Source organism: Anoplopoma fimbria, chromosome 23, assembly GCF_027596085.1.
Source record: "Anoplopoma fimbria isolate UVic2021 breed Golden Eagle Sablefish chromosome 23, Afim_UVic_2022, whole genome shotgun sequence".
Classification (NCBI taxonomy): Eukaryota; Metazoa; Chordata; class Actinopteri; order Perciformes; family Anoplopomatidae; genus Anoplopoma; species Anoplopoma fimbria.
The window spans coordinates 17147808-17283307 of NC_072471.1; the positions used below are offsets into that span (position 1 = coordinate 17147808).

General features: G+C 40.8%; 1 protein-coding gene across 1 annotated transcript; it reads left to right on the top strand.

The window, feature by feature from the left end:
- The first annotated feature begins 10425 nt into the window (after window positions 1-10425).
- Window positions 10426-86132, top strand: kcnc2 (potassium voltage-gated channel, Shaw-related subfamily, member 2). Its single transcript, XM_054625094.1, is given in 5 exon segments — window positions 10426-10725; window positions 10728-11101; window positions 78253-79186; window positions 80533-80703; window positions 85918-86132. Coding segments are annotated over 5 exon segments (1872 nt in total). The 5' UTR covers window positions 10426-10547.
- Window positions 86133-135500: the final 49368 nt, after the last annotated feature.

Here is a 135500-nt window from a genome sequence, read left to right on the forward strand (position 1 = left end):
GTGGACAACTTCTGAAACACGGAAATAACTGTTACCAATCATGGCTGCGTTCCATTCAAATGTTACAGCTCAAGGACTGCCTTACTGGGACACTTCAATGGAACAAAACCACTGTTAATATTATTAGTTCCATCTGTGTGTTTCCTGCCATGAGAAGTACAAATGTCAGCAATGAAAAGTGATTATTCCACCATGATTAATGCTACAGGGCAGTAGCCTCGAAGTCTTTATAGACCTAGCTTCTCTGTCGGCTCGTCTAGACTAGAGAAAGTTTGTTCTCATCGTTGCATCTTAACCCTGCACCATCCTGTGCTGCCTCCCTCTATCTGGGATGAGACAAATGATTTCATGACCAAAATACAAAGAAGTCTTGCCATAAACAATGTTGCGTTCCTATTTTATTAATGCACACTAATACTTTACTTTTTTATCTTAGAGGGTGGTGCTGGATGTGATGAGCCTACTTAGACTGCAGAATATTCTAGTGTACTTTGTAGAAGTGTGAACTCTGCCTTGCGGCATGCCGTCTATACATCGAAACATAACTGCATGTTTTTTTTTCTTTAAATCTTTTTTTGTCTCCACATTGTGACTGCATGGTGTTTTCATTTATTTATTCAAGAGGTCAAAGATCATTTGATCAACCAGTGAGACATTCACTCGCTAAAATGTTTCTCCCATTATATTCATATTTAAAATAATTTCTGGGGATGTGATTATGTTTGTGCGACGCCAATATCGAAGAAAGGAATCGGTTATCACTATGCCTTATATTCCACAATTTTCTTTAATAATTTGAATTCCTTATGAGAGGTCACTGTAGAGGGCTTTCAGGTTGTTTCCAAGCTGTCTGTTGTTGGGTAGACATCCAGCTACAATCAGGGTGCTTCTCTGAATATCCAAGTACAATGAAAACATTTAGGTCCTGATTTTTAAAAATAAAATTATAAAAATGATTGTTGTAATTTGTGCGGAGGTCAGTTTATACCCAACATTAGAGTCATGACTGAACTATACATGAATTATGGTGATTAAAGTCAGTATGTATGATGATTTTTGTATCACATGTCCCGGTCTGTTACCGATTAGGACTGCACAGGTGAGGATATATTCTGTCAGCTTCATTTAACTTTGCAGTGTATAATAATAGCCCAAATGTTGATGTAATAAATTAACTAATGTTTGGTCATATTTTCCAAAATGAGATTCCCCTGTAGTATCGCAGTTATTGTCTCATAATATAAGATCCAAGTATGAATTCGTATTGGGAAGCCAACAGATCACTGCCTTATTAGTGGTGATATATTTGACTCATAGACACTGTAGGATGTTGTGGTCTGTTTCATATCTCAACTGTTTTCCTGAATTCTGACACTTAAGTTTTATTTTTTGTGAAATGTTTTGTATCACGCCTCCCTTTTTATGCATACTGTAGTTACATCCCTGTGTTGATGGTTGTGTGTTTCATATGGGGGTGGATTGAGGAAACTCAGAAGAAAATAAAACAACACAAAAAGATGATGCTGTTGGTCTCAACTTTTATTATTTATGTCTATTCATAAATATTGAGAAACAAAACAAAAATACACAGATGTTTTATAAACATTATTAAAGAATTAATTAAGAAATGTCAAGCTCGTGGACACCGAAACAGGTGTTTTCCTTTAATCTGATTGATTAAACCACTGCTCAGGTTGATATTGATGCTGCTTTCAGGTAATTCAGGAATTTCTAGAATTACCAGTTTCCAATGTCAACATTCATGTTGAACACGTTGGCCCTTAATTACACGGAAGTACCTGAAAGCAAGACAAACTTGTCTTTCAAGGCAATTAAACCCTTATCTAATGAGATACATTAACACTGATCCGGAGTCCTGTTTCTGTCCACCTGACAAATATAAGTCCATTATATTATATTTCATATTAGCTCTATTCGCTCTCCACCAACTTCTGAGGTCTAGCTTACGCAAGCTAAGCTAAACTTGCCGCTAACTTTAATTTCCTGTCTGTTGGTCAGGTCACGTTACAGTCTGTTTTCAAATGAAGTGAAGGTATATGGACATGTCACAGCAGGAAAAGCATGTTAACGTAAATCATATGATTATTGACAGCTGAATTCCGTCACTTTCACGACACAGACCTTCTTTCACGGCAGACGTTTTTAAATAGCAGGGGACGAACGCACAGGTGTAATAATATGAATGGTGGCTGAATAAATTGAACTAAGAGGTCTGGTGTTTGGTGTGCTGGCTCACTGGAATAGCTTACTGGGACACTCGACCTACTAGATCTGAGCCATTGTTGAGCCATCAATTACACCTGTGCTTTTCCTGCTCTGACAAGTGAATATATCTAACGTTATTGCAAATGGGCCTTTACTAAAAGTCTCCACAGGCTCCACAGAGACTGTTAGGGGACATGCCAATCAATCACTGTCCCGAGAAGAGGTCTAATCAGGCTTGTCACTAAGAGCAAAATAAGTGAAAGCACATCTGAGGGTGAAACGCTGTGTGTTATACCTCTGAAATAAGATTCTATGTATGTTTTTCATGCTGCTTTCTGTTGCCATCTGTACTGGCAAGTATTTGGCCCCTTGTTTATGTTCCTTCATTCTATTTTCAACGTTTTTAGTACTCACTCTCACCATTTTCCATCTTGATACTGTCACACCTCTTATTTGCATCTGCAGATTCCCAGTCGGCTACAGTGTGTGATCCCTGCACTGGATTCAAGCTGAAGGAAGTGTTGGTTCCCCCTTTGTATCCTGCAGATGGAGCCACAGGTACACAGCTTCAGCAAAGGCGAAAAAGGTAGGAGATGTCCAACACTGTGCACTGGGTGGCATAGGCATATCATTTATATGATATATCAATTTATAAATACTCAGTTTTCAATAATAATGTAGGTATAAGAAAAATATATAATATATATATATATATACTAGAAAACCATAAAATGGCATGCAATCAACATCAAACTGAAGGACAAGCTACCCTCCCCATTAAGTCCAACAAAATGTAAATATTTTCCAAAGCTTCTCCAAAGAAGCCCCCCCTAATCATAACTTATAATTAGACATACAGAGTTTATTAATGACTTTCCTTCATGCAGCGGAGGAAAAAGATCTGGGACTCAACGCAAATTAGCTTGGCTCTCTCAATTAGGAAAGCAACATTGAATCAGCTCAATTGTCTTCCACTGGGACTTCTGCCTAATTCCATCCAAGGGCCTGTGGTTAGCAGGATAATGTGTTTTTTTATTTTTAATTGTACACCATGGTTGGGACTGGAGCTAAACCCGTTTGCAGCAAAGCCTGCATGAGCTGCAAAAAACCCTAATTCTCCCCACAACTCCCTTCAGGGCAAAAGTGGACTTCTAATTGCACCAAAAGAAAAACATTCTCAAGGGTGTTAAAGCGTTTATGAAGTGTTTTTATGTGTAAGGACTGAAATATTATAAGGGTGCTCAGTAGCGCTTTATATGCTTATTGAAACAGATTACATGCTCTTTGATCAATCTAATGACTTGGCTGTAACTGTTAACTGCAATGATTGCTTATGTGATGGACTTCTCCCCAATTTTATTCTCCAAACGGTCTTGGTTATGTTGCCTCAATCAGGGCAATTTAGATTTAAGTGTGGGGGAATAAAACAGGGTAAATGGGAGAAGAGTTATCCAACTTGTTTGCGCTGCTTTTATAGATAATTGTCTTTTTTTTTGTCCGTAAGACATGTATGAAAAAATTGGTCAGACTAGTTGCTGGTTCTTTGTGGTACTCTCATTTCAGTCTTTGACCACTAGTAGCACTTTTGAGCAGTGTTTTTTAGCAATCGTGCCCCCGTTTTCTTTGTATCTCGAGTATGAACCTCGAGTACACTGTCCCACTGACTGACACTTGGTGGCAGTAACGCATGCCAAGAAACATTGCAATGCACTATCAAAAGGCAGGGAAGACGACAGCTAACTTTTTCAACAATAGCCTTTCAATATGTTTACATTCTGTAAAAAGCTCTCTGTTTATAAGTTTTCATTGTTAGTCGTTGTGTCCTCCATACTAGATTCAAATTGCCTTTCAGGGTTGTTGCTGTCTAGTTTACAGATTTTTAATTCACAAGAATGGAGGAAGGAAGTTAACTCTGCGTTTTACAACTTTTAAGACCTAGTGATATAAATAAGTGCTATTTTACTGTTCGTACTCAGAAGTTGTTTCACTTTAAAATAAAAACAAAATCCAACTTTTGGCCACTAAATATAAAGTGCTTCAAAGCCTGGTGCTTTTCTTGTGGAAGAAGATTCCATTGCAGGGAATTGTGGTAAACGTATGATGAGCATTTTTGGGGGGCTTACCCCATACTAGGAATTAGAAATCAGGATGTCTGGACCTCTGCTGCCATAACCTTTCTTTGATTTTCTCCATCTCTTGTGAGTCTCCCAAAATTATGGAATTGCAACACTTAAACACTGGAGTGCCCTTTTAAAAACACATTAAACAAATGTGTAGTTATGCGAGGAGAAATTGATCATAACTGGAATCCATCAGTACATCTTTCGGGACTTGTTTGTAAGATAAATGTTAGTAGTCCCTAAAAGGTATTAAGGACAGCACACAGGTCCCACTGGGCCTTCGTATTGTGCCGCGTTGCCCTCTTACAAGAAATAAGATCTAAGCATGTAAGCATTTCAATTCTTTGGGTCATTATTTGAAGGGTCATTTGAAATATATTTTAAGTTTCAGACAGTGAACTGTCCATTTGGTCCCTGGATGTCCTCCATGTCAGCTGGATTGTGTTGTCAGACCTCTGGGAGTGAGGCAGAGGTATTGTGCCTCATCAGATATAAACCCAGCAGACAGTCTGTTCAGAAAGTTCAGACTGAAAGGGCAGAAATCTCTCCCTGCATCTCTGTGACATGGCCACTGCTCTGTAGTACTGTGAAAGAAAAACATTTCAATAGTATTAATCATCATTCAATTCATTCCTCTGATTTTCAGACTAGGATAAAAAAACAAAACTCTTTATTCTATTGGCCCATTGCCTCTGATTTTTTATTTTTATCATTACCAGCTTCTTGTCCTCTTTTATGGCCTGGATTAGCATTTTCTTTTGAGCACCATTTTTTCCTGTCCAATAGAATAAGACACTGAAGTTTGCTTTTCTTTTCACACAATCCCCTTCTTGCAAAACACGAAACATAATCACATCATGCCCTGTTCTTGTATTTCTGATTGATTCACTTGTGATCTGAATTTGAACCAGCCAAGGCTGAATGTCTAGCCGTCAGCCCCCTCTGGGACTGATCCTGTGGCTCTACTTGGGGGGAAAATGGACTGGCCAAGGACCATGGCTTTTCTTTTTTTTTCTTTTTCACTCTCCAGTTCCCGATAAAGATCAGCAATCTGGCTGCTCTATTTTTAGTGAAGATATTACAGGGAGGGAGAAGGGGGGACTCTGAATGCTATTTGCTTCCTGTGTTGGTCAGTGCAAGGATGGCTGTTTATAGGCAAGAACCGTCTTGACCCACTGTAGTCCCCAATGCTTCATCACCTGTGATGAATGACCTCGTTAGTAAAACATTAAAACACTCCCAATTTCAAAATCCACCAGCTGTTTCATTTTAAACTGAAATGGGACGCAGCAGGTTGTGGAAAATGAGTAATGTTACCACAGTAGACTGTCGTTTTTAATGTAGTGTTTGACCTAAATAGACCTCTGTTGGTGATCATTGATATTTCCTGTAAGCTTGAACCTGTCCTGTAACTGCACTGAAACTGTAATAGCTCTAAGGGACTCCATGGAAGATCTACTCCTTGATCCACCACAGTAAAAGCCAAATCAACTTAAAAATGACTGCAGTTTCAATAAAGTACTTAACATATAGTTGATTGATTGTAAATGTTCTTATATCATATAAAAGATAAGATTAAAGTATTTTTAAACAGTTTTCTGCAAGTATGACTCAATCTAATGGGTCAAAAATATACATACAGCACAGCAACTCCCAGTACTGTATATAAGAGAGGATAAGATAAGATAACATTATCCGTTATTAGTTCCACAGTGGGTTAATTTGCAGTATTACAGCAGCAGAGTGGATAGTGCAACAGTAAGAGAAAGTAAAATAAATAAAATAAATAATAATATAATTAAGTAATCAAGCATTAAAGGAATAACAAATATGTAAACCGTAAAAAATGACAACAACAACAACTAATAAAACTAAATCACTAAATGAGGTATAATCTGACTGAGTGGTCGGGTTCACATTATTGCACATATGAAGTAGGAAATGTGCAGTGTGAGTTTTTATATTGCACAGTGGTATACATTGATATTGATACTGCACATGAATAACTGAATGAATGAGTCATTTGCCTGTTTTTTATAAATAATGGGGGTGTACTCCTGCTATTTTATCTGTCATGGCCTTGCTTAGCTGTGCATTCTTTTTTTGTTGTCAGGTTATAAACGCTTCACAACCCAAAAAATGATGTTGGAGCATTTAAGCATGCGGCTCTGCTTTAGCATGGCTTCACCCCTCAGCTCACGCTACCATTGTTGCAAGTTTAACTGATGAACAAAGTGACATCAGCCACATCAGCTGCTGCTCGTTTCCATTATTTTTCATTGTAGTTTAATAGAAACCTTAGTAAACTAACGCCAACTGTCTCTAAAACATTTGTCACTCTTGCTGCCCAGCAGTGCTATCTGTCTCAGTACTAACATTCAATTCAACACCAGATTACCATCATCTCAACACTCCTGTCCTTGTAAACTACTGGAGCTTGCAAATTAAGCATTTTCACAACGACCATAAAGTACATATAACAAGAAAATTGGGTATTGGCTGCTCAAAATGTTGAAACAATCTCCCAGATGAGATTCCATGTGAATTTCCAAATACATAATTAACCTGTGGGCTAATGGCTTTTGTGACCAATTAGTTAACTTTATTCCTGCTGGCATTGTTGACCAATTCCCTCGGCTAGTTAAGGCCCAATGAATCCAGATTAAAATGCTGAAATATGTCAGCATAGCCCATACCGACCAACATTTTGATTTTTAAATTTTAATTAATTTAAAGTCATCTTTAAACCTAGAAATAGAAATTCTCAGCAGATTTGATCGAGACGAGTAATGAGTAATTGGGTTGCTCAGAGGTCGCAGTTTTACAAAGCGGCCTAACATCAGGGAATAATGATGCATGTAATTATAGCTGTGCTGCCTGCTGTGTCTCCTCATTGATTGAGCTGTGCTTAGATTCCCTAAAGATTACACTCTTGCCTACTCGTACGCTATAGAGAGTGGAGACTGACGAATAAAGGGACTTGTGGCAGTCAGTGTGCTGAGTTTTGTAGCATTTTTCTCTCTGTCACATTTTGAACTTGCATTAGGGCTTATATCTGTGTGGGAGGATAAAGAAGGAGAGATAACGTCTGGAACTGCACGATTAGTCAAAAGGCATGTGAACCTACAGACAGACTGATTGAGGACCCCAATTAAATGTCAACATAAAAACAAAAGCTGGATTTAATCATTTTTACATTGTTAAAAAGTTAATTTAGGTCTTGTTTCTGAGGACATAAGCAAAATGAATGTAGCTTTTATATAATGATGTCATACCAAGTGTATACCTCTTCTTATGCTACTGCTACTTATACTACATCCTCTACTATAAGCTGTTGCTACTACTAAGGTACTGCCTGCCTCTATACTTAGCAGTAGTATTGCTATGGCCTCCACTACAATTACTTCTATAAGTACTGGTATTAGTGGGGCATGGCATGAGTTTAGTCAGAGCAGTGAACTCCCACTGACATCAGCTGCTTCATTCACAATCAGTGACTCATTCTCCACGTGCTGGGCTACCAGCTGACTTGTATCATTAGATCAGAAGCGTGCAGGTGCACAGCGTGGCCTTTATAACCTGACACTTTTCACTTTTACTCCGTGGGTACCTTCATGACAACATCATTTGACAGGAGGCACACCAGCTTTCTTCATCCTTTATCTCCTCTTATGTGATCAAGCTTTTGGTTTTGTTGACATTATAAGAAATACATTCCTGAAAATGTATATAATGCATGCAAATGTAATAAAACCCAATTATGTATGTTTGTATGTTATCAGGCAAAGATGCATTAAACTAAAATCCCTACCAGTGGGAAATGAAACCGCCCATACACGTGCTGATTGGTCCCTTAGACCAGAGTGGATCTTAGATTAGAAACCACCAGAAGACGACACAAGCTGCAAAAGAGTGGTTGCAAAATGGTCGTTGCCTTCATCGTCTGTGTCTCCTTTGTTTCGCCTGATTTTATGACGACTTTTAAAAATGAAGGGAAAAGTTGACTTTAATACTCAGAACTCATTTTAAAGAAGAAACGTTTTGACTTTCACTCATTTGTAAATTTCTGTGACATACTATTAGATTATTGGTCAAATTATTACATTATTGGCTTGTATTACATTTTGATAGGTTGACTGCACATTTACTACATTTTCAGGAAGCTGTGACATTATTGGGTGCTATAAGACCTAATGTTTGTTCGTGTATGTGTTGTTTTTGAGAGACGCCTATTCTTTCTACTGACTGATCGTTATATCGACTAGTCTCAGCTTTGCTCCACCATCACTACTGTTGACCTATAAAGTCAGGGGAGCACAGGTCACATGTACCTGATGCTGTCGGGGATAAAAGGGATTTACACACACATGTTGAGAGAGGATGTTAATGCTCAAATACAAGGCAGTGCTGTTCCGGCTGTGGCGTAGTGGAGAGCAAGGTAGTTCTCCAATCAGAGGGTCGGTGGTTCGATACCCGGCTTCGGCAGTCGATGTGTCCTTGGGCAAGACACTTAACCCCAAGTTGCTCCCGAAGGCTTGCCATCGGTGTGGACTGGATGTTGCATGAATGTTAGTTAGAGTCTGATGGTGGCACCTTGCATGGTAGCCTGTCATCAGTGTGTGAATGGGTGAATGATATGTAATATACTACTGATTGTAAGTCGCTTTGGATAAAAGCGTCTGCTAAATGACTGTAATGTAATGTAATGTTCCCTCACTGTGATGCTCCGAGGAAAAAAACATCCTTTCCTCTTAAACACACATGTGAAATCCCATGAGCCTATAAGAATAAATGAATCCAATTAGACCAGTAGGTAATCATAACCCACTGGAGCAGTTTGAGGATGAAAACAATCAAAGTATGCTGTTAGCTGTCATCATAGTTTAAATAGTTTTATACCACGGTCTGCGGGAATACTCGATTCTGATTGGCTGCAGGGTGTGCATTAACTCCTGATATACGGACACCTGGACAAGTAGTTCCGTCAAATTGTCTGTTTACCGTTCTCAATTAATGCGCGCTGGCGTATCGTCTCTAAAATTAGTAACCATAACAACGGGACCGCAGTCAAAGCCGTTTACAATTTATTGCAACACCGCAACAAAGTAACAATGAGTGATTTCAACATTTCTTTTAATTTATTTGGAGAATATGACAACTTCGATGACTGGGATGCAGCATGAAAAAAGAAAAAAAAAAAAAAAAAGCGGACTATAATACCTCCCGCTACCTCCCGTTCTAAAGTCGTAGCTATGGTTCGTCCTAATTACTGGAGGAGTGAACAACGTTTCCGTTGCATGAGAACCCAACGGGCGTGTAATGGTGGTTCCGGGTATTAGTCAGACTCTCAGGCGTAACCAGGGAAACAAAGTTATGCTTTGTGGAAAACTTTATATTTGAATTGTAAAACGCATGAAAATATAAATTAATGCTCTTAATTTGGTCACCGTTGGTAAGTGACCGTGGTATAAGCGGGATAATGCCCTTCGCGTCGGACGGTTCACGCCTCCACGTCGTCCATTAATTCCTGATAATGGACACCTCGTCGGGCATTATCCCTTACATAGTAAATAGTTTTTTTATGTGAATCTCCCCCAGTTTGTTTGTTTATAATAATCATCTGCTCAAATCAAAGTGAACATTGTTGTTTCGTCTGATAATCTCTCAGCAGACAAACTGAGTTTCCTGATTGGTTGTTAAAACGAGAAGACTCTTTTTCCCGGAAAGCTGATTTGGTTTGTTTTTATCGAGCCAAGACGGTGACACCGGAACTGGAGATGAGAGCTGATTTCCCCGAAGCCAAAGAAACAACAACAACACTGACATCTGAAAAAAACGTGTAACTCTGGTATCTCTGGTATCGCGTTACATGTGTTGGGAATAACGACGCTGACGAGCGGCTGTGCGTCTTGGAGAGGGGCAGGACGCCGGGGACGCGCACCGGAGGCAGTCTGGTAGGAGCCATTCAACACATTCATCACATCCAACACCCCGAGCACCGGCTGTGGTATACGAGGCAGCGATCCATCCTTCACAAACAATGGACATCTTCCTCGGCCCCCCCAAATAGCCTCGACAGCGTCGGAGGAGGGAGATCGGAGATGCTGCGCACAAAATCAAAAACCCTGGAGCTTCTCTGATCAGGACTGTGTGTGTGTGAGCGTTTACCTCCGGACTTCAAGTCATGTCTGATACAGAGCGATGGGCAAGTTTGACGACAACGAGAGGATAATCCTCAACGTGGGGGGCACCAGGCACGAAACCTACAAAACCACCCTGAAGACCCTGCCGGGGACGCGCCTGGCCCTGCTTGCCTCCGACTCGGACATCGACTCCGTGCTGGATCAGCTGCAACAAGTCCCCGGCTTCATCGAGTACAACCCCGGACCAACGAGTACTTCTTCGACCGCCACCCGGGTGTCTTCGCCTACGTGCTGAACTACTACCGCACCGGGAAGCTGCACTGCCCGGCGGATGTGTGCGGACCTCTGTTCGAGGAGGAGCTCTCCTTCTGGGGCATCGATGAGACGGACGTGGAGCCCTGCTGCTGGATGACTTACCGGCAGCACCGGGACGCGGAGGAGGCTCTGGACGTGTTCGAGCTCAACGTGGACAACGGGGAGGACGAAGACGAGCTGGGGAAGAGGCTGGGCATCGAGGACGTGGCTGCTGACGGTGATGTCAGCCTGTGGAGGAAGTGGCAGCCGAGGATCTGGAATCTATTCGAGGATCCGTACTCCTCCCGGGCAGCGAGGGTAAGGACGCACCGCTGAGTCTCTGGGGCTCTCCACAGTTACACCTCATCCCCACCTTCATTCACATTAAAGTCCACATGCACACGTTAGTATAACCACAAATATCCCATAAAAGGTTAAAAAAAACAACTCATTTATAAGTTGGTATAAAGTGTCAGAAACTTATGCACACGTTAGTATAACCACAAATATCCCATAAAAGGTTAAAAAAACAAACTCATTTATAAGTTGGTATTTTCCTTTAAAAACGTGAGATGTTTTTTTCATCTTTTTCCACATGCACACGTTAGTATAACCACAAATATCCCATAAAAGGTTAAAAAAACAACTCATTTATAAGTTGGTATAAAGTGTCAGAAACTTATTTTCCTTTAAAAACGTGAGATGTTTTTTTCATCTTTTTCCACATGCACACGTTAGTATAACCACAAATATCCCATAAAAGGTTAAAAAAAACAACTCATTTATAAGTTGGTATAAAGTGTCAGAAACTTATTTTCCTTTAAAAACGTGAGATGTTTTTTTTCATCTTTTTCCACATGCACACGTTAGTATAACCACAAATATCCCATAAAAGGTTTAAAAAAAACAACTCATTTATAAGTTGGTATAAAGTGTCAGAAACTTATTTTCCTTTAAAAACGTGAGATGTTTTTTTCATCTTTTTCCACATGCACACGTTAGTATAACCACAAATATCCCATAAAAGGTTTAAAAAAAACAACTCATTTATAAGTTGGTATAAAGTGTCAGAAACTTATTTTCCTTTAAAAACGTGAGATGTTTTTTGCATCTTTTTTTCAACCATTCATAGTGGATGAATGATGCTGATACAAGTTATGTCACTACTGAAGTAATTTGCCTCATTTCAAGATGGCACTTGTTTTAGAGCTTGATTTGGGAACAGGTGCAATAATTTTATTCTATTTTTATTTTTATTTTATTGTATAATATGTGTATTTATTATCTGTTTCTGTGTAGTTGAGCTGCTGCAACACTTGAATTTCCCCCATGGGGATCAATAAAGGAATATAATAATAATAATCACTTATAAGAAAAAGCAGATTTTTCCACTTTGTCACATAAGCAAACAAGGTGTTAACACAGTCAGGATGGATATTGATAGCTGCAGTGTATTTTAGGTCCTGGAGGCCTGTGCCAAACAGAGTCTATAGCCCACATTTGTTGCACTCTGATGCTGTTTATTTTAGTCATGCATCCAATATCCGTGTTAATCTGTTGTGGCAGTTGTAAGGATCTTGTTTATTGGGCTCCGTTTCTAGAGATGTCACTTCAACAGTCACAGCGTGTTAGTTTCCTGTTTGGATCTCATTCAGAAATGCTTGATTTCTGATCTACGCAAAATAAATGTGTGTGGGACTGAAATGAGCGCAGTGTCTCATGCTGGGAATAAGAGAGATGTTAGCTTATAGGCCACATGTGGTGTTTTCTGTGTTTCCTTTTTGATCTTCATTTGTTTTTGTTTTTTACACTCCGGCAAGTAATTTACACGTAACACACAAGTGTGTTGTGAATTACAAGTTTAGGTTTTGAGGTTTGATCTGGATGGAGTGCAGTTCATAAGCATGCATGCTGAAATGTGACATCCCAATCAACAAAACTGATAAACACCAGTTTGAAAATAACACTTCACAAACATGAGTTATTCTCCGTTTTTATAAATCAATACATCAGCTGTTCATCAGTAGTTTTTGAATCCTTAAAATCCAGTGTGCTGAATGGACTTATATCATTACATTACATTACATTACAGTCATTTAGCAGACGCTTTTATCCAAAGCGACTTACAGGAAGTGTATTCAACATAGGTATTCAAGAGAACTACTAGTCACCAGAAGTCATAAGTGCATCTCCTTTCTTAAACAAGCATCTTAAAGCATAAGCCAGAGCAAAAATAGTTACCAAAACAATAATTGCAACAGACTAATACGAATATAATAAGTGCTACAAACTACTACGATATCAGCTATCAAAGACCCACTAGCTAACTCACAATCGCTCTGTCAGCACTTTTGCCGTAGTTTGCGCTATTAGTGCTGTTAGCTCACGGTCAACATGTTGAGAGTCGTTTAGGCAATAGAAATGCGCCAATCTCAGATATTGCACCTTTAATTAAGTTAAGTTTGACTGGTGTGTTGTTTAAAAAAAATATTATAACCAAGTAGCTAAAGAAAGAAAACTCTCTAATGATCAATCAATGACTGGTTTGGGTGTGGCCAGAGGGGACATTGCCTGATAGTTTCAGCCCCTAGAGGGCAGTGCTCCAGCAGCTTTCTGCTGGAGCACTGCCCTCACACATTACCCCCTTTGAGGACCAATATACTACAAACATTGTGAATGAATGACAATGAATTTTTGCCTCTATTTCTGGTGGCTGATACTTTGTTGAAAAAATCTTTGTATATTCAGTTTGATTTGAATTCATGGCAAAAAGCAAAGCATTTATATTTTCTGCCATACTTCAAATTATTCAAATTATTTGTAATTTCAGAAGCCTCCCAAACAATATTTAAAGAAATAGTTTTACGTTTTGAGAATTACATTTACGCTATTCACTTTATCGCTGATTTCCTTTTTGTTTTTCTTTATGCTAAGCTAACCAGTTGCTGGCTGTAACCTTTTATTTACGGTACCGACATGAGAGTGGTGTCAATCCCCTCACAGTAAGAAAGATATTAATCTTATTTTACAAAATGTTGAGCTATTCTTTTCAAACATCTTTAGACACAAAAACTCTTAGCTAAAGTAAAAAATTATATGAATACATTAAGGACCACGTCAGAGCATCATTGACTCTGACTGGGGCAAAAAAACGCAGCAGAAGGTTTGACAACGGGAGTACTGTACGTCAATCTTGTTAAATAAGAAAACACGTTATTAACGAAAGCTTTCCTCAGAGTTGTATGTTTCTACTTTTACGTTTACATTTTATGTAATGTTACGTTTGACAGCAAAGTCTAGGAGTTCTGAAGGAACCTGAGCAATTCTTGGTTGCTTAACGTTTAACATGGTGAAACAAGTAACAGCTAGGTTACACTGCTGAGATAATGTTAGTGGGCTCAAGAAAACTAAAGAAACTAAATGAACCCAATCAACTAATTGTGGCGTTATTGTGAAATAAAACGTGAGTTGCTCTAACGAGGGCAACCTAATGACGTCAAAGTAAACACCATCACAATCGGAACATATACATGTCTGCTCGTGTTAACTGATGACTCAGCCCAATGCCTCATGGTTGATCGTAGTTATGGCAGCGGCTGAAAACACGTACAGAAAATGATGCTCTCGTAGTAGCTTTCAATGAATTTTAAATACATACCCATCTAACTTTATTATCTACAGCAACCATTTACGTAATTTAGTATGAGCGACCATGGACACATTCGGCTCAAATTCCCACCACAGTAAAGGTGTCTCTGTTAGATGGCGGAACACACAAAGCAGTCGTTGGATTTATCTATAATAACCTAGAATTCTTTGATTAAGTGGGATCAAACTCATCGTCAAATCAAACTGTTTCTCAACTGTAAAAAAAACACCAGTAAACCTTTCTTCATACCAACGACAAAAACAGAGCAGAGTATAGTGTAGGTACATCATTCCCCCTCTTTATTGTGTACAGGTTGCTATTAAACAGGATTGCATGGACTTTTATATGAGATGTGGATGTTTGAGGAAGGGAAGCATTGGTGGAGAGAAGATGGCTCTCCATCATGCAGTATGTTTTTTGTAGGGGTTGGTTGGATATAAGAGAAGTATTCGTACATCTTTGATATACAATATATTTTAGGGAACAAGTGAATTGACCCTTGAACTATCATGCTACAATCCAGATTTTCAGTTCGTCCAGAAAAATGAAAATTTGAGATATGGAACCCAGAAACTTAACTGTACAGTTATCCTTGAGCATTCCCAGAAATCAGTCAGTGATTGGCATCAGTGATGAGTTTGGCCTGTTGATTCAATCACTATGTAATTGTTTCCTCCATCGCCCAATTCCAGAGTCTGTCTGCCATCCAGACTTTAAACTAAAGGGGAGGGGTTTGGGCTGGTGGAGTGTGTGGTGTAGGTGAGGCTGGTATTCGCATTGACCTTGCCCCACCTCACTTGTCTTCCTCTTGCAATCCATCAGTAGCCGTTCAGTAAGGATGAAGGCAGAGATTTGTTTTTATGTGTAAAAGGAATACTGATACAGGATGTGTGCTTTAGAATTAGAAGATACTTTCAGAGTGTAATATCTCAACTCAATATTACACCTAGATATCATCCTTAAAGCTAGGGGATTAACATTATATTACAGCTTTACAGCCACAGGTTAAAATCATTATTTTTTTAAAGGGAAACTGGAGATGACCACAAACATTCTTTCAGTCTGTCGTCGCCTTGTACTCTTCCACAAAATATCCATGGTAATATCTTGTAAATGCTTTCCGGCGATCACCCTGCAGACGGAGGAACTAGCGGGTATGTAAATATTGAGTTAGTTTCAGCGACGCTTCACTGGCAGAAGGGAGCTGAATGAGCCGAGCTCTTGTGTTTACAACACGCATACATCTGTCTCCCCGCACCCAGCACTCACCCAGTATGCACACGCATATTAAGTCACGCCACATTTCCCTGTCACCAATACCACACAGACGGGAGCATCTGTTTTTTCAAAGTGCCTCCAAAGCTCCGTTGCCTGCGTGGGAACCACGTTTCCCGATGGCGATGGTGGTCCACCTGCATTCAGGTCACGCCTGAGATCGGTATCACAGAGGCAACATGCTTGAATGCCGCTCCACCTTAATGCCTTTGTTTGCTCTGTTATTAAATCACCAGCTGGCTTTTGGTTAACCTTTTTAAAGTAACTTCCATACACAGAAAAAAAGCGTTGTGTATGTGTGAGATAACGCTTAGTGTGAAAGCTTGCATGCGTCTAAAAGAACACCCTGGGGTGCAGTAATCCGCCCATGACAAGGCGTTAATAGAGAGTAGTGTTGAGTTATCCTCCATGGAATGAAAGGTGTGCCAATGGAAAGCCTAGTGCTGTTACACACTTCACCTTTGACCCCGGCACCACAGATGGGACAGTATTAACTGTAAGGTGCTCTTTAACAGCAGACAATCGGTCTCCATTAGCAGAAAGACTCTGAGTGATTATAGACTATGACATGTACTAAAGACATCTTTTGTGTCAGATTAAATAAGGTTGGCCAACTCAATTCTGAAAAAGTTGTCTTCTTAGGTGAGCTCTTCTCCAGTACAAACAGTACTTTATCAGGAAATTTGTTGCAATTAAAATGTCAAAATGAAAGTTTAATAAAAACAAAAACTAAGAAACGTAGAAACGTAGAAATAAAACAACAAATGAATGAAGAGGATGTGGGTTTGTATTTTTACAAGTCTACTGCATCTTAATACAGGTGACCAAGCACCATCGTTGTCTATCATAGTCTCATTTTAATTACAATAATTACAATATATTTGAACTAATATAACAATTCATTAACTTCATTAAAAGCAGAATAACTGATATCAGACTGTAACTCAGTGTCGGATCCGCTGGGCTGTCAGAGAGCCTTTCTGGGTCTGTTTTCTCCAGGTAGGCTGAAAATCCCCCAAAAGTCCGATCTGTCCCTTTAACCAGCTCGTTCTGGAGTGTTCATGTGCCAGCAGTCAGCAGTAGCAGGCGTTTTTTCACTGGGCTCCCCACGCTGTTTCTATTGTTGTAGCTGTCCTGTTTCTCTCTCCGCACTCAGTGCTGCCTCTTTAATCTGCATGCAGTGTGTGTTTAACAACGGCTGTCGGTGTGTGTTCACTTGTCTGCGTGAGATAGAAAGAACGAGAGCTTCTGTTTGATTTTCCTGTTAATGATTGTGTTTTTTAGTTGTTTTTTTTCTCAAATGAAAAGAGTGAGACTACAGGCCTAGTATATGGCTGTGTGTGTAGATGTATGTGTTCTCCAATGTGTTAATCTGTTTGTTTGTTCCTCTCATATCTCTGTAGTTGGCCATTGCTGGATTGGGATGGTAATAAAAAAAACAAAATTAAAAAAAAAGCATCACCTTTGTCATATCCCATGTCTGCGCCCTGAGGCAGAGGTTAACCAATGCCTGACTTTGTAGTCCCCCCCCCCACATCACACACACCTCACCATCACCCGCCCACGCACCCCCCCATCCTTCCATGATCCCATCTGAGACTGCAGCTTGCTTTTCTTCCACTTAAGAGGTTACAAACCCAAACCGTCTGGGTGCTGCCTGCCGCACGCCTGAAGATACCACAGCCAGGCTGCACGCTCAGCCTCCCTGTTGTCATGGCAACATCATCGCTCATCACCACAGCCTGTTTTCATTCAGATCCGTCCGGTCTGTGAAACTGATTGATTTCAGAAACCTGCTCGACCATGAACCCTTATTGCTCAGTAACCCCCTGCGTGCTAGCTTGTTAGTTTTGAGGCAGCGATGCAAAAATAAGAAAGGGTGTTGGAGCATCACTAACCGATCCATGTGTGCATGTCTCTTTAACTGCTTTCTTATTGTTGTCAGAGGTGATACGTGGTGATGTGCCTCAGCCTATTTACTTTTTGTTCTAGTCTAACCAGAGCTACAGGTGTACAAGGGTCTGCCGGCCTCATCAGAAAGCCCAGTGGAATCAGAGATTGAGGTTGGCCGATCCGCTGCAAACAGACGGCACGGCCTCACTGAGTAAATACAGTCTGACGTGTAAACAGCAGCAGACCTGACGCTGGGTATGCGAGAAGGGCAAATGGCTGCCCGAGCGTGGGCGGTGACGGCACGCCGCTGGGCATGTTTGTAGCCGCTGCCAGCCACATTAATCTGTCCCGCCAATCATCACCCTGCGCTGCTTTGGTGGACTATAATAGCTCAGTGTACAGGAGCAGTGTGGACTGCTTTTTAGTATGAGGAACACTTTTGGTTGTTAAAGGTGTAATGTGAGAAGTCTGCTTCTTCTTTTTTTCTTCGACATTTGGCAGTGTATTTGTTGCTAAGCGCCCATTCAAGCACTGCAGTTTGCATTTATCAGCCGTCAGAGATGTGGCGTTTGTGATGTCTTCTTAACCGGTAGTTCACTTCGCCCTTTTCGGATAGTTTTCTCAAGCATACTGGCTGTAGAAGAATGTAATATCTGTGACATCGCCCTACATTTATGGGGAAGAGAAAGTTTATAATTTTCTATATGGGTGCTCTTGGAAGTTACCTTAGCTACAAAATCCAAATGTGTTCAGAGGCGACGAAGCCTGTAAAGAACTGGAGTGGTTGAAGCAAGCAGCAACCACCATGGCTGTTACACCTGTCAATCAAGCACACAATCACCAGCAACATACTGTATTTAATCCTTATATTCCCTTAATAGAACAAAGATTATCCAAATTACCATCACATATACAAGATAAACAGGTTACCACTAAGATCATAATTACATAGTCAGAGATAAATTATTTTTGGAGTTTGCAGTTAGGAGCAATAATAGCAATTAAAAATATATTTTTTGTGAAAGTGATGGCTGAGAAAAACACCCTTCATCAATTCAATACATTCAGGGGTTTTGAGCTTCCAACCTTACTTGGTCTGGTATGACTAGTAGCTTATAGTGGGTAATGTTGGCTAAAAGTTGCAAACTTAAGGTATTGCTGTGTAACAAATGTCCATTAACTAACTTTATGACCCTTCTTGGCTTTTTGACTATGACACTTAATTTTAGAAAGTCACAGAGGTCTCGTTAACTATTTATGGGAAATCTAAGGTATTCCAACATGGGTCTTGTCTTCATCCTTATTGCCATGTTAGTTGCTGAGATCTGGGAATGCGTTGGCCTTTGTAAAAAGAACCAAAACTGCACAAAGAACACAGTCAGAGGAAACCCCCTACTTAGTCAAACCTATTTGGCTTAACTAAGCCAGTTAAGACACTGCGCCATGTAAATATTGTGCAAAAATACATATTTGAATAGTTTGGACCCATGTGACTTTTAAGGACGAATATTTGAACATAATTTTTGGCCAATTTTGACAGACCTATTCCAAGGTTTTATTAGCTATTGATTTAGCATTTATTATTAACAACATTTTTGGTGTGCTGTTGGTTTTACCTTAAAATAAAAGTAGCCGTTGGGTCGTCTCATCGTCACCACTTTTGGCTGGCATAAAACTCTAAAAATATGATGCAAGTTGTAATAAACATGAATTATCCTCTAAGTCGGTCATTGACTTGAACACTCAGCTGTGGCAATTGTTGCTTGGTTTAGGCACTGCAGTAAATTGCAGTTCATGCCAACTTTTGTGAACAGGATATAATGTAGTGTCATCACGATTGTACTTTATTGTATTGTTTTGACTCGTATGATGATGCAGTGAGCGTCCACCACAGACAGAAACGATGAAGTGCAGGAGTGTGTTTTTGTGTGCATACAAAAGGGAAAGCGAGAGTCTTGTTGGATAGTTAATGAAGGAGACTCGTTCTGTATGCATGATTGGAACCCTTTGCATCACAGTTGTACACTATATACGGCCTCCCATCAGGCCTTGCTCTCTCTCTCTTTCTCTGTCTGTTGATCTCACACACACACTCCAGCGAAATGAAGAAAATGCTCACACTGTCTCTTGCAAAAGGACTTTTAAATTATTACGCAGTAGATTAAAGTGCCAGACTTGGCATATATGATGACTGTGTTACTCGGAGGGCTTGAACTGGGTCTCCATGACTGATTCAATCCCTTTGTGTGGCATTTTGTATAAAATATATATAATATATATAATTGTAGAATATTCATAGGGCAATTAGAAACCTGTTTTAAAAAAGAATAATGTAATTTAAAGTAGTTTTATCACATTTGCCTGGAGTCGTTTAAAATGATTGTATCTCAAAATCTTTGCCTTTGACGTCCATCCTACGTATGTTGGTTATAAATACTCAAAGCATTCTTTTTTTTTCAGTTTAAACATTTAAAAAGGAGAGAGGCAGGAGGGATGACGTATAGACGCCGTTAAGGATAAAAGAGAAATGGATTGTTGGTAACCATGACTATGAAAATCTCTTCGTCCTTGATGTAATAGCTAGCAAAAGGCAGACAAAAGCCTGTCTCTGCTCTCAGAAAGGTCAGTTTTGCAAATTAGTGACACCACCAGTCTGCATGATAAGCATTTGATTACGAATGAAGCATTTTGAAGCATGAGTGCATGTATTATTTTCCGTCAAGGCAGTTCTCCTCTTTGTCTCATTAAAAGTTTCTCCAGGTGTGAATTCAACAGAGTGTACGACATGAGCAGTGCATTTGTGAACTTGCTCTCACCCATCTTCTTCCTACAATTTCCAGGCTGGGTTTCTACAGGTGCACGCCTGACAAAAAAATAAAATAAAAACAGCACAAGGGTTAGTCATGAGATCTTGTAAGGTGTTAAAAGGTTGTGTGTTGGTAGTGGAAATGTGCAAGAAAAGAGTTCTTGGCGTGACACTCACCTCAAAATGGAAGACATGGTGGGTGGGTTCCACTAAATGCATACAACTCAATGTCAATTGGACAAGCTTTATTGCTCAATTTGCAAACAGAAAATTGATGTCACCCGGAGTGAAGACGGCGAGGAGTGCTGTCAAAACTGGAGCGGATCAAAGAGGAGGATTCTTTGATGTCCATCTCAGCAGGCGGACACCCTGCCAGAGACCGGATTATATGGTAGATAGATACGCTTCAGAGTCAGAAGTGCACTTAGGAATGGGTTAGATTACAGTTCAGTACCATGCATTTATGGATGTGATGGCATGCATGCTAAAGGTGTGCTCTCCCCGTCTTCTGTGCACCGCCCGCCGACCGCCAGGAGGGGCCCCGATGATCCACTACAGACGTGCCCTTTGTTTGGGCTTAATGCTGAATAATTAATGCTCATCAATTCACTCTAAAAGATTGAGCTCTTCCCAAGGACAATGGATTTACTGAAAGTTCTTTTCTCTGGCACAAACTGCACAACCCGGACGCTCACGCATTAAAAGGTAATTAATAAAATCCGACTGTCAGGCTGCTTTGTGTTTCTTGACAATGTCCCAGTTGACTGGCTGAGTCGCTATGGTATAGAACGCAGCGGGAGTTCAATGACACCACGGGCTGTAATTATAAAGCTTCTTGGTACAGAGAGTTGCTCCTATTGACAAAATTCTAAGAAAGTTCTTGGAATTATGACGTTTTATAAGAATTTCCCCTTTAAAGTTGAGACATCCTGATCCTGGTAAAGATATAAGTTATTCACAAAACATCTTAGTCCCCATGAGAGCTCCTTAGGTGAAAAACTAAGAGTAGTGAGGAGGACTTTTAAGAGGCTTAAGAGTTTCTCAAGCAGAGAGAAATGGTGGAAAGAGAGGTAGGAGACGTATTCTCCATACGCTGAATGATAGTGATGAGACGCTACAGATTAGATTTGCGGTCCATCTCATAGTGCTAAGAAATAAAAGTGATCACACACAGAAAAATTGTGTGCAGTAGTCCAACCTCTGCGCCTTTCTCTTTACACAGAAAGCACAAAGCGAGCAACACTGATCGTTCCTCAGTCCAAAAGTCTACATTTATTGAAAAAAGATAGATGTAATAATTTCCAAAATTCACTACAGGTTTTTATCCAGCAAAATATTCGACTTCAAGCCATATTTGTTGGTGTTTTTAAAAACACTTTTATTGCCGTCACTAACTGTATTAACGGAGTGGTGTAGCTAACAGCCCCATACATTACATTCATATGTATGGTGTTTATATATTTCATATGCAGGCATATGGACAAAGGAGATGCAGAGGGTCTGATCCATGGAAAGGGGTTGGTTTCTAATAAGGAATATAGAATACTAGCGTGTTCTGTCAAACATGCCACTCCATCCGAAACATCACTTAAAGCACAGATTCTAGAGATTATTTTTATAACAACTTAGTTTCGACAGTAAGTAGTTCAACTCGTCTTAATGCCGGCGTAGGAAAAAAACATTGCCAATCATCCCTTCAATCGTCCTTATACGATCCAATCACCAATCGGCACAAGCCTGATATACTTTAAGATTCCTGTCTGTCTACCTCCTCTGTCTAGGGTTCTTTTCCCGTCACTTAGCAACTGAAGGCTGATCCAACCTAATAAGCTGCACAGCCTTCAAACCTTTTTTTCCCCTCTAAGCCACAGAGTTAGTATTGAGGAAGCTCTTTCCCACTGTTTGGATGAACTCACATTTGGTAGGAACGCACCCACAGAGCCCTGCAGACTTCACAGCCAAAGGTCGGGCCACATTGTCAGCGAGGTGTTTACTGAATCCCCAACACCATCTTGGTTATCTGTCACATGTATAGCACGGTAGGCTCTTGGGTGACGGCACAGGCTGCAAACAGAAACAAATATCACACCAGCAAGGAGACAACACGGGCGTTATGTGTACAGAAAGAGCAATCATCTCGTAATAATGGTGATCTTCTTTGACAGTTTTGGTTGCGATTGAAGCCCTTAAATGGGTCTATTTTTCTGGTCCCAACAAAGTGAGGCTTGGTAACGAAGTGGATGTCCCTGTTCTTTTGCTAATTTTGCGTGATGCTGATTGCCCCCCCGTTCACCCTGCTGGATCAACCACCAGCTTCCAGCTCTGTCCACCGATCATTTACACTGGTTCAAAGACCGCAGCTTTAAAGGGGATCCACCGTCTAATGCAGCCATATCTGAACAAGCAGGGCTTAATAAGAGGACCTGTGATGTCGAATCAACACGCCAAGAAATGGAGGTGGACAGAGCGAGACGGATGCCTTCGCAACAGCCGGAGTCGGAGGCATTATGTTTTTTGGGTTGTCTGCCTGTATGTCCATCCCTCTATCCATCCCTCCCACTCTGTGAACGTAATATCTCAGGAGCACTTGTAGCAAATTTCTTCAAACTTGAGTGAAACATCCATCTGTACTCAAAGATGAACTGATTAGAATTTGTTGGTCAAATGTCAATGTGACCTCATGTCCGTCCCATTCTTGTGAAAGTTATATTTTAGGAACACCTTGGGGGAATGTCTTCAAATGTTGCACTTAACGTCCACTTGGAGTCAAGTATGAACTGATAATAATTTGGTGGTCAAAGGTCAATGTGCACCAAAAAAAACAAAAAAAACCTTTTTTGGCACACAATAGGACGAAATGATGAAGTGATGACATTTTGGATGGACATGGATGTAAACTGAAACATGACCAGTTGGCGGAGGCATTTAACCGTGAGGCGGTAATTCTAGTTTTTAAAGTGCTAACAATTTGAAAATAAAGTGTAAAACACAAGGTGTATTGAAATGCAAGTTATTAAGAAGAAAAAGCAAAAAAAACAACGTATATTAGTATTTAAGTTAGAAGTTAAACATCTTGCCACTTCCTAAGCTGAGCCAAACTCACCATGTGTATTTATAAGGGTTCTGTTTGGATTTGGATGTTTGTGGTACCGTTTCCTTTATTTAAAAGGAAAAATGCCATGAAAAGTCCAAGACTAACTGTGCATGTATCCTTCTAACAAGTATTGTGTGTGTTTATAAAACCTGATATATCTTCTTCCTCTGTGCCATAGAGCTCAGTTGTTGTCCAAGAACCATTGAAAGCACATCAGAGAGCCACACTGTTGCTCTGGGTGACACGTTACTTCATTACCACAAACTCACACACAGTAGTTTATTTTGACCACATACACCGTCCTGCTGCCAGAAATACTCACTATACAGCACCAAATGTGGTAACATCTGCTGCTGAAAATAGTCCCCAACAAATGCACTATTTCCTCCACTTTAAGTCATGCCTTCTCTGCATTTAGTTCTTTCTCAAATATATTTTCATCATTGACTTATGCTTTCTACTGTAAATCAAAGATAATGTGGCTCAGAGAGAAACAACACCAAATATTCAAAGCTCCTCAAGGTACCTTGGAGACCAGGTACAAGTACTACAGCCTCTTTTCTATGGAACTTTTACTATATTAAGATTGTTATATTTACTGTTAATGTAACTTATTTTAGAACTGCCAGGGTTGTCTCTGGCCGATGATGATGACATATGGTAATGCAGGCTCTGCCAGCCTGATATCAACTGCAGTCAGTAACAGAAACCTCCCAGGACGTTGTGTCTCGGAAAGTAAAGTTGACTGTACAAAGGGTCGGTGCACTGCCTCCAGCCTCTGGCACAAAAACACAGACACACATGGAAGTGGAGCTCTGGAAAATGTTTGTTTAAGTAGCTTCGCCAATTTCCTCAAGATGGAAATTTGCATGACAGGAATTGTTTTTGAGCTGATAGTATTAAGGTTAGACGCTATTTGAAAACCAACATTGCAAAAGTGCAAGTAACAACTCGGATGTAGAGCTAAGACCATCACAGTGGTCAGGAGACTTTCAGTTGCCTTTGCTGATGAACCTTTGCTGATTGGATTTAAATAGAACATTTTAAAATATATAATTTTTAGTAATTTCTTTGCTTACATTGTGAAACATGTGCACAATATGACCGGTACTATGATGTAAAAGGGTTAAAAGGATTTCTTCATTCAGCTCGACCTTAACAAACTGCGAACTTCTTCCAGTCTGACATGCATCCTGTTTGATTTGAAGCGGAGAACATTGTCCTGTAGACTTCATGCTCTGCTGAACAATCCTCCGCTCCTTTCAAACTCCCTTCACACAGTGCTGTGCATTCAGTTTTGGTATGAAGTTTACTGTATCAAGAGTTTATTTTCTAAATGCTGCTTTACGTATTCACTTTGAAAAACATTGCACCAAATGGCTATCAATTTTCAGATCATGCAGATGATCCCCTTCGTTGTTGTTTTAGAGTATTGGTTGGTGCTGAACTAAGCTCTACAGCTATGACAACCTACAGAAGTTCCATAAAGACTAACTTTCTTCAAGCAAAACATTTTTTGTGAGCACTAAATGAGCATGCAAAAATTACCTGACAATTTAATTTAATATGTTTTAATTATTGAATTTGTACTTAAAATCTTGAGTGCTTTTGCATAAGAAAGAATGGAGATACTTTTGGAACAGTCATTTACTATGTATGTTTTGACAAATCTGTCTTCAAGCATTTTTTGCATTATTCATCACTAGAACGGACTCCAATAAGCCTTGTGGCTTTTCTGCACATTTATTAAGCTGCATTAATCATTATTTTTCTATAAACAAAGAGTGAAGTGACTATGTGTATTGTGAAAGGGATTGTTTGTAGTGAGAAATGACAGAATGATCACCAACTCTGCAGTTCCTCATTTTAGCATCTTTCAGGTCATTGTTCATGGCCTATAACCTTTAGTTAGAATTAGACCGCAGCACTTTAACACTGTACTCTCACTGCCACTCTCTGCTGAGCAGATAGAGTCTAGCTGGGGAACATAGTGGAGCATTTAGCAGCTAAAGACAGTTGGTGAACAAAAACAGAGCTGTGATTATTGGACTCAGTCATTGTATGGCCAGAGACACAAATTAAAATGAATGCATATGTTAGCCTGTGACTGCTGGATGTGTAAATAGGCAAATGTTTGCCATAATCAGTTCAAGGCAATAATTTGTCAGTGTTGTTTTTACAGCTTGTTCCACTGCCACCTAGGTTTAGGATTTAGGTTATAATGGGCAAAAGCAATCAAACACTGAATTGTCATTCAGTCAATTAACAAGTCGATGAACTTTGAATTACACTAAGAACACCAAGAAAATGTGTTGTCCTTTGTTGCACCTTTGTAGCTAATAAAAAAATATCATATGGATGTAACAACCTTCACATGTATCAATCCAGAAAGTGTATTTTGGTTGCATTTAAAAAATATACCTATATCAATTTTTTTGTTACCAGCAATATTTTATGTGGGTTTTCAAATGGTGGATATCTCATTCTGGCCTTAAGTCCATATATTAAGAAGTAACTGTAAGTACATCGGTGAAGAAGTAGAATTCTTCACGTGGGAATCAGGGCATGTAGACGAGGACAGTGTGTGCTGAACATATTAAATAAGGAATATACCTCAGATTTATTTTTAATACAGGCATGACGTTGTTCTCTCTCCTTACGAGTCCTGGGAAAGTAAGCGTAGTGTGTGGCCTCAGTAAGTCTGGAAGACGGACCATTTTGTGGGAAGACATGTAAAGGTCTTATCTAATAATGCTGCTTGTTAAAATGGCAGAGAACCATTTTGAAAAGAAACAATGACCTTAACCTACAGAGAGTTTAAAAGCTCTACTCTAAAAGTTTATATGAATAAAGGTGGAGCCTTTTGCTTCGGTTCCAGCGTTCATATTAGAAGACTATGACTCACATGTCTAAATGGTTTGTGGAAAAACTATTCATTTCTTGTTCTGTTGAATTGGCTTCGTGGACCAACTGAAGTGAAAGCGTGATGACCCCAACCCCTCAGTGCAGCGCCGGAGTCTCTGTCCGTCTGAGTCTTCTTCTATGGTTCACTGATACCGACCTGGCAGAACCAATCCTATTAGTAATTCTCTGCTGGATCCAGGCTCCTGGGGACCCAGAGGAGCCCTCCGCTCCTGCAGCCCCCCTCCTCTTTTACAGGGGCTTGCAGACAGCAGGATATTCACGGCTGGGTGCATTTTCTCTTCAGTAAGAACCACGAGGGGTTTGCCGGCACAAAGATAGAGTCCCGTCTCTGAAGGACGAGGCTGAAGGGCTCACGCCTGAGGAAATATCTCTCTTCTCACTATATGTTTGCAACAAGTCTCAAAGCTGTTGAAGGCAGACAGACATTTTAGACCATTATGGTTATCTCCGGTGGTTGATAGGGAAGCCACAGTGTGACCAATTCCTCCTGCACGCTTTTTATAAGAGGAGTGAGAAATTTGCTTCTTCGCATATGGGATAGCCTGTAGTGCGAAATAAAGGACTCAGTGTAGGAAAATGTGGGGGGCAAAAGTGTAATCCACTGAATTTAATGCAAATGTGCCCCGTGATTGCCACACAGGAACCAATCCATTTGGCAAAGAGGCTTTTTACCCACTTTTCTATTGCCAACAAATATTGCAGATCTCCATGCGCAGGCCAATGAATCAGGCGTCCCTGAATTTGATGAATGAGGCATCTTACCGGCGGTATTCTCCACCGATGATGTCGGGTCTGGGATGAGCCTTTCAGGGCCTGAAAGGTCAATAGGAAAAAATAAGAAAAACATAAATCATAAAGCAGGGTATGCTTTAGCGTGTGGCTACGTAGTGATTGACCATGCATGCCTTTAGAGAATCCGTCCAAAAGTTTGTGACGTTATCCTAATTTTTACCGTTGATCATAACTCCGTCCTCTCTGTGACGGCAGGCTTTATAACCAGCCTTCAAGTGTGGACACCCTAAAACACGATAACACGTTTTCAGGCGTTTTCAGGCAAGGTCAGGTGACACTTTGTACAAATAATTTGTTTTTAAGAGAACCCTTGCCTTTTAAAATGACTTGATTAAGGTTTTGAAAAGATTGTTGGGTTCTTTCAACATCAATGTTGGTAGAACATGGGAAGCAAACCATGTTCTGTGGTGCCAAAGTCGCAAGTTGTAAGCTCAAAATACTTTGGCTATAGAGATATGAACCCACAGTGCCACACTACTTCTACTTCATTATTCACGGGACTGCAACAAATTCATTTTTAGGAAAGAATTTGTTGTTTTTTATACTTTTGACCAAATGATGAATGCTATCATTTTTCTTTTGATAACAGTCAGAATGTTACTGGTTGGTAGTGTAACAGCAACGCACTGGACTTTTCAAAACGTGGATGTGCTTGAATTTCTCTGGCCGGCTACGTGAGCTTACCAAAGGAAATAATGTCAGCAGTGTTTCAAACAACACATCATTGTCCTTCTGGGTAATGCTAAGTTCGGCCATCAACCTGGGTGGCATTCTTTTGAAAGTAAAATAAATGACTAACTTATTGCCACTGCATGGTCACCAAACTTCAATATGATACAATTTGTAGCAGGTCCACATGCATCAGATTTGAGATTTGATGTGACCATGATCTGTCACAATTAGAACTTTTACAGCTAGAATTTAAGTGAAGATTGTGACGGTATGTTTCCCCAAAAAACTAGGCTGCCAAAGATTGAAGAAAAAAGCTAATCAAATTGAGTTGGTAGAGAAATTGACAGGCAGATGGACGGTAATACTTAATGTTTGCTTCACATTTAATGATGTTATGGTGCCTTCGGTGTAAGCTTAGAGTCTGTTGAAAATGCCACAAGGTAAGAACCTGACAAGGAATTTCCCCTTTTCCCAGTTTAGCACACCGATCAAACTCACAGCCTTCTGCACAAATTCACATCAATTCATGCAAATCAGAAAATCATTTCTTAAACAGCTCCTCCGCAGGTTCCAAGGTAGGCATGTCAGTTATTCTTGATCGTTTGGCCCCAGGAGTGTTTTCAACTTCAAAAAGGTTGTTGACATGCAGATTTATAAGTGCTTTTTTAATGTTGTTGCAGAAAGTTTTTTTTTGTCTATGGATCGTTGCAGTGCATTGCAACTCTTACTTGAAACATTGTCACAGCTCATTTATTCTTAGGAGCGTTAAAATTAACAAACACTTTGCCCGTATTTACAAGTTTGCACCTATCAGAGTTATTTTAACACATTTAGTCATAATGGTGGGCTGCCACAGAGCTATATCGGCTCACCAATGATTTTGAAGTCAGCGCTTATCAACTCAAACCAAGTGTCACAAAAACCCAACACTCCAACACTGGTGTTGGTGGGTGTGATATCAGCTGACCTTCATAACCAAAGCAATGACTGAATGATTCCCAGACCCCTCTATGTTTATTCCAATGTCATACCTTGACTTTCATGAAGCCCAGCACAACTTTAAATTGGTATTGTGAGCAAGTTAATTCAAAATGCTTGTTTGCTTTGTTTAAGATTGACTCTGCCAAAAACCAGATATGGGCTTTTCATATATCAAAGTGATGCTACAGCAAATCTCTTATTTTAGAGCATTAAAAGTCCATGAATCCACGTGAGTACATTTCCTTATTTTATGAACCAATATATAGACACCACCCCATGACCGTAATGGCTCAAATCACGGGTCAGTGGCAGTTCACATGTGATAAAAAGTGACCTCCTTCTTCCCCGAGACCGGTGCTACTGGGGCGAGCCACCAAGCAAAAGTGATTATAACTGGCACTGACAGGAATTCACTCACAGTATTGACAAAAGCACGACGTAAATGTGTCAGTATTATGTTTGCGTGGATAAGCATTAGTGTTGAGGTCAGAATTAAGTCAGGGTAAGTGGCTTATTAGATTAGTATCAACATCAAACTGTAAGTTCTTTATCATCTCTAACACCCGTCTTGTTTATGTGTGGATGACTCATATCTTCCTTAATATCGGCTTTTGCTGGTGGAAACAATCATGTGTACCTCGGTCTTGGTATAAATATTTCTCAAAGTAATTATTTTTTTGCATGTGTGTCAAAGTACAATGCTAATTCACTCCTACACGAGCAATTTTGTCATTGACTCACACATCTTCAGCGCAGGAATGTAACTGGGATGAGAACATTGCCCCCGGGGCCTTTCCATAAATGACTCCGAAATTCATTTCACTTGTTTGCTGATAATACTCTAAAAGCCATTCACTGTACAAATGCCTTCCATCTAACCCAATGACGTCTAACCACGTGCAACTGAGAGATCCAAGCTGCTGCAGGTCATTCCACTGATTATGCTCTCACCTGGCTCAAGGTTTTAATCATTTAGAGAATAACTGGCCTACAAACATAAAGTTTGGCCGTAAACTAGATGAATGTTTTAGTTTCCTTATTTATTATTTTGCGTGGTGATTTTTGCCCGTTAAGGGAAATTAATGGTAAATGGACTTGTATTTATATAGCTCCCTTTGAGTCTTCCGAACGCTCAAAGCGATGTACACTGCTGGTAAACGATCACACGCACATTCATACACTGATGGCTCATCCTTCAGGAGCAATTTGAGGTATCAGTATCTCGTCCAAGGACACTTTGACAGACCGAAGGATCCGGGAAGTGAACCGCCAATCTTCCTGTTCGACCTCTTAAGTTGCAGTCGGTACAAACTGCACTAAAATCTTGCAACTCTGTGCTTAAAATAAATGCTAGCTAGTATTCAGTGAAGAATTTGTTGTTTAAATGCTGTCACTGAGGCGTTTCCTCCCTGACAGCAGTGCAATAATATAACACTGTATTTCATTAAGGAGCAGCAGCTGGAAGTGTATTAGAATATTGTGGAATGAACTCCCCACCGACGTCAGGACAGCAGAGTCACTGCCCATCTTTAGGCGCAGGCTGAAAATCTCACCTCTTCAAGAAGTACTACCCTGAGCCTTCCTCGTAGCACTTATTGCACTCGTATTAGTTGTTGCACTTACTGTATTTGTATCAGTTCGCTGCACTTATTGAATTTGTATTTGTTTACTGCACTTATCCTATTCGTAGTAGTTTGTAGCACTTACTATATTCGTATTAGTCTGGCGTAGTAACTTGCCTCTGCACTATACTTTTGCTCTGGTTTATGCTTTGAGATGCTTGTTTAAGAAAGGAGATGCACTTATGACTTCTGGTGACTAGTAGTTCTCTTGAATACCTATGTTGAATACACTTCCTGTAAGTCGCTTTGGATAAAAGCGTCTGCTAAATGACTGTAATGTAATGTAATGTAATGAATATTCTTTGAGGCTCACAGCAGAGACAAACTTTGGCTGATCAGACGGGGAAGGGATGCTTTGTGCAAAGGAAGATTTTTGCGATGTTATTTAAAGAGCAGCATCCAGGGACTGATTGGCTCTAGGACCTCGGGCAGAGAGATCATTTGCCAGATCTGGTGATGTCAGACTCGTTAATGTAGTGATTTTGACAGCGTGTGAAAGCAGAGGTGAAGGAGAATATTAGAGTAAACAATGAAGGCAGAACACTAGACAAAACGGCCGCCTTAATGAACTTTAGCGAAAACTGCATTTGTTTATTGTTTCTAATGAAAATATATGATTATCACATAAGCCTAGCTGATTGTTTTATTATTATTAGCTGTGACTCTGGCAGAGAGTGACGATGAACGGTCTCTGTTGTATTAAACTGATGCAGACAAATAAGAATTGTGACATTGACTTTCAAGTGTGACAAACAGGAGGTGTAACTAATTTATGTAGCAGCTACAAATCAGCTCCAACCAATGTTAAACAACAGAACATATAATTACCGTTTATGCACAGTATTATACATCATTTGAGCATTTACAAAATGTTGATATCCCTCACAGTGTACAGAGGTTTAGTCGGTTTTAGACAATTCTTTTTTTATTAATGATTTATCTGCCAATTCCTTTCCTTATCGAACAATTATCTATAATTATCCTGTAATATTTCTCAGAGCTAGAGGTGAGGTATTAATTTGGCTTGTTTATCTGTTCAACTGTCCAAAACCAGATGATATTCAGTTTACCATCATAAAAAAAACCATTTATGAATCCGTGCATCAGCAATTGGTGGTTTCTTTTCACTCATCGATTCAACCGTCAGTTACCAAAGGCTTGTACTTAGAGTATGGTAAATCTTAGCAGGGACTAGTTGCTGGAGAGGATGTTGGCAAAAAGTAAAGCATTTTACACACACATTCTTCACGTGTCCATTTCTAATACCCTTTTATGAAGATGTCGATTTATCTGAAAAGTTTATTTTTGACTTTTGGGTATTGATTTTCTAGGAAAGATAAAATCGTCGATAAAATTATAAAAAAAACTGTAAAGATGTACAATTAACTTTAAAGTTTAGGGTTGTCTGGAAGATGATGTAAAAAATATAATAAATAAAGTATTAATAAGAAAAAATCCCTAAGGCCCAAATTAAAAGTGGCCAAATTATTTTCCTACTTTTCCAACTTTTCTTGCGTACTTTTTTCCCAGCATCAGGATTACTGTGCCGTTGCTGTCTCGGCCACCAGCTTCTACTTAAACAGGTTGCTCGCATTATAACGAGTTATGAGCCGGAATTGTACCTTTTTAGATGTTGCAGTTGTGAATTACTCAAGGAGGATGGGTAACTAAATGTTTAAAATGTGAATGCAAACATTTCTCCTCACACACACACACACACACACACACACACACACACACACACACACACACACACACACACACACACACACACACACACACACACACACACACTCACACATCAGCATTAAGCACACTCCAGTCTGAGCTCTCCCACCTGTTCGTTGACAGTTAACCTAAATTCTGTGGGAATCCAATCTAGAGGATAAGAAAGCATCTGCTCCTGCAGGCTGAGGAGCCATTTTAAGAGCTTGACTTCAGCGCTGTTCAAGCGCGAGAAATGCAGCCTCTCAGCATCACGCCGGCTGTTACCCAAGGACAGCCCTGTCTCTCTCAGGCCCTGTTGTGCAAAAGGGAGGATGCTCTCTCCCGTGTGTGAGAGTCTTCATGCCTACCAGCATGTGATGTTTCTTAAATTACCACTGCTGCTTACCGTCGGAAAGAGAAAGGAGTGTTTTAAGATCGGCACGTGTCTCGGGTAAACGGCTGTTAAATCAACCAGCAAGCATCGCAGTTCAGTTCAGTGCAGCTCCACTGGTGGTTTACCTCACACAGCTGTGGAAATGACTTTCTTGTGGTGGAAACACAATTCAAATGAGAGCAAGTAGGGATGAAATAAAAAGGCACTTTGCAAAAACAGAACATTATGTAATGTTAAAATACAAAGTCAAGTACATGATCGTAGAAACCAGTTGAATCGAGGACTCGATCACGCCGAGACACACGTCAGTAGAAACGAGTCGTCAGCACAACCGCGGTTTCCGGACAGTATGACGTGCGCTCCTCTCTTGCGTCGTGTGTCTCCAGCTGTTTTTAGATAAGCTGAAAGAGTTAATATTCTCACTTTTCAGCATGAGGCATGGGGTCTTACCACTCACGTGTCAATGTCACATCCAGGCAGCCAATCAAATCATGGAAGAGGCTTTACTATTTTAGAACTTCCTTCCTGTTTTGATGCCGGTAGATGTGGAGCAGTGGGACAAAGCAAATGCAGATCAACGGTTGATATTAGAGGTATTTAGTTACAATGAACTTTATAACTCAACAAGATATTGTCACCTGTTTGAATCCAGCTTATTCTACCATTGATCTTATTTGATCGCACGGTTTCATGCTTAGGGCTGAGGCCATTTCCTAAATGATCAATAACAAAAATGTGAAGATTTTAATAACGTGCATGGGAGCTAGAAAAACCTTGCCGACGATCAGTGTTACTGACCCATGGAACGTGTTTCTGTTAGCAGTAGTCACTTAAAATTTATTTTCTAAATGTTTCTTCATAGCCTACATTGCTGTTATGGTAATTTAGCACTACACCATGCGTCATCTCACTTTGTTATTCAGCTGATCTCTATTTTTATAAGTTTACTTTAAAGGCCATGTATAAGTGAGGAAATGGCCTAAACTGACATGACAGTCAGTTGATTTGTCAGGATTTAAAAAAAAATATCTTGATATATTATCAATAAATTAGTATTCTAAATAATAGATCAATCAAAACAATCGTTAAGCTCCGTAAAATAATTGTTAGGTGCAGCTATAACCGCTCTCTTCCAAGGCCCCTTCTACCAATCTTGGTCGGTGGTCTTGGGCTGCAGAAGTCACCAGAGATAGTCCATTTAGAAGAATACTCATACTCAATACATTTGGGGTCAAAAACTTGCATTGATATCAACGGAAAGAAGTCTCACAGCATATTGTATCTCTTGACAGCCCACAACGTTTGTATGTTACAAGGCTGCACATTTGGATTTCGCCATTGATACTAGCAGAGTTATAATCTTTTGAAATGGAAGTCACTCAATGTGTTTGTTTTTTCCCTCTTCTCTTTCGAAAATCTGATCAAAAAATATGTGACTGAATTCATTATCTCATAGAAATGTCATAAACAGGAAGATAATACAATTGCGGCAATAACTGCAGTTAATAACAGTGGTTTTAACATTCAGCGATCCAACATAAAACACAAGAGGATAATTAACGGTATTAAGTTATTAAGTTCATTTTAGTGATTGCCGACGTCTCTCTAAGAAGTATTGACACTGACTTTGGACTTTGATGCAGAACCATAGTCCCTCTTGTTATCTTGGTGATCCATCAGCCAGAGGGGCCGCCTTTATTTGCAACATATTTTATGAACAAAATTGACTCAGAGTTTCCTAAAGCACAACCTTAAAACACCTGAAGCCTCCTTCTTATTTTATGAGCACTGAGAAGGAGAAAAGAATGGATGAGAAGGGGGGGGAGGACGAAAACGCTGTAGCAGGAAAGCGAACTGGTGTATAAAAAGAAAAAGAGTAAAGTCACCGTGTCTGTTATCTTAATGACCTCAGGTATCACGTTCACCCAGATGCTGAACTGGGTCTGATTCTGATGGCAAACAGCTTGACTTTGGGAGGATAACACTGAGAGCCTTGCGGTCGCATAAAGTCAGAACTCTTGCTAGATTAAGACATGCTCAAGTGTCAGTCACTACAGCTCAAGGAGTCTGGGATATTCAAACAGCTGCTCAGAAATGAGCACTAACATGCTGCATTCATCAGACTGCTCCAGGTCACAGGGTTCACTTCATCTGAGCCAAATGCAAATAAATGTTTACAATTACCATCATTATTAAATGGTCAATTAAACTTCAGTTTATAGTTATTATGCTATTAAAAAACAATGAAATGATAAATTAATAATGTTTAATTAAGTTCAAGAAATTTACCATTTCAGTAATGATGGTTATTTTAAAGTGTGACCAGTTTCTTTTTCCACATATTTGTGCTAAAAGTCTCTTATTGGGTGTTTCCCATGTCAGTGGTGTACACCTCAGAAAGGTGAGAGCTGGTCTCCTGTGATGCGTCACTGGCCGGAGAACCTCATAGCTTGTAAACGTTATTATGTTTTCACCCCTTTTACAACAAGCCCACACTGTATTGATTTATACTGTAAGTAATTTACGACGCCTTGAACCTTTTAAGGGAGCCCACTGTGCTGGGGTTCTAGCTAATGTTAGCTGTGTCCCTTTCATTGGTCCAATTGTAGTGACGGCAAATAACCAGAATGTTAAAAATCATGTAATCTAAAATTTGACTTTGGTTTTGGACTGCAAAGATGCTAAGCCTTTACTAGCCTCCTTGTGCCTCCTCTTTTCTCAATTCAAAAAAGTTAGCTCCCAGAAACTTCATATATATATATCCTTGCTTAGTATGAACAATGTGAACCAAAATTAAAAAAATATGGCATCAGTAATATTGATCTTACTTTTCAATAGATTTTAAACAACAGACAGAGTATTTATTCATCCAGAAGTTAAGATTGTGAGTACCTTAAGAACAGCAGTAAGTGTTGTTAAAATTAGGGCTTGGCTACATGGCTCATAAGTAATATCTCAATATTTTTGGTCTATGTCTACAATATATATCTTTATATTGTCATATTTTGTCTGAAATAACATTAGTGTTGGATTTAACCATTTGATTTGTGGGATCTTACTAGCATGATAATACTAGCAAACTATTCTGAACATCTTGAAGTAGTGTACTGTCATTATGACATCAGATTGTTTTTATACATTTTGAATAACTATTTACACAATTGAAATTTAGTTTTTCTCTGAAATACAGGTTGCAGGTGGTATTTTTTTAAATAATCATTTATTATATTTATAATTTAGTATTCATTATGCCATTTATCTTAAATTTTTGCAATTATTGCCAAACTGAACAAATGTAAAGTAATTTTTTTATTAAATGTCACTTCTTGGTTGCTTTTATTTTAAGTAATTTCTTACACGTTGTTACCGTAATGCGTAGTATATGCATGTACCACAAAATTAGGTGGGGTTAGTTTGACTTTTTTTTTTTTTTTTAAAGTGGAGGCGGGTATCTTCCATCACCTTTACTGACCTCAACACTACATCACACCTACAAGCACGTTTTTCAAAGTTTGTCGGGTATGTTTTTGAGAGGACTGCTCCTTAGCTCTCTAACTAAATGTAACGGTAAAACACAAACTGGGGCTGAACCTTTACCTGGTCACTCGTTGGCTAAAGACAGAAGCTTAATGTCATTAATAATTGATACTAAACTCCACATGTTCTCCTCTATTCTAATGCGCTGGCATTAAATTCAAGCTACGTGCCATGCGGTGCAATATCATTCCACTATTTACGCAACAAGTGGTTCATGGGAGTAAAAACAATCTGGCGCCGCGTGAGTTCTGCAGGCCTACCGCCGGCTGCAGCGTCAAATTTAAATGCCGTGGTGTGTCTGCTCGCGCTCACAACTCAGCATGTAAATATAACCCTCTCCTCTGTAGCACCCTCGTATTCCCGCCCTCCTCAGACACACGCAATTATGCTATTCACTCTCTGCCAAGCTCTACCTCGAACCGTGACTCTCTTCCCATTAGGGGAGTCACTTAAGCAGCGTGCTGGGGGAGGCTGGTGGAGTTGTGAAGAGGGTGTCTTCATCACACACACTCTTATTGTGGTGCGTTTAAGTGCCTCTCCAACACTGAGAAGTCTTAACGTGAGTGAGAGGAGAAGCAGCTTGTCTTCATCCTCAGTGGTTTAACCCCCCCCCCCCCCCACACTTCAGCTTCAGCACCTGCTTAGACAGGAACGTTTAGACCTGTCTGCTTCCTTCTGCTGTCAATTTCCTGTCTTCTTGTTTTTTTTGGTGATAATTAACATTAAAAAGTCCATTCGATGTAAAAACACACCATGAAGTTAATTAGATTTAAAAAAAAAAAAAAAAAAAGGAAACATGGTGTTGATTTAGAATCACAATCAAAACTAAAAAATAAATAAAATTTAACATTGCTTCTTTGACACAGTCTTGCAGACTTTACTCTCAGCATTGAAACATTTGTGATGACTCACACCTGTGCTGGTTAGTGGTGGATGATACACATTTTGGTTTTAATCCAATACAGTACTAGTATATCGTAGATGCCTAAAATGATACTGATACTTTTTCACTTGTATGAACACATATGTACGTCAATGGAAGAAAGTTTTTTCTAAATATACAATTTAAACTATTTTATCCGTTTCACAAAGTGATCCACTTTTTTTCCTTCTTTTTTTTCGGAGCTTTCCGCTGCATCACACAATCTGCAAAGTTGTCACGGAGAAGACGTTTGTATATGTCACATGATACACATGTTAAATCAGACCAAAGCTCAAAACTCTCCTTGACAACGCAGCAAACTCTGCTAGAAAAAGGCCATGGGATGCGGATGAGAGCTTTGGAAAAAGCTTGTAAGTGGACCATGAGTTTTCCCAAAGGTCAGGAATGAACATTCAGCTTAAGCCGAATGAAATCCCCTTTATACAATCATTAAATTCTGTAAAATACAATTTAAGAGTAGTAAAAGAAACAAACGTGCAGCCAAGTCAATAAGCTACTTAAGGTCCAGCACAACTTGTTATGGAAAGTGATAACTTTTTCACAATCCCTCCTCAACACTAGAAAGTAAGCTAGAATGCAATAAGCTTCTTCTTAAGGATCCTCAAACCTTTGTAGGTTCACTTGGGAGTGAAAACAAGCTCATTAAATAGTGACTCCTAAGATCTACATTTCTTTTTCATCATTATGGGCCTCCATAATATAATAGGCATGTTTGGATTGCATTTGGGAAGGAATAGATGCTGTTTATTGCCTTTTCTGGCCTTAAAGTGGCGATCCTTAAGATTTCAGTCCTTGTTAACATGTCACCCTATTTAAAAACTCGCCTTTTTCCATCATCCTTTGACCAACGATGATCAGATCTTCTGCTGCACACGGCATGAGTTTGCTAACAGAGAGTGAAAGTAGTTATTAACCTCTCTGGGAAGTTTGACAGTGTGCAGCCTGTCTCCTGCATTCCCCTTATCTAACAGCTCACTGTGGCACAAAGCATGAGCCCTCATGAGCTCTTGAGGTTGACAACAATAAGCCCTGTTTCAGATCAGAGGATGGTAACTTTACTACGAGTCGTCATCACTTAGAATGTGGATGTGCGAGTCCAGTCATTGTCTCCATCCACTGTTGATCTTTTGCTCCCTCTCTGTGAGCTCAGGCCGCAGGAGGGCCGCGACACTGGAGGAGTCCCGCCCTGACACCATCTGTGCAGACCTGGCTGTCCACGCTCGCCATCACATGATGAAAACAACGTCACTGCGCCGCTCGCAGCAGCAGACCGGCATTCAGCCATGCATGTGCACTAGACACACACACACATTTACAGTAGATACAAACTACATCTCCATTAACAAGACTTGTCAGATGGTCTCATACAAACAAACTTTCAGAGTGATGAGTTTGACTGATTCAAACAACGCTCAGTAAGGAGGCTGTACGCTTCTGACTAAGTGTCAGGGTTTTACAATATTAACTCACATAGACTTCCACTGAAAGGATATATTAGAGCTTGTGGTATTATTTACAAGCTGCCGGTTGTATCAAAAATACTCCCTCAAGACGTAACGAAACACTTAGCTGATATTTATCCCAATAGAACATAATAGACGATAGAGTACAATCAGAAAGGGCAAGAAACTCTTTGAAATATTGGGTATGGTGATGGCTGACTGGCTCTCAGCTCTGATAACATGGTGCGTCGTAATCAATAGAGGAGAAACTTGTGTTTTTGGACGTGACTCAGAAACTGAACTGTGATAAAGTGAAGTAAACGATGATGTGATGCTACTTTTTAAGTCCGCAACTGCTCCTACTCTCTCTGTTTGGGTTTGTTAGTATCAACCTCAGAAACAAATTTTACAAAAAGCACATCATACATATGCGAGGACACACGTTAACCGATACTAGCGAAATCATCTGCCCAAGCTGTTCATGGTCAAGATGGATTGTGGGTAATGTAGCAGCTTAGTTTTGGACAAGGAAGAAAACCCAAATGGAATAAAAAGGACGGCATTATTGGTTCTGCCTCATTAAGTTGTATTCTTTTTTCACCTGTCCTTCGTGAGTCTGACAGTGTTTTAGGGGTGCAATACTAAATCAGTGGACTACTCTTTTAAGTCTGCATTTGAAAATTTCACAAACACAAACACATTTAGGCTTTTATAAGTTTCCATACACAGAGAATGTCTCCAATATTTCTGTAGAAAGGTGAAGTCTATCTCCGAGTTTCCCTTACCAGTGAGTATGTTGGGTGAGTCATCATGCGTGCCTCACCAACTCTGAAAGTATGACTCAAGATTTAGTGTCTCATAATAGTCAAAATGCTGTCTTTGAGGTGTTTCCACCTTGACAACATCAAAGTTGTGCAGGAAACACTAAATTCATTAGAAATTCATTAAAATCTGAAACTATCAATATTACCCTTCTGAAGTCCCATGTTCCACACGCACACATCACACCCCAAAGTTTTAACACTATCTTGGTTATATTAGATAGACGTTTGACTCTGTGTCGAATCATGGAATTCTTGCCCTCTTTGCTCTTGAGTGTGAGTTTCAGTCTAATCTGCAGTTTGACCTTGGCTCATTTTGGGGGGGCATTCTAGGGACATGTCTGCAGATAATTCTAGTTCTTTGACACTGCTTACAAAGGTTACCAAAGTTTAAGGAAAAGACGCTGACTTGGATTTTCAAGCATCTGATAGATGAAGAGTTTGGCACATAGACACATCGGAAGCCAAGTCAACACCCTGTTGGCAAGTAAATATCTTTTAAAAAAAAATCCTCATTTCTAATTTGCTTATGTAAGCCACTTAGCCCATTTTTCAAATGTTTGCTTTATGGCGTTGTTTATAGGTTGTGACATGTAAAGTTACTCAGGAGAACAGGAAGTGCCCCAAGCGCCCCTAACACCCAGCAGACCACCCACTCAGATGGCAGATGACCAGAGAGGAAGGATGTTAGCCCGGCAAGTTTAAAACCTCCAACCTTTGTATTTAAGACCAATTTCTCAATAAACTGATGGCCATTAAAGGAGTCTTATGTCACCCTGAGGTTAACCAGTTTTCAACCCTGCTTCCATCACATAAACGAATCAATGCCAACTGTTTTCTTGTCAGGGCCTACTTTTTGCTCCAACATTACGTTCTTGCTCTGAGCTAAAGTTAAACCAGTACTGATGTGAGAATTCTGTATAATTCATGTTAATATATTTGTTTTGAAATACCATTGAATCTACAAAGATATTACCAGTTTTTCTCAGACGAAATTAGCTTTTTAGTGTCGCACTGACAATCCATGTTGCCAAACATTGTGACCAACGGGTTTGCCGAAAACCTGTGCTGCCTGTGTTAGGTAGGAGGAAGTTTTCTTCCTCAGGGCATAATGTTCTTCAGACAGTATGATGAGGCTAATGTGTGTTTGGCTTCAGGTGTGCGGTGGGGAACTATTTATAAAGGGCCTATTCTGGGAGAAGGTCTAAAAGGTTGTGGTAAAGTAGTACAAGAGGACAGGGAGAACGCTTTCTCTCATGTAAGTAAAGAGGACCCAGTTGAGCCGGAGTAGAGCTAGGACTCGAGGCTTATTCCTAAGTAAAGTGTGGTGTCTGATTTGGGTGGGGGATCAAATTTCTGGCTCCACACATTATCATTCTGCTATAGGGGATGAAAACGTTCTGGCTTGTTTATATTTCTTTAAACCAATCGTCTTGGGCAACTCTAAGCACAGGATGCAGCGACCGTTCCCTTGCAAGATAGATAGCTCAGATAATGGAAGGGTGGGAAAAAGATGGCTGAACCTTGCAAGATAGATAGCTCAGATAATGGAAGGGTGGGAAAAAGATGGCTGAACTAACATTAAAAAAACCCCAATTCCAATGATGTTTAACGCAGATGTCCCAATACCCTTATTTCTTCTGAAAATAACAATATGGCATGCGTAGCTAAAGTTCCAGGTCACACAGGCAATATGTGGTTCTACAAGCTTGATGACGTAGTGACTACTTAACAGAGCTACGACTGTAAGCAAGCCGACTGATGCTAACAACAGTTCATTTTAGTTTCATTTTCAGTTCACATGTTTTTTTCAAGAAACATATTTGTACCATTGATTTTGGTCTCTTCACCTTTTATGTCTCTTTTGTGGAGAAGTTCTACTCAGGTTGAGGAGCTAGGGTAGCTTCTCTCCGGTTTTGGATACGTTAAGGTCTGGGTTTCACAAGATGGTGCAGGAAACAGCCATGAATGACTATATAAAGTATGTTTTTTTGTGTTGGTGCATGTTGTTCTTTTAACATCTGCTCCATTTCATATTTAATGAGGAGATCAGAACTAACTAAAGCACACGGTTGATGCTAATCAACATCTAGTTCTCTCCGTCCTTCTTGATCGTCCAGATACCGACCATGTGCCAGGACATCCTCTACTTGCCCTTCAGCCTCCTCCCTCCTTTTGTCCGCAGGCTTTCGCTAGTCAGTAGTTATGCGTGTTTATTGTCCCTGAACACAGACGATGGTGTCAGAAGGGACTTGTAAAACTGTCATGTTGGGAATGGAAGGCTCCCACCCCTGAGGAGAGCGATTAGAGCATCGGAAAAGGTCATGTTTTATGGGCCCTTCTTTTAACCCCTCAAAATAGAGGTGATTATGGAGGAGGGCGAAAATGCAGTGACCTATTGTGCTGCCACAGTGCCGGTTCCCTCTCAGCCTGATGTTCCCACAACGTTAGTCACGCAGCGTCCATGGCCCTCAGTCTGGAAAGACGGTTGTTGACAAATCGAATGAGTGACGCACCTGTTCTGGACAATCTTTGGGGTTTTGTTATCAGATATAAGTGGAAGCAGGAATTGATATCAGTGCAATTAGCCTGTCTGGCATGCTGGATGGCAAGCGGAGATTAAGTTTCGGATCACAACAGGAAATTTGAGCCAGTGTTTTCTTCTACTTTACCCCAGTTTGGAGTTGATATATGTAACACATTTTTACTCAAAGATAGCTTTTCAATAACTGGTGTAATATTAAGGGATCAGAATACATTATTTTGAGGTTTGGGGCTAAACACATTTGTACTTTTGAACATAGCTGATATTTGATCTTTACTCTTGGCAGTTGGATGCAAAATAAAATCATTTTCTCGCCTTCATCATTCATTCTCTGTAAAATAATATTCATGAGTTTCTTAAGAAGGGAATTCAATCACTCAAAATCTGTTAATATGCACTGTCCCCTCTTGTTGTGTTCTATACTTAGGTATCAGTTTTTTCAAGTAGCGCATATACCACTTTGAAACATAACTACTCTCTTCAAAGAATGAAAGTTTTCTGAGAAATCAATTCTGTTCGATTTTCTATTTCAAGAGGGTACAATAGACAGGATAAATCTGTAGTTTAAGCCTTAGAGGGGACGGGGTACAAGGAGTTCCTGACAGAGAAAGATAGCCACAGGCCTCGGATTGGGACCAAATCTGAGCCTCTGTGTACTTGTGCCAAGTACAAAGTGCTACTACAAGATCACACTTCTTTCTTCACCCCGATCTCATTCCCGGAATCCTCATCTGTCAGCAGCTTCTAACTCGCCCTCTGGCCTTTCCATTTAATTCAGGGTCCTTTTATGTTTAATCCCACATTGGCAGCATTTAGCCTGCAGTTGCAGTGCGGAGAATATATTCCTCTAGGTCAAACAATGGAAGCAAATTCAAGTGGCGTTAGGTAATCAATGTGTAATTGACTTTTGATGGCAGTCTGATTGAACTGAAAAGAACAACACAACCAGATATACAGTATGGTGGCCCGTAAGTGATAAAAATAATCACCAGTGATTTTAGTGTGTAAGGTAGTTAAGTAGAACAAAGAACCAACAGCATTTAGTTTTTACACAAAATTTCAATGTTTCCTAAACCATTTATTGCTCGGGTGAATCAATCGAATTTTCTAGTCCCAATACCTGGGCTTACGTAACACCCAATAATGATTCATGATTAAAGTTACTATGAAGGAACTTTTGACTGGTTATAAAACAGTCTGGATTTATTACTGATGCTTCTATATGACCTACACAACTAAACGAGACAATCAGAGAGACGATTGGCTATTTCAGATATATCTAGATATCCTTAACCACAGCATGTCATCGGTGGATTCTGCGGGAAAATCGGGGTCATGCTGGTCACGGCAGAACCAGAACCAGGAGTGAATTTTTTTAAAGGGACTCTGTCAACACAAAATTAAAGTTCCCTGTAGCAGCTTTAAAATGATAAATCCTGAACCAACAAATAAAAAATCTTCAAAAAAAAAAGTCCAAACTTAAAAATAATTTGAAATTCCAGTATATCATTTATATTGTATATAAACATAGAATTGAATGTATCGGCCCTATTGTCAAAGATACCCTATATAGCTATTTGAGTTAGTATCGGCCCGATATCTGATATTGGTATGGGTGCATCCCTTTTAATTACCCCACTTGACAGAATTCTGATGGTTGCCAAGCACAGACCAGAGTCCTTTTGGTAATCGCGTTAAAGTGCTGCAAAATTTCAATAGACATAAAATAAAGAGTGGAGGCTGTTTGAATAAAAGAGGCTTTAATCAATACCCCTTAGTGGAAAGTCTAATGGTTAAGTGCTTTCAATGGCAAAAGACTCATATGATTCCACCTTGTGTGGCGGAACCTTTCTGTCAACGACAGGCCTGGAGCTGGGAAAGAACAAAAGGAAGACCATGTCTATTATTACCTCTACACAGCTTCCGGCGATGCATGGCCCTCAGTACATCAGGAGAAGGGTTGAGTGGTCACGAAGAGAAAGCCCCTGGCCTAAGATGATTACTCAGTGGGATCAATTTTTATTTGGGACAGGCACCGTTGCTGGGTAATGGTAGAAAAATGTATGCTGCTATCTCAAGATGGATGAATGAATCTGTCTGCGTTGCAAGCATTCTGGGATGTCCTTTTCTTGTATGTGTGTGTGTGTGTGTGTGTGTGTGTGTGTGTGTGTGTGTGTGTGTGTGTGTGTTAAAAATGTGTGTGAGGATGCCTCTAGGGAATTGACCTGTGCAAAAAATCAGAAAGGATGTTAAAAATGCATTTGATGGCCTCATACATGTTAACCTGTAGCCCAGTACAATAATGGAGTTACTAATGATATGCTAGGTAACTACTGCAGGTGGCTAGTTATCGAGGCATGCTAACATTAGCTACTTATCTTAGATTGCATTGAAACAGTCACATCCATTCGTTACACTATTACTCTCTTGTTTTTTGGTTTTGTCAACAAAAAGATACCTTCTATCACTTTTACTACAATTGTTGCCAATCTATTTCAATAAAGTATGAAAATCCACTTGCCTTAAACAACTAATTCATTTTATGCGTACTTTTTCTTTGATGACCTATCCCCAACAATTACCACTGCAATTTGCTTTTCATGGTGTGCCAATATGAAATGAAACAACGTATACTCATACAATGGTTTGTATGATATATTACAACAAAACTGCTAAGTCAGGTTTAGGAAAATATTGTGAAATACTTTGTTAAAAAATTGCCCCTTGGTTTAAAAAAACAAAACGGAAGTGTGTTACGTGACAAATAAAACAACGGTGTCTTCTCGTTTCACATGGTGAACAAACAGCGGTCACCTTGCTGAAAGATCTCTCTTTGTTGGACCCATCCACCAATCGCCCCCATCTTCCGTCTGTATGTTCTATTTTGGTCTTTATACTTCTTTGTACTTGATCATGTGAGTAACATACCAAATTATTTGGTGGGATATCTACGAATGCGGGATAAGATCTGCCTGATTGAAACTAGTGCCTGTCTGGAAGAGAATCTCACTGAAAACCTTTAGAATATGAGCTGCAGTAGTGGAAATAAAACCTGATTTACGGACTGAAACCTGTAAAACCACCAGCACGGTCTTTGATTGGAATGAACATTAAAGAAGGAAGTTAAAACAAGATGTTATTAAATTATGGTAAGCCAGCAAGACGTTAGTAGCTCTGTAGCACAGTGATTTGTCAGAATCTATCAGGATGATGGGAAAAGATGGGGTTTTAAAGTGCAGCAGGAAAAATTGGCTGGAGAAAGAACCTCTCTGTCACTGGAAGTGTCATTCTTGACTGTGAGCAGAATTGCTTCCTAATAGCCTGCTTTAGCCGTGTTGTCTTAGTTCTATTTCTCAGAGCTCGCCACACTCTCCAGTCGGCATGTATTCCCCGCTCAGGTGAGCAGCAGAGGAGGCGGTCTCACCTGTAGAGAAAGCAGAGGTGATGATCAGGAACAGGAAGAACAGCGTGGCGGAAAACGCAGACACACTGGGGACCTGCTCAAGTCTACTCGTTCACTCTATACACTTCTCGTTTCACTGACTTTGGCCTTCATTCACAACCTTTTTAGGTTTTTCATAAGCAGGATAATCTTAGATGTGGACTGTCCTTAGAACACCCTTCTTCGGGGATGATTGTGGTGCTTTTTGGGTCTAAAGCTGACCCAATTTCCCCAATGATATAATTACAGTTTCGACTTGTCTTATGTACCTGTGTCCCAGGGTTCAGCCCACTAGTAAACTTTGTCCGTTTTTTCACTCTCTGTTAGCTGGACTCCTCTGCGTTGGCTCGGGAGTCTTTTGTTCAATGAGAGAAGAAAAGAAAGCTGGACACTTGATGACCAATAATCAGTGAATCACTGCTAATGAGGGTCATTTTGTGTAATGATACATTTGAATTTCGGTGCTCAGAAGATTATGGGCACTTTAGACAATTCCTTTCTTCTGCTAGCATCCGTAAACACATTAGCTTTGTATGTAGCATGCTATTCAAAACCCATCTTACCCAATGAACAACTGAATTGTTCTTTTGGCAGACAAGCAAATTCACTTTGTTTGCTCTCTCTCCTCTGTACTTCCTTTTTTCCCCAGTTATTCTTTCCCCGTGTTCTTTGTCTCCCGTATAATCCCCACCGAAGCGCTACACATTCCCCTCACACGGCGGGGTAAGACGAGATGTGTGGCCACGTTTCTCTGAGTCTGCCTGGCATTGATCCTGCTGGCAGAGCCCGTTCTTCAGTCTCCTTTGAGGCAAAAAGCTTTTGCTACACTTTTTAACGAGACAGCGCAGCTCTGCTTCCCCGGCCACACAGACGCACCAAACACCAAAGATCCCTGTGAGAGTGCCTGTTTTCCTGCTACACACTGCATAAGTCCTGGATGTATATCCAGAAATCCTTTTTTCTGTTTTTTGTTGTAGGTGTTTGTTGTGCAGCAAAGCCGTCCTGCTCACGTGGCTCCTCTGTTCTTCCCACCTTCACACCCCTGGAGGAACGCTGTTGTTTGAATGCGGGTATTTTTAGAACATTAATGAATTGAGTTAAGGTGTAAAATGGCTGCCGCGGGAGGTCAGACGCTGGTCATTTGTCATCGGGATGAAGTAAGCGAGCTTGAAAGACGTAAATAGCTTTGTTTGGAGTGCCAAGTCATCTCAAGCCAATCTACTGGAACCAGAGGGGTCTCGCTATTTTGCAGGCCAGATTGGGGAGCCAGGCTCTCCATCTCTTCCAGGGTCTCCTTCATCTTTTTCCTGTCACACATGGCCCTAAGGCATTGTCGGCCAAAAACAGACATAAATATCCACCACCATAAGAAAAAGTCACTCCCAAATGTCTAATAGTGCCTGTGAGCATTGCACAATAGTGTGTATAAAGTGCCTTCGGTCCCCACGGTGAAGAATGAGCCTCCGGCGAAAAATGTTCTCCTTTATGTCCCACAATTTGCAGGTATTCCACCAGCTCACTTTTTCCCTTCCTGTAACAATTTATTCCAAACTATTCATTCATCCAATTTACAAAAGCTTAAAACCAAATCTATCCGCACCACTACAGTTAAGTTAGTTGTATTTGTGCGGGTTATGACATATCAGAGGTCAATGGGATTTTGTTTGTGGAGTTCAGAACATTGAGCAAAAAAAATGAAAACAGTCAACATCAAAAATGTAAAGTACACGCTTGTGATTAATGAAATCAACAATCAAGGCCGAATGATTGGGCCAAAGAAAACGCTTAGCTAAAGGCTCCAGGAAGCCACTGTCTAAGATATAGTATAAACTTCAACATGTTATTATTTACTTTTTCTTTAGATTTTTCTGCAGATAAAACAAACTATTAAACAAAATATTTAACATATTGGTGAGCTTTAGAGGTGCTACTAGGTGGATTTTCTTACTCTACAACAGATCCAGGCTAGCTGTTTTCCCCCGCTTCTAGTCTTTATGCTATCTAAGCTAAATTGTCTCCTCTAGCTCTAGCTACATATTTAACAGACATATAGAAGAGTGATATCCATCTTCACATCTAACTCTCAGCCAGAAAGCACATAAACCTATTTCACCGATCGCTAAACCATTCCTTTGAGATGCAGTTACTCTGAAGACTACAGATGGAAAATGCCAACATTAAAAAACATTCAGAATCTAATGGAGTTAAGGGGGGAAATAAAAACTCAATGTACAAATGTAATTGCAATGAGCAACAATGGCACTGTGAGGCAGCAGCCAGCAGCACAAACTGCCCTCTGAGGGCCAGAACAGGACGTCTGCTTCGCTCACTGCAGGCCCCTTATTGAGTTTTAACTCACTGTACCTGACTTGCTCCAATAGGCGTACTTACTGTCCATTGGGCCTATTTTTACCAAGCTCTAGTATAGAGAATATGCAGCCACATAAACAATGTTCAAAATAAGCTGACTGATTAAGGGACTGACGTTGAAACAATTATGTTTGAGTTTGAGTAAGTCAGAGTTAGCCATTTATTGCAACTACATGTTCTGCAAACAGTTTCAGGCATGAATGTACAGTTGGTTTGCAGATACACAGGGACTTCTTTGAAACGTTCTTAAGAAGTCATAATTGAGCTCTGCATCATGACGTGTGCTCTGATAAAAATATCTGCATGCACGCCATCTGGAAACACTTCTCAAAGGGATGAAATGCAGATCCCTCTCATTAAGACGTATCAGAGGAGAGAATATCATTAATGAAAATGTTTGTGAGGCATAGTGCTGCACCCTGCTATCATAGCTCCATGTTGCTGTGCAGTCAGGGACCAATTTACTGCCTCAGGAGATTCAGTCGTCCGAGTGCAGCACAATAACGCTATTCCTTTAAAACTGTCTTCGTGTCAATTGAAAGGCCTTTCTCTTTCGTTTATCTGCCGCTGTGACAACAGGCCCTCAGTCTCCCCGAGGGCTCGCTTTAAAGGCTGTGATTGGACGGAAACCAAAGGGAGGTGGAGGTGAAGGTGGAGGGGGATGATGTGTGAGGTGTTTTTCACTCCAGGTGCAGTGGAGCGTAGCGTCCACTCTAAACCTTACAGACAGCCTCATTGGTCACCATTTACACATGAAATAGACCAATGGGCACTGGTCATTTATCATGTTATGGACTGATGCAAATACAACTAAGCACTATTCTTTTAGTACTGTTACCACTTCTAGGACAGAAACACGTACTTCTACTGTCACTCCTTCAATTATTGCGAATACTGCTAGTACTACCACTTGTATTACTGTTCCTACAAATACTCTTATTATCACTGCAATTACTACTACCTTAGTTGTAAATGCATAAACTGTATCATATACTATACTTAAAGTTTTAACTTGATACAGAATAAAGATAATTAGAATTCTTAGAATATAAAGTCTGATGAATATGGTAAGGTGGTAAAAAGCTTGTTAAAGCTATTAAGTGGATATTAAAAGAGGATTATTTTGTCCAATATATTCTGTATTTTGGCGGTTATTCTGTCGGCTCTTTATTACAGTTTGCTTGGACTCACTTATCAACATAAGTTGTACTTCTTATACTATCACTACTGCCAATAAACCTGCTACTATTCCTGTGATTACTACCACTGTTCTACCAATACAGCAAGTACTACTACTACGACTGTTGGCTGCACTACATGTTCTGCTACTGCTACTACTACTGTTTCCACTTACCAAACACCATTGTTACTTCCCTTATCTGTGACACAAGTGGAAGAGGAAACGATCTCTCAGTGCTGTAGGAGAATAAAGTTTTTTCCAGTTTGATGTTCTATTTCCCCCTCTGTTGGGGCTAAGGAGTCTGCTTTATAAACAAATGGTTTAACCATTTGTTAAAAGGGATGGTAATGTCTAATGTCGGTATGACAGTTGTTTAGGTCGGCCTTAACAACTACTGGATCAATTGTCATGTCCCCTTCAGGATAAACTGTAACAACTCTGTCTATCCCTTAACTTTTTACTCTGGTGGCATAATTCGAGGTGTTCCGACATTTTACAAAATTACATTTGAACACATCACTTTAGAGTGAGAATTTACCTTTGCCTAGTAGTCATTTTTACTGAATAGAGCTTGAGCTCATCATAATGTAACGTTGGTAACGTTAGCCGGTGGTTGCAGACAGCTATTTAGCCATGCAGGACTGTGCTGCCCAGCAGCTGCTAACAGCTAATGTTAGCTCGCTCTCCTCCTGGCGATTTCAAAAAGGTTTTGTTGTTTTGTTGTTTAGCATTATCAGGGAAAGACTAGGGTGCACAACGGTGCTTAACCACCGGTTTGTAGTACGAGTTTGCACATGTGGAGTCCCGAATGAGCAGGAAGTACAGACACATGTTGTTGTTCCTGTATAGTGTAAATGAGCTGATAAATAATATGATAAAGTGATATCAGAGCGATACCCGATTCAGCTTTTCAGGCTGCATCCGAGCAACAAGTCAAATCCTAATTTGTCCAATATCTTGGCTAATGACCGCACACCTGCAAAACTAATGACATTCAGATCAACTTCAGCTGTGCTTTGTTTTTCAGCGCTATTCAGCAAATGTTAGCCTGCTTAAAGGCTAAACTAAAATGATGAACATGGTAAAAACCAAGTATCAGCATCTTAGCAATCACATTGTTAGCATTTGAGCATTCTGACGTTAGCATTTAGCTCAAAGTACTGCTGCGCCTAAGTATAGCCTCACAGAGGTGCTAGCATGGCTCTGGACTCTCTGAAGACTGGGCAGCACAGCAGTTTCTTTTTTGAAGATTATTTATTTTCATTATATTGTTATAAAAAAGAATGCTGAAATGTGAATATACTGCTTTCTATCTTTAATCCTACTTCCACTTGAGTCAAAGGCTTTACTCTGATCTGGAATAGATCTAAAGGAGAATGAGTGAGAGCCAATTAAGCCCTGTCTATCTCTACTCAATCATTACAACCCTACCACACACACACACACACACACACACACACACACACACACACACACACACACACACACACACACACACACACACACACACACACACACACAGACCTCTGTCTCTTCCCTGTCTCTGTCCACGGATGGCAGTGACCTTGAGGCAGCGGAGAATTGGGAAATCACAAACCAGTTGGAGAGTCGAGGGAGGGATGGATGTCGATGTTTTTTTTTTCTTGTCAGATCCCAGTCCTCATTTAGAAGTTAGGGAATGGAAACAGTGGGGGAAGTGTGTGCTTTCATTACAGAAGGTGATACCCAGACTGGAGGGAGAGAGACACAGACAAACTGGGGGAGAAAGATAAGACGGAGAGAGAGTCAAAGGCAAAAAGAAATAAAAAGCTACAGGATCCCAGATGGAGGCTGGGTAATGTGAGAATACTCCTGCTTCTTCTGCCATTCTCTTTCTGAATCTCTTTCACCGCTTCTTTTTCCAACTTCCTCCCCTCTACTTTTTCTCTTTCGAATTTCACACAAATGCAGCAGACACACATTCAGACACTACCATTAAACTGCTACGTCACAGCGTGCCACTCACTCTCCGAGCTGCTTCATTCACAAACAATACACATACCCACGCACACACGTTACAACACTGACACACGCGCACCCTCAACCTCCATCCCTGCTTGATCTCTTATCATATCCCAGAACACTATACAGCTTCACTCCCCCAGGCAATTCATTTCATGTTAACACAACATCAATCGGCACCGCTGCCCTCTCACTCCACACATCCATCCGTCCACCGCTGCTCGGCTAATCTCCGTCACCTTCGGGGAAAATAAATGATGTTTATATCCATCCCGCCCAGCCGCTTAGATCACCTCCACCTCACTGTGTTTGTGTGGATCCCTGCACACTGCGCTGCCGCTGGCTGGCTCATGCTTGAGTACAGCATGTGTGGGCAAGCGCTGTACTGTATCTGTCCTGCTGAAGTGTTCCTGAGCAACACACTTCACTCATCCTGAACTCTGAAGGGGCCAAATGGTTTAAAGGTGTACCATGTAGCATTTTAACTTTAAAGAATAGTTACCACATATATTCTGAGGTTATTATATTACCAACAAGACTATTTTTGAGATATTGTTTTGTAAATTTAGCCAACATATTCTCAATCCCAGCTCTTCAAACACCATTGCTTGGTCAGTGGCCCTTTGCTTCAAACTATGACATTCTAGGTGCCCATCTAGCTTCAGTTTTGGCTGGACAGGGGTGGCGTGTCCATTTCCTCTCTTTACATGAAGTGTCTTTTCAAAATAAACGTCTGTGTTCACAGGAAACTTACAGTTTGTGCTTGTTACTTTTCTCTCTTACTTGCTTTTTAGGTTTACTGACGCAACAATACTACCTGATTAGGCTCAGTAAAAAATAGATAAGTAAAATAACTAAGTTTGTTACGTACCTGGCGCTAGTCAAGAATGGAAGTTAGGTAACAAAAATATGAAAAAATACGTTAACGCTTGGTTTCACACAGGACACGAACAGCATGTACTGGGTGAAAGTCCTGTGTTTGCTAGACTCGTCCAAACCTCCACTTCCTCTTGCTCAATGCAGACTTTCTCCCTCTTTATACTACATCAGTTGCTCTTTCTGTCTAATAATAATGCCAATGGGTTAACATTGGAGTTAGCTGAAGTCCTGGTGGGTTTCGTAAAGATGCTAAAGGGGTCTGTTTCAGACTCTGATTGGGCACTGATAAAGTGTCTGTAATTAACACATTAAGAGTGAGAACTGGTTGAGTTAGCGGCATCTATTTTGCATTTTACCGCCATGTCCAAAGGTGCAGTGAGTGTGCTTACATGCACAAGAGTATCCCCGCCATGTGGTTGGTTTTTTAAACATCATATTCTGGTTTTAGATACATGGATAAGCCCTTATCTCAGTTTTGAGAGTCCTGAATATGTTTGCAGTAGTGCTCTGATTGAAACCTTGATACTGTGAGATTTGAACAACTTCTCTATCAGCAATGTGCACAGGTGTCCATATTGGTACGACAGCAATCTTAAGGGAGACTCTTCCCAGAGCCACACAACCTGTCTGTCAACCCGTCTACACTCCCAATTCGTCAAATAACGCCGCTTGGTCAGTGGCGTGGCTACTGATACCAACACACCGTGACACCCTTTAGCATCTTCAACCAACTTCAATGTAAACCCATCTGCATCACAGGACTTTCACCATGGAGACAGCTGTTTATGTCTCATGTCAAACCAAGACATGGTTGACTTATTTTTCTGTACTTTTGTTACATAATTTTGGTAATTTTCAGTTACATATCCAACATACTTATTTTACGTAACAAATTTAGCTATTTAAACCCAAACCACAATCTTTTCCTAAACCTACTGTTGTTATGTTTACTCTTGCAACTTGGTTGCATAAGTAAATATAAAAACAAGGTAAAAAGTTTTTAATTTTTTTAAATGACTATGCATGTAACAAGTGGAAACTGACACAGCGTACCTGACGCCTCCGTTACTGACGCTACAGGGGCACCCTGACCGTCATAGTTGAACGGGTTGGAAGAGAGAATGTGTTGCAGAAGGTGTGATAGACTGAAAAATCTCTCACAGCATGTTTTGGGGTGTTGTAAATCAGCAAATGTAAACCTTGATCAGATCTACATGTTGGCTAAGTAACTATTGTGTCAAAACAGTTTTTTTAGTTGAGTTGCACAATGTTTTATAATTACATTTTTACTTTGAGTTTTTAGGTTAGAATAACAGTATTTGACTTGGGAAGTCTCTATTATCACTGCTGTATGGCTTCATCAGCCCTCTGTGAGCTGTTCTTCTCAGCAGCTTCTTATGCGATGGCTCCTCTCGTTCCCTACAGGCTAATTGGCCCTAACTCGATCTGAAACGCCAGATAGGTTCACCCATAATGCCTAGCGTTGATATCTATCCGCTGGGGGCTGCTCTTCTGTGTGAGCTGAAACGCCTCACTGCCTGTGTGTGTGAGACTGAGACAGAGTGTGTGTTTGGGTAGTGAGGGGTAGCAGTGGGATGTGTTTCTGTGGTGTGTGTGTGTGTGTGTGTGTGTGTGTGTGTGTGTGTGTGTGTGTGTGTGTGTGTGTGTGTGTGTGTGTGTGTGTGTGTGTGTGTGTGTGTGTGTGTGTGTGTGTGCTTACGTGTGTGTGTCTGCCTACAAGTGCGTGCCAGACTGTCTGCATGGTACAATGCTAACACACCGAACTCTGGCTTCTCCCAAATGTCAGTTTGTGCTGCACAGGTTGCCTAGCAGCATATTGAGGTTGAGCGAGCACGCTAATTTGACGAAAAGCCACAATGTGGTGAAACTGATGCATATTTGCTCACTCTTTATCCAGATTATCATAATTCCAAACCTTATTATGAAAGCTTAATATTGGAAATAATGAATCCCATTATTGTAATTGCTGTAAGACTGGGATCCGTCTCAGTCGCCTGCTTGGCACAACAACGACATGAAAAGGTTAATGTGAGTCGTTGAGGAATAGGGAATTGCTTTTTATAGGTTATTAAAGGAGCTGTATTTAACATGCAGTGAATTCATTTAGCATCAGACAACTAACTAATAGTGGAGTAATGTCAACCTGCGCAGATAATGCAGTCACTGTGTGTATTGTTACCTGGCTTCTCCTTGCTTTGTTGTCATTGCCATAGTGCACGTACTTGTGTTAGTGTACGTGAGCGTTCCCCACTGTTACGCTCACAGCCGCCGTTCTGCACCGCCCTCATACGGAGGTTACAGCTTAAAACGCCGTCCCCACCGACGGCGCCGGGATGCTTAGCTTAGCTTAACGCCAACCTGCCGGTTCTCCCTCAAGCAAACACTGCTAGCTCTCTCTGCACTTTTGTTGTAGTTTGCACTGTTAGCACTGTGAGCACTTTTAGCACTGTTAGCACTGTTAGAAATGAGCCGCCGGCTCACCATCAACATGTTGAGAGCCGCTTAGAGGCAATAGAAATTCTCCCACTGTCGGATATTACACCTTTTAAAGATTTCTGAGTTTTACTAGACACTTTACTTTGACTGATGATGCTATAATCTAACAATGTGAAATATTGTCTGAAAAGTAGTTGAAAGAAAAAGTTTAGGAGTAGGAATGGAAAGCAGTTAAACTGACCACTGGAGTGTCACAGGTGAAAGCAGAAGAAGTGTCAGTTTTCTTTGCAAAATCAGGAGAATCCAGTGTCACCTTCAACCTAGCCCAAGCATGGCAAAATGTTGATTCTGATGGTGCAACAGTTACTTAATATATGGTGCATTTATTGTTTAGAAAACTTAAGTTATATACACCACTGACTGCTCTGTTGTGTATATTGTTTAGTTTTTTCACCCCCAACATTTCCACCAATCAGAAGTAGCCAAATCTGAAAGCTTGTTCTTCCACACCGTCAAAAGGAGCATTCTCATGTAAAGCACTCTCCTGGTGTTACAGTTGAGATGCTGACAGAAATGATTGTAGTGCAGAGCCGACCTCTGACCTTAAAAGCACACCGAGCGTTGCCACTGCTGAGTTATTGTTGGACAGTTCAACAGAGAAGGGGATTGAAGGTCTGTGACCCGGCACGTTCCTTTGTTTTCTTTTTCTGATGAAACTCACAGCTGCTACAGTTCGGCCCGTCCTCGGTCTCCGCTCTACAAATTGCTCACAGTTTCTCTGAAAGTTGGCGTGAAAGTAATGGGAGCCGCTTCATGAATCATTAAGCACATTTTTTTTTCCCACAATAGAGTGCGATTTGGCTAAATGGATGCGGCCGATGAGAGCCGTTCCATCTTCTCTGTATTATTTAACGAGGAATGGTTGGGCGATGGATGGTCAGGATGGTATTGGCGAGGATCAGCGAGTCGCCACATTCATTATCATCACTCCCTGTCTCCCCCAGTCTCTCCCTCTCCTCTTTCATAATTTATTTTATCTTGTTTTCTTCTTCACTCTTCCATTCTTCATGCCTCCCTTTTAGCATCACTAGTTATTCCTTCCTGCACCCGCTGTCTCTTTATCTCTCATTCTGTCTCTTTCTCCCTGAGGGATTGTATCTAATCAGCTTTCTGACAGAAATGTAATTATTGTACTAATGGTATATTAGATTCCAGATAGTTGTTTTTTTTGGCTCACTGCCATGACACCTAGGCATAAATAAGTTGTAAACATGGAGTTTTATTCGAAATGTTGGTCCATATAGGTTTAGCATGATTAATAAACAGGTTGCATATAAATCTAAATCCTGAACATTGGACATTTTGTCCTGAGGATGGTGCTTTAGAAAACTAATTGAAGGACCAAAATGGAAAGGGTTCATCTTCCTGAACAAATATATATATATGATCTGAGACTTGTATGATAACCTGCCCCAATAGATGTTGTGTAAGTGAAAATTTGTCTTGATTTGGCACTTGTTCATAAGGTGGCACCAGAAAGAAAGGTCATCATGCTCTTGGTATTTATGACAAACATGCCACTAATGGAGATGTCTTGCTCTGAGCAGGCCCAACCCAATGATGGACATGACCATTTCTTCCCTTGCTAGCGGGACACTAGGGATGAAATGTATGTCACTGTTACCCTTGAAGCTCACTTTGCCCTTTAGACATATTGACATGCAGTCCCGAGATCTATGGGATAACAACTGGAGTTTCAGTCACTAAGTTCATGCCACAGCATATAGTACTTTATAATGTTAAGATCAAGATCTGCACCGAAAATAAACTGTAGATTCATAACTAAAACAGTGTGTGCCCACAAAGACAGAAATGTGCAGACACATTCTTTTCTTCAGATTCGTAAAGCTGCATGAACGCTTGATTCTGTGTATAAGTTTAAATTATTGTGGAGCTGGGCACATGTGCACAAGCCCTCATTCCCTTTCCCACTAGTAGCTGTAAATTAATGTAGAAACGTCTGCTTGCAATAACAATACTTGTACCTGCTCCGCCACCCAATAGGACTGTCAATGAGAAATGCTGCAAATAAGAAGTAGTGCCATCACCGATGAAAAACAACGACAGACGTCATTTTGTTAGGATTGGTTATTTCTAGTGTCCGCACCGCTTATTTATCACATGTCGGCTTGGCGCTAATGGGCATAATAGTTAAATGATGGTCTTTTGCATCAAACCAATGCACACAATATTCAGAGTTAAGCGATTACAAGTTACGTAAGGAATAAACTGATAAATTGCCACCACATAGACCATCCATCACAGTCAATTCTCAATCGTCATTATTATTAGTCAGAAAGACGATCGATTGAGGAAACATCAAACATTTTATCCAAAGCGCTTTTTGTTGAAACTGACTTGACAAAGTGATTCGCAATTTAGAATGATATGAAATGCACATTAACAAGTTCATGAAATTCATCACTGATAAATAATTTAAAATCAAGTAAACAAATGTGGCTTTGCCTGACAATATAGAGAGGTCTGTGCAGCCAGCTAAAATAATAACGGCAATCAGTGAAATTGGCAGACAACTTATAAACAAGGTCAATCTCCTTGTTCTCATATCACCCACAATTACATCTGCCAAAACCATGTGTATGGCTGGTCTGAAGTCTGTGTGAGGGGCGCCAGTAGCCTGGTCTCACCTCATGGCGTATGAATCTCACAACCATTTGTAAGTCATTTAGCGTGCAATAAAAGGCCATTCTTGCTTTTTGCGTAACGTTTTACGCCGTATTGTCTGTACTTACTACAATGTAGACGCATACGAGTGAAAACGCTACGCTCAGTGACCTAGTATAAAAAGTTAGAAATACTACTTATGGTGGGCGGAAAGGGAGTTGGAAGGGTCAATCAAACACAGGACTTTCAACCAAGTGACCAGTGTTAAAGACTGCTGTGTTGTTATTATTTTGAAGTCATGTTAGTGACGTTTATGACGTGTTTTCCGTACTCGGATTTCACTTATTTTAAACCCAACCACAGTTTTTTTCCTAAACCTAACTAAGTGGTTTTGTTTTCTGGACCTAATTGTGGCCATTTTGCGGTAATGTGACGTAAACTAACATGCAAAAAACATAAAATGAGTAAGCATGACACACACAATGTCCACACTCTTCCTTTTATAAATACCAGTTTGTGTGTGGGAAAAGGGGAACGCATGGTTTATACATCTGCCCCTGGTACCTGACTCGTTGAAGAACAGACAACCAAAGGGGCGGAGGTAAAAACGTTTAATATGGTTGATTTTGAAGCCTCCTCATTAGCAACTTGAAACCAAACCTTTCTAAACAGTAATCAAAGATAAATAGGAGTAAATAGTTCCACTTGATTCCAAAATGAGAAGAAAAAATACTAAAAGAATAAAACTAAATGTCATTTGAAAATAAAAGATGCTGGAATAATTAATGCTGGAATATCTTTAGAAATACCTTAAGTAAGTGAATTTGAAATAAAGCCTGAGATTCACCTCTACGATTCAGTGAGAGTTTCAACATGACACCGTTACCTGAGTGATCAGCCAGGACCAAAATACACATCGGATATGAATAATTCAGCAGGCAAGCCACAAATAGATTTACAGTAGTGACAACACAGGCAAGGCTTTGATCCTGAAGAATAAACGGCTGCAAAAACCTCCTTGGTTGTTGTTTCAGACCTCCAACATGATCACAGATTAGCAGCACTGTCGACTAGAGGTCACTGGAATAAGCTGGTTTGAGAAAAAAAAATTTGTGTGAAGTGTTGTCAACGTTCTGCCACCAAATATCACAGTATTATATTGTGATTATTGCTGGCTGAAAGTTAGCAATATTCATTTATTTCCATCAGAGATTTTGTTGCACTTGAATTGACACAAGGTGATAAACTGGTAGCAATTTCTGTCATACCTTTTATAATAATTGCAGTCCAAAACTAAATAAATAATAACTCCCGGCCAATTATTTTGCCCATAGCTCCCATGGGTGGAGACGAATTGAATGCTATATTTCCCTGTGACACAGGAAACGAGGTGTGTCAGATTGAAAAGGTGGTGTTGCACATTTAGCCGCGGGGCACTCATCAGACACAAGGCCCAGATCCCAGACCAGCACAGGCCTGATTTAAAAAAACAACAACACTGCCTTGACCTTCATTTGCATTAACATTCAGGTTTCTAGACTTCCCGTCTGCCTCCCTGCAAGTCCCTGGAGCCGGTAGAGGTGAGATGGGATAGTGACTATACGGCCACATCAGAAATGAATTTATTCATTGTTAATGTTGTCAAAACCCAAGACACTTGTAGAATCAGCTCCATTTGGCAGTGACATCAAATTCCAATTTAGAGGAAATGTGATTCATGGTGGTCGACACTCAAAATTCATGGTTATCCCACTTTCAAATCACTGTGTATGAAGTGACCCCTAATAACAGTGAAAGAGGAGCTATCTCACAAACAAAGGCTGTAAACCATTACTGAGTTGGGTTACAGTAATGTAATGACCCCTTCAATAACAAGTAGCACAAGGGTTTACAGCTTGGAAGTTTCTATTCATTCAACATTTTGGTTCGTCAGCTTGTTTGCTGTGTTACCAGAAGTTGGGCGGAAGGTCAATATTTGTTTTGTCTCTATAGAGAGACCATCTGGGATAGTTTAGCAATGCGCAGAGACTGAAATAACCCTTTTAGTGACTTCAAAGATGTTCCATTTACATGTTTTGTCCTGTTAGCTGGCATGATAGCCACTTGTTCGCCTACATTCAGAAATCAGCTGGTATTGTTAAGAGTTTGAGTCAGGGCTGCACCTAAAAGTTTGAAGCATCGATGATTCATTCATAACGTTGGCATCATCAATGATTTTTTGTTTTGCATGTCTATTCCTGCTGCAACCTCCTGGTTCTGAAAAGTGAAGGCAATGCGGAAGTGTCTTGACCTTGCATTCTCTCTAATGGCCAGCACGGGGCTACTACCCTGGTTGTAAAAAGAAGTCTGTTTGTATAGAAACGTCTATGAGAAAATGACCCTACCTCTCCTTCAATCCAGCGTGATGTTCATTCAGTAACTTATGGACCCATTTAAAGTAAATGGGCCATAAAGCAGAGAATGTTTTAGGGCTGCAAGAGCTACCAGAGCCGTATATAGCATCTCTACGTCACTCCTCCCCAATTTAAATATGGTCACTTTAGTCTACTGGTTGAAAAAATCCAAGATGGCGACGGCCGAAATCGTAGATGTCGAATACCAAACATTATTATACTCTATGGTTATCACAGGTGTCATATGGAGCTAAAAAACACTCTGTATTGTAACATTCACAAATGTGTCCCAATATGGTTACACTAAATGGGGAGATCCCTAAAAATTGACTGCTTCAATTGAATTATTCAAAGGCTAAAATCCATTCTCAAAAAGATACATTTTCAAATATTGCAGGTAACATTTGTTTGTGACTCTCCAGGCATGTATGTACATGGCAAATTAAGAACAGGATCAATAAATGAATAGAAAACTTTCATTATCAATTAATTCAATTGATATTCATTATAGAAAGTTGACATCCAACATGCTTACTGTTTTTACAGGGAACTAATATATATGAGTAATCAAAAAGCATTTTGCTAGCTGTTTTATACACACTTAAAGTAATGGATGTATGTTTCCACTGTCTAATAAGGAGTGATTAATTTTGAAAATCCATTTCATTCAATCCTGAACCACTACCACAGCTTCTTCTGCTTTACTGTCCATCATATTAAATATAGCCATTGCCATTGACAAGGCTCATAGAAATATGGGACAGTTCGGATTGTGTTGACTGGTGACCAATGGTGTGTTACTTTTAAATATTAAATATGTATACTACATTGCATATGTCTTTGTATTATTTGTGGTAATAGGAACTTGAACTACTCTCTTGGGACAAAGCACAGAAAATGACCTTTTAATCCGTGGACTATCAGTTATGGAAAAGAAGTCGGTTTGATTATATGGGAGACGCTGAGGGTGCAGGGCTGGTACCAGTGTGCTGTTTTTATTTGTTTGCATTTCATTAACACAGACAGTCCACATTTTCAAAAAAGCAAACAAAAGGGATTTTGATTTAAAAACTCACTTAATGTAACATCACTTAAGTAAATTGTCCAACAAGTGTACAGCGGTAAAGAGTCTTTTACAGCCAATGTCATGATAACTTCACAATGTTAGCTGGAGGTGAAAACACAGGATATACTGGAGGCCAAAATTGGAAACATGTCATATTGCTGTGCTGTTGAGGAATAGAGAATTGAGGAATCTACCAGATTAGATACTGCATACATTTTAGATGATAAACTGGGACTCTTGGCCTTAGCTCTAGCAGGCGAAGAGTTTTGGACTGCAGCAGCACTGGTTTTAAAAGTCCTTCTGCCTCACTCCTTGCTGCTTTGCTTGGAGGATAGCAGGTGAGAGCTCCAGAGACTAGCTAGCTTACTACTCAGCTCTGGAGATGGACAAGCTAGCATTGAGGGCAATTCAAATTCTTAATTGACAGATCTTTAAGACTAAATGACAAAGAATCACACAAAGGTACCACTTTAAATCCTGTGTTCACCAGAGACTGCTCATTAGTTTTCAGTCAGCATGAAAAAAGCATAAAAAATGACTTATTTACTAAATAAATCTTATTCAACTAATCAACTAAAAGAGAGCTGCCCTACTCAACAGACCTTCACTTGTTGTAGATTTGTGTTTTTGGTATTACTTAGTGTGGCTTGAAGAGAGGCATATCCAACAACGCACATTCACAAATGTTGGAGGTTGTCCACTATTTTTACCCAGGCATTGATATCGAAACTCAAGCCCATCATGCCACTCCATAGCCTGCCTGTGTTACGTTCTCTGTGACCTTTTAGTGGTTCAACAGTAAATCCCACAAGGGATTATATCACTGACCGGACTACTCTATAAGGCATGTTGCTATACTCACTCACAGTTTGCCCGTGGGCGTCCATCTTGCAGAGCATAATAGCAAAGTGAGACCTGCAATTGGAAGTTGCCTGAGGGAGGGGGAGTATTGCATAGGGCCCAGCTTTGCCCTGCAATCAGACTTCAGCAGCGGCATACCTGCTGTCCAGCTGGGGACAGATACTGGTCCTAGAGGAGCGAGGCGATAATAGAAGACCTGCTGTGAGTGGCATTAGACTGATTGGTGAAGGACACTATTTGGGGGGGACTTTTTTCGTGTTTATCTAGTTTCACTTGACCACATGAGAAAACTACAGATAAAGACAATTGCAACTCTCTATCACACACATGACACATCTCATACAGTAAGGATTTATGGGTGTAGACTAATCCACCAGCAGATTTATGTTGTGCGCTCTAGCAACGTTGCCATTACTCTGGTGACACAGTCAGGTTGATATACGTGCCCTCTCCAATGGATGATGGTAGCATTTTGTTATTCCAACAATTGATTATGGCATTTTAACTGCTGAGTGGGTGCGTGGATGTGTGTGTCCAGCTGCAATGCTCTCTGGGCTAATGTAAAGAGCGGGCGAGAGAGAGCAGACAAATGAGTATCGTAAAAGTTTCAATTCAGAATCTATTATTTTTGATCAACTCCTCTGATCAGCCTTTTATAGAAAGAATATGAGTCAAACTATTTAGAAAGAATATAAGCTGATAAGGATCGGTGGCTAATCGACCAGAGCAGGAAAAAAAAGGCAAGACATTTACAACACAAAACATTAAAATTGGATGGATGTAGGGCTTTGAAATGTGGCGCCAAAGCTCATTGAGTCAAGGGGGCACTGGGGGTAAAAGGAAAACTCCTCTTGTATGTCACGTCATTTTGGTTAGTAATCGGTTAATGGATGACAGACTATTGAAAGCAAAATTTATCCAAACTGACATCCCTAACTTTGAGTGGGTAACAGCTTCCTGGAGACGGGCCTTCAGTTGGCGGCTAGCTGTAGCCACTGGCATAAAGCTGACGCAAACCACATCACCGGGAGTCACAGCCGGTGGAGGGTGCTGGGTCTAACACGAGTAACAGCTGTAACAGAATATTTGCCAGTTGGGAGTAGTCAGGGCAGTTCCTCGAGATCAGCACCCCACTGCACTGGCTAAATTTGTGCTACTGCAGCTTCGCTAACTGAAGGTCCGTGCACCCTTCCTCCCGGCAAAGTACTCTCTTGGTGGCGAGAAAAGACGAAACGAAAATACAAGCTGCTGTTTGCTTGTTTCTACCACTGAACAAACTATCAAACGGCTAGTGTCACAGTGAACACACAGATGGCTGACGTAAACTAAAGACCGACGCCACACGTGAATATTATGAAATAGCAGTGTTATTTTGACCAGCTCTCAGAGTTTCAGCAGTTAGTTGAATTTAGCGTATTCTTGTTCTGCTGTTGGTCAGATAGTAGTTGGCTTTTTTTCTTGATGACTTTAAATTTAGATCGAATGGACCCAGTAGTAGAGGTGAAATTTTGACCACTATTCATTTGGCCAGATTGTTCACATTAGACCTTTTAACTAGAGCTTAACAATAAAGAAGATTGGAAAATGGTCTTATGAATAATCTTCAGGGTCATTTTGGGAGGTAGTGACAAATTACCTACTTTGTCGTTTTGAGGACTTGTTGAACTTTTGTTTACAGCCAATGAAAAAGAAAATGTCAATTCAAAGAGCAAAATATTTTCACAGTATATTAAGCCAGTGTTCCTAGCTCATTGTTTTGTCATTGCATAACACAGAGCACTGAAGGCAACACCAATGGACTGCAGAAGTAACTTTTTGCTGATGCTATATTCTGAATGTTTCATGCTTGCTGCCTTCAGTTGGTAGAATGGGCACCGTGTGCTGCCAGACACAATGAGAGTGAAGAGTCTCAGGTAAGAGTCCTCGGTCGAACGTTGGTCCGCCAACGTCGTGATGTCAAAACACATCAGCATTCAGCTCAGGGCCGATCAGCGCGGGGCGTTGTCGGATCCGGCCTTGTCTTTTGTCACAGCGCTCCTCACAGCCGCCACTTACACGTTCCTCATCGCCATAGCAACAGTAGCTTTTCCCTACCTCGTCTCTCAGAGAGAGCCACGGCCATGGGGATGTTGAATAATGCTGATCTGCTGTGGGAGTCAGTGAATGGAGCAGACACGGCGTGATGAGTTTGTCTTGCAAAAAGAGAGATCCACCGTTCAACGTGATTCATGTTAATTCATCAGACTGATTTGTTGTGAAAACATATTTGATTTACATTTTGGTTCATATGAACCTGACTATCCTCCACAGGAAAACATTTTTTTTTCATGTGCATCCATAAATCACTTTCCCAGATTAAGAACTTTAAGTTAACTGCTCCTAGCAACTGTTACCACGTCAGGAAGGTCACGCCACCCATTGCTGATTGGTTTGGGTAAAAATAACAACTCCTCCCAAACAGAAAACGGCACTCAAGACCATGATGTCAGACTGAATAATGAAGTAAAACAGGAGGCAAACCAGTCTGAGAAGGTGACCGGAATTCGTACACGATTCCCCCCACACACACACACAGTCCGGTCTACCTGTACCATGATGACGGAGCAGGACTACATACCCAGACTGTGGACCCTGCCAGCCCTAGTTTTTTGTGCTTGACCCACTTCGCCGTTGCTTTTGGCTAAATCAAGCCCACAAAATCTGGAGCAGGAAGCTCGTCAGAACACAAATAATAGCGAAGCAAAGTGACCGATAAGGGGGTCATATATCAGAGAAGGTACATGTTTGTTTTTTGCAAGCTGTGATTGAAGGGAAGGCTGCGTTAGTCTGCAGGAGATGGTTCAGAGTGTCTGCGTGTGGCCTCGGTCTCACACAAAGGGGATATGTATAGCGGTTTGACTAGTCTTGTTCCTCCCTTTTATTCCTACTCTCCATATAATTGCTGTTTGTTTCTTTTAAATGACAATAATGTATTCATGAATTCAGGGAATCTTGGGAGGGCTGAGCAAACGCCTGCCAACTAGGCTTTTAATCATAACGGAAAAATAGCCCAGATACTGACATCATTTTTTACAATGTAGCAGGGAGGCAAATACACAAACACACACAGATGCACACACACACACACACACACTCAAATCATATGTTCCTCTCCACTTATCTACAAATGGATGACAGGAGGAAGGAGCGCTCAAATCTATGTTTTACCAAGCTGAATACTCTACTTTACAGTGTGTTCTTCTCTCATGTAGAAAACAGTACACTTTTCTATTTGTGCAAATATTTGGACATAAAGGACCTTACCAGTGATTATGTATTATGAAGAAGGCAAGGTAGGCAGAATTGTTGAAGTCCAGACTTTGAAAAAAAAAGTTGTGCCGTTGTTGTGTTCTGTCAGAAAAGGCCCTTTAGAAGGCTTTTTGTACTGGCTTCAAATACATACTTTTCCTATGATAGTGAAACTTTATTTTTATTATCTGCCCTTTTAGATATATTGCATATTTCATTATTTCTCGAGACATACTGATATGTCTGTGCTATTTTTGTTGTTTGTTGCTTTTATGAGGCAGAAGAAGTAGTGAGACATGGGATTTAATGCCAAAAACAATCCCCTTGGATGTCTGATTTTCACAGCGAGTGTCTGTGCCACCTGGATGTACAACTTGTCAGTATTTCCTGACAGAAGAAAGAAGCAGACGGTGTTGAATCAAGCCAGTATAAGACACATTAGAAATATACGAAATACCAAAAACTTTCTGCTTCACACACTTTCTGGAAAATAAAACCTACACCTTGCATGTCCGCCTTCCTCCACCTTCAACCAACACATCAGCCCCTGACCCCGCCGTCAAACATTCTCCCTCAACTCAAGACACAGCCCAGAGCACTTTGTGCCATGCTGAATCAAACGCGTCGCGAGACCGCTGAAAAATCAAGGCTGTTGAGTCAAATCAGGCTACTCGTCTTCCACGCTCGCCCTGTCTCTCTGATCCCCCCCTCTGTTTCAGATTATCATGTCGGACTCTCAGATGTGTCCCAGCCTTGAAATGTGATTAATGTCACATTTAGTCTCTGGGGATTTGGGAGCTGGATTTGAACGCAGAATCAAAGGATTGTGTCTTTGCTTGGGAATATGGGCAGTCAGTGTCCTCAGTGGGAAATGAGTGTATGTAATGGCATCTTTTAGGCTATAAAGATTAGCCATGATTTGCATAGAGGCGGGGGCTGCTTTGGGGCGAGGGGGTGGATGCTGCGATTCAGCTGTAGCGTTTTAGGAAAAGAGTAGGGATGGATGTGTGTCTGTTGATGTCAAAGTTTTAAATCTTGGCACGTGCTCAGATAAACATCAGCTTTCATGAGTCAAAGGCACGTCTCCGCTAAAGGCAGAGCGCTGCAACACTGATGGGCAGATGAACAGATGAAAGGGAGAGGCAGTGAGACAGAGGCGTGTTGGTTATATTTAGTATCACAGTCTCCCCGGGATCTTCAAGCTGGAGTATTTTCGTCTGACTGGAGAGGTTGAATACAGCCTTTGTTTTATTTCGAGCGGTGTTACGACAGGCGCTCACATGCCGTCCACGTTCCTGCTTTGTTCTTTGACTTAAATTCTCCTTGTGTTGGCATGTTTTTTGGGGCAGCTTTGACAGGCAACTAACTTGAATTTAATGATTCAGGACGATGATGGTTTCACCAAAGAGATATTTTAGACCCACTTCCTGGATTGTTAACAGGAGTGTTATTCATATTTGTTGCACATTGCTCGCATTAGGGACCAGATCAGAAACTGTCAAAGCTTTCAGGATCTGGTTTTAGTCTAGATAACCACTTTCTTCTATCAGCCAAAGATATGGAGCAATGTCCAAGTTATATGTGAAAACTAGAAGGGCACTAGGAGAGCGTGAACTCAGCTAAGGCCATGCCCTATCTCCTAATGTTAACAAACCATTTTTGTATCGGATTCAATCCAAAATTTCATGAGTTCTTCTTCGACCAATGCTTCACTCTTCTAACAAGTTTTATCAAAATAGGGCCAGTAGTTTCTTCCATAATCCAGCTCACAAACAAACCAACAAACAAACAGAACCAAAACCATGACCCCTTTTGCGGAGGCGACCAACAACTTGTTCTCAGTAGTTCCATTTAAGCCTTTGCTCATGGGTACTACAAATGCAGATTTATATTTGTATGTTTAAATTTGGCACAGGGCCTCTCTTAAAGAAAGCAATATCAGGACCAATACCTGCCTATATCTCCAGTTCCAACAACCTAATAAATAATAAAAAGTCATGAGCAATGCTCTCGCCAATTGTAGTAAAAGAACCAGGATCATATATATGTAAATGTACTAAGAATGTTGTCGACACCATTAATATGTTGTGCTTAATTTCCAGACTTAATCGCCATTTATCTTGCAGTTAGAGTACCAGCAACAGTCTTTGTCCTTTTTCAGTATCCAATATGTGTCCTGATATTGGCACAAATACAGCATTTTACATGGTACTTTCTAGTAAGATTATGAAAAATAGGAACCCCTACTCTTCATAGGATATAATATAAACATTTGTGTGTATGAGTATATAAATTGGCTACTGGTAAAAGTCACTTGGGTTCCTCTAAATTAAACCTTTAACATCTCCTCTTCCTTCGTGTTCTGAGCGTGTAAAATGAAGATCATCATTGTCTTTTAAATCTGACCCTTTGAGTCTGTGTGTCAATGAAGGCGACGAGTCTGGCAGGGATTCATCCGTCTGCACCTCAACAACCCCTTTCTCCCTTCCAACGCCGACTCCCCCGATTTAAAGCGACAATAAATTATTCAAATTAGAACGCCTGGAAATTTCAGATAGGCTATTTTTAGCCCAGGCACCAGGGTTTGGTTGCCAAAAGCTATGGGTTAAGAAAGGGTTCCCCGAGTGAGCTGGCTGTCGTGTCACAGCGAGCTGTATAATGAGGACGGGGAGGAAGTACGTGTGTGAGTGGGCGTGGGGGAGACAGTGACGGGGGGAGAACGAGAAGAACAACAGATCCTCCTATCGTGTGGAAACGCTGCTGTGTTTTTGTTCTTTCTTTGGTTTTTAGGCGACGCCCGCTCCTCTGTCAGTTGTTGATTCTGAATTAGCGGCGAAGAAACAATTTATAGAAACCCATCCTCTTTAGTTGAGTGAGTGACAGCTACCCCGCTCTTGTTTTGTCATCTGCCGTTACTAAAAACTACGAAACAACACCCCTCATTGTTTTGTCATGTTCAGGGAAAGAGAGATAAGGAGCGAGGGAGAGGGGGAACCCTTTTCCCTGCTAAGGAGCACACCCGTTTATTCTCCCCTCAGCAGCCTCCTCCTCCCACCATTTTTATCTTACCCTTGTGTGATTCCTTCATTTTGATCTGTCAATAAAAAGAAAACTGATCAAGGGAAAACAGTGAAGCCCTGCGTACGACAAGAACATGCCTTTGTTTGGGGACTTGATTGCAATATAGGGCACTTCATTACCAGCCTCCTATTCTACGCTGCCTCTGATATTCCCCGGGACTCATCACTGTCCTCCCAGGCACCCGCTTTATTTTTATCCCGCTTTATTTAATAAAATAAATATCATCCAGCCTTGTCTCTATAGAATAAGGCTGAGATGGAAATCAATTACTCGGCGGTTTAATTATGAATGCGCTACGATGGGTCTTTAAATGAGCCATTCAGCTAACTACACTGCATAATGTTGATTTAACTACTGTTTAATTTTAGAACGGGGAGCGCCATGTGACAGAACTCCGCAAACGCAGACGTCATGTCTGTTTCCCAGCATGAACCGTTCTTCCTCCTGCGGGTCGGCGCAGTGATCACACAGCATGTCTGAGCAGAGATGTATGTAGCTAATGGCCTGGACTCTGAAGAAGACAGTCATCAAAAGGGTCTGTCACCCCACAGGACCTGTTAGGAGGTCCATCATTTCACACACAAGCTCTCTGCACACAAAACACACAGAACTCACTTCTCGTCAGACACCGTATGCTGTAGATATGATGTGCACTAAGAGAAGAACTTTCTTTCCCTGCCTCCTCCGTGCACTTTATTTGTGCTGTATGCATTTAACAGACCGCCCCATCTAGAGTAACTTACAAGCAGCAGCAAAGCAGCATAAATAAGCCCAAACACTTGTCAGACACTTTCCCCTTCATTCACACCAAAAGGTCAAAGAAGTGAATAAGATCGTTTTCTGGCTAACACACTGACTTTTTATTCTTCGGATCGTGTTAGTGTCTGCTTCTACATTTCAGAGGGTTGAGTTAGTGAAAGGGCAAAAAGAGAGTAAAAGAACCTTTTTAGATTCACAGTGTTTCAGCCCAGCATGTTTTGCTGCATTGCATTCTGGTATATTTGTGCCACTGTTGGTGGAGGAAATGTCATTTTCCTGTGTGATCCTGAGTGATTGCCATGGAAGCGCAACGTTTACACAGTGGTGAGTAGATACTGTACTGTATGTGGCGCTTGCCTCAGGGGTTGAAAACTATTAATAGTGTGTAAGTGTGTGTATGTGTGTGTGTGTGTTGTTTTTATCATCTCTCCTTAGAGTCTAAGAAGCATGCAGGTGACAAACATGTGACCACAGTCTGTTTCTTAGTGTATGCGATTGGTGGGAGCTTACGTCCAACACAATCAGCATGTTTGAAATGTTTATTCAAATTCTGTGTCCCAAAGCTTTTGTTTTGCTTAATTAGGGAAGATCTCTGTACGTGCAGTGGCCATGTTTTTTCAGATGACGGTTGTGATACATGTTTCGTTGCGTACCCTAGTCACATGCAGATGGTCGGGTGGATTGGTGGCCTCACGAGAGAGTCTATTCTAATTATGTTAATTTGTAATTTGGTGCCATAACATTTTTCTTTTAACAAAATCTATAATTGTCATTTCTAGGAGGTAGTTCTATTATGTTATGTACATGGACCAGATGGGTATTATGTCTGCATAAAAGCACATGATTTGAAATCCCTGCTGCTTTACCAATTTGTCACTTGACTACATATCGGTATCGACGTGGTTCAGGTAACATCATGTGTAGATCCACATGCTGTAGATACATAGAGGATGGAGAAGGGTGTTGATGAGCTGTTGTTCATGCTCAAAGAGCTGAGCATAACTGTGCTAAGTCGGGGTAAAATGCTCAGCTAAATGTTACGGGTCCCAGGATTGGTACCACAGCAACAAAGTATGTCTGTAAAATACAGCATGAATGCAGCAGCAATAAAGACACGGAGCATTCAGTTCATCATCCAGACTGCATCTGGCATGTGGGCGGAAGTTACCCCCAAAGAGACAGTACGGGGTGCAACTGCTCCCGTGCCAACCGTTCCACCTGAGTGCTGCTGTCATTTACTGATCTCTCCATAATGCATATGAAACATTCACCCACGTGACTATCACGTATATTACAGTTGCAAAAATTACTATTAAAGTAATTAAATCAAATATTTTGGAGCATACCACATAAAGTTAGCAGAGCTGGTTTGAATCAGACTCCATCCAGCTGCCAAAAAACCTCTAACCTAGTGGGATCACAGGTTGCCAAAACTCATCAACAATCAGCTGTGCAGTCTATTTGACTTTTGTTTACAAGCCTCGGTTCACTGGTTGCTAGGCAGCATGAAGAGAGGGAGGGAGAGAGAAAGATGGCCCTGTCACGAAGTAGGTGATCAGTGTCACTCCCTGGGGCTTTGTCAGTATCGTGGGTTGGTGGTGATGTGGAGGACAGAGGGGGGGTCTCTTTGAAGAGACACAACACCACTGAGTGACAGACACCGAGCAACAGACGGAGGGATTTCTCTTGCCGGGGGTCCCTGCTTCCAGCTGGAGCTGAGCTGTCTCTGTGGGAGAGAGAGAGAGAGAGGACAGCTCTGCTGTGTTCATCCGTATCCCTGCATATATATCCACCCATGTTGTGGTCATTAACTGTAAAATAAGGGTTAACTGTCTGTCACCTTTAGCAACATCAGCAATTCCTCTCTACATGACTAATGAGTCCGTTGCTGTTTTATTCCACTAAAAGATTATGTATTTCTTAAGTTTGAGGATGCAGATGAGGAATATATGATGCGTATTTAAGATAAGATTGGTTCCCCTTTGTTATCAGGCTGCCTTTATAATAGGTTTATAAGATGTAATTAATGGAACTTGCATTAAAGCTTAGGTGGGTAACACTGGAGAAACCAGCAAGAGTATGGTAGATTTATAAAGATGATCCAATTTATAGTCCCAGCCCACTGTGGCTCACTCTGTTCCGATAAAGGAAGCCAGCAGCACTAGCTCTCAAAGTCGCTAAATCTAGATAGAAAGTTGGCTACACTGACAGTCCATCCCTTTAGGCCTCCTTCCACTGCCACTCCCCAAAACTATTATTATGAACGCAAACAACCAACATGACTACCGCTACCACTCCGGTGACGTGCAATGAGTGAAGCTCCGACAGTAGGTGGAGAGTTCTGCGCCAAGTAGCAGTGGCTCCTCCTCTGTCCAGGAGCATCGCCTCGAAACCGCTGCTTCCCCAGTCCCCATTGGGACTTAACCCCAACACCAGTCTGCTGAAGGCCCAGGTCGTATAGCTAGGTCAGCTGGAGGGAAAGGAGGCATGGGAGAACCAGAACCAGGACTGCTTGTAGCAGAGTGTCAGACCCCTGTGGCAGTAAAATGTGAGGTTTTCTGACGGGAATCTGGTGCTCGAAAACTCTACTGCATCTCTCCAAAGGGACCGCCAAAATCAACACAAAATGAAAGTACCTCATAGTAGCTTTCTGGAAGGGGTTTTATTGTAATCCAAGGAGTCTGCAGTTATAGTATAAATTTACTATAAAAGTTATAGTAAAAAAGTTGCTGGTCAACCTTCCCATTGGAGGCTTAATTTAAGAGCCCAAAAAAGACAAAACACCTTTCAGGTTGGAGCAGAATAAACCAAAGAAAAAGCAACCAAAAGGTTGTTATAATAATGTTTAAAATGTTTTGGGGTAGCAGTAATTTATTAATCGTTACTTAAATAATATTTACACTGAAATTATCCCATTACACCTCAGGATCCAGATCTTATTAAGCAACACTGATTTTGGTTAACAACAGGATAGACTAAAATCATTTTTCCACCTGTTGTGTTCAAACGGAAGGACTCCAAATGGCCTGTTGAAGGGCAGAGGTTGGTACTCAGCAGAGATACTGTTAGCAAGTCTGAGCATGCTCTTGTTGTGAGTTGCTCAAGGTGCTCAAGGTGCTCAAGGTGGGTCCTACATGCTGTCTCTGCATACTGAACAGCAGTGTTCATGTGGACGTGCAGTTGATCACGTCTGCAGACTTCATGTGAGGGAAAGCCCTAAATCCAGATTGAAATTATAAGCGGGCAATCATGCTGAAACAGAAGGCAGAATTTTTCTGTGGGAGTATACCAAGGTTTGCCCATCCTACGTGATGCTGTCTGAACAGATGAAAGGACGCAGGCTGCGGAAAAATGTGTGAGCCACGAGGGTCGTTCTGTTTTTAGCTTTATGACCCCAGGAGCTGAATCTAAGATTTGTTTTGGCAGATCTCAGTCACAAGATGACAAGTCACTTTCTGGATGGCAGATCATTTCTCTTACTTTGAGTTACTCATTGTCTCTATTCCAAGATACTGTTTAACTGTATGAAGGCTCGGTTTAAAATTCCATAGAAATAAAACTTTTTCTGAAAATACATTTTTTTTTCAAATGAACATAAACATTTCGAAGCTGAGCCTCACAATCAAAGTTCCATTCACCTCCATTGCATAGATGGATTCTTAGGATACCTTTAGGAATTAAGTGAGAAATGTGTTCTGGGTGAACTTTTTTCTACCCGATTTAAATTGGCCACTTTGTGCGTGTAGAGCAGATCAGCTCTCTGATTTCAAACAAGCTAAGTGCCAATGCATCCAAGAAACCACCTCAGGAGGCGCTTTGAGACTCATTCCAGCTAGATGATGAAATCGTGTAGATGCATCATCTCCACAAGATACAAACCCCCTCCAAGTGTAACTACGACAGTCAGTGTCTACACATGAAGTAGGCTCTATTGCTGGTATGTACATGGGTTCTCAGGTGATTTTTTTATTTTTATGGAACTCCTTTGTTAGCTTCAGGAAAACATTGTGGTTTAGGTTGAAATAAGTATGTTACATTTTGTAGGCACGTAACACAGACTTTATCACTCTTTACACTCACAGACTGTATATAAGAAGTAAGAAGTGTACGTAGGCGTTGTGACGTCACCCATTAGTTTGTGGACTGATGTTTTGAAGCCTCAATTCAGCATTTCAGCCTTCGCCATCTTGGTTTATTGCAACCAATGAACAGATTTGACAATATTTGGAGTGACGGAAAGACGCCATATATGGCGTCAATGACAAGGTAGCCCCGCCCTAAAGCATACCCTGCTTTATGGTCTATTTGACTCTAAATGGACCATAATTTACTAAATGAACATCATGCTGTATTGAAGAAGACTTGAAACTAGAGATTGAGACCATGAACTCATGTTTACAATGTTTACTGAGGGAATAAATCAAGTGATGGGTAAGGTCATTTTCTCATAGACTTCTATACAATTAGACTCCCCTTTGAAGAGGATTCGCCCTCCTAATGGCCAGTAGAGAGAATGCAAGTTAAAGACAATTCGGCATTGGCTTCACTTTTTAGAACATGAGGTTACCGCCTGTTATACTTCATCACTTGACGGAGTAGTTGCTGTCAGCGTCTAATATTGCAGTAGATGGGTTTATATTGGGGTAAGCTGAGAGCCTTGTGTTTCTCAGATACAGACGCTAAAGGGCGCCCTGTGCGTCGGTATCAGATGTGAGGACTGTGACAAAGCGTTGGTGGTCGACGACATGTGGATGAGACCGGGCTGTAGTCAATCATGTGTTTGTGTCTATGGTTGGTTGTTGTCAAGCTTAAGTTATTGAAACCAGTTCCTAACAGCTTGAGGTACATTACCTCTTCCTGTAATTTTACTGATGATTGGATCGTATTGTATTGTATTTGCTTAGCAATGATTAGTTAGACCGGCACTTTAAAATGTCTGTGATAAAAGAACCGGTTTCACAATCAGTTGGGGACTTGAGATAAGATAAGATAAAATAATCCTTTAATCCTTAAAAGTCGGTCAAACACCAGGATGAAATTATTCTGATTATAAGTTTGTTCCTTCTTAATTTATGGAATACATTGTATGATCTGCTGTGGGCATACATGAACAGGCCAGAGGTGACAGTTTAATCATGTTTGATTTATCCCTGATGGTTGACAGGCCTGACCGTCAGCTCTAACCTGCAGACCACCAACTTTTTCCTTTCCATTAATGCATGCTAATGTGACGTCCTTGCCGTCGTGATCGAAGCTGGTTGATCTGGCATTTTCCTCATGTCTCTTCTATTGGCCGCTGACAGGCAGCGTTCCAGGGAGTGGCCAAGGCGTCTCGGGAAAATTGATGTGATTATGAGGAAAGGCCTCCCTGCTTCAGGACTGTGACAGCACTCGCATCCCATCAGGGCTTTGGGTGGTGATAGGGCTGCCGGCTGAAGTCCTAATAAATCTCTATTTGTACAGTGCATGTGAAGAGATGCTCAGAGCCAAGCTTTTAAAGAACACGGCTGCCATTTATCATTCTGCCCAGTTTTCTCCTCACTAACGAGCTCTAAAATGTGATTACAGCGCGTGTAAGGAGATCGATTCTTTGCCGGAGGAGACGTCCAGCTCTTCCTGTAGATGTTGAGTGACGGATGGGAGTCTGAGCCTAATGTGATGCAGCACTGATATGAACACATTCAACTCAAGCACGGCGACATAACGCTGAAAACAAACAAAAACAAATTGAAGGTTTTAATGTTAACTGTGAATCATCTTGCCAGCTTATAGTGAATAAGAATGAGCAAGAGCTTCTTGTGAGAGGAGAAAAGAAGATCCTTGATGTGTCAGTCACACTTAAAGCAAAGCATAATGCCTTGCTAGTTGCCCATGGAGACTGAAATGTTCCTCACAGTGTGCAGAAGAAACCTGTAGTGAGCACCCAAATAACACTGCTATCACTGTAGTTTTTAATTCCAGGGCTTTCACACAAGAACAGACATATAATCAGTGAAATCAGCCTCTATAATGATTGTTCATGATGGAAACCTGCACACACGTGGCTGTTGCCGCCACATGTTGATAGTCGGGCGTGAAGGTCACTTGCTTGGCCTCTGCGACAGCCACCTTCATCAGCTGTGCCGATGAGCAGAAACTCCAAAGTTAAAAGCCTTAAACGTTATAAAAAACGCTGGATGGAAAGCGAGGCGAGTCTTTGGGCCAAATTAGATCTGCATTGTTCAGAGATGGACCGTCTGCGCTACATCCGCCCAGCACTGCCTTCAAAGAGCCATTTATAAAGTACAGGACTTAGCATGCAGAGTGTTTGTGTGTGTGTGTGCGTGTGTGTGTGTGTGTGTGTGTGTGTGTGTGCTGGAAATCAGGATGTCGAGAAGCCTGTGCCTGTTGCAATCACATGTTAGAGTAGCTCCTTTGCATTTTTAATGTCTGTCATAAATAACCTCCTGTGGCTGTGTGCACCTGCATGTTAGATGTGGTGTATGACGTGTTTAACGTGACATGGTTCAGACGTCACAGGTAGGCGCGTCCTTGGCGGGGGGGCGGGGGATATATCCTCGCTCTGCAGACACAAACAGGACTAAATTGCGGCCCAGCACGAGACAACTGTTGGTCGTTATTAGCCGGCTCAGCATCCGAGCAGCCAAAGGAAACGGCTCAGGTTTTTCCGCTGCTTGTTTCAGCCATAGTCCTGATAAGAGGCAGACGGAGATAAAGACACACAGAGGGGTGAGATAGGGAGGAAGTCGGTCAGAATTGAGCAGCAGGTAGAGAATTGCTGTAAACAGCTCGAATGTTTAAAGGGAAAATCGTCCCTGAAAGACATCTAACAATTTAATCAAAGCTGGCAGCAGGGCGCAGAGCATTTCGGGGATTCTTTTGTTATCATGTTGTGCTTTCTTTTTCTACTCCCAGTCAATAAGTAGACTAAGTTTTGTCTTATTCTGCATGTGTGTCATTTGGAATGGACGCTAGAGATCAAAAAGAGCCACAACTTACTTCGTAGGACAGCTCATGATGGTTTCATCAGAGTTGATTTTGTAAAGGTTTAAAACCATGCATTGACATTTTAGCACTAAATCCATTAAATGTGGGTTTCATGAAGCTGGACATCAGTACTTTCAGGCATTCATATTTTTTTTACTTTTGTGGGACTTTAAAAAAAGTGAGCACCAACTTGGAGATATCAGAGTTTACAGAGAAACCTGTGTCTTGCAGTCGTAAATACGACATGGATGTTGATGTGGCAGCTGTGAAAAAAAAAATCGAAACGGCATGTTCCACTGAATAAAACAAGCGTGAACTGGCAAAAAAGCTGCAACCACGTATGAGTATGCATCCACAAATGCACACACCTGCAACAAGTGTCCACGTGAAACGGATAATGAGTTTGGCCATGGTACGTGAATCCGTTAAGAAGTTGGCATGAAGACAAACACACACCTTCACACCCACACACTTGATCTCCATGCCAAATTTTGCCAAAAGGTGGGGACACTTCCGTGGACCGCAGCCAAGGTTGAGCTAAGGGGCTACTGGTCACAGCTTAAGATCCATTTTTTAACAGTAGCCATTTTGCAATGATACAGCCTGATGATTTATGTGCTGTGCTTCTCCAGCAACGCCTATATTACCACGGTGGCACAACCAACTAAGCAACACTGTGAGAAATTGTTAGAAAGTGATAAAATAAATCCCTTACCTTCTTCTACAGTATGGTTGTAAAAGCACTGTGTTGTTACAAAGTCCTCTCTAGTTACTTGCTAGCTTATGATTATAAATCTGCAAGCCGGGATTTCTTCTATATCACAAGAAACTGATATTAGAATTTCGGGGAAATTAAAAAATATGGTCTGGTTTCAGATAGTCTGTAATGAGAGTGACAAGCATTTTATTTTGTGTGAACGTGCAGGTTTATAGTGAGATCAGCTGCAGAAATGGAGTCTTGTTAACTTCCGCCTCCAGCCCGGATGAGTCTAAAGAGGAAGGAAAACATCTGTATTAGCACCAAATGCAGTGCAGTCACAAATCTTGTTAGAGTGTGGAATGTGGAAATTCTTGTTCATATGATGCTTTAACTTTAAGTGTATCAATACTGTATTCTGCTTTAGTTTATGGGAAAATGGGTATTTAAGGTATTTGTGAACAGTTTGTGAATAAGAATATGGCTTTTAGTGATGCAACAAGATTGAAAACCTATTCAGCATTATCATATACTGTATACTTTGTTGCACAATGTAACGTCATTTTGCAGCATTCTCTCACTTTAAAAACGTGCCAGTAAATGGACGAACACACTCACTTATAAGACACAAAAGACGTATGTATGATAAATGAAGAGAAAAATACACACGAACAGTTCAGGAGCACGGTGACCCAAATAGTGGCAACGATATTTTGAGAGTGTGGTGAGTCATGCGATCCAAAAACAAGGCAGAGTGTGAGGAGACGTCTTCAGGGCTCAGTGGGCAGAGCGCACTGGTGGATGGACTGTGGGAGGAAAAAGGTGGAGAAGGAGCACAGCAGGCTGATGGTGTGTGTGGAAATCTGCTCAGTCTAGCTCCTCGGAGAAAGACGTGGATGTTCTTGCGCTCAGCCAGAGCGTCTTCCAGGTCGGAGGGTAAAAAAGCTGGATGCGAGCTCTGCATCTAACAGGTGGTTCCATTAACACTTTCCAGAGGAAGACCAAAACAAAACCAGAAAATAAATCGGCATGTGACTCATCATTTAATACTGTTACCATACAGATTCGGCTGCAAGTGGATCAACATTTTAATTTGTTGGCAAAATGACTATTTAATGTCCTTATCTCACCTGACTTTGCCTTATTCTGTATTGTGACACAAAGATGGTCACAGCGTTGGTTATGACAGAATGATGCTAGTTATGGTGAGAGCTGTTTGTCTCCTGCAGAGCAGCAGCACATTTGTTTAAAAGGTTTCACGGTTTTGTCCCAACTCTCCTACTGATCACGCCAGCTGCCATCTTAAAGGTAGGGCTTTGCCAGTCAGAATTTTTTGATTGCGTTCAATTTCTAAACAATATGTAACTGTTCAACTGTCACTGCTCAGAATTTGACGTAGTATGACAGTTCATTTTTTGAGCTTGATTAGAATTGGGTGCTCAAAGGTCACTGTGACCTCACAAAACAGGTTTTTGGCCATAACTGAAGAATTTACATGATACCTATGTCAATTTCACTCAAATGTCTGCTCAGATAAAATTGATGAAGTGATGACATTTCGGAAAACTAAGGATGAAAACTGCAACTTGACTGGTTGGCGGAGGCATACAACCACAAGGTGGTGATTCTAGTTTCTCTTGTATTACTTTTACATTACTTTTTACATTTTAATTCTTCAAGACTCTAAAACAAATATAAAAACTTTTTTTTAATTGACCCGTCCACAACTAGTACACATGTGCAACCATTCAAAAATTAAGTAGAGTACAACAACCCAACATCACTTACAATGCAACTGCAGGGAGATGTGGCAACACTTAAAATGCCATAGGAGGCAAAAATAAGCACCTTTTCCCTATTCCCCACTGATTCTGAAGTCTCATGTCTGCTTGGTTAGCTTAACCACTAACGGTCCAACATACCAGCAGCAGTAAATTAAATCTGACTGCATCTGCATGCCTGTGTTACATTCCCACCAGGAGCAAGGGGGAAGTGTGTATTTATTTGTTGCTCTTGCTAATAGATTGCTCCTCTCTCTGGAGTCCACTCAAATTGAAGTTAATTAAACTTGTCTGAGTTCACACTCTTTCTCAAGAGTAAATTAATGGATTTATCACGGTGTATGAATCTTCAGCCGGTGTATAAAACGCCAAGGTTCAAAACCATTTGAAATGTAAAGGACGGATCCATGGTAACGTGTGTTTTTCTCTTCTCCTCTCCTGTAGTTTATAGCCTTTGCCTCTTTGTTCTTCATCCTGGTCTCCATCACCACCTTCTGCTTGGAGACTCATGAGGCTTTCAACACCATCATCAACAAGACGGAGCTGATGCGGAACAGCAGCGTGCCGGACTCCGGCCCACAGTACGAGATTGAAACGGATCCCGCACTCACCTACGTGGAAGGCGTTTGCGTCTTCTGGTTCACCATCGAGTTCCTGGTGCGTGTGACCTTCTGCCCGGTCAAGTTGGAGTTTGTTAAGAGCGTTCTCAACATCATCGACTTTGTGGCTATCCTGCCTTTCTACTTGGAGGTGGGGCTGAGTGGCCTTTCCTCAAAGGCCGCCAAGGATGTGTTGGGTTTTCTAAGGGTGGTGCGCTTTGTCCGTATCCTGCGCATCTTCAAGCTAACGCGCCACTTTGTGGGGCTAAGGGTGCTGGGCCACACATTACGGGCCAGCACCAATGAATTCCTGCTGCTCATCATCTTCCTGGCGTTGGGAGTGCTAATTTTCGCCACCATGATCTACTACGCCGAACGAATCGGCGCCAACGCCAATGACCCCACCGGTAGCGTCCACACCAAGTTCAAGAACATCCCCATTGGCTTCTGGTGGGCCGTGGTAACCATGACAACACTGGGCTATGGCGACATGTATCCAGAGACCTGGTCGGGCATGGTCGTGGGTGCGCTGTGCGCCCTGGCGGGGGTGCTGACGATAGCCATGCCTGTGCCGGTTATCGTCAATAACTTTGGGATGTACTACTCCCTGGCCATGGCCAAGCAGAAGCTGCCCAAGAAGAGGAAGAAACACATCCCTCAGGTGGTGCAGGGAGGGTCCCCCATATACTGCAAAGCAGATCTCAACACCACCTGCAACAGCACTCAAGGTGACCTGTGCCACGTCAAAGGGAGCAGAGTGCTAGAACGCAACCGCTCAGGTAAGACCAGATCAAAAAAATCATGAGCAGCCACACCTCGGTATTAAAGTACAGGTTACCCTGAGAGTGACAGCATATATGTGTAGTGACAGCAAAGAGACCTCCTCTCAGGTAGAAAAGCTGTGTCCATTTGACAGATTCCCCCTTGAGGCTATAAATGGTTTCCCCCCAGAGACTCGCTCTCACCACAGCAGCTCCCTCACAGACGACTGAGCTCTCTCGCCTCGCAGCCTTCATCTGCGGTTGCCACAGTGACGAGGAAGGCGATGCACAAGGTACTGTGAGTAGGAGACGGCTGTGTGAAACGGCTTATGCTGATAAGAAGTCAGAGGCCTTGTGTCCAAGTCTTTCTTGCAGCGGGGTTTGTTCATTGGCTGCTCAGACCGTAGGTGGCTGTTTTTCCCCTCCAGGCCCATCAGTAATTCACTCTTACACATCTGATATTGATGGAAATTAGTGTCGACCCCCGTACACCGCCTGTCTTTGAATTCCAGAGCAGACACTCCTGAGGATTGGAGCGCCCTGTGGGCTCCACTGCTGTCTATTTGTTTATTAGGTCTCAGAAACTTTATATTCAATAAGCATATAATAATTCATGGCTCAACTGAATGCACCAACAGAATTAATCTGGTCTAGTCCTCAGAGGTCATTTCAAATACACAGTCTGTAAGGTTACTTTCCTCTTCAATGCCCTTTTGATTGCATCACGTTTTATGTTCCAATGTGAAAGGGTTTCAATGTATTGAATTCAGCCAGGTTTTACTGTTGGATTATTTGATCTCAGACTAATATTAAACCTTCAGTTTAAAAACTTTTATAGAAACCCAAATAAATAAATTATTTAAAATCACAAATCAATTAAGTATGTTGGACTTGATAAGAAATAATATTTAATTCCTGAATTCACTGTGGAAATGTTTAACTAAGAGAAAAGATTGAACAAACTCCAACGAAAGACATGTTGCTGTTACTAGAGAAATGTAACTGACATTAAAGTTGAGGTTAAATGCAAGACTTTAAATTCCACAGCAACTTATATCTAAGAAGGGAATGATGTGATTAAAACAATTAATAACTATCATATTACCATATTATTTAGTATCTCTGCTGAAAATCAGGGAGTTATTGATGCCATTACTGAAGCTTTACTTTTATGGTAAGTTCATTTCTTAGGGCTTTTTTTTTTATTATTATTACTGAAGCTACTGTTATGAGCCCAGAAATCAAATCTTAAACCCTTCTGTTATGTCAGAGTAGGAGAATTGTAAATTGTAAGACTTGAGGAAAGGGGTCCTTAAATTTAAGAACATTTCTGATCTCTAACCTGACTGTTTCTTTTCTCACAGTTCTGTCAGCAGACTGTAGCGGGGGCAGCGACCTGACCATGTCTCCAGAGGAGAGGGTCCCCATGCGAAGGTCCAGCACCCGGGAACAGGACCAGAGGAGTGGGGGGACATGCTTCCTGCTCGCTGCCAGTGACTACACCTGCCCTGCAGACGGAGGGATGCGAAAAGCAGGTAACTGCATGCGGAACTCTACTGCTTTTTGACTTTAATGAATAAGTAACTCATTGATTCATTTATTATGTCAGTTTTAAACTATTATTTTTTGTCTTAGAGAATCATTCTGAAATTCATGCTTGCTATTGTGCATTGACAAATTTTTCACCCATTAGTCATCACTTATAATTCCGGGTTATGTTTTCCTGTGACCATTTTTTTCAGTTTGTGTTGAATAGGCTTTGAATAAACTGAATGAACAGTCATAGTAGATCATATTTCAGATATGTTTTACCATAAAAATATAGATGTCAGAGCTTGGCATGTTTTAAGAGAATCAGTGAAAATCCTCATCAGCTGATCCGTATCCTTAGTGACCGGGACACGGACATCCCTGGAGGGGGGGAGGCTGTTTGTTCAGGCCTAGTCGGCTCAGGTAACGTCACCTGTGGATCTGCTGCCGCGGTTCTCAGCAGTGACACGCAGCACTACTTTTTTTCGGCAATTCTGAGGGGCAACAGCGTCCATGCGGCTGACTCAGAACTGTTGCTTTCTTCACAATTTATTCATGTTTTCCTGTTGCCTGGAAACACTTGAATAAATTTCTGACCCTGCGTCTCGCTGATTTGGCTGTTGCCAGGTTTCATTGCCCGTCTGGAGCTCCCAAAGAAACTGCCCAGTGTATCATCCGGACCCTAAGGTGATGGTACACCAGCAGATGTTTCCGGTATCTCCCAATCAGAGGAAAAGACAAAAATAGATTTTAATCCTATCAACTCATAAATGTTTTGACTCCTTTGTTTGGAACATTGGAAAGGGCATTTTGATGCTTCTAAAAAAATGTTTAAGCTAATCACCAGCTAATACAGTGGATTTATTTACATTCAGATAAAATAATATACTTTTATACTTACTGACTGTGTAAGTGCCTATCTGACATATAGACCTGTTAAATATATCTGCCCAGTCCTCAGGAAAGAATGTCGACATACATTTTTGCATTCGGTCAAATATCCAGCGAGCGTTATTAAGAATTAGGTGGTATCGTGATGAGTATAAGAAACGACAACATCCACCAAAGAGCGTGGTAGCTGTGGTGGATGGGTCTAATGAATACAGGACTTTCACCCAGGAGACCCTTGTTAGTGTCCCGTGTGAAAACCAAAAGTAAGCGTTGATTAAACCCTTGTTACGTTATGAAACCTTATGTAAGACAGTCGGTCAAAGGGCGGTTGTTATTTACATACGCTAGTTACATGGTAACGTTACTATTTTAGCACAAACCTTTTCTAACCTTAAAGGTAGGGTTGGTAATCTTCTTCAGAGACATTTAAAAAATGTTGGTTGAAGGTCTTAATACATGATTACAGCAATCCCTAAATCAAATACAGCTGATATCTTAACATCTGAGTACTAACAATAGCCATGTTTGTTGTTTACGTTCACAATGCACATTTTGGGGGTGTGGCTTTTGAGGGAGGCCTGAAGGGACTTTCTTTTGAGATTCAGCCACTTTTGGAGCTAGTGCTGCTAGCTACTTCGGAAAAGAGTTGGCAACACTCTGCTTGGTTTTTAGGTTGGATCATTAGTGACTCTTGCTAGTTTCTTAAGATTACCAACCCTGCCTTTACCAAGAAGTTTTGTCGCCTATGCCTCACCATTAGTTTCACAACCCCAACTACGTAGCATTAAGCGTTTCTGCAGGGATGATTAGCAGAAGTAAAAAAATATATTTTTGGTTCAGAAACGTCGACATTCAAAGTATCCCACAATTTGCCGAAATTAATTATGCCAATTTTTTTGCGAATAGGTTGCAAATATTATTTTATGATATTAACATAAAGACAAAGAAAAAGAGGCAAGGTCATTCATTCCTGGCCCTTTATATGTCACTGAGAATTCTAATTATATATATTGACGAAGAAGTCAATTTGCCCAAGTCAAACATTATGAGTTGACCCCGGCCTTGATTCTTCTTTCTGATTGTTGAAACATTTGCTGGCAAAGTACGCTAACCCTAAACCTTGACTAGATTTTGCAACAGTTAATATTGTTTACAATTAGAGATGTCAGATTTGTCCAGATTAGTTGCCTGTCGGTCATGTAGAGGTGCATCAGTGGAAAGGTCAGACTCAGAAAGGGGCTTGATCTTCCAAACCCTTTGACCCAAGCTAAAGGTCATCGTGACGTCCACATCAGCGAATTACCACAAAGTCCTGTCGCTGTTCCGTGCGATTTCAAAAGGCAGAAAAGGTCATAAACTAAAATGCATAAACTGAGGAGCTCACGCAGTAGAAATTGAGGTCATGCTGCAGCTCATTCAACAGAAAATCACGAAAAAAAACATTTTTTCGATTGCAGCCTCTATTCGACCACACTAAAATAATATTTAGACGCAATGCGGGGCCTAAAGCATGTACGTTAGATCAATTCCTCCATTTTATCTGAAGCATCTTGAGGCATTAGACTTTTAATCTGGACTGTAATGTGGAAAAGTAAGCCTTGGCTAATTGCCTCCTATCAGAAGTTAACTGTTTCTCCAGGAGGCTATCTGAACCTCCTGCTCTCAGTGTTATTGCTCTGTAGCCTCACAGGGCTGCTGCACTCACTATATAGCAGGCAAATCAATGCTATCGTACCATTAGAGTGACACTCTGCAAATAAAAGGTTTTTCTTCAATTGAATTTCAGCTGCTATTTCGTAAGAATTAGATAACACATCATTCAGGTTTACATTTTATCCCGAAATGTACTGAAGGACGAACATATTGATGGTTTTCCACGCTGGCTGTTGAGATAGACTAGGAGATTAGACCAATGTGCTTGTGGTCCAGATCCTCTAGGGAGCACATCAGGGTGGTCTCTCTCATAGCAGAGCCCCTCGCCAGTCGCGTGCGCTCCACGTAGGCGACCGAGCAGCTGTGCTGTCGCCGTTGTCGCCACACACCGACGGCTAATGCATAAAACATCCCTTTTCTAGTCCCCGACTACCTGTTGGCATAGACCCAGGCTGCCCTTTGTTCCGCCTGCTCGGCTGGCTCTGAGACAGCCTCGCCGAAACAAATGGTGGCGCGTGCAGTATGGTAATGAGGCCACGTTTCCATTAGCTGCTCCTCATCAGTGTTCACGTCGGCCGATCGGCAGGCTCCATTAATGAAACGGCTGCTTGGGCTTGCTTGTTCATTTTTGTGCCGGCGTGCCTCCCTGCAATTTCTTTGAGAAGTTTGAGCTGTTGTAAAGTGTCTCCAATTCATTGTTTTTTTTAGACTGGTTATTGGTTCGATGCCTTTAATAAAGTCTGTGGTTAACACAAGGCTTAAGACATTTTAATGTTTTGGTCTACAACATAAAATATGTTTTGAAGCTTTTGCATGTCTTGTTAGCGGTTGCATGTCTTGTTAGCGGTTGCTAACAAGTGGCTAAATGAGACTACAAAACCTCATCACGTCAACTAGTCAGCCTTCACAGCCTCGTTGTGTATACTCTCACTCATGCCACTGTGTTGTAGTTAGTTTATAGCCTAACACTAGCTTTTTACCTCTGCCTATTGATTCACGCTTTAAGAAATCATTTAGGTGTATCTTGCTGAACAAAACATATAAGTATCATGAAGCTTATTTTCTGTAAGAATCAAAAAAACAGAAAAATCCTTTTGGCTTTTTGTGGAGGGAACCAGTGCGATGCTAACTTCATGTTGGTGTACAAAACTATGTCATCCCTGCAGCACACTATTCCTAAAGTTATCAACATTTATTAAACATTAGTGAGATTTACAGTCTTTAAACAATTTCCTGTGAGAGAAAATACTAATGATGATGCCATGAGGTGAATGACTGCTTATATGATTATCTTATTAAAACCAATTGAAGGATAACAATATATCTTATTTGACTAATTTCCACACTGAACTCTGGCAAACTGGAATTGTAATCACACAGGCATTTATGAAAGGCTGAGGTACTCAGATTCATTCATTATTATGACATTCATTGTGTCGGAACATCAGTATGTTAGCTAGCTAGCTTACCTAGCTAGCTATAGGCCAGTAAGTCCAACTAAAAAATATGGCAGACATAGATATCCTAGTGAGGTTAATCTAAAAGCATGTCAAATTGTTATAACAAGCCCCATAGTTGTAATTCTGTTCTTTTACGATATTGGGGATTTAAAAAACCCACGTGGTGAAAAGAACCACAGAAGTGTCAACAAACGGAAGCTAAAATGGCTGCAATGCTAGCAACGGAAAATCTATTCCATGAAATTGGTATGTAACTGCTTTTTTGGATTAGTAGAATTGACTGAATGAGAATTAGAGGCGCAGTGTGTAGGATTTAGTGATATCTAGTGGTGAGATCACAGATTACAACCTGCTGAATACCTGCCCCCCTTTGTAGATATAAAGGGCTGGTTCTAAGCTAAAAGAACACAACGATTCTTAGCTTCAGCTGATTCTACACCAATGAAATCATAGTTATGAATACTATATCCCATATCTGCAAGTTGATACTCTTGACCTTTTAGCACTGGATTGTATTTAAATGTAACTGCCAGCGATGTTTTGCTCTGCAGCCATTTTCCCATTGGTTTGTTGACATTTTTAGCTGAATGATGAGTGAGTCATAACTTGACTCAGACTTACAACTAGAAGACTGATGCAGACGTTTTTCTTTTTTTCCTACTCGGCTGCTTCTTATTTCAAGTCAAATTAAGCCGCCTACTTTGACAGCGAAGAGTAAAACAGCTTAGCTATCTTTAAATGATACCATTTCCCTCTAAATAAGCTGTGTTCATGATTACTTCTAACTTATCCCCAAGTACCAACGGGAGGGTGCCGTGTATATTTCCTGGTCTGAAGGTTTTTTTCAACATAGATGGAGTGTGTCTTTTGCCAGAAGTGTTCTTTGGCTCTAGCCACTGAGGATTAACTCAGCCAGTGAGGGTATTTCTCCCTCTAGAGCAGCTCCAGCTCCAAAACATGTAGCGCATCTCAGAACTCCACTCTGCCTCACAGTCAGGAAATGTGCCGTGCATGCTCTCACCATACAGTGTGTTACCGCTGCTCTGTCTCACTCCTGTCTCCTGTCTTGTCCCGGATCACTCGGCTGGCTCGGACTCGGATCGTTGCCTGCTCGCTCGCCGGCCTGCCTGCCTGCCTGCCTGCCTGCCTGCCTGTGTGTTCATGTCCTGTTCCTGCACCACCACCACCACCACCACCATCCCCCCTCATCTGAAGGCTATGAGAAATCCCGGAGCTTAAACAACATATCGGGCATGGCCGGTAACGCCCTGAGGTTGTCTCCTGTGTCCTCGCCCTACGGATCGCCCTGCCCGCTGCGGCGCTCCCGCTCCCCATCCCCTCCATCCTGTGAGATGTCCAGCCCCCCCCCCCCACACTTTGGCCTGAAACCACCCCACAAACAAACCCGCTGCCTTCGGTTTTACATCTGAACTCTGTTCTAGGTATTGTGACTAATGGATCAGTACTTTACTCTGTAGCTAAGACTGATGTTAGTGGCTCGGGCCCCCCACACCCCCTTCTCCTTAAAGATAGATGTGCTTAGCTAACTGGTCCGTCCCCTTAAGTCCGATGTTGTCCTACTTTTGAGACCCGCAATAAAAGAACTCCAACTGGTGGCTCCAGAAGTAGCAGCCATAACATTAATAAAGGACACATAAAAATAATCAGGGATAGTAGATGTCGCAATATTTAGATACCTTTTTGAGAAAAGACGTGCTTCCAAAAAAAAAAGCGAGATGTCACTTTGTTTTTTTCCTCACACAACTGTGACTTTTGTCTTTGGGTTTGTCTACTTTTTATTTTTGGGAGGGATGGGCGTTGAGACGGAGGGCTGATTGCACGCGCACACGTCTGTCGCTCCTCACCTGCTGCCGGGTCCTGCTCATGTTTTTGCATGGATCATCCTATAACCATCACCTGCAAGCAATGTGGCAAAGAGGAGAAGGGACGAGGCCGACCGCCAGATCATGGGAATATATGTATATATATATATATATATACATATATGTATTTGTAGAAGTATTTTATTATAATGTCAGGGTCTAGGACTTTGCATTGTGTCTCATTTTGCCGTCGGCTTCACTAACAATCCACAGCGGAGACTGAAAACACAGAAAAGCTCAGCTGGGCGTTTGTTCCTCTCTGCATGTGGGTTGTTTTCGTGTTGTTGGTTTTTTTTCACTCGTCTGCTGCTATTTCCGATTAACTTTCTCCCCGCCGCCTTCATGTTTTGTTTTTCTCTTTGACGGTACGCCACCAAAGCCTGTTGTGTCTCTGGTCGTTTACTCACAGATAGCTGCAAAGAGGTTGTCCTTACTGGTTTCACACAAGCAGAGAACAGCGTTCCGCCTTAGTGGCTTGAGGAGGGAAAAGAGGCACCGCCGCGGTGGAGAAGGTAAACCTTCTTAACAGGTGTGGGGGTCAGCTGACAGTGTGGAACCCTCTCACCCTGTTCTGGTCATGAGTTAAGATGTGGCCGTTCTTAAATCAGGGGTTACTCGATAATCCTAATGAGACACACCTGTATGTGTGAACTCTTCATGACACTGTTAAAAGTGCTGCTTGAAGCTGCTTTTAATCAGCTGATAGTTACCAAGATATGGGTATAATTAGTAAACAGCATTTTTTGTCATGGGCCACCAGATTTGGAAATGTGCACCCCAAGAGCAGATTCTGTTTGTTTTAAAAAATAAATAAAAAAGACCTAAACTTAACTTTCTCCATTTCAACTCTTTTAACTGCACAGCCTCACTTTTTTATCAGCCATCACCAAGGGCTACAAACTGCTCTCAAATCCCCAAACCAGACAGACTGACCTGAATTCCCTCAGAACAGTTCTCATACGGAGTCTCATATGAACCTCCGCTTTGTCCTTTATCCGCCCGCTGTATTTCATAAATTGCCTCCGTGAGCCAACAGGTGCGGGACGGCAGACTTGATCGTGCAGCGACGCGCCTCGCCCCTCCCTACAGCGTGTCTATACCAGTAGCAGACGGTTGCTTAGCAACTGGTTCACGCAGCAAGATGCATCTTACACATGGCTCGGCAAAAAGTCAAACAATTAAAAAAGAAGAGCAAACGCTCCTCTCTGTCCGAACACCAAATTATTAAATCACCCCCATGTAAACCACTGCAATATATATAAGAGCTTTTATCATTTTGGATGTACGCAGAAACATATATTTGTACTATGTTTTTTGGGGGGAGGGTTGTGTGCATATATTGAACATAGCCAGTCTGTGCATGGCATGTTCTTCTGAAATTATGCTCAACAAAGACAGATTATGCATTTCTGATATTTAGGGATGTGTTTATATTTTATTTGATTCAGACCATTCATTTCCTATTTGAATGACGGTGGGATAAGTCATCTGTCCGAGGACCATTTGCTGCGGGAGGACCTCGCCCCCTCCCCATTTGGAGCCAATCCTATGGGACAATATGGACAAGAGGCACGCAAAAAACCATTGATTGACTGGCGGCCGCCCAGACAGTGGCTCAGTGTGCGGGAGAGGAACTCAAACGGACATCCTGGGAGGACTTTGATAACATTTGACCTGGTTTCTCTTTTTGCTCTCCTGTTTTGGAACTTTGGAGGACCGAAAAAAAAGGGAGAGCAAAGCAAACTGGACATGTCCTGAAAAGAGACTATCTACTGTATAGATACATGCTCCTGTAAATAAGACAACAACACAGCACATCTGGGCCAAGCGGCTCCGGCCACACATCTGTCCGCCGATGGCAGGTCAGATGACGAGGTCAGCCGCGACACTCTCGACGTCATATCACTTTACTTGCCGTGGTACCCCCCCCCGCAATAAGTGTATCAAGATGTATCAGTCGAGGCACTTTGTGTTCTAAAAACGGGGTGTGTTCATATATGAGATTCTACATACAGTATATACAGTATAGAGAGACATGTGCTAAGTTGAATAAATGTGACAACACGGTCATCTCTGCTTTTGTTTCCCTCTGTGATTTTCAGTAGGTGAATTGCTCTGCTGTGCGTTAATGTGTGTGCGTGTGTGTGCGCCACCCTGCGTTTTGTGCTGCAGATCGTTTGTTGCCTCACACACCAAAATTATCCTCACCGAAATATTCCTCGTAACTCCTGGTGGCTAAACGAGAAAAAAAAACTGCGTAACTTGATTCTTCCAAAGTTTTCCCCCCATCTCGTGTGGGCGGAGCAAAAGTGTAGCAGAAGTTTAACCAAGTTCTAAAGCGGGACTTCTAGAACGGCTACGTCTGCACAGTAGCAATCTCTCATACCCAAACAATCAGACCGGATTTGCAATAAGCACCCGAAAAAAAAAAACTAAAGCGCCGATCCACACTGTGATTTCAGCAGCACCGTTAAAAAACAAAGATGGCGGAAACAGGAAAAAGTGCAGCTCTTGACAGCTGATGGGAAAAGAGACTGGCAGGCCTTTGGCTGGCTGCCAAGTGTCACCCTGTACCCAGAATCCTCCTCGTGTTGTACACATGCTGCTTTACTCTTTGAATCGACAGAAGGGGTACCGTTCTTTGTGTCTTTTTAGGATGGCGTAGTAACTCGCAAAAAAAAGAAGAAAAAAAAGTGTTTATTTTTTTGACTCCAGAACATGTATTTTTGTGTCTCTAACTGTTGGGTACATTGATCTTACCTGTAAAAGTCATGGTAGTCCGATGCTGTGCTTCTCCATCGTGTCCTCAACACTGTCAGGCCTTTTTGATCCGAGTTCATGTTTTTGTATGTTTTACTGTGAGGAAAATTCTAGTTTGAAGTCTGTATTTGTGGAGCCTTTTGTTGGCATTCTAAAGTGCATGCTGAAAAAAACAACCCCATTATGTCAAATTGTAGAAAAAAAAAAGAAGATGACATACTGTATATCACGTTCAAAACAATGTGTATAGAGTAAAGGTAAATGCCATGTGAGAGAGTCACATAAACTATTTATCTTTTAACTGATTGTTTCTTTCTTCTTTGTCTGACCTGTTTTCTTGCTGATTTTGGGTAAACTGAAAAATATTCACACTCAAAAGTATATCCCTGTGTTTCATTGACAAGCTGTAACACTTCTGTTTCACAAACACAAATACCAGATTGTAGTAAATGATGTCAAAGCTTCTGAAACTTAAGGTTCACATCCGAGTTTACTCCGCAGCTTTCAACCCGGTCTCACAGTCTTCAGGAGTCATCATGTGACTGCAGTTCCATATTTAGGCTGCTCGATGACAACTGAACCATCTCCATGACAACTGAGCAGCTCCATTCTCCTATGAAGGCCGTGTCCAGACAAAGCTTTCAAATAAGCTTGTATGTATGTTGTTGTTTCTTCTCGCACTACCGTTTCTAATATTAATATAATTCTGAAGAAATCCATAACTAAGACATGTCTGGCCTGCACACAGCACATTCATTTTTTCTGATAATTTCCCAAGAAGTTTACTGCAAATAACTATATAAATTGGTGCAACTTTTAGGAAACATGGGGACCAACTTCTGAGACAGTTTAATTTAGTTTGTCCCTAAGATTCTAAATTGCATAGTAAACAACCTGTATGGTGTTTTAATATGCGACTTTTTCCACGAGTATACCGACCTCCTATTTCAAATTGCACATATTCTTGGAAACTTTGTTCATTCCATATGTTGAATTGTAACCCGCTTCATAACAGACAAAGTCACTGTGATGTCATCCATTGATTTGTGTACCACTGTTTTTAAGCCTTGAGTTCGGCATTTTTTTCCAAAATGTTACAATTTACTGTCATGAGCAGAAAACACACTGTGAAAGAGTTAAAGTTCTAAGATGAAATCACAGACAACTCTCAGAACTCACGGAAAACGCCGCGGTAGCGACCTGTCAATGAAAAAGTAGCCCCTCCCTAAAGCATACACTGCTTTATGGTCTATTTGACTCTAAATGGAGCATCATTTACTAAATGAACATCATGCTGTATTGAAAAAGACTTGAAACTAGAGATTGAGACCATGAACTCATTCTTACAATGTTTACTGAAATAATAAATGAAGAGAGAAGTAGAGTCATTTACTCATAGACTTCTATACAATCTGACTTATTTTTGCAACCAGAGGAGTCGCCCCCTGCTGGTCGCCCCCTGCTGGTCTTCAGCATTGGCTTCACTTTCAGAACCGGAGTTTGCCGCGTAAGTCAACCAAACACTGGACTTTCACCCAGAAGACTGCTGTTTGTGTCCAGTGTAGTACTTAACCTAAAGTGACTTAACTTGTGTAGGCTACAAAAAGTTTTTTAACCTAACCTAAGTTGCTTTGTTGCCAAAACATTAACCAATCATTTTCATGTCCATTTGAACTGTGTTGTACTTAGTAAAAAAAAAAAAAAAAAAAAGAAGCCAATTCATAGACATAAGTGTTCATCAGTCATGTCCAGTTGAACACTGTCTCCAATTCCCCCTAATCTACCGTACCATTTAACCAAGGACATTATAGAAAACTTGATGATTGTTGTTCACACTGGAAGAAGAGTAAGGTTGTTATTTGAAGAAGTGCCAATTCAAGTACTGGATCTGTTATACAGTGATGGGTGGTTTCGTTACCTATAGCAACAGATACAAACGAGATGCTGGAACATCAGGCTTCGGAGCGACAAGGACAATAAAAGGTACGGGTATGTAAACTACATATATGTATCTGAGAACAAAACTATACGCGATGACTAATTACTTTGTGACCTCTGTAGTAGCTGCACTCTATCATTGACTCAGATGACACAGGTGTGGTTCAACCCCCAGCATCATGCCTAATGCAGCTGTAGATGTCATTTCCCAGAGAGAGTAAAAGGGAAAACAAAACAAAGCAAGGGTGTCTCACAACAAGCTGCATCCGTCTGGCGTCCGTCTGAGATAATGGCGCCCCCTCCCCCTCTCCCACTTCCCGTGTGCCCTGCTCATTCTTCAACTCACGTCCGGCAATCGGCACCACTCGGCGCACTGTATCTCTGACACATCCCCGACTATCTTTACTCCCGTCGCCATGGAAACAGCCAGGGACGTGCCGAAGCGATGTAAACAGCCCGACCTGGGAGTGTGTTTTTCAGAACAGGACCCCTCAACACCCACCTCACCCTCTCTCTCCCCTCTTCTTCCCTCTCCCCCTCCAACCATCCACCCTCCACCTCCCTGCCTGGGGAGGAGGGCAGGGTGTTCTGCACCAGCTGCACAAAATACCAAATTTGTGACATGAATACTGCATCAGAGGCTGTTTTAAAACTTATTTGTTCTCCCTCAGTGAAATACAAGGAAACACATGTCAAACAGACAACCTTAAGGTGAACTACCTCACAGTAGTTTTTTGGGGGGGGGTTTTCAAGCCGGAAAAGACAGCATTTCTGACTTACTTCAAGCTCATTGGTGTATTTAGCCTTACGGTGGTGCAAGTGGAAAGGTCAAGAGGTCATTGACAACTGTTTGCGTGATCGCCCTCAGTGATGAAACAAAGACGATATAAAAAGTCAGTATGCATACTAAAAAAAGCGCCCGATGTTTGCATGTGCTGTCGTCGTACACTGTGGTCCCACAATGCAATGCACAACGAAAAATGAGGGGTTACTCTTTCAAAAGAAAAATTCAAGATCTTTGAAAAATAATAAAAACGACATTTCCACTTGGCAAAGACATTTTCTGTCTCCTAGCATTGTATACAGTGCATATATTGTGACATTTACAATCAGTATAATATAGTTTCTTCAATACGCGCATCAAAACATGTTCATGTGTGTGTGCGGAGGGAGAGTCATTGTTTTGAGTGCGAGTGCAGTATACAGTGTTCATGTTTGTTGGTGTGGTTGTGAAGGTGTACTACCCATAAATCGCCAGTAGGTGGCAAATGCGCTTCAGTAGCAGCAGAGTGGCGGGAAAGTAACAGGGTGAAAATCTCGCGTTATTACGTCAGACAAAGAGATTCCCGGCAGTTGAGTACAACTGAAGAATACTGTTATTCATTGTCACTTATAATTTCATTTTCTTGCATTTTGCAGGTAAGCTGGTGATATTGGGTTAGAACGGGGAGTGGCGAGAATGGTTTTACTGTATGATGATAACACTGTGTTATGTTATAAGGTGTTTATGAGCGTCCTGATTAGCCAGTTAGCAGCTAATGTAGTGTTGCCTTGACAATGAGCCCTTACGAGGGAGCCCGCTGCTCGTGTTATGATTTTGGGAACTGTTATGGCCGTTTATGAAGGTTCATTAAGAAACTGGTGTTTTACTGTTATATTATCTGTCTGTAAATACGAAGTGGTCTAAACTGCAGTTCACCATTGTGTCCTATTGTATTGATTTTGTGGGAAATAGTATAATGTTATTGATAATAGAAGGTCCACTGTAATACAATTTAGCTTGAATTTAGATCTGATAATATAAAATGCCCATTTAACACCTTATGTTACATTTAAATGAACAGAAACATTTTAATTACTATTTGGCTATTTTATGACGTTTGTTTATGTAGGATAATTAGGCAGTGTATCCTTTATTATTATTATGTATTATTTCAGAGACTTGTTATGTAACTGGCAAACATATTACACATTATAGTGTCAGAAATGGTGTAATACTCTATTTTATGCATTATGTTATTTTGTTATTATTTTGATTACGTCAGACAAAGAGATTCCCGGCAGTTGAGTACAACTGAAGAATACTGTTATTCATTGTCACTTATAATTTCATTTTCTTGCATTTTGCAGGAACCCAAACAATAAATGTGTAGCACCAGACTGAGCCTTTGGATTTGCATTCTGTGCCACGCTACACATACCATTATTACTTGGTATGAAACTGGGACAGAATCCCAACCCATCAAATACAGCAGCTTGGTAAACGGCAACAGCGCTTTTTAGCTGATGAGGAACCGGAGGATATGTGCTATATGAATTTTTGCTGTTATATGAATGCTCTGAATATCCTATAGAGAACCTTTAAGAAATAGCCTACCAATACACAAATATAAAGTCACAAAAAGTAAAAAGAACTTGACATGACATGAGGGAAAATACAGGGATTATTAATGTGAAACTGACAGAGTTAAAAGTCCATTTCTGATTGGAGATACAAGTGTATCCTTACACAGCAATGCCCCGTCAAGGTATTTTGATAAAAACTACCCTAATGTGAAACTGACAATGATGGGCCTTTGTATATTAATACACACTGTGTTATTGTAAGCAAGATGCTGAGCTGTGAGGCTGTGATACTGCGGTGTGGCATTTAAATCATGATTATGGCCACGTAATGAGACCGGCGTGGTTGACGAGGGCAGAGTGAGTCAGGCGGTAGAGTGGGGGCTCCGTTTCCAGGCTTTGTTCTGGATGCGTACTCAAAACCGCTTCCAATTACTCACAAGCTGACATGGAGCCCCTTATTGACAACACCAGGGCAGCGCGTAGTGTCGCGTGGCGATAAGTGCCGGGACACACAAGGCCCTGTAAATACCAGTGTCAGCTGGTGAAAACAATGCCAAAAATCATAATTAAAAAACAAAACGGCAGAGATGAGACAAGGATTGAGCTGTAAAGATTCTCCACCTGCAGCAGGAAGTGAGTCCACACATCGGCCGCGCAGGAACCCGGCCCTTCAGCCATCCTGTCCACCACTTCACTACTGTAAGTATGTGGGATACTGATGTGTACTCCTCCATAGCTTTGAGTTCTCGTCCTTTATTTAGCTGCAGGAAGAGGGATAGATGGAGGCACTGCTATGCAAATGTTCTCTTCAGCTACATTAAAGATATTTAATAATATTGTTTTTAGACAGTTTTCTGAAGGTTTGTAAGATTCCAATGATCACAGCATTATGGGAATAACACATCTGGTCCACTGTAGAAGGAAATCAGTTTTCAATCTAGATATAAATGCAGTATTGATCTCAAAAATACAGAAATACAGCCACAGAGGAGCACTGATGGATTATTTCTCACCCACATTAGCAACAATTTAAAGTACGTTGAGAACATATTCATTTCATGATTTTCTCTCTTCATGAATTAAATCTTACTTCTGATTGCGTTTTTTTTTAATAATAGCGAAACAGCGGCGAAACATCCCCCCCACTTGAAGGTAAGGAGAGGCCTCGGCATAGAACAATGTAAGTCAAAATAATTCTATGTTTTTCTGTCTGTCTGTTTGCTTGCTGGTGTTTTGTTTCTTCTTCATGGCTGTGTGTATTTCCTGGAACTCCCTGCTGCTGTTAATGTTGATAATAATGGTGTTGTTATGGAGGATACTGTATATTGTCTGCCTGTACACTCAAGGTATTCTGTTATTACTGCTGTCTACATAAAGCCAAACAAGGACTTTGGAATAACCCCAATTTGGTGACTCATTTAAATACTATGGGCCCTGCATTCCACGTACAGCAGATGGATAAAGGGTATGTAGGTCATGTACTTGATAGATGCATTGAAGCTGTAGTTTTTGATGTTCACATCAAAAATCTGTGAATGAATTTAGTCCCTGTGTGAGAGTAAACGCTTCCCTGCATCGCTTCTTTCAGATGTTGTCTAAGTGTCGGCCTGTGGTTGCTATGTGGTTTGCTTTTTCATACCACAATACAGCAGTAGCATGAATCAGAATTATTTTTTGGTCTTTTTTTTTTTGCTTTGTTCGTTGGACAGCACAGTGTACAGTATATCTTAGATTTGTTTGTATGACCTGTCTGTGACTTTGCTTTCCCACAATTTTTTTTGCATGCACTTCACCACCGCTTAAATAACTTCAGGGTCAATTAAATTGTCTGCCTTTTAAGAACAGCTGGTCCCAGTGTGGCCCCTGAGCTTTAAATGGGCCGGAGGCTCCGCTGATCAAATTGTCTCATCCCATTTTCTTTTCAAGCTAGAAGGTTGCACTTTTTTGAATGGATCCCACATTTTTGAGACTGTCCTTTTCAAAGAAAAAAAGGCCAATATTAAACTAAATATCTCTGGGTTTTGGACTTACAAATCAAGACAATTGAAGACATCACTTTGGACTTTGAGGGACTGGGATTGAGATTTCTTTCACTGCATTCAGTTTCAAACACTTTCACGCTGTATTATACCTTTAAAATATTCTTTCTTTATATTCTATACTGCAGGTTTGTTAAAAGGTTTGTTTTTGCACCAATGAAGATGGGTGTGTTTGCATACTGTACCACTGCCAAAATCACGCGTCTAGTATACAGCACGTCAGGTCATTGGCTGACCCAACGGTAAACCATTTACAGCTTATTGAACAAAGGGACTGGAAAATCCAACATCCTCAGGTACCCATGTTTACAGTAGGATGCACTGAAGAGGTAAAACACCTTACTGAGCCATAAAGTCCTGATAATAAGCAGTGGGAGTATTAAATATTTCACGTCAGACATTTCCATTGATCAGCTGAAGCCTCTTATCCGGTTCAGCCGCCTCCGTTGTCGTTACACGGTGAAAGATCATAGGCTGCGCTCACCCAGGGGCGCGATAATGAGCCAGTCGGGCTAAGGTAAGCCTGTGCACACCGTTGCATCAGGAGTTGCGAGCGGCGAACTAAATTTAGAATGGTGGATTTGTGATCTGGCGGAGGTTGTTAGGCTCCTTACCCCACCCCCCTCCCCGTTCTACACAGCAGCCAGCAAACCTGTGAACTCTTGTGTCTGTTTTTTGGTTTTAATATTCTTTGGAATGGCTGAATGAGTTTTAATTTTGAATGTAGAAATTTGAGCCAAAAAGGCCTTTTTTTTTACGCTTCATATTTTTTTAAAGGGCAAGTTGAGCATGTCAATCTGTAGAGGGCTTTCAGGTCATCATGAGTCTATTGTTACTAGAAGAACTGGTTTCAGCGTGGCGCCAACTTATTCCATTGAAAGTTGTTTGTTCTCCCCGTCTTTGTGTTTTGCCTGCTTGTCCCGCGGACCAGTGGTTTTCAGGACCCTGCCAAGGTTTCACAAGATAAACCATTAGGCTCGAGAGATGCTAATACATAGTAAAGGAGATAAAAAACATACTTCTGCTCAAAATGATGTGATATAAGAAGGACTTTTCCCCTAATCTTTGTTCCTTGTGAAAAACTGGATGTGTGTTTATCGTTGGCCTCGTCAACTTGTGGACGTATGTAACATGTGGGGGTCGCAAATAATTAGTTTTAAGAGGTAATAAGGTCAAAAAGATCAGAAGTCAATTTCAAATTGAGAAGACATCACATGCGCACAAATTGCTCTCTGGGCTCTGGACTATAATGGTTTAAAACATCCTAACAAAGATTATGAATGGGCCTTGAACAATAAACTGGACTGGACTAATCATACAAAGGCACTGTATAAAAAGGGTCAGAGCAGACTGTATCTGCTGAGGAGACTGAGGTCCTTTGGAGTGCAGGGAGCACTCCTGAAGACCTTTTTCAACTCTGTGGTGGCATCAGCCATTTTTTATGCAGTGGTCTGCTGGAGCAGCAGCATCTCAGCAGCTGACAAGAGACTCAACAAGCTTGTCAGGAAGGCCAGCAGTGTGCTGGGGTGTCCACTGGATACGGTGGAGGTGGTGGGAGACAGGAGGATGATGGCCAAGCTATCATCCCTGATGAACAACACCTCCCACCCCATGCGGGACACCCTGGCAGCTCTGTGCAGCTCCTTCAGCCACCGGCTGCTTCACCCCCGGTGTGTGAAGGAGAGGTACCGCAGGTCCTTCCTTCCTGCTGCTGTCAGGCTGCACAACCAGCTCTGCTCCCAGCAGACCACATGACACATGACAATAAAAACACTGTGCAATAATAGTTAAAATAGTTTTTTTCTGTCTGTAAATATTATATTTCAGTTATTGTGTTTTTCTACTGTTTTTATTGCTTATTTATAATACTTGTTTTTTTTATTTTTCATTTTTTTATTTTTATCTTGTCTTTCTTTACTATGTCTCTTGTGTGCACTTTACTCTATGCTGCTGTAAGCCTGCAAATTTCCCCGCTGCGGGACTAATAAAGGATTATCTTATCTTATCTTATCTCTTGTTTGCAGTTTGGGGTATACAGTATACCGTATCATAATTAAATGAGGATGTATGTGTAAGAATTAAAGGTAAAAACAGGTAAGGCTGGCCCAAGTGCTCCGAAGCTTTGACTGTTTCCATGGTTATCAACGTCCAAATCAGTATGCAATCAATCAATCAATATGCGTTATCCCGAAATATAAAGCCTTCTGAATATCATATTACGCATCACCATGAATTATTATGGATCATTTTCAGTTGGGTAGCGCTTGTTTGTTGTGTGTAGAGGGTGCGTTTGTTGTTGCGCTGCTGTCCCAGGTGCTGAAACGCAGTGGAGGAGATCGATAGCCACGTCTTTTATTTGAGGCTTATATGCTGCCATTGGCTTCAGTGTATGTATTTACTTATTTGATTATGAGCCTACATATGAGCCAACTCGTGTTTATGGGCTATCACTGTTATTTATTGGATGTGATTATTGCATTTATGAATTTTTACATTTCATTTTGTTGCCTTTTTAGTTTCAATAAAAAGACAAAATCCTCATTGAAGGCAGATTTTTGTCTTCGTCTCACATTGGACAATACTAGCAAAGTAAAGTACTAAATAAGTTAATAATGGCTGCGAGTTTGAGAAAAGTTTGACAGCTTGGTTGTCGACGTCTCCCCTCCCATCGCTGCTTTAATGCTAGGGCTTTACTGTGACTCGAGCCAGAACATGGCAGCATGATGCTCAGCATGTGAAGACGCAAAGGCAGCTGTTTTTTTACTTTGACAAAAAAACTTAACTTTCTCTACTTTTCTTGCTGCTGCATATCTGACTTGAGATCAGTTTCACTTTCTAACTCTGACTGAGGGAAGGGTGAGAGGCAAGTGATGCTCATTAAGAGAAGGAGGTTGTCTCCCTCTCTTCCTCTCTCTCTCTCTCTCTTCCTCTCTTCTTTCCGCACCATTAAAGCACCATACGAGTGCATTATGTTTTAGAAAGATTGATACAGTTGGCCCACAGTGAGCTGGTCTTTACCAATTTCTCTAACAGATTGAAAAAATTATAAGGTTGGAAGCAGGCAGCAACCTCCTGTTCTGCCCAGTGAAGATGATGCGGAAGCATCTTAAAACTTACATTCTCTCTACTGACCATCAGGAGGCGACTCCTCTGGTTGTATAGAAGTCTATGAGAAAATGACTCTACTTCTCTCTTGATTTATTCCCTCAGTAAACATTGTAAACATGAGTTTCAAGTCTTCTTCAATACAGCATGATGTGCATTTAGTAAATCTAACAGGAGAGTGACGTAAATGTCAATTAAACACAGTTTGTAAACAGTGAGAGGATTTAATCCGGCAATTTAGTGAACTAAATGTCGATTCTTAGCAAAATAGGATAGATAGGGTGCTATGTCTCATATTATTTACGAAACAGAAATAATATGAGATCTCGGCATTGAAAATGTTTCAATTTATTTTTGTTAAGGTGTCAGGTGTTGTCTTTTCCTTGTTTAAAAGGCTGCTTTAGAGTAAAGTGATTTCATTTTCTGAACTGAACAGCCTGTTCAAGCTGTTCTATCTTTAGCCTTTACCCTCTTTGTCATTTTAACGCACTGTGGTGTTGTATAGACTTATATTCATATGTTTATTTGCAATATCTAACTTCAAAAGATGCCAACTTTCATTATGAATCCGTAAAACTGACACTAAGGTTGCTGTTGTTTTAAAAATGTAACAGCCGCTGTGTGTTTTAATACTGTTGGGCTGCAGCTTAAGTATTGTCCTAATGTAGCCAGGCATCCCTCTAATGGGTTTGGACTAAAACATTAAACACCACCAGAGCCCTAGGTTCTTGTTGTTTATTTGTGCCGCGGTGCATTCAGGCGCCAAATTACCAGGAGACCTCTGAAAGGGCCCGATAGCGTCTATTCTCGGCTTATCTCCTTGCATTCACTGACTCTCCGCTGACATGTAATTAAAGGAAAACATTTATAATCCACCACACTCAAAGTAAATGAGAAGGCAAATAACTACAATGGCCTTTGCTTCATTATAGACAAGCCAAATGGCTGCTGGAGTCCTCATCTGTATGCACTGCAGTGAGCAGAGCGACAGAGACACAGCAATGGATGGGTGCCTCCATAAAATAGTATATAAGTGGAATTGAGGCAAATTTTTATCGCAGAGAATTAATACTGAATGAATTGAATAATATTTGGAGTATTTGGTCTTTCTTGCAGTTTCAGCTGTCAGCTGTCGCACCTGTAATTGACCACACATGAAATCCGTCCAACTCAGCATCGGCGCCTCTCCCCACGCCCCCTCAAGCACTGTAATTGAGTGTGTTAGTAGAAATCAGTAGTTTTACGACCGGCGTTCATTGACTCCACAGGCCCGATGTCATTTATTAAAACCTGTGTGTCATTTAAGCGCAGCGTCCTTTCACAAAGATTTCAAAAAACATGGTATTTCCTCTGCATGACTGGATTTGTGTAATCTAGTGAAATGTAGTTTTTGGCGAGAAAGTTGAATATATGCAGTCCTTTAAAGTTTGATGTTTTCACAGCAATATAAAAAAGATATTAGAGAGGAAATTATGAGCTGTTTAACTTCCTAACACTAGCTCTAAGCAATGTATAATTTATTATTAAAGCTACTAATGACAATAATTCATTTTACATCAATAACACCATGATCGTTTCTTTCCGATATCCGATCCAATGATTTTTGCTGGTATCGCACCGATTCGGATACTAGGTATTGGAGCGGCACATCCCTAAGCGGCCGTACACTTTTCGACTCTAAAAATGCCTGGAATACGCAAGCCATGGTGTATTCCAATCTATCCACACTCCTGTTGTGCCTGCTGTTACTAAGTTACCAAAACAACGAAGTTGCGTTAATTTTGCAGTAAGCCTCACTGACTAAATTTAAAGTCCAAACGCAGATAAATGTAATCCCAGCAATGTGACTCTCTTACAGTAGTTTAACTGCTCAATTTGTCTAAATGAGTTATTCAGTGACATTTTAAGCTGGGTGTTGTGACGCACTTTGACGGAAATGGTGAAGCAAGTACAAAGAAGTCTGTGGGACACTAAAAATTTAAATTAAAAGATCTGTAGTTAAGGAAGAAAGAAAGAAATATCTGCCAGCTGTGATTGGTTGTTTGTTGTCACATGACATGCGGCGTATGTTGCAGTGTTCCAAAAGTTGAAAAAGAAATTTCTCTGGTTGCTGCTGGTGAGCCCTGAAAAGCATCTTGGATTTGAGGGCGCAACAAAACCAGTGTGGACTGCCCCTCATAAAGTAAATTTCCCCTTCCACTTCCATAACTATGACATGTTGCTTTTACTCTGCATGTGTTGTTTTTGCCCTGCTTGTGGCTCACATATAGTATTAAATTGCCAGAGGCTGTTTTAGAGGTAAACTGTAAAGCACTCCATAGCGGTTGGAGCCTTACGCCAATCGAAAGAACAGCACTAAATACAACTTAACTGCAGCCAATCAGACATAAACTAAGTGTAAGCCTGTTCATTTACCCAGGTTACAGTATGTGCTCTGTTTTTCTATCCTGACCGTCTCACTTAACTGTTTTTTCACCTTATAGATCTACACCGAGGGAATCACAAATAAGGCTTTAGAAATAATTTACATAGATGACATGATATGAATAACATGATGCATTAATACAGAATTTCATTTAAAATCCGATGACTCATGCTGTACTTGTACCTATTGTGCTGAAAGGACAAAATCAGATGTCATGTTTGTCATTATGTGTTATTGACATTGTGAATTGATGTTGGTATCACATACAGCTCACATCCTCCAATCAGTACTAGCAGAACGAGAGACCACGGCGACTCAGCAAACCCTGAGTCACCGTGGCCCTTTGGACCAGCTACTCTGCTTCCATCCACACACCAAACACATTCATGCCTGCAGCCCCTGAATGATAACACAACGGATACACAGGAGGCACAAATTACATCAGTACATGAGTAATGCAAATGAAAGGAGACGATGAATACACAAAAGAAAAAAACCCAGCAAAGAATAAACAATACTCATCATCCTCTCCCCTCAGAGGAGATTCAGCATTTTCATCAACAGACTATCAAGTAGCCAGACACAGCTGCGTGTATGTGTGTGTGTGGGTGTGGGTGTGTGTGTTTGTAAGTGTATGTTAGGGAGGGGGAGGTGTTATTGATCTTTAGGCGCCAGGAAACCCTGCTCTCCCATTTCCACTGTAATGAAACATAATCGCTTTTAGAGTGGCAACTTTGCCTCACAGAGAGCCTTCAGATGACCTGGGCCTTTTCCAGTTGGCACTGAGTCAGGCTTTGTGTGTGTGTGTGTGTGTGTGTGTGTGTGTGTGTGTGTGTGTGTGTGTGTGTGTGTGTGTGTGTGTGTGTGTGTGTGTGTGCGCAAGATGGAGAGGGGGAACAAAGAGAGAAAAACAATGCAGAGGAAGCGGCACATTAATAAATATGTATTTGGAGGGAGATTTTAAATGAAGATGCGTGGCTCTAGATCAGCTCGTGTTTTGTGAGATTGTCCCAGATTTGTAGATTTCACACTTTACCTATCACATATTTAGCTTGAAAGTAAAGTGGTGAAGATCTTTAAGGAGTAACTTAACACCCGACTGAAAAGCATTGTTTGTTGTTGTGTTGCACCTGTAGCCACACCCGGCAGTGATGTCACGGTGTACTAATGCTCCCCGGAGTACACTTAAACCACTTCACACAAAAAACAATTAGTCAATCGACTGAAATGAACATTTTTTAAAAATCAATAATGGTGTATTTAAACAAAAGTACCAAAATCTGACTGGGTGCAGCTCCTCAAATGTGACTGATTTGCTGGTTTTCGGCTCAGGTTTGGGAAATTGTGATTTATTTTTTTACAAGCAGCTTAACAAGAAATTGGCAAAATGACGGTTAAAAACGAGGAAGTATCTGATCAAAGAATATGTGAAGGAGAGTAGGAGTCTAAGCAAGCATTCAATACAAACTTTTAGAACTTGACAGTTTTAATTACTCTACGTAATATATTTTCTGAGGTTTAATTCTCAGCCCCAGTCAATTCTAGATGGACAAACAACACGGTTGCCTTAGTTTACCATTTTTAATACCCCTGTCCCCCTCCAGCTGTGTTCCATTTGAACCTCAAATACAATGACAGACGAGGAGAGACACGAAGCAAACAAAGACAAAAGAGTTTCAGAGGGAGAGAGACCTTTTGACTTATTAACCCAACTGGCATTTACTCTCCCTGTCAGCTTGTGTCTGAGCAAACAGGAAAACAGGAAGGAGAGAGAGGAGCATCCTGCTGGAGCCTGAGGAGTGACCACAGCTGTCAGGTAGAGCTGTGTGTCTCTGAACACTTACACCCCATTTGTGGAAAAAGGACAGAGGAGCGGGAAAGCAATCACTGGGCAATTTATCAGTCTTTTAGCCATCTATTGTTGCTGGTTTGGAGTGGAGCACAGTGAGGGAAGCACGGCCGGGTTCTACTCTGATGTGATAAATATACACACAGCAACTATTCCTCTGCTTTCACTGCTTGTTACTCCTTGTTATAGGAGAGGGAGTCCGTCTTTCTCTTTCCCGGTAATGGAAAATGAATTCACGGACATCACTTAAGAGGCAGGGTCTCATTTACGGATGAACCCGTGTTCAGATCGGAACCCTTTTATTTCCTGCTCCGAGCACAAAGCAAAACTGCGGGAGCGTCGTTAGAAACCCGGAGCACAGGAGCTCAAAAGGCTGTGAGGAGCCTCACATCAGTGTTGTTGCTACGCAACACAAACTTCAATAACAGCTTGCGAGATACATCTAATTAGTGTTTAGCCAGCTAACGAGAGAAAAAAAGGAGACAAGGTTGTTGAGAAGTAAAAATGGAGACGATGAAGATGGGGATTGTGCTTTTTGAAGTGTGCAGTTCATACCAAAACACAACTAATATTGTACAGTGGAAACCTCTAAGAGTGATCACACCTGTGAAATAAAATTGATTACTAAATTTGTTTTACTTTTTATTTTTCTCATACAGATTCCCTTCTAATTTACATTTGTATAATTCACTATTTACTGAATTTTATTGACTTTTTCAAAATACATACAACTGTTTCCTGGGCGTCTTCAGCCATAGGTACTTTCTCCGTGCACATTCATTTTTTGTCTCCGTCTCAAGCGGCCATGATAGCTTCTCGTCGTTTGAGTAGATACACAACTGCAGCAACTCGTTGGCTCATTTTTGGCGGTTTGGCAGTTTGCCTTTGTTTTACCCGTTGTAATTCCAGAGTGCACGCAGTGCCGGCCTCAGGTAGTCAGACGGAAGCAGACAGGTCACCGCGAGGCAGAGTAGACCCTCATGGAAGTAACATGTAACCAATTCTCATACATTTTGATGTGATACAAAAACTTTCTGTCATTGTGACGATGATTGTTACTGTATAGTTCTCTGGTTTATCAGTGAAGTTTAACAGACAGGGACACTGGGCTGGGTATTGTTGCCAGTTCCAATACCAGTACCCTTAATGTGATACCAACACTAAATGAGTACTTCACTCAATACCATACGTAGCTGAAGCGGTTTACTGTGCCTGAAATTAGCTGTCTTTATCATTTTTGATGTCTATGAGGGCAGGGTCCCACACAGAGCATAGTCTTGACGTCTCTATAACCTTTGATGATCTGGTCTTTGGTCACATATCACAATACCTGGGCAGAGTAGGGTCACTCCTTTGCCATAGTCTGGTTCGCAATATTGTGTCCGGACGTCGATCCACTCCCTATTCCTCCAGTTCTGGTCCTCGTAGAACTGAAGCTACATCTAGTAACTACTTTTCCTGTCTTGTGATTTTTTTATTTAGCTTTTTTTTGCCTCCACGGCAGAACGTCAGATAGTGCTGTGAGCAGGACATTGAGTGAAACTTGAGTGTTGACTACAGCCAGAGAGATGCTTCCAAGCCAACGTAAAGCATATTTAAATGTATTTATTTCATTGACAATCCAATGTATACAGACACGGTTCCAGTAATTATCAAATTGCTCTATAACGCAGCAAATAGTCGGTCGACCACTACTTCAAAGTCAAACTTTTGATTTTGCTGTCTGGTTTTTCCTTTGGCAAAAATACTAACAATTACATGTTACAGCTTGAATGAGCAGCGTCATTCACCTGCACTAGTTATTGTGGATACATTTTTCTTTTCTTAGACTTTGACAAGCAGAGCTGTGAATAAAAGGTCTGCCAGAGACATGGTGTCCAGCATGCCACTATTATTTGTCCTCCAGCTGTGGAGAAACCATTTTCATCCATCTCCCTGCTGTGCAAACCAGACATACCAGCAGGTCGTTCCCAGTGCTTATTTGAATGTTATTCCCGACCTCACTTAAATTTAGTTTTCTGAATGGTTCCTGGCAGCTTTATATTAATGACCCCTATAATGTCCTACACTGAGATTTCCTGCTTGGTGACCACGAGTTTAACACTTGTAATATCCATCTGAGTTTAATCCCCCTCATTCCACTCCGCCCTGTCGACATGGGCAGTTAACACAGCTGAGAATCAAGTGCTTTTAGGCGGGTCGCCTCCAAAGAGTAATCAGTCCGTCTGTTTATTACCCTCCACTCCCAGCACTCATTTCCCTCAGCAGCAGCGTTTGGCCCTCCATCCATGACGTTCGCCCACAGCTCCACTGCGGCCGCTCCTTCAGGTTTACATTCATAACAGAGAGTGAGCGGCAGTTTTCACGGCTAATGATGCTCCACAGCTCATTGGGTCCTCTGCTGACAACACTTGGTGAATAACAGAATGAGATAGCACCTCACCCTTATTCAGATCTGGCTTTCTCAAGTTTGATCTATTCTACAGTGTTTTGTTTTTGGAATCAAGTGACTGAATATTGGTCTTTATACAGATTTTTCACATTTCACCCACACTTTCAAGAAAGTTCTGTCTTTTTTTTAACCTTGGTCTTATTTGTATCTGTTTTGCCTTCATTCCTATCAGAATGTTTTACATAATTTATTCTTGATAGATGAGCCAGTGGCTGTTAGCTTCTATAGATTGCGTTATTTTCCATCACAGTGTATTCTAGTGTATTCCATGGCCATATATATTGTTCATCTGTATTTTACGGAAAACGCTTCCTTTAAAATCAAATTGAGAGTTGTGCTGTTCTTGTCAACTACAGAATCAAATGTTATGTCACAGAGTAGAATTAGCCCTCTAAAACATTTCTAATAGGAATATTCATTTGGGGCTGTATTGAGTCTCTCAAGTATTGATGGTATATATTGCATTCTGCTCTCACAAAATACACCATCTCTTCTTCTCTTGTGAGGTAACGTAATAAGTGGTTAAGAATCCTGTCTCTGAAGACTACAATAGGCTACAATATTTGGTCTCTTGATGGCATTTACTGTATCTGTAGTCAGCATGGTTTTCGTGCCTCACTAAATTCCAAGATTGTGAACTTGAAGCTACGTTAGTTGATTTAAAGACTCTTATAGACACCTGGTAGAAACAGGGCAACGTTAACATTGATTTGAAGTCATGTTAATGGCCATCTGGAGAATGTAAGTCCAATATATACTCATCTTTTAGCTTTGTGTGAAAATAATATTCTAGCTGTATGTGTTTACCCAGAGCTCTACCCATATTAGTACAGATACCGGACAAAACTATGTGTATATATATGTATTTGTATAAACCATATGCGACAAACAATAACAACGCTGCTGTATTAACGCCTATATGACGTTATTGTGAGTGCTGATGGAGCAGCCACAATGTAATCAAAGCCTAGCACTGATCGATCCTAGCTCCATTCAGAAAATAAGCATTTTAAAAGTTGTTTACTTGTCATCTTGTGTACAGACCTAACAAAGCATGAATTCAGACTTTACAAATCAGCATCATTATGTAGGTATTTTGCCATCCTTTTTATCCATTTATTGCAATTAAATCACAGTAAAATCTGTTTATTTTGTGTTTTTACAGCTGTCATAAACCAGCTGAAATGTGGCTTGCTAGATACAGTTAATACAGCTGGGTGAAATTAACCGAGCGCCTCCGGATGATGTTGTGAACCTAGGCACGTCGGCATTTTTACTTAGATTTTACTTAGTTTTAGATGTTTTTACAAATATCTACAAATATTTAGTTTCCCGGGATGTATGTGACTTCAACAACATGAACAATGCAGCAAAAGTGGTTATTTCAGGCATGATTGATGAAACATTGTCTACACTGAGGGAGCCCCCGCTCCTCTCCCATTTCCTCTTTGGCGCGTCTAGCACGAGTGGCACGGATAAACACAAATTATCCCGCGAGTAAGGTGACCGTAAATTTTCTTCACGTTTGGTGTGAACACAGCATTAAGTTGCAGCTGTTAATCCAAAACAATGAGCTAAAAGACGCTCTGTAGACCAGAAGGGGAACCGCAGACTTAAGTGATAATTCTCTGATGGTTTATCACGACACGGACCCCTTTCACTTTATATATAGTCATTTGATCCACTGCTCACCAGCTCACATCTTTCAAATATCGGTCGACCAGTGAAGGTAAACGCATAATCCCTGGAGTCCTCGAGTTAGCACTCAGCTGAGCTGCGTCCGTGTCTTTCAATTACAGTTAGACTGAAGGGCAGTGAAGGACATGGATCCTGAAGGAAAATAAACATAGCGTTGAATTGTACACACACACACAGACAGGTTAGGCTTTTGTTGTGAGTGACACATTGAGTTAATTAGCCATGGCGACCAATTAAGCAGCCCCTTTAGAGGCTTGGTATTGATCTAAGACGAACACAAATAGGTCAAATATATCGGAGAACCAATCGGTCAACACTTTATCTCAACGTGTTATGTGTGTGTGTGTGTGTGTGTTGTGGTTATCTGTGTGCTTTGTTTAGCGTCACGGAAGCAGAGCTGAAGCAGGTCAATTCAAAATAACCCCTCGCTTGTTATTTTCAAAGTCAAATTGCCCAGTGCCTCATAAACCGTTCGCTTAGCCATGCAGCTAACGCGTCAACGCCGATGATGTTTTTACAAATGGGATATTTCATTTTCATTCCTCCTGATCTGAATTAGGACATGCTTGCCCTCCGTAGGACAGATCAGCCAAGGTAATTACTTTCATTAGCCCCTTTTATTTTTCACCTGCTCCGATAGTCAGGATTCATTAAGCTTATCAGTTTATTAATCCACATGTAGTTGAGGGCTGGGGACCTCCAGGTCCCGCTTAAACAAGAGGAATATCACTTGCCCTGTTATCAGCCGGTGACATTCGCCGAGCGTGGCCCTATATTTCGTCTTACTTCAAAGAACAGTCAGACAGGGTCGCCACCCTCAAACACCCAAATTAGCCTCAAGTTATAGAAAAGTTTCTGTCGCGTAACCAAAGTTAATTAAGATAGTTTGGAAGAAGAGAATGAAAAAAGCACAGGCCTAGTGTTTTACTTAAGAGCTAATTTTTTATGTTCTGCACTTGATATAAGAACCAAGTAGGCAGGAGAAAATATTACTAGCGTGACTCTTTTCTCTCTATTGAAACATGCTGCTAGGTGAATGAGATGTAGGTTACAAGAAACACAATTTTCCTTTTCCAAATATCCATCCAGAGGACGTCTCCTCTACAATGTCCTGGCTCCACTCGCCACAGTTTCACAAAATCCTGTAGGAGACACTGAGTTGGCCAGTGTGTTCAGTGTGTAATAGAGTGAGATTGTTCATTCAGATTGATTGTTTGTGTTTTTATATAGCGTAATTGATGACTAATCAGCTGTCAGCTTTTTAACTAACGTGAAAATCAGTCGACCAATCAGGACACAGTAAGATTACAGCCTATCGTTAAAAAGATGAACTATGTTAAAAAGCTGATACCTATCAAACTATCGTTATTATCTCGGCCTTTAAAAATCCACTATCGTTCTATTGCGTCCCCCTTTGTCTGTGTTGTTTCTTGATTCTCTGCCTTAAAAGGTATTTTTGAAAAGATAACGGGGCAGCATAAAGGCCTCCGGTTTGACCATTTGAATCTTAAGAAAATCATGGACTTGACTTCCCAAAGCTTCTTCAAAGCACAAAGTGCATTTCCTGGATCCTCAGGACCTCAGACTCCGCTTTATGGTCTGTTTGACTCTAAATGAACCATCATCTACTAAATGAACATCATGCTGTATTGAAGAAGACTTGAGACCAAAGACTCATGTTTACAATGTTTACTGAGGTAATATATCAAGTGAGACGAGGAGTCGCCCCATGATGGCCAGTGAGAGAATGCAAGTTTTAAGACACTTCCGCATTGCCTTCACTCAGCAGAACTGGAGGTTAGAGCGTAGTTTTATACTGTTTCAGTGCCTTTATGTTTTCAAGTGACAACAATCGTTTGTCTCAGTCATTCTTCACCACCTCTTACTGCTCTGATTGTTTGGCCAGTACCAGTTCCATCCCTCCTCGGCCTCCATCTTGAGATAACTACCAACCCTAATCTCACTGTGTCCTGATTGGTCGGCTGATTTGTCCTCTTAAGGTGAACTGCTTTTCTAAGTATGCAATTATTTTAGATTTTTTTTTACAGCCACTCATGGTACATTATCCACTTCTGCTCACACTGCTCTTCAAGAGGCACATTCATATTGGCATTGTTACAGCAACATCAGACACCTTACAGCAGCATTACAACATTGGTGTCTGCTGGAAACTGCTCCCCTGAACCCTGAAGCCTCAGTCCCTCACTCTGTGTATTCAGCCACACAAGACCGCTAACACATGTGTGGCTAAAGCAGATGCCAGTTCCAACACCTGCAGTCTTACACGTCTCACGGTCGTAGGCCGATTGGTAATCCGGTTAACGTTTTTCATCTTGAAAGCTCTAAGTGGATTTGTCACATGGGTATCTGTAGAGAGCTAGAGGTGCTTTAGACAGCACCCTCTGCTCTGTACCTACAGAACATGCAGGATGACTCACACGGCTCACACTGTCTTGTTATTTTACCTTTATTTATCTCTGGTTTTTCATTAGCTGGCTGCTGTCTGGCCTCAAGAGCCATTATAGCATAACAATAATAATGTCAAAATGCAGTTACAAGTCACTTAATGTAGAGCCAAAAATATGCTTACCATGCATCGATTTGCTGAAATTATGACAGTTATCTTCTTTTGCTGTTGTTAAATTATATTTTTTAGCTAGGGATGTTGATATTTATTCCGTTAAACCGTTAATCGACAAGAAGAATTTTGAAAGTTAGAGGTGGAGAGAAACTAGCGTGACAGTAAAGACTCCTCACAATGAGCTGAAATAAGATATATATATATATATATATATATATATATATATATATATATATATATATATACATACAAAAACAATGTATTTATATGTCACTTTTCTTAACAAGAACAAAATAAAGCAATAAGAATGCAATATAGATAAATTGAAATGTAAGGACGGGTTGCAGTCATCGTCCTAGATCGTGCACCTAGGACAGTCGGCCTCAGTTAACAGTTGCACCAGGAACAGGGGGCTCCATCACTCCCCAAAGGGCGAGAGTGCACAGCGAGCACAAGCAGAAACCGCTACAGACGACACTGACGCGGCTATGTAGGCTTTTGCAAATTGATTGAACCTACTGAACAGCACTCTGCTTTGATATCTGGGAATATTTACCTCTGTCATACTACTACGAGATGCCAGGTTGAGACTCTGGCACAGCTTCTTTTTTCCTCGGCATCTTTGTTGGCCTAGCGCGCCCCCTTTTCTCTACTCTTCTCCAACCTTCCTCATTTGTGTCATTAACTGTAACTTTAAGCTCCGACTGCCACCTCTTTACAACACATTATGAATCTTCAACTCTTACAAGCAATCTAAAACATTTACACAAATCCTCCAAGAATTGACTCTAGGTCTACATGGGACAATAACCCTGACATATCTGAATCCTTAACTCAATGGCTCCTTTTTATGCACCTTTGGGCTATTAAATAATAGTTTTGAACTTGATATGACTCCCTTAAATAAACATATTCATTTCACGTATAAGGCATGTTTTCTCATTATAGCTCGATATCGTAGGTTAGGCTGTTTTTTTAACTTTGAACTCTCTCCGCTCCACTCTTAAAACGAAGACACAAAGGACGTTGTCATTGTCGTCATGGCAACAAATCGTTTGTCGAGTTAAAATGACGTTAGATTCAGGCTGATTCGTTGGCCTCCAGTGTTTATCTAGCGAAAAATAGAACCCCCCCTATGGAAATAGATTAGAGTGGAGGCAATGACAGATTGAAGAAGTTTAAAGAAATTACGATTCAGTCTGAAATCAGGCAAATATTAATGCTCTGAATGTCATGTATTACTCCTTTAATTCACCTTAAAAAATGTCAGGTAAAATGATAAAAAAAAAGTAGTACAAGCAGTGTAGGTGGGCAAAGTCTTAACCTTTGTGCGTTATCGAAGATAAAGTGAAAAAGTAGTGGAGGCCCAAATATTAGATAAATTGGACAAAAATATTTGCAAAGCCTACTTGTCGCCCCACTTCCTGTCGTGCTCGCGGCTGCAGGGCGTCTGCCTGCTCAAAGTGCCACGAAGTGATCTACTATCATCAGCTGAAGCAGTCGGGTTCTCATCCTGAGGCACTGGAGCCCTCTTTGTTTCATTAGCATAATTTGATAACCGTCGTCTGAGTGCTGAGTATCCCTGGCATCACTCTTACACTCCGTCTGGGCGAGAGTGGGATGACAGTGGTGGCAGTGTAACTCTGAAATATGTCAAGCACGGACCACATCCTGCCAGCGCCCGAACCCAAATATTTGTTTTTTTTATTTATCCAGAGAGGGGTTGAGAGAGCCGCGTGGAGAGGTCATCATACTTTACGAGAGTAGAACGCGAGAGCAGTTCAGTTGAAATAAACACATGGCAATCACCCAAATTGGAGCTAGAGGGATGTGACTCATCAGTAACATAATAAAGTAGTAGAGAATATTCAAATCCGAGGCCTGCGTGAATGAAAAGATACACTCATTTGTGAGTCACTAGTTTCTGGAAGAGTCTGCACCTCTGCGTCTATGGCATTCTAGAAAATGTTGGATTGCTCCTTTCAGGTGGGCTGTGAATCGCTGTCAATAAAGCTTATGATATTGGGGCGTTGAGCATAAGTTATTGTAAGATGGAGCACAAGATCAACAGGCGAGCTGGTGTGGTGTCAGGATTAACGGAGGTGTTGTACTGGATTGACGCAGTGAAAAGGCAGATGAGCCTAAAGGCAAAGCTCTCAATGTACCCATCGATCTACGCTCCAACCCCCCCACCTATAACCATGAGCCTGAGGTACTGATGGAAAGAATGAGATTGCGGAGTCCTTCTCAGAGTGTCTGGGCTCACTCAAGAATAGGTGAGGCTTTTCACTGGAGAAAGTGACAATCAGCGCCGTCTAAAATGATAAGCTGCTTCCTGAATGCTCTGCACTGTAACTGCCACATGAGAGCTGTACAGAGCGTTGACCATGAGCTAAACAATGGGGGACGCTCACATGCACTTACATGCACTAAAAGCACGTGGCTGTTAACAAAGCAAGGAGAAGCTTGTGGGGCATTTTTTCCTATCTTTATCTAAGAGCGTCTTATTTAAATCTGAGAACATGACTTCATTTTGTAATGCTCTCCATCAAAACCCCGTCCTCACACTCACATAGCCCTTGCTTGCGCTTGGATATCAATAAGACCAGGCTCTCTAATTAACAGAGGAAAAAAGCTCCATAGAAGCTCAGATAACAACACATCCAGTCATAACTTTTCTTGTCTCATTGTATTACAAACCGAAACCATTTCACATTTTTTCATGCGTCCGGGCCATTCTCATGAACACACTATCTTAAACGCCTGGAGGGAATTTCTTGACTCGGATTGAATATCTTCAATTTCTCCACCAACTTGCTTGTCTGGTGTAGGCATCCGACTGCTAGCCTGGCATTCTGGTTTGGTGTCTGATGAGCCGTCAAAATGAGTTGGCAACGCTAACGCAGCCCTTTGTGTTTTCTGAGCCTGCTGCCAGTGCAACAGTGGAGCGATTTGATGATATCTGCACAAGATTTGTTTTCAATAAATCCTAAATCTAATCTTAAACCTATTCCTCACCACTATGCATCTCATGCACATATACCAGAACTAAACCTAATCCAAATCCTCAGTCTGTACCATAACCATACAGAAGTGTGAAACAGTCAGAGACCCTACCTTAAAATATTTATTTCTTATCTTTCACACAGTAAGTGTACTGGACCTTCCCTATTCCAGATGTAGTTGCTAGGAGATTTCTGATGGAACTGCAAAGCCTCTATAAACTGAGTAAATATTTATTTTGTCCCTTATGAGACCATGTGGAAGAGAAGGGTGAGGGAAATGACACCTAAACCACCAGTCTGAGGAGTTTGGAGGCTCTTCATCTGGAGCTCTAGGTTTAATGACAGAAAGCATCTCTGACAGAACTGATCCCTAGTTGACCCTGACCCTTGACCTTTTTAAGAATGTTCTCAACAAAATCATTTAGTAATAGATCTGATCATTTCTGCTCTGCATGGCTTGCATGACACGCTGACACCAACAACTTACCGTGTTACCTTCAGGGTAAACTGCCCTTGTTTGTACAGAGAAATCCTAAATTCAGTCTGGCAAATTTTCATCCACCTTCCTCACAAAGACGTTCCTAAGGGCTAAGACCCATCTCTGTCTGGTAGAGACTGAAGGAAAGGTTACACTGTATATTATCCCCTTGTGAGTCTGTGTGTGAGGTGCCATGTGTTAATAAATCTATGTGGACAGATGTTTTAACCGTGATAGTGTCGCAGAAAAGGTTTTTAGTTGGGATCAAGATGAACATTAGAATACGGGTGTTAAATATAAATATGTTCACTCTGAACAAGTTCACATGTACAGTATTTGACCATGACCTAGTGGCACAAACTTACCTAAAAAGTAAAAGCACCGGAAAGGCAATTGATGTCTAAAACATACTAATAAACAAATTTGGTGTTTTTCACAACTACAGAAAAAAAGGATTAAATGAGAAAATTCTTCTTCTTGAACTAATAAACCCCTTTGAATGTTCACTGATTTATCGAAAAGCATAAATCAGTGAACTCAGACCTGAAGAGACTCCTCAATGTCAGTGCAAAGAAGATCTCATTTAACCAACAAAGTTAGTTTTGCTCTACAAGTTCTCAGTAGGTTTTTTTTATGTTGTCCTGTCTACACCAACCTCTGATTCAGGTGGAACAACCAGGGTTCACAGTTACATTACATTACATTACAGTCATTTAGCAGACGCTTTTATCCAAAGCGACTTACAGGAAGTGTATTCAACATAGGTATTCAAGAGAACTACTAGTCACCAGAAGTCATAAGTGCATCTCCTTTCTTAAGCAAGCATCTCAAAGCATAAGCCAGAGCATAGTGCAGTATAGTGCAGAGGCGAGTTACTACGAAAACAATAATTGCAACAGACTAATCCGAATATAATAAGTGCTACAAACTATTACGAATAGGATAAGTGCAGTAAACAAATACAAATTCAATAAGTGCAGCAACTAATACGAATACAGTAAGTGCAGCAAGTTCAGAGACGGAGAATTCTATCCGGGGATGTAAGTAAAAGAAAGAGAGAGAAGTGTTTGTGTGTTGTCCCCCCCCAGACTCACTTTTTTTTATTATTGACCGATGATATGTGTAGAATATCTTGTTCAGTACTATCTTTGTTTCAATTCCTTTATAACAACATTTTAAGAATTTAGTATCAAAAATATTTGGGATATCTGTAATATGTTCATGTTCGAAAAATATTGGATGATAAATCAACATGGATAGTGTGAATTGTCAAATGTGGTGCTTATCAAATCCAGTATGGATGGGGGTCTAGTTTCTAATGAAAACTGATATATAGGGTCGGGTTTCACAACTGACTCCAGAATCCGATGCACTTATAGAATCTGAATCCTTTTTAATAAATTACCAAATCTAAATATACGCCTTTCAATATATGATATTAACTAAAATTAGAAATAGAGATGAACTGATACAAACAGCTGAACCGGTTATCGGTGACAAGGCTGATCTGGTATCAGATGCCATTATTTTAGTAGATAACAATTAAGTAGATTTATATCTATGTATGTTTTTGTTTCATTTTGTTTTACAAAGTAAAGAAAGCAATATTTTAGTCAAGCCTCACACATAAAAGAATGATCCCAGTCACTTCCACACAGTGAGTCATACAGCTCATTAGTTGACCCACTGTTATCAGATCGGCACTCGGTATCGGCTGAAACCTAAAGCCCACGTATCGATATTGGGTCTGAAAAAGTCAGTGCATCCCTACTTAAAAATAACTAAACCTGAGATTAGGGACGTCCTGATCCCCCAGCAGGAGGATAGCCTCTTGCTCTACTGTTCAATATAAATTAAACGAAACGTATCCTCATGCATTAATTATTTTCCGCTGTATTGAACTTGCACTGAACTGTAACTCCTAAACCACAGTAGGACCCAAACGTAACTTCTGTGCACTGTTAGACCCTGGTTCATATGAGTTGGAGTTGTGCTATAATTAAATTGATGAGATTAAATTATTGATTTTATTTGAACAAAAGTTTAACTGAATGATACCAAATACAAAAATTGACGCGATCTGTTCAATAGAGAAAACTCACCACTCCACCATTTCCTGTAAAAGTGTAATTTCAACTTCATTTCAAAAGATGTAAAAATTCCAATGATTGAATGAACTTTGTTTGTTCCACTTAATTTGGCAGTTGCACCCTAAACGGGGACAGAAGTCTCGTCATTTGCTGCGTCATCTCCACAGTCCCTTTCATGTCGTCTGTTGTTAAAATACACCCAGATAAGAGTCATGGGTTTCTTTAAGATGGGCACGTGTTAGTCCTGAGGATGACATGAAAACCAAAGGTGCACAGTGCAAAACAATATGGAAATGCCACGGCAGCTCCTGCATTCACTCTGCATCCCCAAAGTGTCAGGAGTTGCTTGGCAACAGACTCAGAGGTGAATCGCATTGCTAAAATGGTGGCATCTCTAAAGCAGAGAAACCAACCTCTGTGTGCGCGATGATGACTCTGCTCCGAATGATTTTAGAAAACAAAAAAAACCAAATAACACAAAGAAGCTGCCAACTGCTGAGGCAGTTTCCCTTTTAAACACTGCAAAGATGCTCTGGCTTTTCAGAGGAAATGAAAAATACATAAAGGAGATTTAGTTTTTAGTTTTTAAATCAGACTCTGAGAACAAGCTTTTTGGAGGAGGCATCTCGGTGGAGGCTGTTTCACATCTTGCCTGCATGTATTTATGAGAGCAGCTTGTTTTTGAATATATTAACCAAGCCAAAGTTTTTGAAACATGATTTATTTATTCATGATTGTAGCTGTTGCTTCGCAAGTCCCAAGTAAATCTCAGGTGTAGTCAGTCAAGTCCCAAGTTCAGAACTGTCAAGTCCTACTCAAGTCATTATTTACTTAGTGGTCACCGAATATACCGTATTCTTAAAGATTTCAACAAAATATTAATAATGTAAACAATATAAATGTTCTAATACTTAGGAGAACTATTTGAATATCGTCATGGCATACTAAAAAACATATTTCACCAACTAACTGGAATGTAAAAATGAATATATATGAAGAAAACAATAAAATTCAGATTCAGCTTTATCGATACACGACCAAAACACATTGTTTGTATCCTCGAGCTCTAACAAACTTGTTGAATGAATTCCTTTTCCATAAAACAATTACAAAGCTGTTTTTTTAATACTTTGAAACCCTGACTGTTTACTACATCACTGTTAACTTGCTTGCAGAATTCTTCTTAACTATCTTTGCTGGAGCTGGGTTTCTTGCCAAATATGGCACAAACGTCCTCCTGGAATCATTGCTGAATTGGTTAGACTGGGTAGGTCAAAGTCACTGTGACCTCACGTCTGTCCCATTCTCATGAACACCATATCTCAGGAACGCCTTAAACAAATTTCAAACTTGCAATTAAGTATGAACTAATTAGAATTTGGTGGTTAAAGGTCACTGTGTCTGCAAAAAACATGTTTTTGGCAATAACCAGGCGGAAACCTTCAAGTCTGAAAGTGAAGCCAATGCAGAAGTGTCTTAAAACTTGCATTCTCTCTACTGATAGTCAGGGGGCAGCCCTCCTTGTCGCTAAATAAGTCTTATTGTATAGAATTCTATGGGAAAAATGACTTCTCACTTGTTTTTATGGTCTCAATCTCTAGTTAAAAGTCTTCTTCAATACAGCAATACCGCAGGGTGTGCTTTAGGGCGGAGCTAACTTGTGATTGACGGTCGCTCCCACATTGTGGTCCGGTCTGGGAGCCGTCCGTGATTTCTTCTTAGAACTTTAACCCTTTCACAGTGTGTTTTTACTTAATGAAAGTCACGTCTTATTCAAATTCGGTTTTATTTAGCTCCACCCTCACCCGTGTCACTTCTGGTTGCAAAAAAAAAGATGGCGTCGGACAAAAAACCAAGATGGCGATAACCCGAACTTGAGTCAGCAAAAAGATCTACAAACCAATGGATGATGTCACGGTGCAGTCACTTTCTATATACAGTCTATGGCTATATAACAATCAATATGCTAATAATGAGAATTTTACACAAATGTCTCATAGCATAAAATTATGAACTGATGACCTTTAGGACTGATGTAAACTTGACAGATTGGCGGATGTGTACGTCCGCTAGGCGCTTGTTCTTGTTTTCCCAAAGTTCCCCAAATATTTTAAACGGACACAGACTCAAATTCGTGCCCACTCTCGTCCTTCCAATTTTCATTGTCTGCAAATGTGGCCCCTCTAAAATTTGCTTTGTGCTCCATCTTAACACCTTTATTCATTTTACATTGGTAATTGGTATGATCAGTTTGATATCTTTCATCTTCAATCTGTGCAATTGTGGCCGTTATTTGGTCGCACCCTTTTTTTGTTCTGCATGCAGGATTAATCAGTGGTGGAGTACATTTACTCACGTACTACTGTTTTTAAGTACAATTTTGATGCTTCTTTCTACTCTACTACATTTCAGAGGAAAATAGTGTCCTTTTTACTTCAATACATTTATTTGAAACAAGTATATTAATACACTTCATTGTTATACAGTAAATGTAATTGTTAATGTAAATTCATTTTTACATTAACAATGTAAAAATGAATAAAATGACCTTATCTCAGCGCATCAATAAAGAATCTAATTTGATACTATATAATAATGTAACATCTAAAGAGCCCATTTGACTGCCTAGTGAGTAGCTACTTTTACTTTTATATTATACTACTTACATAGCCTACTACAGTATACTACTTACTCTTATACGGTATTACATTTTCTTGGTTATACACTTGCGTACTTTTTCCATATGGAATTTTTACCTCGCACTATCACTAGAATCGCGTATGCGAAGCCCTGATTTTGCTTCTAGAGATTGAAAAAATACAGTTTTATTCACCGTACAGAAGTTAAATAGTTTCAACACAAAACAACAAATGCAAGGTTTCTGAGTTCTTTTTTTCAAAGTGAAGTTACTGTACACCTTTAATAGAAAAAAAACTCTTTATCTTTGCATCCATGGAGACCGTGACATATTGAGTTTGAGTTGTTAAACCTTTAGATGAAGAGGCAGAGATTTTCTCTCACAGCACAAAGATGCGTCCTTGGAGCTTTCAGCGGAGCTTCAGCCATAGAAAGTGCTGCCTTTTCATCTCTCGCTGAGCTACTGAATGGAAGTCCTTTCACTCATCCTCCCATGCAAACACACACTCGCTGTGAAAATCTGACATATTGAAGCCAAACGGCTGCTGGCAGATTTGTTGGAGGACCGAACGGTGTAGTGGAGATAGGACCAGGGAGAAATGACCATCCTTGTCTGCTAGAGATGACGAATGAGACACTGAAACATTTGTCCCGATCTGATCAAATAGATGGAAAGCACAGGGTCATTTCTCACCCTTTTTCTCTCAAAAGGAAGAAATGTCATCAATCACCTCATCTGACAACCCGCACGTTAATATTAATCGTTCATTTCTATATTTGATGTCAGTCTTTATAGAAATGGTTTAGTTAGACATAATTTTAGCGTTTCAGGGCATAATAGTTATGATGAAATAATGACATAACGGTTTCTTAAATCTGAATTCTGATGCAGGGAGATCGGTAGCAGTTGAGGCCTACAGCTGAGCGTGTAACCTTTCTCCCTCCTGCTCACCTGATGGGAGTCATTACTGTGGATTGACATATGGCCAAGCTATGCTTCAGGAGGAGGCCATCTGGCATAATGTTGGCTGGCAAGCCTTCACATTTACAGTACACAAGATGGCCTTTTTATATCCAGGGAAGCACTGTGTGAGGAACATTATTTTTCCCCTGTACCTGCTTTCGCACTAAAATAAAACAGTCCATTTATTACATATTATGTTCCATGTATTATGCCTTTATCAGCCATTCAATTCCATTTGATACAGCTTGAACTTCCAACTTGAGGAGTGTTGTTTGAGGTAGATAATCCGTAACAGGAAACATCATGCCCGATTTGATATTTTTATTTCAAAATTCCACTATTTTTGAGATTATAATGCATTTTATAGAGGTTTTAAGGGTATCCTAAATTACAGTAGGGACCTGAAAATTAGTTTTAATCGAAGTTGCGTATTTCAATTCAATTCAGTTTATTTTGTAAAGCCCAAAATCACAAATTACAAATTTGCCTCAGAGGGCTTTACAATCTGTACACATGCGACATCCTCTATCCCAGAACCCTCACATCGGCACAGGAAAATGTGTTGTATCTCTGTTATGCTGTTCATTCTGTACACATGACATCTATTGCATTCTGTCCATCCTGGGAGAAGGATCCCTCCTCTGTCGTTCTCCCAGAGGTTTCTTCCTTTTTTCTCCCTGTTAAAGGGGTTTTTTAGGGGAGTTTTTCCTGTGCCGATGTGAGGGAAGGACAGAGGATGTCACATGTGCACAGATTGTAAAGCCCTCTGAGGCAAATTTGTAATTTGTGATTCTGGGCTATACAAAATAAACTGAATTGAATTGAATTGAATTGAAAATCCTCAAATAAACTATTGTTATGCAGAAACTCACACAGCTGATTTGCGACTGCTTTCTCGAGGATCTTAGAGAGGAAGGGAAGGTTAGATATAGGTCTATAGTTAGCCAACACCTCTTGATCAAGAGTGGGTTTCTTAAGAAGAGGTTTAATTACAGCTAGTTTGAAGGCCTGTGGTACATGGCCCGTTAGTAAAGACAGATTGATACTAATAAAGTATTGCTAACTAAAGGTAAAACTTCCTTAAGCAGCCTAGTCGGAATCGGGTCTAAGAGACAGGTGGAAGGTTTAGACTTAGAAATAGTTAAAGTCAATTGTTGAAGGTCGATGGGAGAAAAGCCATCTAAATATATTTAGACAGCTGTTTCTAAGGTTACTGTATTTGAGGATCGATCGGTAATGGTTGAGGGCAGGAGATTATTCATTTTGTCTCTAATAGTTAGAATCTTATCATTAAAGAAGTTCATGAGTTCACTACTACTGAGGTACTCTCTGTCAGCCTGGCTACAGTGCTGAAGAGAACCCTGGGGTTGTTCTTATTTTTCTCTATTAATGCTGAATAATAGGCTGCTCTAGCATTACGGAGTGCCTTCTTATATATTTTAAGACTGTCTCGCCAGACTAACCACACTTCGTCCACATTGGTGGAACGCCATATCCTTTCAAGTTTTCGCGATGTTTGCTTTAATTCGCGGGTTTGAGGGTTATACCATGGAGCAAACCTCCTTTCTTTTATTAGCTTCTTTTTTAGAGGATCAAAAGAGTCATTCGCAGTGAGCATGCAGCACTATCGACAAGATGGTCAATCTGGGACAGACTAAAGTTAGTGTAGGAGTCCTCTGTTATATTGAGCAATGGTAATGAATTAAACGCTGATGAAATCGCTTCTTTGAATTTAGCTACAGCACTATCAGACAGACATCTAGTGTAGAAACTTTTGCCTAATGGCGTACACTCTGGTAGTAAAAATTCAAAAGTTATTAGATAATGGTCTGATAAAAGAGAGTTCTGTTGAGAGACAATTACATTTTCTATTTCAATACCATAAACCAGAACAAGGTCGAGGGTGTGGTTAAAACAGTGAGTCGGTTTATGTACACACCGACAGAAGCCAATCAAATCTAATAATGAAATAAACGCAGTACTGAGGCTATCATTATCGATATCCACATGGATATTAAAATCCCCTACAATAATAACTTTGTCTGTTTTGAGGACTAAACTTGATAAGAACTCTGAAAATTCAGATAGGAATTCAGAATACGGACCTGGTGCGTTGTACACTATAACAAATAAAATTGGCTGTTATGCTTTCCAGGTCGGGTTTGAAAGACTAAGAACAAGGCTTTCAGATGAGTTATAATTGAATTTAGGTTTAGGGTTAATTAATAGGCTTGAGTCAAAGATGGCTGCTACTCCACCTCCTCGGCCTGTGCCTCGAGGAATATGAGTATTAATATGACTTGGAGGAGTTGATTCATTTAGGCATAACATATTCTTCATGACACAGCCAGGTTTCAGTAAGACAAAATAAATCAATATGATTATCTGATATTAAATCATTTACTAGTACGGCCTTAGATGACAGAGATCTGATATTTAAGAGTCCACATTTAATTGTCCTGTTTTGTTGCACTGTTGCGTTGGTTGCCTTCACTTTTATTAGGTTATTTTGTATAACTCCTCTTCTGTTGACTTTTGATTTAAATAATTGAAGTGGCCGTGGGGCAGACGAGATCTCTATAGGGTTTTGGGTGGGTAACTGCGTGGGTAACTGCTCTAATGGAAGCGCAGAGAAGTGTGAAAGACTGCAACGCTGCTTCCTGGTCTGAACTCTGGGTTGTCATGGATTAGGTCCACTAATAAACTGGGTCAGATTTCTAGATATGAGATCCGCTCCATCCACAGTGGGATGAATGCCGTCTCTCCTAATCAGACCAGGTTTTCCCCAGAAAGTCGAGAGTCGAGAGTTGGTTTCTCAGCGGGTGTGTCGCTGAGTGGGGAGAACTGGTTAGAAACGTGAAGTGGTTGGTGGTGACCCGTGTGCTTCGACATTGAGTTATGCTTCCTTTGGACAGTCACCAAGCCTCCCAACTGCTCGGGGGTTCCCGTGGGACGGCTAGCAGAAGCTACGTCTGGTCGGCCCTCACCGGCTACGGGTGTGGGCTTGATAACAGTAGCTAACAACTGAGCTTCAATGGTGCGGAGCCGTGCTTCTAACTCACTGAGCCTCGCCTCCAACCTAACAAATAAACTACACTTATTACATGTACCCTTATCAGTAAGGGAGGCAGAGGAATGGCTAAACATGAGACACACTGAGCAGGAGAGAGGGAAGCCATCGCTAGCTGCTAAGCTAAATTAGGGTAGCTAACGTTAGCAAAACTGAACAACGTGCAGACAGCTGTTGGATTAAGCGAAAAGTCGCTGAATTAGGATGTGAGCTATGAGTGTTCAAATGTTTAAATGTAAAGCAGGTAATTAGTAGGTAATTGACTAGTTTTCGCTGGAGCTGCGAAAAGTACGCTATCAGATACGCTGGTAACAGGAACAGGAAGTGAGGCAATACGCTTACCGTAGCACGTCAGATCCTCAGACTCGTCTGAGGCTCTATTCAGTGAAAATGAGTATTGGGTCAAGCATTGGGGCGTATGAAACCCATGCTCTTTTTAAATTGTATCATGTTGTTTATGTCCTGGGATTGATTCTCTGATAACATCGCTCATGAACACTACGCTGAATAGCAGCCTGATCACACATCATGGATGCTGGAGTTTAGGATTGGGTGACATGATGAGAAACATAAACATTCTCCAAAAATGTAAAGTAAATCAGAGGAGCTATAAGAAATTCATAGCAAATCTGTGATTGAGGGATTGCCTTCACACAGCTTTCAACCTGACAATGGCCGAGCAGGCGGTTAGCAGCTAACAATGCTAACAGCACCAATTGTTCAAGCAACGGCAAGATGCTAAAAGAGCCAACAGCGTTAACCTGGGAGAGGGGGCAGGATGGTCGGCGCTACACTTCTGCTGATAAGGTGATCGGTCAATACGGCGTTATCAGCGGTATCCGCCGTATGAGCAGTTTTGTCTAGAAAGGATCCGTCTTGGGGAAAAACTGTTGCAAGAGTTTATGTTCAAGTGTTTTAAGTTTGGCAGGAAGCCATGCAGCAGCCAAGTAGTCCTGTTTCTTCTCACTCATAGGAAGGTTGCGTTTACGGTTCGGCGTGGTCAGCAATGTGGCACGTTCGTGTCACTTTCAGCCACAACATGGATTTTGCAATACCGTCTTTACCGTGATTAACAAATGTTTCAGTTTAGAACACACACAGAGGGGGGTACAGCACCCAACGAACTACGTTACTCCCACACACCGTCTATGATTACTTGCAGAGCATCACCATTCCGTTGCCTCAAGGAACCTTTTCATTTTGGCGCCCATGTTTAAAGGTCAGAGCAGCCACAAACCCCACACAAGAAGCACGGACTGGAGTCACTGGACTGCTGTGTCTTTCATACAGTAACTTCACTGGTCCAACAGAGTCTACACTGCTTATTGTCTAACTCTGTCTTTGTGTGGGTTAACATGTGGTTATGTCAGCTGTCGCGTTCTTCAGAGATGTACATTCTTTTAATTGTAATGTCATTCCCAGTTTGGCTGTGGTCAAAAGAGGTGAAAAGAGTTTTGACTTTGGCAAATCTGAAACTAACGCTGTTAATCACCAAAGTCACACAATAACACAAACAAACTTTCGGATTGAGGCAGCAGTAGACCAGCACTCCTGTGTTCTTTGCGGTAAAATTTCCCGTCAGAAAGGGCCGTGTGACCGCAAGGTAATTGATCCCCAAAATATTACTGATAATAATGAATCAACAGTTGCATTATATATGTGTATTATGTATGTGTGTGAAATATAGTCACATAGGCTTAATTTTGGTTAGTTCTGCTGTAATTCATAATATTAATAACCGCAATTTTCTTCATCCTGAGTATTATTTGTTCCAATACAGATAAATTAAGTGGATTGTTTAACAGGAGTAAGAGGGAAACAGCAGCGAATGATGAGGCTTTCTTGTCCATTTTCTGGGACACACACACACACGTACACACGTACACACAGACACACACTCCCCTGTTCACATTATTTTCTGTTTGAAGGATGGTGAGCAGAGGTTAGACTCTCCTTCATGCCCAATTCTTCAAAGCCGTTCCATTACACACATGGTCGACCATGCCTGACACATAGGGATTGTAGACCTGGCACAAATAAACCATTATCCAAACACAGAAATAATTTATACCGGTGAGAATGGTCATATAGTGAGGTAGTTATCAGCGAAGAAAGACAATAAAGAAAGAAATCTCTTTTGGAAAACGTTGCCATACATCAACAGAATGTACAGTAAATGAAATGAACAGAGTTCCTATTTACGTCAACTGAAACCCTGTTTGATCAGGAGGAGAACCGCAACGAGCGCCGGCTCAGCAGTTGGTGTTTATGACTTCTGAGTAAACATTGTGCTTATTGAGTGGAGCCCACACACCTGGTCAGTGTGAGGAAAATGAAACCTGGCAGATGGTTACTCTCCGGTCTCCTCCAACAAGATTCTGCTATACTTCCTTCTGCTGCAGGACTTAAAGTGATAAATGTTTAAAGAATTAAAGTTCTGTTAACAATATTTATGTTCACAGATGCTCAGTGAAGACATTGTTAAAGCTCGTTTGTGTTTGAGTGGTTACATTTGAAGTAATTGCAGAAAAATATATTACTTTATTCAGATATTAACACTCTATCAAGTGTAGCAGTAATCAATTTGCAGCATTTGATATGGAATGCCACTTCTTGCAGGTTTAGGCTAACTCATTTAAATCAAGTAACATTCATACTCAAATCAGTAGGGAAGCAGTTATATCTCAAAGAATACGGTTCTTCATCGGAGCAGCATGCTGGTTTCAGTGCCGTTCAAGTCAGTTCTGAACTTATTTGTTTGGTTTTCTTTGTATGTATGGATTACTTGGGTTGTTACCGGCATCTGGTGAAAAATTCATGTCAATAGCACCTTTAGAAATATATTTACTGAGAGAAATGGTGACGTGTTCAATACTTATTTTACCTGCTGTATAGATGCCTTTTTCTAAGGTGAATAAAACATACTAATTCTTAGTTTCAGGTCATAATACACTAATGAAAACATAGTTAAACCATGTAATATTACATTTCTGCCAATTAATCCCCCTAAATGTTACTCACTGTTTCTTTAAGTAACTTCAGTCTGAACAAAAACTGGATTACCAATGGGCAGCTGCTTCAGGTCCCGGCCCCCAAGAGGCTTTCTCTGTATGGTAATTTGTTTAGAGTAATATGATTAATTGCAAATTTGTTTGGGAATATGCAACACTGAGGCACAACATCAACTGAAAGGGTCAGGGCCTTAAGGTACAGCTACATTAGTACCTGATCTAGAGGCCTTGTCTTGTAGAGGGACCCGCTGTTGAAATCTAATTTCAAGAATTTAATTATTCTAATTGAAAATGTGTTTATAATCTGTGTATATCAAAATAAATGTCTTTAAACCAACCTTTAAAACCTCAAGCTACCTGACACACAGAAAACCTGAAGAGTAGGATTCCAGCATGGAAGTTTCTTTTGGCTGGAGTGCATGACTTACATGTAAATGAACGTACGTTATATTCAGGCCCTTTCCAAACGAGTTCCCACGTTGCTGTTAAAGCCTATCCCCAGCGGGGAAAGATCTCTGTACTTCGCAGTTTTTGTAGTGTTTGGTGTCTGTGGCGACTTTACTTTGTTTGCGAACAAGCTCACTGCATCTCCCCCGCCTCATTCTGCCTGCAAATCTTTTGACTTTAATCCTTCCTCTCAGTTTCATTTTCATCTGGACCATCCACTCCAGAAACTTCTTGGATGCTTATTTAGATTTGCCGCCATAGCTTCTATCAACACTCCTAGCTGCTGCTCCGTCACTGTGGTCTCTACCATATGGTAATTACTCTCATTGAGGGGGGAGAAAAAAGTTCTGTACTTGTGCTTTAACAAAAAAAAGACAAATAAACCTGCCATATGTCTGCTGTGTGAACAGATGTGATTGCTTGTATTTACAAGCCTACAAAGAATCGCCCAACTTTGCAGTTCCCCTAAAATGTACATAGCTTTTTGGCTTCTTTAAGCTAACTATTTTGGTTCACTATGACCTTTCTTATATTACTGTTTTTGACAGCAGCAGACATCTCTTTTTGCTAAATATAAAGCTCTCATAAATAGGGATGGGTCTCGTTAGGATTTTATCCATACTAGTACTACTAGCGATACTGCTTATCGGTTCTTTCTGATTATTTTGTGAGAAAAAAAAGACAATTAATTAAAAAAGAATGAACATTGCTTTATTTATCATATGTAAACAAATAGTCTTTTTTGAACAGCAACAACAGAAATATTTAACTAACTCACTATTTCAATGCCAAAGCTTTGGCACATGTTTCAGCTCTGCAATGACATTGCCCTTTTCAATATCGTACCAAGCAGGAATGTGTGTGTTACTCAGAAAATTCCTACAGGGAGGGGTTTATCTGGAGTTAAGTAACTAAGTAACTTTTAAGTTATTGGGCTTGGTCATGGCTTCAGCCTCAGCCCGACAATCTACAAACATTTCCAAAATCCTTAAAATACAGGCGAAGCTAAATAATTAGCTGAGCGATTAGCTTTTATTTATTAGCCAGTTATTGTGATCATACTCCGTATGACATCGCTAACGTTAGCTGCAGTGGACGAGGATGGATTGCTAGCCAAACAATCGAAACTGTGCATTTCAGCACATTTATGTTATGTGTTTCAGCCAAATGTTTTGACAAATTGCTGGTGTTTCCTCCGGTACTTTTGAGGGTTTTGTTGCATTTGACCACAATTATCAACATCTACTCGAGTTAAATATAGCCAAACTTTCTATCTTTTCCTTCTCTCTGCCATCATGTGTGTTTAGAGCTGTACTGAGCCGAAGTCGGTGTGTCTGAATTTTTCTCAGGACTTGGTGGAGACCAAAACATAGCTAGAAGGAGACTAAACATTGTGTGTGTTTGCCATATTAACTTAAAATGTGATAACATGTCAGTGTTGTTGGTCCAGCCATGGTCTGAAGCAATAATAACCAATGTTGTGATGCTGGCTAAAGGCTACACGGTCCATGCGCTGTGCTGCCCTTTTAATTCACTCTGATTGTCTGACGGCAACTAATGCTGCATTCAAGTCATTACATATTTCGCATTAATGCCAGCTGCCAACTGGAAAAAAACACAAAGCTGATAAGTTATTACACCAAGGACATAAACAATAGTTTGTAGGCTCTGATGTCTCTAATTTATCGTCACTGATGGCTGAATTGTGTCAACACAGTTGGCAAACAGGAATGACATTTGGAAGTATATTTGGAAAACAAGGATGTTCTTGCTAAAACCAACTACTAGCTAGCTGTGTTTTACCGCACTGGAGGTGAAGTGTGAGTTTTTTATTGAGAAGATTCTGATTCCTTCAAGTGGGGGACCATAGGGGAGGGAGAAGGGAGGAAGGAGCCTTTTTATTTATCCACAGACGGAGGACATTCGTCTTTGGCAAAAAACCTTCGCTCAGATGCCTCTTTATTTCTCCATCACCCAAGTAGGTGTCTCTATTTTAGGACCATGAAGAAGTAGTTTTGGACGGCACAGTGTGCCTGTGTGAGGACAGAAGGAGGGCTGCTGTTGATCTCTACAGGGATACAGTCGGCTGTGTTCTTCATTCAGTCTGTTGCTGGGCCTTTGCCCCCCATTTGCCCTTCAAACAGCATCCCATCCCCTCATAGATCGCCATGGCAACGTGGCACACTCTCAGGACAAAGCCGAGAAGAGGATATGAAAAGGATTATGTAAGAGAAAATTTAGATGAAAGTGTGTTTGGTATTAAAATTCACCACCGACAAACATAATTGCGGGTCTCCGATCAAGTGCAACAGGGAATGATAAATGATTAAACAGCAGCGCCGGAATAAAACACACAGATAAACCAACGTGGAGAACCTGAGAGAATGTGCACCTCGTCTCACTTGATGTGTGTGTGTGTGTGTGTGTGTGTGTGTGTGTGTGTGTGTGTGTGTGTGTGTGTGTGTGTGTGTGTGTGTGTGTGTGTGTGTGTGTGTGTTAACTGACAGTGCACTGTAAAGCCTGATGAGTAAGTTCAACTCAAAATCTTAACTGCGACATGAACATGTTCAATAAACACGTTGCAAAAGACTGAAAGGAGATGAATAAGAAAAGTCATATTATTCAGGGGTGGTTACTGAAAAGAATGAAGTACAATATAATAAAGTCTGATTAAGGTAGTTGTTCCAAATGTTTTTAAGGTTGTTCCTCCTCGGCTTATTTTGAACTTGCAGTTGTAAGAAATTGTGATCTTTATTGTGAACTTCTTTTTCACTCCCACTTAAGAACTTCCACATTGTGTGTATAGGAAGTTACCATCTGTACTGCTGAGTGACAACTTAAAAACTATAATGCAACGGCAGCGGCACACATGTGTGAGGTCTCACCCTGCTTCTTAGTTGTCTCATGTTCTTTTCTGTGATTTCTTTTTTTATTTTGTTACTTACCTCTCCTCTCGTTTCAGTCTCCACTTCCTGCCCCTGTGTTTCCCGCTCTTATGATTTCTACCACGCCCTGATTCATTTCACCTATTTAAGTCCCTGTGTTTCTTCCCTCATTGCCAGTTCGTCTTAGTCCATTAGTTGTCTAGCGTTCCAGCGATTTTCCTAGTTATTGTATTCCTGGTTTTTGATCCTGCTCCTGATTCCCGACCCTGTTTTGCCTGCTCCTCGTCTGTTCTGGTTGCCTGTCTGACTGATCACCTGTGTACCGACCCCGGAAAGTAAAGACTGTTCTTTTGACATAAGCCTTGTCCCAGAGTCGTGCATTTAAGTCCTTCTCCTGTGGTTCCCCAGCCGTTACAACGTGTGTAAAAGGGACCTGAAGAAAAACGGTAATATGAGCCTGATCAGCCGGTCACCAGTCACAATTTGCCAGTTTTTACCGTCTGCCGATTGTTCAACGTCCACTTAAGCTTCTGCCCTGCTGAGGAAAAATAGCGGCAGAAGTGTCCTCATTGCTCAGCACAGATCATTGATACATGAAACAAAAGGAAATATCGTATTCCCATCAAGTTTTCTTCATCGTTCTTCAGTGTTTGAGGTTCAGCTGGCTCGCTTGTTGTTCAGACTGGAGAGTTGTCACCACCTATTTCTTCCACTCAATAAATCAACTCCTTATAATCGCATAACGTTAGTGGACGGAAACCAGCAATCCCTCTTTTGTCAATTTTCCGGAAATTCTGTGAACATTTCCGACACATTGGACGGGAACCTGGCTAGTCTCAAAAAAACTGTCAACATCACAGTTTCCAAGAGCCCAAGGTGACGTCACCTGATGCCTTGTTTGTCCTAACAGTCCACAACCATAATCCATCTACTTATAACAAGAGTAACAAATTCTCTTTTTGAAAACATAAGGATTGATAATTCCATCCCATTTGTTTTAATCTGAGTTGTTTGAACTCAAAACAAGGACTGACACTGTAAAAGTACTAATTTAGTATAATACAATTGAACGATTTCTTGACGATTAACGCTTCAAATGTTCAGTTGACATGTAAAGTGGGCTGTATCTCTGCAGAGGTTGCGTCTGTTTCTTGTGCTAGTGAGTGGGAACAAACAGAGACATCAGCTCCAGGTCTCCACTTTTATTTTGACACCTGTCTGAGATGCAGCAGGACAGAGGACGACACTATGCATCACCATCACTTACGCTCAGTGACTTGTCCTCAGCTCTATTCTTGCAAATTGCCTTTGTGACATTTGCTGTAGCTAATGGAAAAATAAACCTTTTTTACTAGTTATTTATCAAAGAAGGATTGTGAGGGGAAAATCTAATGTTTTTTTACGGGAGAAAATTTGTATTTTGTGCAACTATTAACTATGAAAATTAGTGAATTTGGGACATTTGTTGTTAAATCTGGAACATTTTAAAGTAGAATTCAGGACAGTTGAAGGACGGATTGATAAGTACCACTACAGTTAAGAGGCAAAATATGTATTTTTGGATTTTGGTTGAACTGTCCCTTTAAGGTACGTACCGCATTCATTTCAAGACTGAAAAACATTATCATTTCGGTTTCAGCTGTTTGTGACAAATGTAAAATCAGGTGAGGGGACCCTGACTCATATACATACCCTGACTATATACTGTATATAAAGTCATTTAATTTTTTATTTTTTATTGAACCAATATGGACTTGCCTAAGTAGTGTCTGTTGATTTATGTTCCTCTCTTGAGTGTGGCTTACTGTACAGTTTATTTGAACTATAACAGTCATACTCATTATACATCCAGTGTTCAGACAATTCCAGCCTCTGTGTACACTGGAGACACAGAATATCTAGGGATGCATGAACAATTTTGTTTTGAATTGTAATGTCTGTGTGTATTGGGTTACTTGTTCTAAATGCTAAGAAATAATAATGAAAATAATAGTAGTCTTCCGCTTATTGACCGATCAATCTATCGTTGAGCATTTCAGCTTTAGTAGAATATGTACTTTTATTTTTTTACAGCGAGGTCAGAGATTCTTTAGTGCTGTCTATAGGCCATCAGAGGAACTGCTGTTTAATGCACTGCTGTGTTTTACATTCTTTAGGTAGACACACCATAAATATTTTATAGTATGAAATGATAATAGACTATATATAAGAAGGGACGTCGTCACTGTGACATCATCCATTGGTTGTGGACTACAGCTTTGAATCCCCGAAATCGACATTTTGGCCATCAGCTTCTTATTTTTGTGCAACCAGAAGTAACACTAGAGGCTGTAGCTAAGCTCAAAACAACGCTGAATCGAAGACATTTATTAGGTTGCCGAAATAGGTTAAGAATTAAACTTTCCTGAAGTGAAAACACACAGTGAAAGGATAAAAGTGTAAAGATAAAATCACAGACAACTCCCCAGTCCCGACAACACCGTGATAGCAAATTTGCCCACTAAGTATAACCATCTTTATGGTCTGTTTGACTCTAAATGGACCATAATTTACTAAATGAACATCATGCTGTATTGAAGAAGACTTGAAACTAGAGATTGAGACCATAAACTCATGTTTACAATGTTTACTGAGGGAATAAATCAAGAGAGAAGTAGAGTCATTTTCTCATTGACTTCTATACAACCAGAGGAGTCGCTGATGGACATTAGAAGGAATGCAAATGACAGGCTCTTTCGCATTGGCTTCACTTTTCATAGCCAGAGGTTGCCTTCTGGTGAAGATTGCATTCAAACATAAACTGCTTAGCTCAGACAGAGCACTGAAATCATTCTTGGAATAGATGATTGGCATCAGCTGCTGAGATTCAAAGAGAAAAACCTTTTCCTCCACGTCTAACTGCATAACAATTGGCTATAAGTTGTCAGCTTATCAATATCCGCCTTCAAACGACATTGATTGAAATCGGTCAAGAGCTTACATGTAACATAACGCTCACTGTACAAAATGCAGTAGATAACAGGATCCAGATTGCTAATTGTTCATATTTCCTCATACAATGATGTCTGTATGTTGCTACAATGTTCTCTTTAAAACTTCCATATAAAATTATATTTATTTACTGTTTTAAGTAGTTAATGCTTTTTTTCAAATGGATGAGAACACCTACAGCAGCTTCCCAGATCACAAACTCACACATAGCATCGGTGTCTCCCATCTTCTGTGGGTTCCCTTCCACCTGTTTACCCCTCTGTTTCATCTCCTTCTGTCTGCAATCATTCTCCATCCTCCCCCCCCCCCCCTCCCTCCCTCCCTCCCTCCAATCGGACTTGTCACGGCCCTTTCAGTCATTCACCCAGCACCCCAATCTGCTTCCCCTCCCATCCTCCACCTCTATCACCGTCTCTGCTGATTCCCTCTCCTCCTCTCCGCTCCCGTCTCCCTTCAGGTGCTGCAGCTTTGACCTTGACAGAAATCAGCAGTCATCACATGCAGAGACCTTATAAAAATGTAAATGATGACAGGTGGAGGCAGAGGAATGGGAGTGGGGCTCATCGTGGACCCAATGAGCCAAATCAATCTGGAGCGAGAGAGGCCTGCAGGGCTTTCCCAGAACGCCAAACAGTCAAGCGGTCCGATGATGTCACCGCTCTCTCCTGGCTGTGGCTGGCATGGTTACCACCAGCTCATGCAACAGGACACACTGGGAGGATTTAATGGAGATAATGGCTGGTTTGTAGCACTGATCAGTGCTGTTTTCTTTTCTTTTCTCCCCTCTGTGCTGGAATTATATTCTCTGCGTGACAACAATGCCTCCTCCGCCATCTTATTTCAGCCAGCTGTGTCTTAGAGGTTTGGTATTCAAAAAGTATTGTGCCCGAACAGACTGGAGACGATCTGGACTCTGTTTTCAAACAAAGCATATTCTTTACTCCTTATGAAAAAATATAATTAAAAATATACATGAGTTGGATACCAATAACAGATTCTAATTTAAACCTGCATTAATTGATACTTTGGCCACTTTGGGGGCAGCAAAACAAGCAGAAAAAACTACAAGACGTTTTACCACCTTCTTGTGTGATCAGTTTATAAGCAGACACGGAGCAACATAAGGGTTCAGACAGAGTTAATATGTGTCCACCTGATTAATATAATTCCAATGTTTTCTCTCTTTTAGCTCTGTTTTTGGTCCCCACCAACTCCTGAGCAAAATATCTGCCTCTCTTTGCTAGTCGTTGACTTCGTCTGGTCTGCCGTTTGGTGCTGGATAGGTGGTGTGTAGGTAACAGCTTCCTGCCGCTAGATTTATGAGAGAAGGCCAAAACCAAACAGTACATTTTTGAGATGTTTTCATTTGCTTGATCCATAAAAGATATTGATTAATGCAGCTTTAAGAAAAGCTTTAAGTGAAATTTGAACCTTTCTTCAAAAGTGGCATATTTGGAAACGAAATTCAATCAATCAAGAATGGAAGAAGATTAATTAAATGATCCCTTTGCCCAAAACCCATGGAATTATTAGTGAGCTACGATTCTATTTTAGACTCAGCCTAAACTCAAGTGAACCAGTTAATCATTAAAAGTCTTGTTCTGGCGGGTTTGGATTCAGATTTTCCTTCTCCATATCTGAAGAAGACGGCTGAGGGGCAGAGAGTGTAGCATCCCCTTTCCTCCGGATTGACCTCTGGATGTCAGGACTGCAGAAAAATATTCAGATTCAGCAACTACCTCATCCCTCTAACCTCCGTTGACCTCTATCAGCGGCCGGTGGAAACGGGGTCGCTTATGACTGAATAGACCGGTAACCAGTGAAAGGACTGGAAAAAGGTTTAGTGATTTTAAGTTCAAATTAAGCAATTTTCATATTTCTTTGGTTTGACACAAGTATAACATCTCTGTACTGTCTTTCTATATTTTATGTCACTTAAAATTCAATTTCCAAAGTGTTTTAGGTACAATGTGTAAGATATGGCCAGATTTTTTGTTTAAAACATTTGGAAAATGAACTACCATTATCAACAGAGTGTAAGCAAGTAACAGTTTTCATGTAACCAATATGTCGACCCAATAGAAGAGGTGAAATGCTGCCCCCTATTTGTTAATAGCGGGTGGAAAGTTATTACACATTGCACCTTTAACCAACACTGAGATTACTGATTAACTTGTATCTATACCTCACACTAGAAAAGCCTAATATATTAGAAAAATAAACTATATCCGAGCAAATAATCTTGTTTGTACTGCCAACTAGTAACAACACCAACTTTCTTCTTTTTTATTATCATATCCTAACAATTTGAAAGGTGCTACAATTTTATAAAATCAAAATAAGAGAATGTACAGGGCCAAAGAATTCTCCCAAAAGTGGTTTAAAATATGAATTTGGGTCTGGCACGTTGCAGTCAAGCTTGCAGGTTATGCAGTTGTTTGATAACATAGAGAGAAAAACGTGACACTGCACAGATTACTGGAGTAATCATGCTCCATTTCAGGAGGTTTAACACTTATTCAGACCTCAAGTCTCAGTCAAGGGTCATCGTTGGTACTGACCTTGTGACAGATGATTTGGTATTTGGCAATGTGAGCGACTTACTGTCAAAATGTTAAACCTATCTGACTTTTTAAACAGCGACTGCAAACGTGGGGTTTCTTTACTGAACAGCTGAGAGAAGGAATGGCTCTCTGAATTCCACATGGAAGGACAAGGCCCATTATAATGTGTCCTCACCATGAAGACAAAGAGGTCAAAGAGAACCATCTGTTTGCGTACAGCTTCCTCTGCAGATAATTGTGTTATTACCTGATCTGAGTGTGACTTTGTTTGTGATTAGACTGAAGGAATGTGTCCTTGTGTGTGTGTTATTCAACCGGTTGCTATTTCTGACTCTGACCCTCAACTCCCCACTTTATGCTGTTACCAATAGCTATAGCCTCCTGTAACTGACACTTCAGCCTGAACTCCCTAAGAGGAAAATGTATTTAATTTTTCTGACCAATATTGTGATTTAATTAAAATCATATTATTTTGTATACATTTTAATGCAGGCCTGCATTTGTAGTCTACTTATTTAATGGTATAATAAATAATATCATTAAATAATTTAATGAATAGAATGCTCAATCTAGTTCCTTTTTAGTTGCTGATTGGCAGATTGAATATGCTGCTCTTTCTCTTTCGTGGGAAACTTTTTTTATCCCCGACAACTGATTTTACATATTTTTAACAAATATGTTTCTGATCAAAGTCTGCATCAGAAGGGGATCTGGGTAGAAAGATGGGTCAAACAAAACACAAGACTTTCACCCAGGAGACCGCTGTTTGTGTCCGGTGTGAAATTGAAACTTCCGTAAGTAAGATCATTACGTGAAATACTTAATTTAACTTAAATATGTAATTTAAGTTACAAAACAAATGTACAAAATGTAACCCAAACCATGATCTTTTACTTAACCTAACCATAATTTTGTATCAATTCCCAACGTTATGTTTTTAAAACTGGGACCATAATCACCATATTGTAGATTTAATTATAGACTTGATCATAGACTTTCACTTTTGTGTCCCCTGTGTAACCAAAACTACCGTAAGTTAACATCCATAGCATACTTAACTAAACTTAAAACATAACTTAAGTTACATAATATACATGCTTATGCTAATCCAAACTGTGATCTTTTACTACACCTAACAAAGTAGTTTTGTTTCAATACACAATGTCAACCACATGTTTAAAACTGCCACAGTAATCTATGGAAGCTTCATTTTTAGCAGACAGGGTAGAACATGCAGAGAGCAGACTAATGACAGTTAGATATAAAGAGTCAGCGGCCTAAACTTTTATCACCTACATTTGAAGGCACTATTCAAAATAAGTCATGAGTAAAATACTTTAATTCAATTACCTCAATATGGATATGAGGACAATATTGTAGGATGGTTGACTAAGTAAATAAGTCAAATATTTACACAATGAGATTTTTTGTAAATAATCATCAGTAATTTTAATATTATGATTAAGTGGGTAAAGGCAAATAATATAACATCTGAACAGTCTAGTGAGTTCAGAAAACTATATCACTTTACTGTATAGCAGCCTTTGAAACACATATACCACATTACGTTGTCCAAAATC